Source organism: Coregonus clupeaformis, unplaced genomic scaffold (assembly GCF_020615455.1).
Source record: "Coregonus clupeaformis isolate EN_2021a unplaced genomic scaffold, ASM2061545v1 scaf0440, whole genome shotgun sequence".
NCBI classification, from domain to species: domain Eukaryota; kingdom Metazoa; phylum Chordata; class Actinopteri; order Salmoniformes; family Salmonidae; genus Coregonus; species Coregonus clupeaformis.
This window is the reverse complement of record NW_025533895.1, coordinates 38,912-180,948: the sequence shown is the minus strand read 5'-3', so window position 1 is coordinate 180,948 and position 142,037 is coordinate 38,912. Positions and strand designations below refer to the sequence as shown.

The following is a 142,037-nucleotide window of genomic DNA, read 5'->3' as shown; positions in this document are numbered from 1 at the left end:
AGCACATGTCCTGAATGGAAATACCAGTGATGAAGTTAGGGTGAGGTGAGTGTGTTAATGAAAATAGAAGCATGGGTCATCTTTTTGACTTGGCTGCTCATCTGGGTCTGTGCTTGATATTAGAGGTTTCACAGGTCCAAAAAGTTGGACCCGTTACGAAATGGACCTGGGGCTTTCCCACCCAGACCTAATATGCATCAATCATTTTTTTATATAGAGACCCGTTCCGAACGGACCTGAGTACAACCGTATAGACCTATATTTTTATCTACTTTATTAACCTGAGCTGATAAAGCGTGAGGGGGGAGAGAGCGATGCCACTCTAGCAGGCGGGGGAGGGTCTGTACTGTGAGCGAGTGACACTGGGAGCAGGGAGTGAGAGACAAAAGACAGCAACTAACCAAGCTGCAATAGCTAGGTTATTTATCATCAAATATGATTACGTAGTACCTGTCTTGACTGCATCAAACCGGGAGAATCAAGTTAAGCTAGCTAACGTTAGCTAGCTAGACTAATTGAGGCTGCAGTGCAAATAACAACAACACCATTCAGAATATTAAGTAGCAGCCTACCTGTTGGCTCTTGGTCGTTGTAGCCTATCCTTCTCCTTTAACTTTTAATTATGTCATTTTAATTCCATCTTCCATTGATTAGATATCTCCTAATTTTTGCCACACATGGAGGCTCTATGACTGTAGCCTATTGACACTTTAAAGACTTTGGATTGGCCTCCAACAAGAACAAGCTACACGCGCCACGCTCCACTCTTGTGAAAAGCAAGAGCAGCAGTGTAAATAAAAAAATGTCTCTCTCTCTACTGCAGCAGTCACATTTGTATATGTATAGGTCCTTCCGGACAAGTTGTTAGGCCTACTGCTGCTAGGTAGCTCTCTCTCTGCTCTCCCCCTCCCCTCTGTCTGTTTTTGATTGCAGGAGTGAAGTCTGGTGTGCGGGAGTCAGGGTTCCAGCTGCAGCTCATTTACCATAATCACCTCAGCCTTTAAGACCCGGTCAAACTTGCCACTCATCGTCAGATCATAGTCAAGACGACCATGTTAGTCTCGCTGCCGACTCAACCTGCTTGTTTTCGCTCTTTGTGTTTTTGGCCTGTTCTATTTACTTTTCTCCTGTGCCACAGATTATTGGAACTTCACTCCTGCCACCACCATCCTGCTTTCCACTACTGGACCTCCCTTTTGGACTCACCACGGACACTAGGACGTTACGGTACCTCTCCTGCTCGGAACCTGGATCCGTTACCCTCCCGGTAGACCTGGACTTGCTCTTCCCCTATTTGTGGAAACCTGGACAATTGAACTTTGTAAATAAACCTGCTAAACCTTCTCTGGCTCGGTGTAGTTGTCTGCATGTGGGTTCATATCCAGTTAAATCATGACAGTATGATCTGACCAACATGAACCCAGCAGACTGTAGCTCAGATACCACCCCAGAGTGCACTCAAATTCGGACTGCCATAGCCAATCAGGGCATTTTACTTGGCCAACATGATACTTTGTTTAAGACTATTTCTGAGAACAGTCAGATGCTGCTTAATCAGATTCAATTACTCACCCATCAAGTGTCTGTCCTTACTACCCAAATTAATAATGCACCCCTCGTTCATGGCATACAAACTGCTCCTCCAGCCCAGATCAGAGAGCCTTTTGTTCCTGCTCCAGAGCGCTATGATGGGAACCTGTGGTGATTTTTTGACTCAATGCTCGCTAGTGTTTGAACAACAGCCCCTCACCTACGCCTCAGAGAGAGCCCGTATTGCCTACCTTATCAACTCTACTAGCGGTTCCGCTCGTTCCTGGGGATCCGCGGTCTGGGAGAGTCAGTCGGACATTTGCAACGCTTATGTTGCCTTCACCACTGAGATGAGGAAGGTTTTCGACCACCCCGTACGGGGCAAGGAGGCTGCTAAACGGTTGTTGTCTCTTCGGCAGGGGTCTCGCAGTGTGGCGGAGATGGCAGTGGAGTTTCGGACGTTAGCGGCAGTGAGTGGTTGGAATGACGAGGCATTACAAGGAGTGTTCATTAATGCTTTGTCTGAGACTTTGAAGGATGAATTGGTGTCATATGATGAATCGCCTACGCTGGATAACCTTATTTCACTCACCATCAGGTTGGATAATCGGATTCGGGAGCGCCGCCGGGAGAGGAGTGTTAGTTCCAACCAACCTGTCTGTCGTCAACCAACTCCTCCCCGCCTCTTCCCTACGGAGAAGGCAGAGTCTTCCCGAGTCGATACTAGGAGCACTGAACCCGAAGCCATGGAGGTGGGTCGTGCACGGTTGTCCTCAGAGGAGCGTGCACGTCGTATTCAGGTTCGGGCCTGCCTGTATTGTGGAGAAGCTGGTCATTTCGTTCCTTCCTGCCCAGTTCGTCCGGGAAAAGGGCCGGCTCATCATTAATGGGAGAAGTTTTGGTGAGCCAAACAGCGGATTCTTCCTCTTCTCCCCGCATTCTGCTCCAGGCATCCCTCCAGTGGCAGGTCCAGGATTTCCCTGTTAGTGCGCTGGTTGACTCTGGTGCCGATGAAAGCTTTTTGGATCGAGAGTTGGCTCAACAAATGGAGTTAGAGACTGTTCCTATGGACCGTCCGCTGCAGGCTAAGGGTCTAAATGGAGAATTGTTGACCCGTATTACTCATCAGACTGTCCCTGTTTGTCTCAGTGTCGGGTAATCATCAGGAGAGCATTCAATTTCACATAATTGACTGCCCACAGACCCCCCTGGTCCTTGGTATCCCCTGGCTCATAAGACACAATCCACACATTGATTGGGTGACAGGTAGAATTGTTTCATGGAGCACATTTTGTCATGTGAACTGTTTGTGTTCTGCTCAGACCCCTGCCAGCACTGTGCCTCAACCTCCACTGGAGTCCATGGATCTCTCTGCTGTTCCTGACGTGTATCATGACCTGGCATCCGTTTTCTGCAAACACAGAGCTACTTCTCTTCCTCCTCACCGGCCATACGACTGCGCCCATTGACCTCCAGCCAGGAGCCCCTCTCCCTAACAGTCGCCTGTACAATCTCTCCCGCCCGGAGACGGAGGCTATGGAGAACTACATGCGGGACTCCTTGGCGGCAGGTATTATTCGTCCTTCCTCGTCACCTGTAGGAGCGGGATTCTTTTTTGTTGGAAAGAAGGATAAGACCCTCAGACCCTGTATTGATTACCGTGGACTTAACAACATCACCATTAAGAACAAGTATTCTCTGCCTTTGATTAATTCTGCTTTTCCCCTCCTTCATGGTGCTACCATCTTTATGAAACTGGATCTACGAAATGCGTATCACCTGGTGCGCATTCGTAAAGGTGATGAATGGAAGACTGCCTTCAACACACCCTTGGGACATTTTGAGTATCTGGTCATGCCTTTTGGTTTGTCTAATGCCCCTGCTGTTTTTCAGGCACTCGTGAATGATGTCCTTCGGGACATGTTGAATCGTTTTGTTTTTGTCTATCTGGATGATATCCTGATTTTCTCAGAGTCCTCCCAGGAACATGAACTGCATGTGCGCCAGGTGTTGCAAAGGTTGTTGGAGAACAAACTATTTGTGAAGATGGAGAAATGTGAATTTCATGTGTCTGAGACCTCTTTTTTGGGTTACATAATAGCTCAGGGGGAGTTGCGGATGGACCCAGCTAAGATCTCTGCGGTCACGGACTGGCCAGCCCCCTCCACCCGCAAACAACTTCAACGATTCCTGGGGTTTGCGAACTTCTACAGGAGGTTCATCAAGGACTACAGCCGCATTGCGACACCACTCACCGCTCTCACCTCCATCTCACTACCGTTCGCTTGGAATGAAGGGGCCGAATCAGCGTTCGAAGAACTGAAACATCACTTCGCCTCCCATTCTGATGCAGCCGGACCCCGACCGCCAGTTTGTCGTGGAGGTGGATGCATCCGACACTGGGGTAGGTGCGGTGTTGTCACAACGTTCTCCTGAAGATAACAAGCTGCATCCCTGTGCTTTTCTTTCACAGAAGCTTTCTCAGGCAGAGAGGAATTATGATGTTGGCAATCGTGAAATGCTCGCCGTTAAGCTGGCTTACGAGGAGTGAGCAGCTCAATCCCCGTCAAGCCAGGTGGGCACTATTTTTTGGGAGATTCAATTTTTCTCTGTCTTACCGTCCTGGGTCACGCAACGTCAAGCCTGACGCCCTATCTCGTGTTCATTCTGCTGTTGATACTGGGAGTAACCCTGAACCCATCTTGCCTCCTACCTGCAGTATTGCGGCCATTACATGTGACATCGAGGGGATTGTTAGACAGGCTCAACATCATCAAGCTGACCCTGGGAGCGGTCCTCCTAACCGGTTGTTTGTCCCCGAGTCTGTTCGCTCCCAGGTACTTCAGTGGGCTCACTCGTCTCCCCTTACCCGTCACCCTGGAGTTACTCGGACCCTTGACTTTGTGCGACGGAAGTTCTGGTGGCCCAGGATGGAGGCGGACACTCGAGCCTTCATTGCTGCTTGTACGGTATGTGCACGAAGTAAGAACTCCACCCAGGCCAGCGCTGGTCATCTACGACCTCTGCCAATACCCAGCCGGCCCTGGTCCCACATTGCATTGGATTTTGTCACTGGACTTCCCCCCTCGTCTGGAAAGACGGTCATTCTTACTGTGATTGATCGTTTTTCTAAGTTTGCTCATTTTTTGGCCCTACCTAAACTGCCCACTGCCAGAGAGACGGCTGGTATTTTGGTTGAACATGTGTTCCGCTCTCATGGTCTACCCACTGATATTGTCTCTGACAGGGGTCCCCAGTTTGTCTCCCAGGTATGGAAAGCTTTCTGTAAAGCTTTGGGCATCACATCCAGCCTGTCCTCTGGATATCACCCCCAGACCAACGGGCAAGCCGAGAGAGCGAACCAGGAGATGGAGACCGCTCTCCGCTGTGTCACAGGGTCTAACCCTGGGTCTTGGAGCTCCATGCTCCCCTGGGTGGAATATGCTCATAACACCTTGACTAACGCTTCCTCTGGTTTGTCTCCCTTTCTGTGTGCTCTGGGTTATCAACCTCCCCTGTTCCCTTCTCAAGAGAGGGAACTGGCGGTACCCTCGGTGCAGTCCCACATGCGCCGCTGCTTCAAGGTCTGGAGGAAGGCCAGGGTAGCTCTGTCCCGAGCTTCGTCGTACATGCAGAGGCAAGCCAACCGTCACCGGTCCCAGGCTCCCCGGTTACTCCCCTGGTCAAGAGGTATGGCTTAAGTCACGTGATCTTCCATTGAAAGTAGAATCTAAGAAGATGGCGCCGCGTTTTATAGGACCGTTCAAGATACTGTCTATTGTTAACCCCTGCGCGGTTAAACTACAGCTTCCTGCCTCCCTACGGGTTCATTCCACTTTTCATGTGTCCCAGATCAAGCCTGTGTCTGTCAGCCCTCTGTGCCCGCCCTCTCGCCCCCCTCCTCCGCCCAGGATCGTGGGTGGGGGTCCTGTCTACACTGTCCGGCGACTTCTGGATGTTCGCCGCCGGGGTCGTGGTTTCCAGTACCTGGTGGATTGGGAGGGTTATGGTCCTGAGGAACGTTCCTGGGTTCCCAGGAGCTTCATTGTGGATCCTGCTCTGGTCCGTGATTTTCATAGGTCGCATCCGGATAAACGCCGCCGGGTGGCGTCCGTAGAGGGGGGGGGGTACTGTTAGGCCTACTGCTGCTAGGTAGCTCTCTCTCTGCTCTCCCCCTCCCCTCTGTCTGTTTTTGATTGCAGGAGTGAAGTCTGGTGTGCGGGAGTCAGGGTTCCAGCTGCAGCTCATTTACCATAATCACCTCAGCCTTTAAGACCCGGTCAAACTTGCCACTCATCGTCAGATCATAGTCAAGACGACCATGTTAGTCTCGCTGCCGACTCAACCTGCTTGTTTTCGCTCTTTGTGTTTTTGGCCTGTTCTATTTACTTTTCTCCTGTGCCACAGATTATTGGAACCTGCCTCCGCTTCACTCCTGCCACCACCATCCTGCTTTCCACTACTGGACCTCCCTTTTGGACTCACCACGGACACTAGGACGTTACGGTACCTCTCCTGCTCGGAACCTGGATCCGTTACCCTCCCGGTAGACCTGGACTTGCTCTTCCCCTATTTGTGGAAACCTGGACAATTTAACTGTGTAAATAAACCTGCTAAACGTTCTCTGGCTCGGTGTAGTTGTCTGCATGTGGGTTCATATCCAGTTAAATCATGACACAAGTCAGTTAAAATTACACATACCCGAGACCCGTGACTATCATATCAGATCCGACCCAGACCCGTACACTAGTGGAGGCTCCTTAGAGGAGGAAGGGGAGGTCCATCTTCTTCAGTGATTTTCAGAAGGAAAAAAAAAGTACAACTATACTAAATATAATCACGTCACCAAATAACTGATTAAAACATACTATTTTGCAATGAAGGTCTACAGTAGCCTCAACAGCACTCTGTAGGGTACCACCATGGTGTAGCCGGAGGACAGCTAGCTTCCGTCCTCCTATGGGTACATTGACTTCAATACAAAACCTAGGAGGCTCATGGTTCTCACCCCCTTCCATAGACTTACACAGTAATTATGACATCTTCCGGAGGACGTCCTCCAACCTATCAGAGCTCTTGCAGCATGAACTGACATGTTGTCCACCCAATCAAAGGATCAGAGAATGAATCTAGTACTGAAAGCATAAGATACAGCTAGCTAGCACTGCAGTGCATAAAATGTGGTGAGTAGTTGACTCAAAGAGGGAGAAAGACAATAGTTGAACAGTTTTGAACAAATTAATTTCTTCCAAAATGAAGGAGAAGCAAGAGAGAAAGAGAGATTTCATTTTTTTTTACCTTCACTTACTTGGCTTGCAAATGCAGCTAGCTAGTTTAGCCTACTCAAACACCCTGCTCAAACAGATGGATGCTATGTTAGCCAGCTGGCTGTGACTATCCAACACAACACTAGAACTCTTCCAAGTCAAGGTAAGCTTTTGGTTTTACATATTTATTGCCACCTGGGCCACCGGTGTAAGTGTTAAACTGCTTACTGACTTTACACTGCAACGTTACTGCATTATTGTAGCAGGTTTACTAACTCGTTAGTTCTATTAGCTATATTGACTATGATGTTACATTAGCTAATATGGTGACAACGATGTAGGCTGTGTGTAGCAGTTATGATATGGTTTGGCTTGGAAAGCTAATGTGTTGTGCATTGACGTCCACATGCGACGAAGGGAAAAAATGAGAGGAGGAGAGCGCATAGATGTGAGAAGGAATACAACGTGGCAGTTATGAAAGGGTTGTATTTATTCCGCTGTTGAAAGACGTTTCTTAAACAGAAAAAAATAGGATAAACATATCTGAATTTGTCCAATAGAAACTCTTGTTTGCAACTGCTGGACTAATGATTACACCCTATATCAGCTAGATGCAGGCAAGAGTGTGCAAGGCGGTATTGAATGTGTCACTGTCTGTCCATGTGTCACTGTCTGTCACATCACATTTTTATCTCGACCTGTGTTCACGTACGTTGTAAACTTTCATTCATAGGCTAGGTTGTAGCAAGGTGCTCCCGAGTGGTGCAGCGGTCTAAGGCACTGCATCTCAGAGCTAGAGGCATCTCTACAGACCCTGGTTTGATTCCAGGCTGTATCACAATCAGGCCGTGATTGGGAGTCCCATAGGGCGGCGCACAATTGGCCCAGCGTCGTCTGGGTTTGGTCGGGGTAGGCCGTCATTGTAAATAAGAATTTGTTCTTAACTGACTTGCCTAGTTAAATACATTTTAAAAAACTCAAGATGGGTATAGGGAAAATTTGAGTACGATGTAGTAGCCTAAACCTATGGCTGTTCCATTGAACTGGGTGAATGGAATATGAATGACAGTCATCCAATATGCTGCAATAGAAATAAGGCCATGCTCATGAAAAATAAATGTGTCCTCCCTCACCTTAAAAGGCACTGACCTCCACTGACACACACTATTTAGAGATCCGGACCCGCTCGTCTGACTGCTATTTAGGGAGAGTTAGAAAATGACTGTCTGACTGCTGATTAGGGACAGAAAATTACGGGGGGGGGTTGGTCCAACTCCAGGTGTCATAAAAAAAAAGCACCCCCCCCCCATTGAATAAACTCAAAATAATGTTTATGACCACAATTATCAATAACTGTATTTATAAACGTGGATATTGACTTTTCCACTTCAGCTCGGTTTCAGATCTGGACAGAGAAACCATTTAAATAAACAATTTTCTGCCTTTTAAAATAATTGACAGGTGGCAGCATTGACTGATTACATCAATATGTGTCTTGCAAGAAATAAATAAATAATATTTTTGAAAGAATATCTGTGAAATACACTGAACAGAAATGTAAACGCAACATGTTTCATGAGCTGAAATAAAATATCCCAGAAATTTTCCATACGCACAAATAGCGTATTTCTCTCAAATGTGTGCACACATTTGTTTACATTGCTGTTAGTGAGCATTTCTCCATTGCCAAGATATTCCATCCACCTGACAGGTGTGGCATATCCAAAAGCTGATTAAAAAGCATGATAATTGCACAGGTGCACCTTGTGCTGGGGACAATAAAAGGCCACTCTAAAATGTGCAGTTTTGTCACAACACAATGCCACAGATGTCTCAAGTTGGCATGCTGACTGCAGGAATGTCCACCAGAGCTGTTGCCAGAGAATTTAATATGAATTGCTCTACCAAGAGCTGTTGCCAGAGAATTTAATATGAATTGCTCTACCATAAGCTGCCTCCAACGTTGTTTTAGAAAATTTGGCAGTACGTCCAACCGGCCTCAAAACTGCAGACCTCGTGTATGGCGTTGTGTGGGCGAGCGGTTTGCTGATGTCAGCGTTGTGAACAGAGTGCCCCATGGTCGTGGTGGGGATATGGTATGGGCAGAGATAAGCTACGTAACAATGAACATTATTGTATTTTATCGATGGCAATTTGAATGCACAGAAATACCGTGACAAGAGCCTGAGGCCCATTTTGAGGCCCATTTCTTTTAAGGTATCTGTGACCAACAGATGCATATCTGTATTCCCAGTCATGTGACATCCATAGATTAGGGCCTAATTTATTTATTTCAATTGACTGATTTCATTATATGAACTGTAACTCAGTGAAATCTTTGAAATTGTTGCATGTTGCATTTATATTTTTGTTCAGTATAATTTGCATAAAGGAAGGGACCAAGAAATCTGGTCACAATGCAGACACAGTGGACGGATAACAGACACATTTTAATAGCATGTGTAGACACATTTCTGGAAATACGGGCACAATCAAAATGTAGAAAAGATCAGGACAAAGAACCCTTGTTAGCACCAGGTGTAAACATCCCTCCCTACCTTGTACCCAGTATCGAAGGCTTGGAATAGCCATTTGGATCGGAGAGGAGACAGAGCATTAATGACGCCCTCCAGCGATTTTTGAACTTTTACTGTTGAAAAGCGACATCCCAGGTATAAGTACAGTAAAGTACACACACTAAAGGGTAAAAAAATATGTTTTGCGCAAAATAGTGTTTTTTAGACACAACTGCATACTTCAAGGAGTAGGGCATTCAAGGAGTTGATGGGTCTAATGGGAATCCGTGATGTCATCGGTCTCCCCCCTTACTTGCGGAACAATAGAGGAGCAATAGAGAACAAAAGAGGAAAGGCCCACCCCCCCCACTTGTGCCATGTCATGACTTACCTGGACCACCTATTGAGATGTGACTTTTGTTAAATAAATCAGGTGTTAAATGAGGTGAAAAGGATTGTTCCTCAAGCAAGGGGGGAGGCCGATGACATCACGACTTCCCATCAGACCCATCAACTCCTTGAATGCCCTACTCCTTGAACTTTGCAGTTGTGTAAAACATATATAATATTTTGCCCTTTAGTGTGTGTACTTTAATGTATTTATACTTGAGATATCGCTTATCAACAGTAAAAGTAAAACAATCGCTGGAGGATGTCTTTAAGCTTTCCTGAATAACTGGGCCTGCTGGGAGCATATGTGGACACATTATTATAGGATGACTTGGGAGAATGATGATCCACAACAGACAGCGTATCTCAGTATCAGAAGTATACTGACCTGCTACTGGCCTGCTAATGTGCCTTTCTAGATCTTTTAAACTGTTGAGAGTAGACCCACAACTGATCCAAATGGAATGAATGGAATGAAACATTCAAATCACAGGGCTTTTGCACCTTTTTTCAAATTATATTTTCACTGCAGTTTACAGCCTAGAGTAGAATTTTGCACTGACTTGAAAACAATAATCAAATGATTCATTGCATTGTGGTGTTGCAGGCTAGTGTAGATAATTGTATCGTTCCTAAACAAGATCAATATGGAAACTTTTTGAGATGCTTGTCTCATGTCTTCATTGTTCTTTCATGCGCAAAGGCGCACCTGGCCTCTCCGCTGCCTATCAGTAATTCTTCCTTGTTCTTGTGGATTTATCTTGAAAATTGGTGCAGCTTTGAAAGATTGTATGTGTGGTATGATTGCTAGTAAGCATATTTCAGATCTGGACAAACGATCCACCTACCACGATTGTCACTATAAATAGTGGCGCAGTGGTCTAAGGCACTGTGGCGCAGTGGTCTAAGGCACTGCATCGCAGTGCTAGCTGTGCCACTAGAGATCCCAGTTCGAATCCAGGCTCTGTCGTAGCCGGCCGCGACCGGGAGACCCATGGGTGGCGCACAATTGGCCCAGGGTAGGGGAGGGAATGGCCGGCAGGGATGTAGCTCAGTTGGTAGAGCATGGCCTTTGCAACGCCAGGGTTGTGGGTTCGGATCTCATGGGGGGCCAGTATGAAAAGAAATATATATAGAAAAAAAATGTATGCACTCACTAACTGTAAGTTGCTCTGGATAAGAGTGTCTGCTAAATGGTAAAAATGTACTAGAGGGTAGTTAGACTGGTAGACTACAGTATATTGACCGGTGGTATTGTTAGCACATGGAAAAGTGTAGTGCACAAGGGAAGTACCAAAACACCTTTGGTAGGGGAGGCGCAATGCAAGGTAATTTGGCTAGGATGGAAGAAATTATACATTAGAAGGCTGCATATAAACCAGGGAAAAAACGCACTACTCTCCCCTGTGCCCAATAAAAAAACCACACAACCCTCCCCAAAGCAAAAAAACGAAGTTAGACAACCATCCCCTATTTTGGACCAACCTCTCACCCCAGTAATTTCCTAACTGTCCCTTAAATGTAATTAATTTACCCTCTCCAAAGGTATATGTTGGAGAAAACAATGTTTAAAAACTCACCCAGTCTCCACCTCTTGAGGTCGCCTCTCTCCATCTTCACCCTGAATACAACAACATAGATGGTGTAGAGTATGACCATGACATCGCCCTGATCCATCTTCAACACCCAATCACATTCAATGCTCATGTCATGCCACTGTGTCTGCCAGCAAAGGATGCTAAATACCCGACTGGGCGGAATGGGTAAGCCTAGGTTTTATGTCTAAAACAGTCAACTACAAATATCTGCATGTTAACAATTTACTCAATATGTGGATATTTGCTGATTTTGTATTGATTGTTAAAATTGTTAAGTTGAACAGCATCTTATGTATATTCCTTTCTTCTCGCTTTCTCTCTGCTTCAGCTTGGTATCAGGATTTGGCACCATGGAGTTTGATACATATACCAATAACCTCATGTATGTTCCTCTACCTGTGGTGAACCAGACAATCTGTAGAAAGTCTATTGAAGGCAGAGATGAAAGGAAAGGAATTCCCAGTCTAACAGACAACATGTTCTGTGCTGGGAATCCTGAGGGAGGCAAGGACTCCTGTCAGGGGGACAGTGGAGGGGCGTACGTCCTGCGAAAAGCAGGAAACCTTCCTGGGCCTTTCTGGGCAGCAGGAATCGTCAGCTGGGGGATTAACTGTGGAGAGCCTGGAAGATATGGGGTCTACTCTCGTGTGGCTAACTACCTAGACTGGATCAAGAACACTATAAGGGACAGACAAAGTATGAGTGAGAAACAACCCACTGGGCACAGAGGTCAATTCAACGTCTGTTCCACGTTGGTTAAACGTAATTTCATTGAAATGACGTGGAAACAATGTTGATTTAACCAGTGTGTGCCCAGTGGGAAGCTCCTGTGGGCATATGTTTTCTATTGTTTTTTGTTCTAAAACGGCATGTTTCTTTCCTCACTTTAGTTGGATATTGCAGAATACCAGACACTTCTAGTGATCAGGCCCTTCAACTGGTAGAGCCAAATCCAAGCACTCTGTTGTTTCATGACGAGGTCCAGTCCAAGTGTGAATCCAAATACTACACATTGGAGGGAGACGGTGGGCGGAAATCATGTTTGTTTTGTTCACCAACTGCCACAACTCACTAGTCTTGTATTTGACCTTTCCCATGCTTTCTGTGTCCTTCCTTGCACAATGTTTCTGACTGCTCAACCTCTGTTTTTACCTCTGTAGTATTTGAGGTTTTCATATTGTTGGTTAGATGAACTTTACTCTACTTTGCTGAAACATCTGGAAAGTGTTACTATAGGGGCCCCCTAAAACAGTGGAGATTCGGATATGTGGAGGCCAGGGATTGGTCTATTCAAATCACGCCATCTTATGTTACATGAAGCATAGGATATATATACACCATGTTTTAACAAAAGGAGGGAGAGTGATCATATTTGGGATTGGTTTCGTTGCTCTCCAGATTCTGCAGAGTCTGTAAATTGATGCTGAAATCTTTTATATAATAAACCTTTATAATCAAGTACAGTGTCAGCGGATTTCTTATCAACACATCATCGCAGCATCGTTGTTCACCACCACACCTCTCTTCTGTTCTTTTAGAGAAGTACATCTGTGATTCCGATGGTATCTGGAGATCAGTTAATGGTCTAGAAAAGTTGCCGAAATGCATCGCAGGTATTGATTGCCATAAAGTATAGTTTCATCTCTGCAGATGTTGCCCACTATCTAAGGATGTTTTTCAGACACTCATCTGAATTGTCTATCTTATAGTGTGTGGACAGCAGAAACAAGTAGTCTCAGCATTGGCAGAAATGTGGGAGGCAGACCAGCGAAGATGGGAGAGATACCCTGGCAGCTTCTCTCAAAACATTCCAAAAGAGGAGGAGCATCCCTGATCAATGACCGGTGGGCCATCACAGCAGCTAGTCTTGTAGATGGCTATGAAGAAAGCACCATTACATTTTTCGGGGGGCTGATAGATAGGGCAAAGCAAAATAAACTGATCCTGACGTGGTTGTCATGGTAACAGAGAAGATCATCATTCACCCTGACTACATGAAGGGCATAGCTGGTGAGGAACGCACTAACTACGACAACGACATAGCTCTCATCAGAATGTCTTCCAGGGTGAAGTTAGGGCCCAATGTTCTCCCCATATGCCTGGCTGAGGCTGATGGAGGATTCAAAGAGGGTCAACAAGGCACTGTTTCAGGGTGCGGTGCGACAGAGAATAAAGCTGAAACCAAAATTCTGGATAAAAGCGCTTCTTGCTTCACACAGCTGTGGGAAGATACTCCCAAAGTAAGTGTGAGGACACACCTGTGTTGTCTGTGGTCCTCTGTAGCTCAGCTGGTAGAGCACGGTGCTTGTAACGCCAAGGTAGTGGGTTCGATCCCCGGGACCACCCCTACACAAAAATGTATGCACACATGACTGTAAGTCGCTTTGGATAAAAGCGTCTGCTAAATGGCTTATTATTATTATTGTCTATTTACAAGCCAATGGTTTTCACTGAGAACATGTTCTGTGCAGGGGGTGATGGGAAGGATAGCTGCATCTTTGCAGATGTTGCCCACTAACTAAGGATGTTTTTCAGACATTGATCTGGACTGATTGTTGACCATGTTTGTAAACCAACTGCCATGATCTGAATAAAGGTCACCCAAATGTCAAAAGAAAACGTCTCTTCCACAACTTTGACATTTAAACAGTTATTTAAAAAGTCATAAACAATTTATGTATTAGAAAAAACCTTGCAATTGTATTGATTAAATTATCATGGATTTGACTAATTGATAAATCCCCATGCTAGTATTGTACTGTACATAATACAGATGTTTTGCTGGAAATCCAATTAATTTTTCTCAATGTGCAATGTGATCAAGATAAAATTCCTATATAAAATATACACTAAGTGCACAAAACATTAGGAACACCTTCCTAATATTGAGTTGCCCTAAGAATAGCCTCAATTCGTCGGGGCTTGGACTCTACAAGGTGTCAAAAGCGTTCCACAGGGATGCTGGCCCATGTTGACTCCAATGCTTCCCACAGTTGTGTCAAGTTGGCTGGATGGTCCTTTGGGTGGTGGACCGTTCTTGATACACATGGGAAACAGCGTTGCAGTTCTTCACACACTCAAACCGGGGCGTCTGGCACCTACTACCATACCCCGTTCAAAGGCACTTAAATCTTTTGTCTTGCCCATTCATCCTCTGAATGGCACACATGCACAATCCATGTCTCAATTGTCTCAAGGCTTAAAAATCCTTCTTGAACCTGTCTCCTCCCGTTCATCTACACTGATTGAAGTGGATTGAACAGGTGACATCAATAAGGGTTCATAGCTTTCACCTGGTCAGTCCACAGTGCATTCGGAAAGTATTAAGACCCCTTGACTTTTTCCACAATTTGTTACGTTACAGCCTTATTCTAAAATTGATTTTTTTTTTAAAATGTCCTTCATCAATCTTTGGGGAGTTTCTCCCATTCTTCTCTGCAGATCCTCTCAAGCTCTGTCAGGTTGGATGGGGAGTGTCGCTGCACAGCTATTTTCAGGTCTCTCCAGAGATGTTCGATCTGGTTCTAGTCCGGGCTCTGGTTGGGCCACTCAAGGACATTCAGAGACTTGTCCCGAAGCCACTCCTGCGCTGTCTTGGCTGTGTGCTTAGGGTCGTTGTGCTGTTGGAAGGTGAACCTTCGCCCCAGTCTGAGGTCCTGAGCGCTCTGGAGCAGGTTTTCATCAAGGATCTCTCTGTACTTTACTCAGTTCATCTTTCCCTCGATCCTGACTAGTCTCCCAGTCTCTGCCGCTGAAAAACATCCCCACAGCATGATGCTGCCACCACCATGCTTCACCGTAGGGATGGTGCCAGGTTTCCTCCAGATGTGACGCTTGGCATTCAAGCCAAAGAGTTCAATCTTGGTTTCATCAGACCAGAAATCTTGTTTTTCATGGTCTGAGAGTCCTTTAGGTGCCTTATGGCAAACTCCAAGCGGGCTGTCGTGAGCATTTTATTGACGAGTGGCTTCCGTCTAGCCACTCTGCCATAAAGGCCTGATTGGTGGAGTGCTGCAGAGATGGTTGTCCTTCTGGAAGGTTCTCCCATCCCTACAGAGGAACTCTGGAGCTCTGTCAGAGTGACCATCGGGTTCTTGGTCACCTCCCTGACCAAGGCCCTTCTCCCCCGATTGCTCAGTTTGGCCGGGCGGCCAGCTCTAGGAAGATTCTTGGTGGTTCCAAACTTCTTCCATTTAAGAATGACAGAGGCCACTGTGTTCTTGGGGACCTTCGGTGCTGCAGAAATGTTTTGGTACCCTTCAACTGTGGGACCTTATATAGACAGGTGTGTGCCTTTCCAAATCATGTCCAGTCAATTGAATTTACCACAAGTGGTCTCCAATCAAGTTGTAGAAACATCTCAAGGATGATCAATGGAAACAGGATGCACCTTGAGCTCAATTTCGAGTCTCATAGCAAAGGGTCTGAATAGTTATGTAAATAAGGTATTTCTGTTTTGTATTTGTAATACATTTGCAAAAATTTCAAAAAAAACGGTTTTTGCTTCATCATTACTGGATATTGTGTGTAGATTGATGAGGAACGTATTATATTTAATCCATTTTAGAGTAAGGCTGTAACGTAACAAAATGTGGAAAAAGTCAAGGGGTCTGAATACTTTCCGAATGCACTGTATGTCATGGAAGGAGCAGGTGTTCCTAATGTTTTGTACACTCAGTGTATTAAAATGGGCTATACAGTTGATAATACAAATAATGGAATGTTAAAAAGACAGACTTCAAATGTATTAAATATGCTTCAGTTACAGAAAAGCATTAATTTAATAAAAAACATGTTTATATTTTATATTTGCTGCTATCCTCGACAAACTCAAACATTTCTTGCATAATTTATACACCCATCATTTCAATTATCCTCCATGGTCTTCTTGATCCATTCTACGTAGTTAGCTACGCGGGTATAGACCCCATATTGGCCTGGCTCTCCACAGTCAATTCCCCAGCTGGCGATCCCTGCTGCCCAGAAAACTCCCCCATACTTCAGGACATACGGCCCTCCACCATCCCCTGCACAGGTGTCCTTTCCACCCTCTGGTAACCCGGCACAGAACATGCTGTCTGTCAAATCAGGGGCTTCTCTCTTCTTCTTCCTCACCTCATCAATAGAGCTTCTGCACTTCACCTGGTCCACCAGGGGAATCCGGACATACCTGAGGTTACTGGGCATTTCATCATCATCGTTGAGGCCAAACCCTGAAACCCAGCTGTGAGAGGGAGGGAGGGAGAGAAAGAGAGAGAAGCCCCGTTTATACCTGGTGCTAACATGGCTCCTTTGTCCTGATCTTGTCTACATTCTGATTGTGCCCACATTTCCAGAAATGTGTCTACACATCAGTGGAGGCTGCTGAGGGGAGGACGACTCATAATAATGGCTGGAACGGAGCAAATAGAATGACATCAAACACATGGAAACCATGTGTTTGATGTTGTTGATACCTTTCCACTGATTCTGCTCCAGCCATTACCACGTGCCCGTCCTCCCCAATTAAGATGCCACCAACCTCCTGTGCTACACATGCTATTAAAATGTGTCTGTTATCCGTCCACTGTGTCTGCATTGTGACCAGATTTCCTGGTCCCTTCCTTTATGCAAATTATTACACAGCTATTCTTTCAAAATAATATTTATTTATTCTAAGACACATATTGATGTAATCAGTCAATGTCTGTCCATGATTTTAGAGGGCAGAATAATGATGATTTATATGGTTTCTCTGTCCAGATCTGTCTACACTTGTAAGATGTCCAGACACTGTGTGTCTGACTACCTCCGGAGGTGGGCAGGATGATCTGATCACAATCAGATCACAATATGTCTTTTGATTGTCTACACCTGTCCAAAAATGTGGGCTCAATCAGAATGTGGACAAGATCAGGACAAAAGATGCAAGTTAGAACCAAGTATAAACAGGGCTAGAGAGAGAGAAATGACACATGCACTATCATAGCTTCTGTTTCCATTGCATTGAGGTAGTTTTAGGATTTTTTTAAAAAATACAAAGGAAACAGAAACAGAGAATGCCCAATAACTATACTGTCAAAGATCAAACATTTACTGTACAGGAGAGCCTACTCTTACCCAACTCGTCCAGTGGAGTATTCAGCACCCTTTGCAGGCAGACACACTCGCATGATGGAACTACTGAATGTGAGTGGGTGTTGGAGCTTGATCAAGGCAATGTCGTGGTTGAAGGATAAACCGTCTGTGTTGTTGTACCCAGGGTGAGGATGGAGAGAGGCCACTTCAAGAGGTGGAGACTGAAGGAGGTTTTCCACATTGTTGTTGCCAACGAATGCCTGTTATGAAGTGAAGGAAAATGTGTGTGAATTTCAGTCAGTTACTGCATTTAACTACTGGGTGGAAATAGTAGTTTCTTCAACTATGAGCATCCAGAAGCATGTTTATTGTCTCTCCACTCCTTGCTCAATCTTTGTCATCATCTCAGATGTAGGGCCAGGAGTTTTTCTATGATAAGCCTATAATTCAGGACCAGAGATAATCAGAAGAAACTCCTGGCCCTAGTCATTATGTAAACACCACCATAATCATTATTGCACTACCATAACTTCACTCTTCTTGATGACTTGGTTGTTATGTTGATGCACCAGTCCATGAGCAGCAGTCAGGATCCACCTGTCCCCGATGACCATCCCTCCTGATCGGCCTCCTTCCACACTGAGAAGCATCTGCCAGGGAAATGTTCCTTTTGGAGCTACCTCTCCTCCCAGAATCCTTTGGTGCATTTCTATGGACACCATGGGTCTTCCACAGACTGGTGGATCAGGAAAAGCACAAAATGTCACTTCTCCTCTCAGCAATGGTTCAGATTCCACATTGGGTCCAATATTACTGTAGAAAAGCACACAGCCAAAGCACACGCACAAAACAACAAAACACACAAACACATCCATAATATCTATATTTTAGAATGTTTCTCACTAGTTTTTTGCTCTTCCTCCTCTATGGTCTTCTTGATCCAGTCTGCGTAGTTAGCCACGCGAGTGTAGACCCCATAGCTTCCACTCTGTCCACATCCAACACCCCAGCTGACGATTCCTGCTGCCCAGAAAGGCCCAGGAAGGTTTCCTGCTTTTCGCAGGACGTACGCCCCTCCACTGTCCCCCTGACAGGAGTCCTTGCCTCCCTCAGGATTCCCAGCACAGAACATGTTGTCTGTTAGACTGGGAATTCCTTTCCTTTCATCTCTGCCTTCAATAGACTTTCTACAGATTGTCTGGTTCACCACAGGTAGAGGAACATACATGAGGTTATTGGTAGATGTATCAAACTCCATGGTGCCAAATCCTGACACCAAGCTGAAGCAGAGAGAAAGAGAGAAGAACGGAATAAACATAAGATGCTGTTCAACTTAACAATTTTAACAATCAATACAAAATCAGCAAATATCCACAAATTGAATAAATTGTTAACATGCAGATATTTGTAGTTGACTGTTTTAAACATAAAACCTAGGCTTACCCATTCTGCCCAGTCGGGTATTTAGCGTCCTTTGCTGGCAGACACAGTGGCATGACATGAGCATTGAATGTGATTGGGTGTTGGAGATGGATCAGGGCGATGTCATGGTCATACTCTACACCATCTACCTTGTTGTATTCAGGGTGAAGATGGAGAGAGGTGACCTCAAGAGGTGGAGACTGGGTGAGTTTTTGCACATTGTTGTCTCCAACATATACCTTTGGACAGGGTAAATCACATTTAATAAATACACTTAAACAGCAGTCAGACAGTCATTTTTCCATTGGATTTGGAGAGTGAAGCAAAAATTCTAAATGTGGCTCTATACTTGAGCATTTTGGATTTGAGATCAAATGTTTTATATTAGGTGACAGTACAGAATGTTACCTTTTATTTGAGGGTATTTTCATACATATCTTTTTTACCATTTAGAAATGAAAACTCTTTATACATCTAGTCCCCCCCATTTGAAGATTAAATAAGTATTTGGACAAATTCACTTATTAAAGTAGTCAAAAGTTTAGTAGATGGTCCCATATTCTTTGCACACAATGACTACATCAAGCTTGTGACTTTACGAACTTGTTGGATGCATTTACAGCTTGTTTTGGTTGTGTTTCAGAATATATTTTGCCCAATAGGAACTATATGGTGAATAATGTATTGTGTCATTTCGGAGTCCCTTTTATTGTAAATAAGAATACATTTACATTAATGTGGATGCTACAATGATTGTGGATAATCATGAATTAATTGTGAATGATGAAAAGTGAGCAAGTTAGAGGGACAAAGATCATCCCCCCCCCCAGAAAGTGCTAATCTCCCCCGTTATTGGTAATGGTGAGAGGTTAGCGTGTTTTGTTGTCACCTCTTTCTCATTCATCATTATTCATGATTAATGATTGTTGTAATCATGGTATCATCAGGATTCATTTAGAAGTATTCAGAAACATCTTATCTACTCACTTAGAAATAATTTTACTCCAGTCATCATTCCCCATTCAGTTCCTATTGGGCAAAACATAACCCAAAATACAACCAAAATAAACTGCAAATGCCTCCAATGAGTGTGTGGAATCACAAGCTTGATGTAGTCATTGCATGCGAGGAATATGGGACCTAATACTAAACTTTTGACTACTGTAATACACTATAAGTGAATTTGTCCCAATACTTATGACATCTTCAAATGGGGGGACTAGATACATAAAGTGCTTTCATTTCTGGACCCTGTAATAAAAGGTTACATTCTGTACTCTCGCCTCATATGAAACATTTGATCTCAAATCCAAAATGCTGGAGTATGAAGTCCACATTTTATTTTGCTTCACTGTGAAATACATACGGAGGGGGAGTGTACATCTAGCACAGACACAGATAAGGGGCCATGTCAAAAAGATAACCCATGCTTTTATTTTCATTAATACACACTCGTCTCACCCTAACGTCTTGCCAGGTATGTCCATGCAGGACATGTGCTGCAGTCATGATCCAGCGGTCCCCGATCACTATCCCTCCTCCTCTACTATTAGTGCTCAGCAACACCTGCCAGGGGAAGGATCCAGCTGGAGCTGGCTGTCCCCCAAAAATCCTTCCAAACCCTGGGAGGTTCACTGTAGGATGACCACACACTAGGGACAGACAGAGACCCCTACTGGTCATCCAGGAACAGACTGACTGTAGATACACACACAGGGAAAGAACAAATACGATACACAGTAGACACAAACACACACACACACTCAAGGGTGAAACTCTGAGTTACCTGGAATACATTGAGGAATCAGTGAGCTTTTCAGGCTGTCTTTCCACTTTCCGTCTGATGAGCATGTGAAGTTTCCTGATAAACGTGTGAGAGAGATGTGATTACACGATACATACATTAGGCATTGAATAGTTGCAGTTGTTTAATTTACAAAAGATTAGAGACTTGCAGGTTGAAAACCGATGTCACTGTAGTGAAGAATATAAGGATGATTTTAGTCTGACTTTTAGCCACTTCAGGAAGAGTGTAGAACGGCTCATTGCAGTGGTACTGAATGACTGAGAGGTGCTGGTTCTGAGAGCCAGATATGACCTTCACCCTTCCATTCAGCAACGGTTCAGGTTCCCCACAGCCAATCACTGTAGAAGAGACTGGAACCCAAAACTCACACGCAGACACACCCAGCAGCCTGGACACACAATATGTTGGGAAGGGGATATTTGAGACGGATTGTGTCTCATCATTAAATAATCATACGACATACCGTACAATCATAAGACATACCGTACAAAAAGTATTATGATCTCATAATTCATACTTAATATGGGTGTAAATCACTGTAACTCAACATCTGTTTAGTAATATTACGACAGCTTGAATCCAAGCAGGGGAGACATGGAAAACAACAATAGAAATAACAACAGTAGACTCACCAGAGTGTTGAATAGACCCAGTCCATGACTGTGATTGGACAGGAGAGACTATGGTGAATGAACCTGCTGTGTAAGACTTTAAGACCTCACTTTGTATATCACAGCCCCTCAGCCTTACGGGTACGTTAGCTGACTCTGTTTGTTTTAGTGGGGAGTTTGACTAAAGAGTCTAAAAGTCATGTTAAAAAACGTCTCTGTTTGACTTGGCCCAGAAAGATAGACAAGTAGATTGACAGAGAGGCAGAAACCAGAATAAAGAAAACAGAGACGAACAGATGAGATGAGGAAAATAGAAAATGAGGAAGAAGTCAATCAATCAAACGTATATATAGAGGAGCAGTTGTCACAAAGTGCCATATCTTCAATTTAAGCCTCCTAGAAAGTGTGTGCCCTCATTCCGCTACCTAAGAATAGTAAAGCCCCATTTACTGGCTCAAATAGCCGACCAATCAGCCTGTTACCAACCCTTAGTAAACTTTTGGGAAAAAAAATTGTTTGACCAGATACGATGCTATTTTACAGTAAACAAATTGACGACAGACTTTCAGCACGCATATAGGGAAGGACATTCAACAAGCACAGCACTTACAGAAATGACAGATGATTGGCTGAGAAAAAGTTATGATAAAAAATATTGTGGGGGCTGTTTTGTTAGACTTCAGTGCGGCTTTTTACATTATCGATCATAGTCTGCTGCTGGAAAGACTTATGGCTTATGGCTTTACAACCCCTGGCTTTACACCCCCTGCTATATTGTGGATAAAGAGTTAACTGTCTAACAGAACACAGAGGGTGTTCTTTAATGGAAACCTCTCCAACATAATCCAGGTAGAATAAGGAATTCCCCATGGAAGCTGTCATGGCGCATTATTTTTTTCAATCTTTACTGACGACATGCCACTGGCTTTGAGTAAAGCCAGTGTTTCTATGTATGCGGATGACGCAACACTATACACGTCAGCTACTACAGTGACTGAAATGACTGCAACACTTAACAAAGAGCTGCAGTTAGTTTCAGAATGGGTGTCAAGGAATAAGTTAGTCCTAAATATTTCGAAACTCAAAGCATTATATTTGGGACAAATCATTCACTAAACCCTAAACCTCAACTAAATCTTGTAATGAATAATGTGGAAATTGAGCAAGTCGAGGTGACTAAACTGCTTGGAGTAACCCTGGATTGTAAACTGTCATGGTCAAAACATACTGATACAACAGTATCTAAGATGGGGGGAAGTCTTTCCATAATAAAGCGCTGCTCTGCCTTCTTAACAGCACAATCAACAAAGCAGGTCCTACAAGCCCTAGTTATGTCGCACCTGGACTACTGTTTAGTCGTGTGGTCAGGTGCCACAAAGAGGGACTTACGAAAATTGCAATTGACTCAGAACAGGGCAGCACAGCTGGCCCTTGGATGTACACAGAGAGCTAACATTAATAATATGCATGTCAATCTCTCCTGGCTCAAAGTGGAGGAGAGATTGACTTCATCACTACTTGTATTTGTGAGAGGTATTGACATGTTGAATGCACCGAGCTGTCTGTTTGAACTACTGGCACGCAGCTCGGACACCCATGCATTCATCACAAGACATGCCACCAGAGATCTCTTCACAGTCCCCAAGTCCAGAACATGGGAAGCGCACAGTACTACATAGAGCCATGACTACATGGAACTCTATTCCACATCAAGTAACTCATGCAAGCAGTAAAATTGTATTTAAAAAAACAGATACAAATACACCTTAAGGAACAGTGGGGACTGTGAAGAGACACAAACACAGGCAAAGACACATGCATACACACACGATAACATACGCACTATACACACACGTACACATGGATTTTGTGTTGTAGATACAGTACCAGTCAAAAGTTTGGACACACCTACTCATTCAAGGGCTTTTCTTTATTTTTTCTATTTTCTACATTGTAGAATAATAGTGAAGACATCAAAACTATGAAATAACACATATGGAATCATGTAGTAACCAAAAAATAGTTAAACAAATCTAAATATATTTGAGATTTGAGATTCTTCAAATAGCCACCCTTTGCCTTGATGACAGCTTTGCACACTCTTGGCATTCTCTCAACCAGCTTCATGACGTAGTCACCTGGAATGCATTTCAATAAACAGGTGTGCCTTGTTCAAAGTTAATTTGTGGAATTTCTTTCCTTCTTATTGCATTTGAGCCAATCAGTTGTGTTGTGACAAGGTAGGGGTGGTATAGAGAAGACAGCCCTATTTGGTAAAATATCAAGTCCATATTATGGCAAGAACAGCTCAAATAAGCAAAGAGAAACGACAGTCCACCATAACTTTAAGATATGGTCAATCAATCTGGAAAATGCCAAGAACTTTTAAAGTTTCTTCAAGTGCAGTCGCAAAAACCATCAAGCACTATGATGAAACTCGCTCTCATGAGGACCGCCACAGGAAAGGAAGACCCAGAGTTACCTCTGCTGCAGAGGATAAGTTCATTAGAGTTAACTGCACCTCAGTTTGCAGCCCAAATAAATGCTTCACAGAGTTCAATTAACAGACACATCTCACCATCAACTGTTCAGAGGAGACTGTGTGAATCAGGCCTTCGTGGTCGAATTGCTGCAAAGAAACCACTACTAAAGGACACCAATAATAAGAAGAGACTTGCTTGGGCCAAAAAACACGAGCAATGGACATTAGACCGGTAGAAATCTGTCCTATGGTCTGATGAGTCCAAATTTTTGGTTCCCACCGTGAAGCATGGAGGAGGAGGTGTGGTGGTGTGGGGGTGCTTTGCTGGTGACACTGTCAGTGATTTATTTAGAATTCAAGGCACACTTAACCAGCATGGCAACCACAGCATTCTGCAGCGATACGCCATCACATCTGGTTTGCGCATAGTGAGGCTTTCATTTGTTTTTCAACAGGACAATGACCCAAAACACACCTCCAGGCTGTGTGAGGGCTATTTGACCAAGGAAAGTGATGGAGTGCTGCATCAGATGACCTGGCCTCCAAAATCACCCGACCTCAACCCAACTTAGATAGTGTGGGATGACTTGAACCGCAGAGTGAAAGAAAAGCAGCCAACAAGTGCTCAGCATATGTGGGAACTCCTTCAAGACTGTTGGAAAAGCATTCCTCATGAAGCTGGTTGAGAGAATATAATAATAATAATAATATAATATGCCATTTAGCAGACGCTTTTATCCAAAGCGACTTACAGTCATGCGTGCATTCATTTTTTTGTGTATGGGTGGTCCCGGGGATCGAACCCACTACCTTGGCATTACAAGCTTTCAGGGCGACGTGTATGCGGTGAGTGAAGTCAAGCGCAGGACACCGAGCTACTGGCAGACAAACTTTACTAGCACAGTAATATAAATACAAACAAACCTCCAAACAGGGAGGAAACAAAATACGCATACACCCGAAACTGCCGACCTCACGGAAAACAATCACACACAATAGCCAATGAGAGACAGGGGGTTATAAAGGGAATACAATATAACATAATGGAAAACAGGTTAAAACAATCAGGACAAACTAGACAAACACCGAAACATAGATCGGTGGCAGCTAGTACTCCGGGGACGACGAACGCCGAAGCCTGCCCGAGCAAGAAGGAGGGGCAGCCTCGGCTGATTCCGTGACAGTACCTCCACCTTGACGCGTGGCTCCAGCCGTGCGCCGACCCCGGCCTCGGGGACGGCCAGGAGGACGCGGAGCAGGGCGAGTCGGATGACTCCGGTGGAAGTCCCTCAACATGGAGGGATCTAGGATGTCCCTCTTAGGGACCCAGCACCGTTCCTCCGGACCGTACCCCTCCCACTCCACGAGATCCTGCTGGCCCCCTAACCGACGCCTCGAATCCAAGATGGAACGGACTGAGTACGCCAGAGCCCCCTCGATGTCCAGCGGGGGCGGAGGAGCCTCTCGTATCTCATTCTCCTGGAGTGGACCAGCCACCACCAGCCTGAGGAGAGACACATGGAACGAGGGGTTAATGCGGTAATTAATGGGCAGTTGTAACCTATAGCATACCTCGTTCAATCTCCTCAGGACTTTAAATGGCCCCACAAACCGCCGACCCAGCTTCCGGCAGGGCAGGCGAAGGGGCAGGTTTCGGGTCGAGAGTCAGACCCGATCTCCCGGTGCATACACCGGAGCCTCACTGCGGTGGCGATCGGCGCTCGCCTTTTGCCGCCTGATAGCCCGCTGCAGATGGACATGCGCAGCATTCCAGGTTTCTTCCGAGCGCCGAAACCACTCGTCCACTGCAGGGGCTTCAATCTGGCTCTGATGCCAAGGTGCCAGGACCGGCTGATAACCTAGCACACACTGGAAAGGCGTAAGGTTAGTGGAGGAGTGGTGGAGTGAGTTTTGGGCTATCTCTGCCCAGGGAATATATCCTGACCACTCCTCCTGCCGGTCCTGGCAATAGGACCTCAGAAACCTACCCACATCCTGGTTCACTCTCTCCACCTGCCCGTTACTCTCGGGGTGAAAACCTGAGGTAAGGCTAATCGAGACCCCCAGACGTTCCATAAACACCCTCCAGACTCTAGAGGTGAACTGGGGACCCCGATCAGACACTATATCCTCAGGCACCCCGTAGTGCCGGAAAAAGTGTGTGAACAGGGCGTCAGCAGTTTGTAGGGCAGTAGGGAGACCTGGACTAGGAATGAGACGGCAGGCCTTCGAAAACCAATCCACAACGACCAAGATCGTCGTGTTCCCCTGGGAGGGGGGAAGGTCCGTGACAAAATCCACCGATAGGTGAGACCACGGCCGTTGTGGAACGGGTAGGGGTTGTAACTTAACTCTGGGCAGGTGTCTAGGCGCCTTACACTGGGCGCACACCGAGCAGGAGGAAACATAAACCCTCACGTCCTTAGCTAAAGTGGGCCACCAGTACTTCCCACTAAGGCAGTGCACTGTCCGACCAATACCAGGATGACCAGAGGAGGGTGACATGTGAGCCCAATATATCAATCGATCGCGAACCTCGAGCGGCACGCACCTCCGACCCTCTGGACACTGTGGGGGAATAGGATCGTGCATGAACGCCCGCTCGATGTCCGCATCAACCTCCCACACCACCGGTGCCACCAGACAAGACTCCGGGAGTATGGGAGTGGGCTCAATGGACCTCTCCTCTGTGTCATATAGTCGGGACAGGGCGTCTGCCTTTGCGTTCTGTGACCCTGGTCTATAGGTGAGCTTAAATACAAATCGGGAGAGAAACATAGACCACCTTGCCTGGCGAGGGTTCAGCCTCTTGCTGCCCGGATGTACTCCAGGTTACGATGGTCAGTCAGAATGAGAAAAGGGTGTTTAGCCCCCTCAAGCCAATGCCTCCACACCTTCAGGGCTTGAACCACAGCCAACAGCTCCCTGTCCCCCACGTCATAATTGCGCTCCGCCGGACTGAGCTTCTTAGAATAGAAAGCACACGGGCTGAGTTTTGGTGGCGTACCCGAGCGCTGAGACAGCACAGCGCCGATCCCAGCCTCGGACGCATCCACCTCAACTTGGAACGCCAAAGAGGGATCCGGATGTGCCAGCACCGGAGCCGAGGTAAACAGGTCCTTCAGATGTCTAAACGCCCTGTCCGCCTCAGCCGACCACTGCAGATGCACCAGACCCCCCTTTAGCAGGGAGGTAATGTGAGCTGCTACTTGTCCAAAGCCCCGGATAAACCTCCGCTGCACTTCCTTCACCGTGGTGGGAGTCTGCCAATTACGCACGGCAGAAACGCGGTCAATCTCCATCTCCACCCCTGACGCGGACAACCGATGTCCCAGGAAGGAGATGGACTCCTGGAGGAACAGACATTTCTCTGCCTTCGCATACAGGTCATGCTCTAACAGTCTAACAAGCACTCAACGCACCAGGGACACATGCTCGGCTCATGTAGCGGAGTATATTAGAAGGTCATCAATATACACCACTACACCCTGTCCATGCAAGTCCCGGAATATCTTGTCCACAAATGATTGGAAGACTGAAGGAGCATTCATTAAACTGTATGGCATGACGAGGTACTCATAGTGACCGGAGGTGGTACTGAATGCTGTCTTCCACTCATCTCCCTCCCTAATGCGCACCAGGTTGTACACGCTCCTGAGATCCAATTTTGTGAAGAATCGCGCCCCGTGTAATGACTCCGTCATACTAGCAATCAGAGGGAGAGGATAGCTGTATTTGATTGTGATCTGATTGAGACCACGGTAATCAATACACGGGCGTAAACCCCCATCCTTCTTCTTCACAAAAAAGAAACTCGAGGACGCAGTGGAAGTGGACGGCCGTATGTATCCCTGTCTCAGAGATTTGGTGACGTATGTCTCCATAGCCGCCGTCTCCTCCTGAGACAGAGGATACACATGACTACGCGGAAGCGCAGCGCCTACTTTGAGGTCTATCGCACAATCCCCCTGTCGATGAGGTGGTAATTGAGTCGCCTTCTTTTTACAGAAGGCGAGTGCCAAATCAGCATACTCAGGTGGAATGTGCATGGTGGGAACTTGGTTCGGGCTTTCCACCGTCGTTGCCCCTAAGGAAACACCTACACACCGCCCGAAACACTGATCAGACCATCCCTTGAGAGCCCTCTGTTGCCATGAAATGTTGGGGTCATGAGATGTTAACCAGGGAAGCCCCAACACCACGGGAAACGCAGGAGAATCAATCAAATACAAACGTAGTATCTCCTCATGACCCTCCTGCGTTTTCATCCTGAGCGGCGCTGTGACTTCCGTAATCAATCCTGACCCCAAAGGGCGGCTTTCTAGGGCATGGATGGGGAAGGGCACATCAACAGGTACAATAGGAATCCCTAACTTATAGGTGAATTGGCGATCAATAAAATTCCCAGCTGCGCCTGAATCTACTAGCGCCTTATGCTGGGAGTGAGGAGAAACCTCGGGAAACAACTTTAATACACATATGCGCAACAGAGAGCTCTGGGTGACTTGGGTGCCTACTCACCTGGAATGACTCATCAGTGCGCTGCCTACCACCTCGATTCCTAGGAGACCCTCCCCAGCACCGACCAGCAGTGTGTCCTCTGTGGCCACAGTTGGTGCAGGGGACGGCCTCCCTCCTGGTCTCTCTCCTGGTCTCCCTAGCACCAGCACCTCCGAGCTCCATAGGGGTCGGCTCGGAAGTGCTGGGGGATGGAATGGACGGCCCTGAATCCGGACGTCCGCGGGTAGCCAACAGGGTATCCAGGCGAATGGACATGTCCACCAGTTGGTCGAAGCTGAGGTTGGTGTCCCTGCAGGCCAATTCCTGACGCACGTCCTCCCTCAGGCTACATCTGTAGTGGTCGATGAGGGCCCTCTCATTCCATCCCGCGTTGGCAGCCAGCGTCCGGAAGTCCAGCGCGAACTCCTGTGCGCTCCTCCTCCCCTGTCTAAGGTGGAATAGACGCTCACCCGCCGCTTTACCCTCTGGTGGATGATCGAATACTGCCCTGAAGCGGCGGGTGAACTCCGCATAGTTGACAGTAGTGGCGTCTATTCCCCCCCACTCGGCATTGGCCCACTACAGCGCCTTGCCGGACAGACAGGAGATGAGGGTGGACACGCTCTCGTATCTCGAGGGCACCGGGTGGATGTTTGCTAGGTAGAGTTCAACCTGGAGCAGGAAACCCTGACACCCGGCCGCTGTGCCATCATAAGCCCTCGGGAGCGAGAGCCGAATCCCACTGGACCCCAGAGGTGAAGCGATGGGCATCGCCGATGGTGGTGGTATCGTTGGAGAAGGCGTAGGCAGACCCTCTCTTTCCCATCGCCCAATAGTGCTCACCACCCGTTCCATGGCGGTGCCGAGAGCCTGGATCATGGCCGCTTGATGTTCGACGCGTTCCTCCATTGATCCAGCTGGCACCGCCGCTCCTGCTGACTCCATGAATGGTGTGTGATTCTGTCAGGGCGACGTGTATGCTGTGAGCGAAGTCAAGTGCAGGACACCGAGCTACTGGCAGACAAACTTTACTAGCACACTAATATAAATACAAACAAACCTCCAAACAGGGAGGAAACAAAATACGCATACACCCGAAACTGCCGACCTCACGGAAAACAATCACACACAATAACCAATGAGAGACAGGGGGTTATAAAGGGAATACAATATAACATAATGGAAAACAGGTGAAAACAATCAGGACAAATTAGACAAACACCGAAACATAGATCGGTGGCAGCTAGTACTCCGGGGACGACGAATGCCGAAGCCTGCCCGAGCAAGGAGGAGGGGCAGCCTCGGCTGTCATAAAGGCAAAGCTGTCATCAAGGCAAAGGGTGGCTACTTTGAAGAATCTAACATTTAAAATACTTTTGATTCCACATGTGTTATTTCATAGTTTCGATGTCTTCACTATTATTCTACAATGTAGACAATAGTAAAAATCAAGAAAAACCCTCGAATGAGTAGGTGTGTCCAAACTTTTGACTGGTACTGTATGTGGTTGTCACGTTCGTTGAATGACGGGTCAGACCAAGGCGCAGCGTGATATGCATACATGTTTATTTTAACTGAATAAACACACGACAAAACAACAAAGGAAACGAAACGTGACGTCCAAGGCAGTACAGAAAACAAACCTTACACGGAACAAGATCCCACAACTAGACAGTGCCAATAGGCTGCCTAAGTATGGTCCCCAATCAGAGACAATGAGCGACAGCTGCCTCTGATTGGGAACCACACCGGCCAACATAGATCCACACATACTAGATCGACAACATAGACAAAGCACAACAAGGAATATACACACCCTGACTCAACATATAAGCGTCCCCTGAGTCAGGGCGTGACAGTGGTAGTAGAGTAGTGGCCTGAGGGCACATACTTAATGTGTTGTGAAATCTGTTGTGAATGTATTGTAATGTTTTTTAAATTGTATAACTGCCTTAATTTTGCTGGACCCCAGGAAAAGTAGCTGCTGCCAGGGATCCATAATAAATACAAATACACAGCGGCGATTTTAACATGTACATCTTGGTGGAGTAAACGCCCCAATTTGTTTTTAGATGCATGCCAGCAAAACCATTGCACTACACAACACAACACAACTCTAAACAATACATTAATTGCACTATAACGGTGACAAACAGTGCCCACAAACTGTTAAGGCCTACATAAAGCTGTCCCAACAGCAGAGCTTTCTTTTCAGCACCATGGAGTGAATCCTTACCACTGCTACACCTGGCCATCAGCAGAGCCTTGTCTGGCAGCGAAACAGTTCATTCAGCCTCATTTATTGCCTTTGCAAAAAACATCGCTGATATGACTGACTTGCTTAAACAAATGTGGTTTCTACTGACAATTGAGATGTACAAACTATGGCATAAGGGGACGACAAGCGGATAAGATGCAATCCGTAATTTTGATTAAGACATTAATGAGCGAGCCAGGACGTAGTCAATATAACTATTTGTTCAGCACTTTTGAAATGTACAGCGACAGAATTCAGAACATGGGCCGTTCTTACAGTATTCTCCCTGTACAACAAGTCAGAACCGTAGGATAAATAAGGGGGCATATAAGCAGACAATGAAAGCTCTTACAATATTCGATGATTACATTTCTTCAAAACAGGCTATAGGCTACATGTGCATCACCAAGTCAGAACAGTAGGCTAAGTTATGAGGGGGAAAGGGACCAAATTATTAGGGTGAGGCACATGGGCTGCTAACAGCTTACTACACAACATACACTTAGTATTACTTTCTTAGCTACAGTATACATATCTCCCCGGCATATTACATTATTTATGCAGCAGCATACAATACATTTTTGGACTCACCTTGTTGTGCTGTGCTCACTTGAACGGGAAGTGGCGCGGCAGTCCTTGTGGGCAAATTTATTCACAGAAATGTGTAATCAAAGCCTGACATTCTCTGGATTTATGGGAACTCTGAAAAAAACAAGGTTGAATCATGACGTCAGTGATCTTCAAGTCAGAGCTCTAGAAAGAGGCCAGAGTTCCCGACTTGGAATTCCGAGTTGGTGTCACGCTCGTCTACGAGAGAGGACCAATGCGCAGCGTTGAAGGTGAACATAATATATATTTATTAACTGATCAAAACAATAACCAACGATGCGTGACGTCTAAGGTTACAACACGAACAAACCTTAACGGAACAAGAAACCACAACACAAAGTGAAAAGACCGATAGTTAAATATGGCTCCCAATCAGAGACAACCAGCTGACACTCGTTGCCTCTGATTGGGAGTCACTCAGGCCCACATAGATATACAAACATAGAATCACACACCCTGGCTCAACATAACATAGTCCCCAGAGCCAGGGCGTGACAGTTGGATGACCGTTCAAACGGTATTTTCTCAGTCTGAGCTCGTTGTTTTCTGAGTTCCCAGTTGTCTTGAACTCACTGAAGTCTAAGAATTCCCAGTTCCGAGTTTCCAGTTATTTTGAACTCAGCAGAAGTCATGATGGATTGACAGTATGGCCAATGTATTCAACCTTTTCTGGCCCATGATGTTCAATTTTTATCCTTTTAAGCTTGGAAAAAATACCTTTAAACCCAGACTTGGACCACACACTCACTCCACTGAATAGCAGGCTAGTGATTGCTTTGCAACACTTGCAGTTAGCCACTGATTCCTTCTAAACCACTCATTGTTGAATTTGCGATTTCCAACTTGTTGTGTATGTTTATATCCAATGGCCGATGAGCACCGATACGTTTTATCTATAATTTCTCTTCATATGACAAGGATTGAAAATAATTTGCCAGTAGATTGTCGACATGATTCATGATGATGACTGCTTGTCTAGCTTCCTAGTTTAAATGTTGAAAGTATGATGTTGACATGAAGCTGACATTAAAGCTACGGTAGATATAACGTGATTTGACGTCATTTTATCTGTGGCCAATGACCTTGAGCCTTCTTGGCTGGGCTTCTAATGTAACTCTATGGCACACACCCAAGGGGCTTGAATTTTCGAGCTCTCCCCGTAGATTTTGCGCGATGTAGTGTCCCCATGAGTGACAGAACACTGAGCCAATCACGGCACAACTAGAGAACATTACCAACCCCCATGCTCCGTATTTTCCGCTGGCTGCCCCACCCCCACAGAAAGCACTCAGCTAGGCTGAATATGTGACACGTATTAATGCCAAGATAACATGCAAAACAGGCTACAAAAAAAAGCTAAACAGGAGGGGCTCAAAACAGCCCTGAATGACGGGTCGCCACTGCAAATACAAATACAAATACAAATACAGAAACCGAGCCTAAAACCACAGAGCGAGCAATGCAGATGTAGAGGCACTGTAGAAGTTGATTGAAGACAAACATTCAGACACGTTTTATAAATCATATTTGTATTTGTTTTGTCAATCAGGGTTACATTGTGAGGCATTTTTCACAACCATGCATAAAAGAAAACAGCATTATGTTTTGTGATTTTGCCACTGAGACTTTATTCAGACATGACAGGAGGGTATTGTCTGTATACTGAAGTTACAATTAACACTGATTGAGGGAAAACTGAATTAAAAAACCACAAGTCATTTATAGAACCAGACTGGTTTAAAAAAAAAAGTGAAAGTACTGTAAATCATGAGCATAAAATGGTGATTATGGAGGTTAAGAGTTGACTAGTATGTTTTACTCTTCTTACTGTTTGTACTCCTGCTCTTCTCTCTCTATGGTCTTCTTGATCCAGTCTAAGTAATTCTCCACTTTGGTGTAGTAACCCTTTTTAGAATATTTTTCCTTTTCACAAAGGGCACCCCAGGACACAATGCCTCTCAGACGATATGGCCCTCTGTTATCCTTGTTCCCTGATCCCAGCTTAGGGAGAAAGAATGGACCCCCACTATCCCCCTTGCAGCTATCTTTCCCATCACCACCTGCACAGAACATGTTCTCAGTGAAAACCATTGGCTTGTTAATAGACAATACAGGTGTGTCTTCACACATACTTTGGGGGTATCTTCCCACAGCTGTGTGAAGCAAGTAGCGGCTTTTAAATGTATTCTCTGTCGCACCAAACCCTGAAACAGTGCCTTGTTGACCCTCTTTGAATCCTCCATCAGCCTCAGCCAGGCATATGGGGAGAACATTGGGTCCTAACTTCACCCTGGAAGACATTCTGATGAGAGCTATGTCGTTGTCGTAGTTAGTGCGTTCCTCACCAGCTATGCCCTTCATGTAGTCAGGGTGAATGATGATCTTCTCTGCTACCATGACAACCGTGTCAGGATCAGTTTCTTTTGCTTTTGTCCCATCTATCAGCCCTCCGAAAAATGTAATGGCGCTTTCTTCATAGCCATCTACAACATGAGCTGCTGTGATGGCCCACCGGTCACTGATCAGTGATGCTCCTCCTCTTTTAGGTTGTTTAGTGAGAAGCTGCCAGGGTATCTCTCCTTTCTCCGCCTTAGCGCCCCCCGAAATTCTTGCAATGCTGAAAAAATCTTTTTCAGTCTTCCCACACACTAGAAGATAGACAATCCAGATTAGTGTTTCAACAATACAGTGTAACAGCAGTGATAGTGTACTATCATACACCCACTGTTAGGGAAGCTACTCTGAAAATATAGTTTACCAAGCTACCAATTACTTCTCACTGGAAGAAGTTAAGCTACACTAAAGTTACCCTTAGTTTACTTAACTAAAAATACTTTGAAAAAGTAGTTCACTACATAAAAACTACTTAGTGGAAAATTATCATATCTAAATGTGAAATGTCATAAACTACAAATTGCAAGAAAAGCTCACTCTGGAGACATGTTAACAGAATGTGTAATTAAGCCTATTAAAAACCAAAAAACTATGTTTCAAGTGAGAATTAGGCAGGTCTGAAAGTGTTTCTTGCTAAAAACGTAGTGAGTATTTCCAGTTGTTAGCTACAGAGCTACATGGTAAAAAAAAAAGTAATTAACTACTGTAAACACTATCAAGATTTGAATTTAGTTAAACTACCACCAAACTACTGCAAAATGTAGTTAAATTACTAGCTGAACTACATGTAGTTCATTACTCCCCAACACTGCGTACACCTGATAAATGATAGTGAGGCATACCTTCGATGCACTTTGGTAACATTTGTTGGCCGTTGACTGACGTCCACGCACCACTGGCATCACAGATGTACTTCTCTGAAAGAACAGAGGAGAGGTAAGAGCACAGGTAGGGAAGATAGTGATGGCATGTGGAGGGGGCTTAGAAAGCATGGGGCAGGTGTACTCAAGATACTGTATAGAAATGATCAGGGAAGGAGGGATGGAAGAAAGGGGGAGATTTACATAAAAAGTTAAAGGAAAAAACGATAACAGCTGCAGCTGTAGGTGAATAAGACTGTATGGACTTACCGTCTCCCTCCAGTGTGTAGTATTTGGATTCACACTTGAACTGAACCTCGTCACGAAACAGAGTGCTTGGATCCTTGTCAACCAGTTGAAGGGCCTCATCACTAGAAGTCTCTGGTTCTCCACAATTCACAGCTAGAGGGAGCCAGACATACAGAGCAAACCAAAGCTTCTGAAACAAATTCCAAAACAAATTACTTTAAAAGATAAAATTACTTTATGAAAATGCAACAGTCCTGGGCCTCGTTTCCCAGAGCCTTCGTAGAGTTAAAGATCATCGTTAGAACCATCTTAAGATGTATCTTTAGTAGCCAATCTGTTTCTCAGAGCTTTCATTAGTAACATTGCTCTTAAAAACCATTGCACATCTGCAAGTGATCCAGACCACTTGTAGAGCAGCCAAAGAGCATCGTTAGATGTTTTTTGCCCTTCCGAGTCAATTTATTCACATAATATCTCCGCTACACATAGAATCAAGATGCTTAAGTTAGGTACCGTATCTATATATATATATATATATATATATATATATATATATACACTACCGGTCAAACGTTTAAGAAAACCTACTCATTCAAGGATTTTTCTTTATTTTTACTATTTTCTACATTGTAGAATAATAGTGAAGACATCAAAACTATGAAATAACACATATGGAATCCTGTAGTAATCAAAAAAGAGTTAAACAAAACAAAATATATTTTATATTTGAGATTCTTCAAATAGCCACCCTTTGCCTTGATGACAGCTTTGCACACTCTTGGCATTCTCTCAACCAGCTTCAACTGGAATGCTTTTCCAACAGTCTTGAAGTAGTTCCCACATATGCTGAGCACTTGTTGGCTGCTTTTCCTTCACTCTGCGGTCCGACTCATCCCAAACCATGTAAATTGGGTTGAGGTCGGGGGATTGTGGAGGCCAGGTCATCTGCTGCAGCACTCCATCACTCTCCTTCTTGGTAAAATAGCCCTTACACAGCCTGGAGGTGAGTTGGGTCATTGTCCTGTTGAAAAACAAATTATACTCCCACTAAGCCCAAACCAGATGGGATGGCGTATCGCTGCAGAATGCTGTGGTAGCCATGCTGGTTAAGTGTGCCTTGAATTCTAAATAAATTACAGACAGTGTCACCAGCAAAGCACCCCCACACCATAACACCTCCTCCTCCATGCTTTACGGTGGGAAATACAGTGAGGGAAAAAAGTATTTGATCCCCTGCTGATTTTGTACGTTTGCCCACTGACAAAGAAATGATCAGTCTATAATTTGAATGGTAGGTTTATTTGAACAGTGAGAGACAGAATAACAACAACAAAATCCAGAAAAACGCATGTCAAAAATGTTATAAATTGATTTGCATTTTAATGAGGGAAATAAGTATTTGACCCCCCTCTCAATCAGAAAGATTTCTGGCTCCCAGGTGTCTTTATACAGGTAATGAGCTGAGATTAGGAGCACACTCTTAAAGGGAGTGCTCCTAATCTCAGCTTGTTACCTGTATAAAAGACACCTGTCCACAGAACCAATCAATCAATCAGATTCCAAACTATCCACCATGGCCAAGACCAAAGAGCTCTCCAAGGATGTCAGGGACAAGATTGTAGACCTACACAAGGCTGGAATGGGCTACAAGACCATCGCCAAGCAGCTTGGTGAGAAGGTGACAACAGTTGTGATTTGCGATTATTCGCAAATGGAAGAAACAAAAAAGAACTGTCAATCTCCCTCGGCCTGGGGCTCCATGCAAGATCTCACCCAGTTGCAATGATCATGAGAACGGTGAGGAATCAGCCCAGAACTTCACGGGAGGATCTTGTCAATGATCTCAAGGCAGCTGGGACCATAGTCACCAAGAAAACAATTGGTAACACACTACGCCGTGAAGGACTGAAATCCTGCAGCGCCCGCAAGGTCCCCCTGCTCAAGAAAGCACATATACAGGCCCGTCTGAAGTTTGCCAATGAACATCTGAATGATTCAGAGGAGAACTGGGTGGAAGTGTTGTGGTCAGATGAGACCAAAATCGAGCTCTTTAGCATCAACTCAACTCGCCGTGTTTGGAGGAGGAGGAATGCTGCCTATGACTCCAAGAACACCATCCCCACCGCCAAACATGGAGGTGGAAACATTATGCTTTGGGGGTGTTTTTCTGCTAAGGGGACAGGACAACTTCACCGCATCAAAGGGACGATGGACGGGGCCATGTACCGTCAAATCTTGGGTGAGAACCTCCTTCCCTCAGCCAGGGCATTGAAAATGGGTCGTGGATGGGTATTCCAGCATGACAATGACCCAAAACACACGGCCAAGGCAACAAAGGAGTGGCTCAAGAAGAAGCACATTAAGGTCCTGGAGTGGCCTAGCCAGTCTCCAGACCTTAATCCCATAGAAAATCTGTGGAGGGAGCTGAAGGTTTGAGTTGCCAAACGTCAGCTTCGAAACCTTAATGACTTGGAGAAGATCTGCAAAGAGGAGTGAGACAAAATCCCTACTGAGATGTGTGCAAACCTGGTGGCCAACTACAAGAAACGTCTGACCTCTGTGATTGCCAACAAGGGTTTTGCCACCAAGTACTAAGTCATGTTTTGCAGAGGGGTCAAATACTTATTTCCCTCATTAAAATGCAAATCAATTTATAACATTTTTGACATGCGTTCTTCTGGATTATTTTGTTGTTATTCTGTCTCTCGCTGTTCAAATAAACCTACCATTAAAATTATAGACTGATCATGTCTTTGTCAGTGGGCAAACGTACAAAATCATCAGGGGATCAAATAATTTTTTCCCTCACTGTACACATGCGGAGATCATCCATTCACCCACACCGCGTCTCACAAAGACATGACGGTTGGAACCAAAAATCTCCAATTTGGACTCCAGACCAAAGGACACATGTCCACCGGTCTAATGTCTGTTGCTCGTGTTTCTTGGCCCAAGCAAGTCTCTTATTCTTATTGGTGTCCTTTAGTAGTGGTTTCTTTGCAGCAATTCGACCATGAAGGCCTGATTCACACAGTCTCCTCTGAACAGTTGATGTTGAGATGTGTCTGTTACTTGAACACTGTGAAGCATTTATTTGGGCTACAATTTCTGAGGCTGGTAACTCTAATGAACATATCCTCTGCAGCAGAGGTAACTCTGGGTCTTTCATTCCTGTGACAGTCCTCATGAGAGCCAGTTTCGTCATAGTGCTTGATGGTTTTGCGACTGCACTTGAAGAAAGTTCTTGAAATGTTCCGTATTGACTGACCTTCATGTCTTAAAGTAATGATGGACTGTTGTTTCTCTTTGCTTATTTGAGCTGTTCTTGCCATAATATGGACTTGGTCTTTTACCAAATAGGGCTATCTTCTGTATACCTTGTCACAATACAACTGATTGGCTCAAACGCATTAAGAAGGACAAATTCCACAAATTAACTTTTAAGAAGGCACACCTGTTAACTGAAATGCATTCCAGGTGACTATCTCATGAAGCTGGTTGAGAGAATGCCAAGAGTGTGCAAAGCTGTCATCAAGGCAAAGGGTGGCTATTTGAAGAATCTCAACTATATATATATATATTTTTTTGTTTAACACCTTTTTGGTTACTACATGATTCCATATGTGTTATTTCATAGTTTTGATGTCTTCACTATTATTCTACAATGTAGAAAATTGTAAAAATAGAGAAAAACGCTGGAAGGAGTAGGTGTGTCCAAACTTTTGACTGGTACTGTATAGATATTTTAAAGGGGCGGAGAAAGACTAAACTTGTTGGTGCAGTTACCCTGTTTCAAACAGCAGATGTCGACCTCGTCCACCAGACAATCGGTGTGAGTTTATAAAACTCATTGGGTCAGACACGCCTACACTCTGACTCTCATGACTGTCTCATTTGGCGTTTGGCTGACACTCCATGAGATCTACATTAGTTTTAAACTTGTTTGTTTACAAAAGATACCAACAACGAAGTAGGTGTAGGTGAGTAGGTGTTCTAAAACTTTTGACCGGTAGTGTACATTTGATTGACAGCTAAGAAATATGCTAACTGGATAACAGTTGTTCAAGTTCAGCATAGCTAGCTAGTAAAGCGATTCACATGTATTGCTAGCTAACCAAATGACACCTGCATCTCTAGCTGTAGCCACCAAAAAAACAATATGAGGGGGAAAAATTGGTCACTCACCCACTCCAATGACATGACACCCTCCCAGCAGCTAGCTAGCTAACAATAGGCTCTGTGTTTTAGCTTGCTAAATAAATAGCTAGCTACATAAATAGATAGGGGATGTCAAACTCAATCAGCGCACGGGCCATATTGAAAAAACATAATGAATTCACGGGCCAGACATAGCCTATTTGTTTTTACAAAAAAACTTGCAACTGCGACCCAAACTGGCCATTGTTTTTTTAGTAAAAATATGGCCCTTTAAAATGTCCACTGATAGATTTATTTGTATTTTAAGAATAATGACTAAAGGATTTCACCCCAAATACAGTATAAATGTGTAAACTGTGTTACAATTATCAACCCACTAACATTCCAGGGTAAGGAGAAAGGTGGAAACTGTTTAAGAAAGCCTCCTAAAGGTGGGCGGAGCAAAGTGCCTTTGTGTGTCAAGGGGTATAAAACAGTATGTATGTGTTTTGGGCGCCAGAGCTCTCCATGAATAAACATACAGATCATTCTTGTTGGTTGTGGACCTTGAATCATTTATGATTAAAACCAGAGCCTTACAACCTCTGGTAATGATTCAAGCTTAGGTTGAATTAGAGATAGAAATTCTCCTAACATCCACTTGCGTACATAGGATGCTGTATAGATAATTTTAACATATTAAAACAATAAATCAATAAATAATATTTGTCCAGCCTTTGCTGCTATGCTTGCAGATGTTCATAATATGATGCAACCCTAATCAAAATGTATTTAATAACAAAAATGTAGTTATAGGTTGTTCTATCATTTTTTTGCACTGCATGGATCACCGGTTTCGGTTGAATGCAGCATTGCTGTATGGTGCACTCAAAATGTATTGTAGTTGAGTAGCCAGCCTATTGCTCAAATGTTGCTGTAATAGGTCTACATGTTTCTCCTTTGCATGGTGGTTTGTTGCAGGTTTTGCTTTTTGGTTATTCATTGTCAAGCTTTAAAAACCGAAGCCAGACAGCCTAGCTCAGACTGTGACGTGTCACACTTTCCCTCTGCTGCGCGCTGTAAACAGGACACATGAAAGCAGCGCAATTGAAGTTGAATTCACTGATGAAAATGCATCAGGCTGTAATTTCATAAAGTAGATGTCTCAACTGCTGACTCATTTATACTTGTGTGTCCTATTCGGCACGCGGGCCTTGTGTTTGAAACATGTGCGCTAGCCTATTAGCCATGTTATGACTGACTTGTGATCATTGACCTTGCTAGTTTGATTGTATTGACATTTCCAGCCTTAGTCACAGTTGTCCATTGTTGTTCAAAATATTGAGTCATTGAAACTGAAATGAGTGGAGGCAGCAAACAATGTACCAGGCCAGCTGTGATTTATAACCTGATAGCAATATTATTTCGCCTACAAAGAAATGTTTTGGTGAATTATATTAATCATGCATTGAACTGCATCCATCTATTCTGCCAACAATGTCTTACTGTACGTCATGGAATTTGGAGTAAAATAGAACCTATTTTGAAGCATGAACTGGGAATTTTATATTTTTTACTGATAATATAATTGTCTGTTTGTTTCATATCTGCAAAGTAGTTAAAACGCTATCAGTTCCACTTTAAATAAAGTGAGAAAACTGAAGTTAATTTTTACCAAAATCGCATGGCCAAATGTCACCGTAATTCAAGAACGACCCTCATACCTATATACAGTTGAAGTCGGAAGTTTACATACCCCTTAGCCAAATACATTTAAACCCAGTTTTTCACAATTCCTGACATTTAATCCTAGTAAAAATTCCCTGTTTTAGGTCAGTTAGGATCACCACTTTATTTTAAGAATATGAAATGTCAGAATAATAGTAGAGAGAATGATTTATTTCAGGTTTTATTTCTTTCATCACATTCCCAGTGGTTCAGAAGTTTACATACACTCAATTAGTATTTGGTAGCATTGCCTTTAAATTGTTTAACTTGGGTCTAACGTTTCGGGTAGTCTTCCACAAGCTTCCCACAATAAGTTAGGTGAATGTTGGCCCATTCCTCCTGACAGAGCTGGTGTAACTGAGTCAGGTTTGTAGGCCTCCTTGCTCGCACACGCTTTTTCAGTTCTGCCCACACATTTTCTATAGGATTTAGGTCAGGGCTTTGTGATGGCCAATCCAATACCTTGACTTTGTTGTCCTTAAGCCATTTTGCCACAACTTTGGAAGTATGCTTGGGGTCATTGTCCATTTGGAAGACCAATTTGCGACCAAGCTTTAACTTCCTGACTGATGTCTTGAGATGTTGCTTCAATATATCCACATAATTTTCCTTCCTCATGATGCCATCTATTTTGTGAAGTGCACCAGTCCCTCCTGCAGCAAAGCACCCCCACAGCATGATGCTGCCACCCCCGTGCTTCACGGTTGGGATGGTGTTCTTCGACTTGCAAGCATCCCCCTTTTTCCTCCAAACATAACGATGGTCATTATGGCCAAACAGTTCTATTTTTGTTTCATCAGACCAAAGGACATTTCTCCAAAAAGTACAATCTTTGTCCCCATGTGCAGTTGCAAAACGTAGTCTGGCTTTTTTATAGCGATTTTGGAGCAGTGGCTTCTTCCTTGCTGAGCGGCCTTTCAGGTTATGTCGATATAGGACTCGTTTTACTGTGGATATAGATACTTTTGTACCTGTTTCCTCCAGCATCTTCACAAGGTCCTTTGCTGTTGTTCTGGGATTGATTTGCACTTTTCGCACCAAAGTACGTTCATATCTAGGAGAAAGAACGCGTCTCCTTCCTGAGCGGTATGATGGCTGCGTGGTCCCATGGTGTTTATACTTGCGTACTATTGTTTGTACAGATGAACGTGGTACCTTCAGGCGTTTGGAAATTGCTCCCAAGGATGAACCAGACTTGTGGAGGTCTACAATTTTTTTCTGAGGTCTTGGCTGATTTCTTTTGATTTTCCATGATGTCAAGCAAAGAGGCACCGAGTTTGAAGGTAGGCCTTGAAATACATCCACAGGTACACCTCCAAATTGACTCAAATTATGTCAATTAGCCTATCAGAAGCTTCTAAAGCCATGACATCATTTTCTGGAATTTTCCAAGCTGTTTAAAGGCACAGCCAACTTAGTGTATGTTAACTTCTGACCCACTGGAATTGTGATACAGTGAATTATAAGTGAAATAATCTGTCTGTAAACAATTGTTGGAAAAATGACTAGTGTCATGCACAAAGTACATGTCCTAACCGACTTGCCAAAACTATAGTTTGTTAACAAGAAATGTGTGGAGTGGTTGAAAAACGAGTTTTAATGACTCCAACCTAAGTGTATGTAAACTTCCGACTTCGACTGTACATATTCAACTTTTGCTATTTTTCTACACCAGAACATTTTGAGTTACATCTATTAAGGGTGTTAATCGCTGGCTATATTAATCCTGTGAAATACAATTGTTGAGACGGTCTCGTCTCACTCACGTTCACAGTGGTGTACAGGACTCCACTCGCCTGTCCTCTTGCATGTCGACTCATACTCTTTGTCGCCCTTTGTGAAGAGAGAACACATGTATCTGGTAGTGTACAATCTATTATGTCATGTTTTTGAGAACATTCAAATTGTCCAAATGTTTTTCTACAGTACCAAACCAAGCTCTTGGTTTTAATATGAAAGCTAACTGAACCCTATTACTGCCTCTTGTGAACTTACAGTACTGTAGCCTACTCACTGTGTTCAGAACACTCCCTAGGTCACAGGTCACCGTGACTGTGTCACCTTGGTGATATTCAGGTTGCTGTGGGGCCAAGGTAGAGTTGGAGGTCACAATCCCTCGGCAGGTCTTTTCTGCAATTAAACAAGTCATCACTTTATTTTGATCCATTATACAGTGCCTTCAGAAAGTATTCAACTGCTTTGACTTTTTCCACATTTTGTTGTGTTACAGCCTGATTAAAACATTTATTAAATTGAGATTTTGTGTCACTAATCTACACACCATAATGTCAAAGTGGAATGTTGTTTTTAGAAAATACAAAAAAAAGTTTTTAATGAAAAGCTGAAATAAGTTCAGGAATAAAAATGTGCTTACAAATACACATTAAGTTGCATGGACTCACTTTGTGTGCAGTAATAGTGGTTAACATGATTTTTTAATGACTACCCAATCTCTGTACCTCACACATACAATTAAGGTTCCTCAATCGAGTAGTGAATTTCAAGCACATATTCAACAACAATGACCAGGGAGGTTTTCCAATGCCTCGCAAAGAAGGGCACCGGTTGGTAGATTTTATGAATTTTTAAAAAGTTGACATGAAAAGTAGACATATCCCTTTAAGCATGGTGAAGTTATTAGGCTTTGGTCAGTCACTACAAAGATACAGCCATCCTTCCTAACTCAGTTGCCAAAGAGGAAGGAACCCGCTCAGGGATTTCACCATGAAGCCAATAGCCATCTTAAAACAGTTACAGAGTTGAATGGCTGTGATAGGAGAAAACTGAGGGTGGATCAACAACATTGTATACAGAACAAAAATATAAACACAACATGTAAAGTGTTGGTCCCATGTTTCATGAGCTGAAATAAAAGATCCCATAAATGTTTCATATGCAAAAAAAGCTTATTTCTCCTTTGCCAAAATAATCCATCCACCTGACAGGTGTGGCATATCAAGAAGCTGATTAAACAGCATGATCATTACACAGGTGCACCTTGTGCTGGGGACAATAAAAGGCCACTCTAAAATGTGCAGATTTGTTACACAACACAATGCCACAAATGTCTCAAGTTTTGAGGGAGTGTGCAATTGGCATGCTGACTGCAGGAATGTCCACCAGAGCTGTTGCCAGAGAATGGAACTTTCATTTCTCTACCATAAGCCGCCTCCAATGTAATTTTAGAGAATTTGGTAGTATATCCAACCGGCCTCACAACCGCAGACCACGTGTATGGCATCATGTGGGCGAGCGGTTTGCTGATGTCAACGTTGTGAAGAGTGCCCCATGGTGGCAGTGGGGTTATGGTATGGGCAGGCATAAGCAACGGACAATGAACAATTGCATTTTATCGATGGCAATTTGAATGCACAGAAATACCGCAATGAGACCCTGAGGCCCTTTGTGAGGCCCATTTTTCTTATGGTATCTGTGACCAACAGATGCATATCTGTATTCCCAGTCATGTGAAATCCATAGGTTAGGGCCCAATGCATGACTGTAAGTCACTTAGGATAAAAGCGTTTGCTAAATGGTATATATATATATTACATTATTTAATTCAGTAATGTGCTTTTTTTATGTATAAAAGTTGTCCTTTTTCAGTTATCGTGTGCAAGGAAATTAGTAGTTTCCTGACCTTATAGAAACCCTTACTTGTGGTTTTGTAGTGGATAGTGAAGCCGTTGTTGGAGCCCTGTCCGTCGGAGTTGAAGAGAATGCGGGCGCGGTGTGACCCAGTGCGGAGGGGGGAGGAGGGAGGCACACGGCCACAGAATGGCCCCCGAGTCCCAGAGGAAGTCTCAACCTGAAAACAACAGAATATGTTGTATGAAGAATGTTGTACCAGGAAAATATGATATGTACTGTATCAGGAATACTGTAAGGTGAGAGGGGGACATTGTTGTTGAAGCATATTCAGTGACCTTGAAATGTAGTAGATTGGTTTAATGTCCTCCTATTCGCTGTGAAGGTGACGGCCACTTCCGCTACCAGATGCCTTTTATTACGTTTTTACACTAGACCATTGCGCTATATTTTTGCGCTTTGAAAAAATTGGAAAAACTACAAGGCTGAGGGGGTAGTCACTTCCTGGTTACTTTCACAGCGTATGTCAGGTGCAAATCTTGTTAGAGGGATTGGTCACCTTCATGGGTGCAAAGCATAAAGTAGGAATTTCACAGAATTTACACATAGTAATGATGAGAATCAGCTGAGTTTTTCTTGACCACATGACCTGACTAAGAAAAACTCAGGACCCTATTTATAGGCTACAGCTACTCACCATGAGTGTGTCCACACATTGTCCATCAGGCCCCTGCTCCACATCAAACTCCCCAGTGAAGTGTAGGAGCAGCTCCAGGTTGTCCTCTACTGACAGGGTGTAGGAGCAGTGGGCATGCTCAGCGTACGGGCCGGGCCGAGGCGGACTGGATATCACGCCACGCAGTGAGCCGGACAGGTCCTCAGTGCAACTCACTGCGGTAGAGACGTATGATCAATAACATAACCCTCATTGTCATCATCATTACCATCATAGAGGGATGGTATTGTAACATGAAGTCGGTAGCTGTACGAGCAACAAGTAGTAACGCCATCACGTCTTTGTTGTTATTACTACAATTGGCATCATCATCATTATACTTCATTCTTCATCATTCTCTCTTTGTTTTCATTTCCTCTTAGTGCTTCTCCTTCTTTCTCTCCTCTGTTCCTTCTGTCTTTCACTTCCTCTTTCCCATTCCCTTCCCTTCCCTTCTCTCTCTCTCTCTCTCTCTCTCTCTCTCTCTCTCTCTCTCTCTCTCTCTCTCTCTCTCTCTCTCTCTCTCTCTCTCTCTCTCTCTCTCTCTCTCTCTCTCTCTGTTTCTCCATACCTGTGCAGGTGTGTCTGTCTGTGTCCAGGTGGTAACCAAGGCGACAGGAGCAGAGGTAGCCTCCGATGTAGTTGTGGCAGAACTGGGTACATCCGTTATCTGGGTCGTCCTCACACTCATCAAAGTCTGTTAAAAAGACAACATAGGTCTGACTAAGGTACCAATCAATGGTCACATGAGGTAACGCAACAACAACAACAACAACAACAAAAAAAAATGTTTTTCATTTCATCATAGTCTAAGAGAAATACATCAATGCTCTATGAAACAATGGTCCCTTTCTCCTCCTCACCTTGCAGTGTGTAAAACCCTCTGAAGCCAGTGTGCCTCTTAGTGTTGGAGTAGTCTGAGCGGAACGAGAGAGAGAGGCAGCCCTCCATGGAGGAGAGGAGTGAGGGATTGACGGTAGAATCAAGGTCCTCAAACGACATTTCACCACATTGAATGGCTATCTGCTTTCCATCTGCAAAGATCTAACAAAGGGATAATTTTATCAGATCTTTAACAACACATGGACACCTTAGGATTTCTAATTGTGACATCTAATATCCCTCCCATTCCCACCCCAATAATAGGAATAATAGACTACTTTTTGCTATGTCTCAAAGTATGTTACATTACAGTAAAAGTGTCATCCTTGAGTCAGTGACACCTGACTTTAACCAATGGATTGTTGATGCTATGTATTGGCCAATGAGAGGCATTGACGCTACCAGTCGGCCATAGTGGCACTCCTCAGAAGAAGAAGTCCTCCATATGAATGAATGAAATTCTACACTATTTCAAGTACACGTTTCAAGGACAAAATAACATGTATTTAAGTATCCTTCAAGGAAAACTGTATATTTTTATGTTTAGCTCACATAATATCCTTTAACAGTATGCATTAAGGTGTCTGCAATAGAATGAGCATGGCAAAACCAAATGTAGAAATTAATAAATGCATTTCTATAGCTTCCAAAATCATTTTTACAATGGTGGGGGAGTGCCAAGATGGAGGCGCAGTGGCTTCAAAACAGCACCTCCTATCAGTCATATAGTGTATATATAAATAATTGCCTTTAACCCTTTATACTGACCTCCAGGGCGTCGTTCTCGCAGCCGTCACTGTCCTCCATGTCCAGGTGTGTCAGCTTGAGGGCGAGGGTGTGGCCGGGAGGGGCACACCTGCTCCAGTTCATACTAGTATCAGGTGGGTAACCACGGGGATAGCCTGGAGACTCTACCCACCCCGAGAGCATCGACATGGCGCAGAGGGGCAGGAGGAACAGACAGAGGCTGGGGGAGAGGGCGAAGACAGAAAAAGAGAGAGGGGGGTGAAAGAGAAGGGAGATGAGAGAGAGAGAAAGAGAGAGTGGGGGGGCAAAAAGGGGGAGAGATACAGAGAAAAAGATGTCACACGGTCAAAGAGGAGAACAGGAGATTAACAAAGAGACACAGAAAGAGAAGGAAAGTATCACGTGTAAAGAGAGAGTCAATAATATAAACAGAGAGAGAGAGAGAGCAAGAGAGAGAGAGAGAGAGAGAGAGAGAGAGAGAGAGAGAGAGAGAGAGAGAGAGAGAGAGAGAGAGAGAGAGAGAGAGAGAGAGAGAGAGAGAGAGAGAGAGAGAGAGAGAGAGAGAGAGAGAGAGAGAGAGAGAGAGAGAGAAAGAACAAGGGTGAGAAATGCATGAGAATATCAGTTCAGACTTACAGTACATATATTATAATATTAGCCCTTATTAACAAATGCTGAGTTCATTTCACACAATCACATCCATTGAGGAAAAATAAAATTACACCACATATCCCAAGAAGGAAACTGTAAATCACGATCGTTGCATAAGGCCGTCACTTCAAATGTGTTGCTTGTTTTCTGCCTTTTAATATCACTCAGTGCTGTATAAATGCAGGCAGATTAATTTACATATTATATTTGTATTTATATTCTGTTTGATAAAAGATTATGAAAAATCATTACATACCTCACTCCTAGCATGGTGAGGAAGTGATCACTTCTGCCTCAGCAAATAAACAAACTCACTGTCTTTCTCTTTTCTTGCAATTTCATTTTGACTCTCTCCCTCTAACCCCTCCCACTGGGCACAGACGTCAATTCAACGTCTATTCCACATTGAGAGAACGAGAACTTTACTGTTCATTTCTGATTGTTTATTTCACTTTTGTTTATTATCTTTTCCACTTGCTTTGGCAATGTAAACATGTTTCCCATGCCAAAAAAGCAATTTGAGTTGAATTGAGAGAGAGAGAGAGAGAGAGAGAGAGAGAGATAAACAGAGAGAGAGAGAGAGAGAGAGAGAGAGAGAGAGAGAGAGAGAGAGAGAGCGAGTGTCGGGGGTATATATTTCTGTCTTCATCTACTCATCTCATCATCTAAACACATCTCTCAGCAGCTCTAGATCAGCAGCATTACAACACTATCAGTACAAAGGTTCAGTAAAGAAATAAATGGAGAGAGAGTGACGGGAAGGGGTGGAGTGGTCAGGGGAAGTATCTTATTGTGTTGGTGTGTATTGTGTGCCATATCTGGACACACTGATCTGGAGACAGTGCCAAAAGCAGCCTCTAGAATCCACCTCTCTACAGCTAGTTTACACAGTCCAGAACAGTGCACCTCGTGCCAGAGAGGGAGGGCAGGAAGGAAAGGGGGGAGAGAGAGAGAGAGAGAGAGAGAGAGAGAGAGAGAGAGAGAGAGAGAGAGAGAGAGAGAGAGAGAGAGAGAGAGAGAGAGAGAGAGAGAGAGAGAGAGAGAGAGAGAGAGAGAGAAGCACAGGGCAGATGAGGGGCATCGGGGCTTTCCACTGTGGAGGACAAGCGAGGGGGAAAGAGGTGGGTGAGAGAGGCGAGGAAGGAGCTCTATATTCACTCTGAGAGAATGAAGGAGAGAGAGAGAGAGAGAGAGAGAGAGAGAGAGAGAGAGAGAGAGAGAGATAGATAGAGAGAGAGAGAGAAGACAAAGAGTGAGTGATACTTCAGCGGAAGAAAGAAGTAAAATGCAGAAATAGTGATAGAGAGAGAGAGAGAGCTAGAGACTGAGAGGCGGAGTGTGAAAGGATATACATGAAACTGAGACCAATGGATCAACAACATTGATGGTGAAGAAGAATGTTTTACTTTAATAGTAACGATTTTACAGAGGAGAATTACTGAAAAACACAAACTTTATGATAGAGTCAACATTTTTATATCAATTGGACTAGAGATGGCTAGATTGGAATGCAAAACTGAGGAATACCTTCATGATGCTTCTGGGGTGGAAAGGTGCTGTGAGCGTTGTCATAAAGGTGAGTGACTAATGGTGTGTTTCTGTTGTTCAGATGGCTGTTGGAGCAAGATGTCTGAAAGACCAGTGTTATACATGTGCCACATATACACATTATATTATGTGTATTAACTGTAAATTGCTTTGTCTGCAACATGACCATATTATCAAATGATGAACTGCAGTATAGAGGGAAAAACATCAGCCCCTTTATCTCCACAACATGAACACAAGTGGAGGCTGCTGAGGGGAGGACGGCTCATAATAATGGCTGGAACGGTGCGAATGGAATGGAAACCATGTATTTGATACCATTCCACTCATTCTGCTCGAGCCATTACCACGAGCCCGTCCTCCCCAATTAAGATGCCACCAACCTCCTGTGATGAACACATTACTATGGACAGTATAATACTGTGGCCTATATATGGGTGTATGGATGATCACATTTCTCTGTCATTCTCTCATTCCTAACCCTACTCCAGGACAGTATGTTCGCACCGACTGTGGCAAGTCTACAAAAACAGAGTGTGAAACCTGTCAACATGAATACTACACTGCTGAATTAAACTCCTTGAAAAAATGTTTACCCTGTAGGGTCTGCCATTCCAGTAAGTTCCCCCCTCCTGTCCCTTCCTCCTACTTATTCTGACACTCATTGTTCTCTGAGTAAAATCATCTTCTTATGAAAAATCCCAACACTGTCACTTCCTTTTTGATCTGACTCATTCTCTCTCTCTCTCTCTCTCTCAATTCAATTTCAATTTAAGGGCGTTATTGGCATGGGAAACGTATGTTAACATTGCCAAAGCAAGTGAAGTAGATAGTAAACAAAAGTGAAATAAACAATAAATATTAACAGTAAACATTACACTCAGAAGTTCCAAAAGAATAAAGACATTTAAAATGTCATATTATGTCTATATACAGTGTTTTACCATTGTGTAAATAGTTAAAGTACAAATGGGAAAATAAATCAACATAAATATGGGTTGTATTTACGATGGTGTTTGTTCTTCACTGGTTGCCCTTTTCTTGTGGCAACATGTCACAAATATTGCTGCTGTGATGTCACACTGTGGTATTTCACCCAGTAGATATGGGAGTTTATCAAAATTGGGTTTGTTTTCAAATTCTTTGTGGATCTGTGTAATCTGAGGGAAATATGTGCCTCTAATATGGTCATACATTTGGCAGGAAGTTAGGAAGTGCAGCTCAGTTTCCACCTCATTTTGTGGGCAGTGTGCACATAGCCTGTCTTCTCTTGAGAGCCAGGTCTGCCTATGGCGGCCTTTTTCAATAGCAAGGCTATGCTCACTGAGTCTGTACATAGTCAAAGCTTTCTCTCTCTCTCTCTCTCCGCCCCCCTCGCTCTCTCATCCCCCTTCTCTCTCTCTCCCCGCCCCCCCGCCCCTGCTCTCTCTCTCTCGCTCCCCCCTGCCCCCTCCTCTCTTTCTCGCTCTCTATCCCACCTCTCTCCTCATCTTTTGACCCTATCATTATTTTCACCTCACTTCATATTTTTTTGCCTTTCCCGCTCAATACCTCATCTCTCCCTCTACTGTCCTCTCTCCCTCTCTTTCTCTCCATTCTCTTCTCTCCGTCTCTCTCTCCCTCTCTCAGGTAATAACCAGAGGGTATGGAGTGAGTGTGAAGCCAGTAGGGACAGGCAATGTGTGTGTGTGACTGGTTTCTACTGTACGGACGATGGATGCGAACACTGCCTACCCGTGACCCTGTGCCCTCTGGGGTCAGGGGTCGTGAAAGAAGGTGAGAACTGCCTCCTCACCTCTACACCACAGGAGGTTGGTGGCACCTTAATTGGGGAGGACGGGCTCGTGGTAATGGCTGTAGCGGAATAAGTGGAAAGGTTTCCAATACATCAAACACATGGTTTGATGCCATTCTATTTGCTCCGTTCCAGACATTATTATGAGCCGTCCCCCCCTCAGCAGCCTCCTCACCTCTACACCCTGTTCTAATATTACACACCATTGCCTCTGATGAGCTGATCATGAGTTGGAGATACTAAGGCTGTCATTGAAAAGACACCTGACAAGAAATCAGAGTCTGTAGTCTATTAAGATGCACTCAGGGTAAATGTTTAAACCACTGTGGGTCTTTGGCAGTACAAAACATCTTATTACTCTGTGCTTGTATAATCTGCCGGGTGTGTGTACTTTACTTTGAGCAGCTGACATGTCTGACATCTGTTCCTAAACCCCCCAGCCACCCCCCACAATGACACAGTCTGTGCCCCGTGCCTACCTGGGACCTACAACAACATCTCCGATGCCATCACACGCTGCCAAACACACACCAGGTCAGAACCCTTCACACAAAGTGGCTCTGATTTTTATTAAACGTCAACTCAGTAGGTGCATTTGTTTGACACAAAACGTTTGACATTTTTATAAAGTTGTGGGACTGTGGGGTTAAACTCCTTTCTCTGTTTCACAATCACTTTCTTTCCCCTCTCTCTCGCTCTCTCTCTCAGGTGTGGGGACCTAGGGAGGGAGGTGAAAAGTGCTGGGACTGAGACGACCGATGCTGTGTGTGATGCCATATCTATATCTCGTAGGTCGTATAGCATCTCCTTTATTGCACAGTAGGTGGAAGTATATAGAAAACTAGATGGTATACATGGCATTTTACCAATATTTCTTCCACCTCCCCTCTTTCTCTCTCAGTAAAATTGAATTGATTGAATGATTTATTGACATAAGTAATGTACATCGAATACTGTAAACAAGATTAGAGCACATTACGTTCTCCCTCAGAAATGGTTCAGATAGAGCCTCATATATAGATTGGCTGTTTGTTAGGTTGTTTTGATTGATCCTCTCTCGCTCTCCCTCTCCCTCTCTCTCAGGGTGTCACTGGATACTGCCTACCAGTCTGTGGGCGGGACTAGTGGTGACCTCACTCCTCATCATAATCTTGATCTGCATCTATTGGAGGGCCAAGCGTCAATCTTACATGCCAGGTGCGTATGTCATCACTGCCAACGCCCACACTGAATAAGTGTGTGTTTGTGCACTCCTCATCGTGGATTTAAAAATATTGGATTGATGTAAGCATTAGCTGGAGGGAGTTCCCACCATATTCCTTCATATTACAGGGACTCTCTCTTTGTACTGTAGAAACATTTGTAGGTATTTACTAAGACATTACAATGAAAAATGGTAATAACATTGAAAAATAGGGTTGTTGGTCAGGACCGATGTAGGCGTGGCAGGGTAGACCACTTGGGCAGGCTCAGGTGAGACCCCTTGAATGGGTACCTGGTAGGCTACCTCTTGGACAGGCGCGGGATGGCCCCTTGTACGAGTGCAGGTTGGCCCTTGGACAGGCGCGGGATGGCCCCTAGGTTGGGCACTGGGTAGGCCGCCCCTTGACGGGCGCAGGTTGGCCCCTCGGGCGGTCGCAAGATGACACCTTGGATTGGTGCAGGTTGGCCCCTCGGGCGGTCGCAAGATGGCACCTTGGATTGGCACAGGTTGGCCCCTCGGACGGGCGCGGGGTCATGTTGAAAACCTGTGACATGGATTAGCCAAGGCCCAGGGCGTCAGGAAAGCCAAGGCCCAGGGCGTCAGGAAAGCCAAGGCCCAGGGTGTCAGGAAAGCCAAGGCCCAGGGCGTCAGGAAAGCCAAGGCCCAGGGCGTCAGGAAAGCCAAGGCCCAGGGCGTCAGGAAAGCCAAGGCCCAGGGTGTCAGGAAAGCCAAGGCCCAGGGCGTCAGGAAAGCCAAGGCCCAGGGCGTCAGGAAAGCCAAGGCCCAGGGCGTCAGGAAAGCCAAGGCCCAGGGCGTCAGGAAAGTTGGACACTTTACAGCACAGCAGGGTGTGGCTCCAAGGGGGGAGCGGAAGGAGATGCCATGGCAACAGCGTCGCTGAGGCTCCATTTGGGAAGCGTTTGACAACTCCAAGGCAACTGCCAGCTGATGCTTTGTGTCCAGTGCAGTTGGGAGTTAGGCGAGAGTCTTGGCTGGTCCACAGTGGTGACATTACAGGTTCAGTAGATATATGGGTAGCCCGGGGAAGGGGTGGTGTTGTGTTGCCGGAGCACTGGAGCATCGCTTCGCCATTTCCCACAATGGTGCTTGTTTATGTTGGTAGCCCAAAGACATGATGAATGGAGACAAAGTCATGCTGATAGAGCCCGGTCCTGTTGATGTGTGACCAACCACTCCGCTACTCCCTACAGTGACCAACCACACAGTCCTTCAGGTGAGAAGGAAACACTGTCTTTGCCGTGGTGGATGGAAATCTGCTACGGTACACCTGGTAAACATCATCCAGCTTGAAGGACCATGAAAAATAGGCTAAGGAACCTAGATAGGTAATTTGTTGGATAGATGTCACCAGCAGTACTCGCCGATGACAGAGACAGTGCCAAAGTTCACATATTTATTGAGGACTTGTGGTTAGACATGGTAAAGTTGGATTTGTGTGGTTCTGCAACAAAGGAGAGACATCATGTGCAAGTTGCATAACATAAAAGGTGATAAGGATAAACCTATTAAACCAATACATCTGAAATAATGAAAATAAGGACAGGAAACAAACCTACTCTTAACTTGGACGCACACAACTGGAAAGAAACTGAGAAATGGCTTGACAGGCTTTAAATACAAACGAAGTGTGAATGCGCCTATCAGGGCAGTCCTGATAATTACTGACAGGTGTGTGATTGCATGAGCGAGTCAACAGGTGAAATCAACTTGCTTGAGCAAGTCCATCTCAGCTGTACGCTACTCCACTCTGAGGGCTTTTGTACATACATAGTTATAACCTATTAACAACTTGTTTGTTTCTTTGGGATTACTTTTTTTTAAAGCACCAAACTAGGCCCCATTTGATAGTTAGGCCTACCAATTGTTAAGTAAATGCTCTTTTTGTCTCTCTGTGTGATTTCCCAGCCAGCAGATTTCAGATCAGGTACAGTAGATATTATCTGGTGACAGACACAGAGGCAGTGAGAATTCTTAGTGTTTCTAATCTCTCCTACACAGTGACAATATGCATCACATTGTACAAATATTAGGTGTCAAGGTGCTAGACGTAATTTGGATTGAATGAAAGGAAATAAGGTCATTGCTTTTCACCGTCAGACGTAGGAACTCGCCACTTCCTCTAGAGATGAATCAGATCACAGACAATATGAGTTAAAGTGAAACTTGCATGCATTACTCATATGCTTGATCAGGAGGTGAGTGCACAGCACATCAACCAATGTGAGTCCGAGTGCAGCTAAATGTCACAGGAGCATAAGAGGAGACCCTGTAGACACCACTGCGATTGGCTTCTGGTTATAACATTTATGTTTCAGCCTAATATCTCAAACAAACAGATGTTTGTTGAGAAACGACTGAGCATAAAATGGGGAGTTGAGAGAACATTGTAGGTACACAGAGGATATCTGTGATCTCAAACTGATATCCTCTTTTTGAAAAATGTTGTTTCAATTATATATATACAGTATTTAATTCAAATCAAGCTAAATACAGGTTCCACAGAATAAATAACCGCAGTTAGACTACCCTGTGAAGGTAGAAATAAAAAAACCTGCCTCCAGATTCCATGTAGATCTACTCATCATCAGTTATGAAACTATAGTAGGCATGAAGCAAGCTATTATAGCTTCTTGAGTGTGAGAGACAAAACCACATCCTGTGTCGAGCTTGACACGGTTATTGGAAAACCACATGACACATGTATCACAGCCAGTTAACTCATAGCAAGAAAGCTTTGGGTAAAGTACAGTGGCGTCACTGGTTGAAACATTTTGTGACTGTCCTTTATATCAATGCTTCACCAGTGGCGGTTGGACTTACCCACAATAACAGAAAGTCAGATAAGATGCAACAAGTACATGAATGTTGATAGTGCTACTCAGTGATATCATGTCTGTATGTCTGCCTGCCTGTCTGTCTGTAGCCAACTCCAGTGGTCCTGGTATTCCTGTAGAGCCTGCACCTCCTTCCTTCGCTCCAGCTGAGCTCAAGTTCCCCACAGAGTGCAACAGCCATTGGAGCCTGGACCAGAAATGTACTGAGGCACTCTTCATCAACACAGGTGAAAGTCCCTCAGTGGTAGTTGGAATAGTTCACCACAATTACAAATGTAGCTCCTCTAATGCATACACCACCGGTCAAAAGTTTTAGAACACCTACTCATTCAAGGGTTTTTCTTTATTTTTACTATTTTCTACATTGTAGAATAACAGTGAAGACATCAAAACTATGAAATAACACATATGGAATCATGTAGTAACCAAAAAAGTGTTAAACATATCAAAACATATTTTATATTTGAGATTCTTCAACCCTTTGCCTTGATGACAGCTTTGCACACTCTTGGCATTCTCTCAACCAGTTTCATGAGGTAGTCACCTGGAATGCATTTCAATTAACAGCTGCGCCTTCTTAAAAGTTAATTTGTGGAATTTATTTCCTTCTTAATGTGTTTGAGCCAATCAGTTGTGTTGTGACAAGGTATACAGAAGATAGCCTTATTTGGTAAAAGACCAAGTCCATACCGGGAGACCCATGAGGCGGCGCACAATTGGCCCAGCGTCGTCCAGGGTAGGGGAGGGAATGGCCGGCAGGGATGTAGCTCAGTTGGTAGAGCATGGCGTTTGCAACGCCAGGGTTGTGGGTTCGTTTCCCACGGGGGGCCAGTATGAAAAATAAGTAATGTTTGCACTCACTAACTGTAAGTCGCTCTGGATAAGAGCGTCTGCTAAATGACTAAAATGTCAAATGTAATGTGTTCTAAAACCTTTGACCAGTTGTGTATACCGCATAGAAAGGAGGTATTCAGTGGACCCAGAGAGTAAGTTGGGTTTGTTTACTGAGCTACAGGTTAGCATTAGCATCGTAGAGTGCAGAACAATATGAGTGATCAGACCCTGGTTAGCATGGTTTCAGGGCTCGATTCAATCCGTATCGCCAAAGTTCAGCGCTATAGCGTGATTGAAACTTCGTTCACAGTGACTGCATTCATGGTAAACACTGTATATGTCAGCTCAATCGGAAATTACCTTTAAATTTCAAACACGCTATAGAGCTGAACTTTGGCAATATGGATTGAATCGAGTGCAAGGTATCCACAAGATGAGGTAAGTTTGACACTTTAAATCATCTCCTGACAAATCTCATCACCAAAAACACATACTTTCCATGTGGAGTAGCTATATGTTATAAACCTGTTCATTCGGCTATATTAAACCATATCCATCATTCATAGTACTTCTGCAGCTTCCCAATGATCAATAATGTGATGCAATGATAATGTGATGGCTCTCACTTAGAATGGATCAGATGTAACCTAATCTAAACTGAGGCTGCCAATATAATCAACCATCAGGATGAGTTATTTCTCCATTTGCAAGCGCCTAAAATGAAATCATTAAAATTCAGATTTATTGTTACCTATATGGATACCTTGAGATGGGGCTTGTGTAGGCTTCATGAAGGATAAATACAGTACTTCTGTTTTCTTATTACGTGAGGTTGGAGGAGGGTTATTGTTGTGTGCTCATACTATTTCCATTGTGCATCCCAGCTGTTATTCAGGTTAACGGCTGTACGTCAGACTGTGAAGTTGAGGCCAATAGCTCCACCATAACAATGACAGCGTCAGAGCGATTCAGCCAATCGGATCACAGTAATGGAATGAGAGGAAATGTCATCAGACCCTCCCGCTACCTATCAGAGCCACAGGAAGATGAGTGGCCAGGGACATAATTCTGATTTTCAACAAAGTCTTTTTTTGTATTACTTTTTACAACGAACAAGACCTACATGGAAAAACAGATGCGCAGATTCCTCCTTGAAAGTTCTTGGATACAATACCTTTTTTGAAAGTCACATCTCTGCAATGTAAATTTACTGAACTATAAACATTCTATTAAAGGGAAAGTCACTTATCTCTGCAATGTAAATATACTAAACTATAAACATTATATTAACATTCTTTGATTCTTAGGTCATTGAAAAAACTGTTGAGGAGGGTTTAAATAAAGTGTAACCACTGAGGTCAAATCTCATCATAGCTTCTCTATTGTAAGTTTTTCCAAGGAACTTTCAAAGCCCCGGGCGGTTGCACTTTCCCTAACGAAGACGTGTTGTCGTCTGTAGCATGAATTGAACATCACTGTGGTGGAAAAGAGATTGATGAAGTAATAATAATAATAATATGCCATTTAGCAGACGCTTTTATCCAAAGCGACTTACAGTCATGCGTGCATACATTTTTGTGTATGGGTGGTCCCGGGGATCGAACCCACTACCTTTGCGTTACAAGCGCCATGCTCTACCAGCTGAGCTACAGAGGACCACCCGTAGCTATATAGATAAGATATTCATTTTAACATCATCACAGCATCTGTTCAATGTTGTTTTAACCACAGCATTGGAAATTCTGTCAAAACAGTTGACGATTTAGCAAAGTCCAGAATCTGGCAACACGAGTGGACACTGATTAATTAAGTGTTTGTCGCCCCCTGTAGGATAGGAGTAGCAGCGGCTACCATACGTCAAACTGCTTTACCCTGCCCTCTAGTGTTATCAGGTAGCATTTACAGCTAAATGCAGGCCAACTGAAATCAGTTGCGGGTAAAAGTTGCAGGCTGCATTCACACGGGCAGCCCAATTCTGATATTTTTTTCAACTAATTGGTCTTTTGACCAATCATATCAGATCTTTCCACATCAGATCTTTTTCGGTGCTGATCTGATTGTTCGAAAGACTAATTAGTTTTTAAAAAGATCAGAATTGGGCTGCCTGTGTAAACGCATCCCTTTAGGCACAGACCAAGGGTAAGCATACCTTCCCCAATTCCTAACCAATCGGAGGGAAAAGGTGGTATATTTGAACACAGAACAGCCCCATACAACACAAAAGGGAACATTCAATGGCATTGTGAACTATCGTAGTGGGGAAACACATTGGGAATGTTTACACAGTTCACCCTGCACTGTACCATGACAACATTCAAAATAGACCATTGACAATCTTTCCCACAGTGAAATAGCACACTAATTAAAAAATATCTTCAATTTTGTCCATTAAGTAATGGTTTTAAAACAATGATGATCATATTAAAAAAACTATGGCACTTATATACCAAGTCCTAGACTGTTTTCTAATGAGAATCATGAACGTCGAGTTGATGAACGAGATCCTTCCCAGTGGTTTCAGTCGGCCTTCTTGAAGAGTTGCCTGGCGACTACATCTCCAACTCTCATCTCCTAGAGAGAGCGAAAAAAGGACGGGTTGAGAAGAGGGTGGAGAAAGTGAGAGGAGTTTGGGTGGGTGAGTGTGTGTGTGTGTGAGAGTGAGTGCGTGTGTGGGGAAAGATAATTAATGGACTCCGTCATAATAAAAACGCTGTGCTCTTTTCTCTCCGGACTCCGTAATCCTATCTCCCCAACCCCCACCCCTCCTTTTTTCACCATCTCCTCATCTCCACCCCCCTACCCCCACCCCCCACACGTGTACTTCCCTGCTCTCAATCCCACTCCCCCCACGCCCTCCCTCTCCCTCTTCTTGTGTTACTCCCCAAATCCATCCTCTACTGCCTGATCCCCAGTGGCATTTATTTCCAAACTTCTCTTTCGCATTTGAACAAAATATCAATGAGGTATTGTTTTCTATTAGAAGCATTTGGGAGCTGTTTAATAAAACAATGCTGATTGTTTGAAATCGTAATCAGCATTTGCATGTAATCACAAGCAAAGACAGATTGCCCAACTAAAGTCCATCTCAAGCACAGGCTAAAACAGATACTTGTGATTCTCTTCTCAATCCCTTCACTATGAAGAGTCTTGTTGAAGTCTGTATTTAGCTCATTAAAATGGTAACAAACAATAACCTTTCCTTATTCTTCCTGTTCCTGCCCATTCCTTCACTCTGAAGACTCTTACCAGTGTTTTCCTCCGTTTCTTTCTCCTCCTACGGGCCCCACACATTTCTTTCCCATGTACAGGCAACAAATAAGGAGGATTGAGGGCCATACACCCCCTCTTTTTTTAGAAGGATCTCATTTGTTCTCACACAAACACACGCACGGACACGTGCACGCATACAATTTAGGCAGTGAATAACTTCCATTACCAAATCTGATTTGCATATCCCCCACTTTCGAAATGGTATATCAATTCCAGCATCTTCTTTCCTCCCAAATCTTTCCTGCTCTCCTCCCTTTCTCTGGCCTTGAGTTCAGCTCTATTCCTATTCCCTCCCAGTCTTTATCCCTGTCTGTTAATCCATCCCTCCCTCCATTCTCACCAGGTGTAGCTTGTCTCCCTCCAGCCAGTGTGTCCATCCTCTTCCTTCTTTCTCTCCTCTCTGAACACACACCAGCTTATCACCCTCCCAGTCCACTGTGGTCTAAAAACAGAGAAAAACAGTGTTAACACACACTGTGGTCTCCAAAAACATAAAAGCGCACACAACCACACACAATCAGTGCCTTGTACCACTCTCAGTTTGGCCAGGTCTGAAAACAAGCAACAGGGGGTGTTTATGACAGAAAAACAACAGAAGGTACTCTCTCACAGACGGGCCAAAATAGCCACACACACAGCTGGCAAAAAGTATATTTTCACCCAAATAAAGCAAAGTAGTATAACAAGTACACCTATATGAAGCCAATTAGAGAGAATTTGTACACTCTGAACAAGCCATTAAACAGACAAATATAATGGGGAAAACACCACCAGCTAACAAAAATACATTTAGCCACTGTCTCTACAAACAGCACATGATGAAGAACACACAGAGACCACCCACCCAACCATACATACATGTATAACTGTAAACACACACACCTGACAGACTCGTCCATCCACGGGTCCCAGGTCCTCAGTGAAAACCTGACCCAGTTTGAAATCCATATCAAAGTTCTTAAAGGTGGTGAGTGTGCGGATCTTCATACTGCCCGTGGCCGGGTCGTGGACTATCTGTTTACTGGGCTTCAACATACACACTATCTTCCGCAGGGCAAAATTAATATCTGATGGAGAGAGAGAGCGAGAGAGAGCGAGCGAGGATTAATCAACCAAACATAACACCTTGCCATTCTAGTAATGAGGTAGTGTATCTGGGGCAACATCTCTGACCTACAGCTGTGTCTGTCCTTTTACATCTCCTGTTAATGTCTCCAGATATCACACAGAGACACACACGCAGACACACACACACACCCCTGTCTGTGTCTAGGGTCATTTACAGGCTAAGGCGCCATGATGATCTATCACACTTGGCTCTGGGAATGGGGAAGGCAAGCCTTTGGATGAGTCACTACACCTAAAATGAATCTCAAAGCAGCAGGCAGAGGACAAAAAATATTTAAAAGTTCAGTAAAATAGAATGAATGAATCGTGTTAAATTAAAATGAAAGGAGGCAAGTTGCCGAGGTACAGTAAGCTCTTAACACGTGTCATATTAAATAAAATATAAATGTAATATTACATGTAGCAAAAATAAAACTACACGTATTGGACACTTTTTAACAATGACGCATTTGTAGCTAGTATATGTGGTAACAGACAAAGACATTACGATTCCTATAATCTTACCCAGAGCTGCGAGGTAGTTCTCGAAGTTATCTTGAGACACCATGTGAAAGGTTCCTGTGTAATTTGGTTTAGACATCTTTAAGCCTTTAGTTTTGCAGAGGAACCCAACAAAGAAAACTGTAACCTAAAGTATTGCCTCTTCTCTACAGATATTATCTTTCTTTATTCTTTTCACTGCTCTCACCACTACCGCATTGTTTGATATTAATAACACGTATGCAACCTGTGAGCTAACCCCCTGTCTGCTAGTGTCATTCAGAATACGCAAAACTAACACGCGATAATGGAACGATTGAGCTGCTGGAATGTTTTTAACAGAACCGCGGCAGTATCCACAATGACTGTCCTCTGCTCTCTTTACTCCTTTTATTCCCGGGTATCGATTCCCTGATGCAAACGTTGCACAACCCTTTTAAGTTCCCTATTCGCTCCCTCTCCTCTCCCACGGAAAGCGTAAATTATGTTAACTCCTCCCTACGGAGTTTAATGCAAACGGTTTTTGTTCCACTAATCCTCTTCCTAAAGTGGGAACTGGATAGGTCTGTGGCCTTTGTCTGTGGCCTTTCCGCGTTAATTAAACTGCATTTTTTTTCTCTCTCTCTCTCTCTCTCTCTCTCTCTCTCTCTCTCTCTCTCTCTCTCTCTCTCTCTCTTTCAACTCAAATGTGCTTTATTGGCATTGGAAACATATGTTTACATTGCCAAAACGTGAAAAAAATTAACTAAAGTGAAATAAGCAATCAGAAATTAACAGTAAACTTTACACACACAAAAGTTTTCAAAGTTTCGCTCTCTATCTCCTTCACTATCGCTGGAGGTTGGATAACACATTTGTTCTGTACCACATGCGGAGAAGAGGAAGAGGGAGGCGGGGGGAAAGTTCATAAATCTCACTCAATGTTTTCCTCTCGCTTAGGGCAGTCACTGGGGGTCGTCGGCGATTCTGGGGAGCCCAGTGATGTTGCCAATGTTATTCTATAAACATAATAGCTCATTATAGAGATATGTCTTATCTAAAACTTTAATTGGAATGGCAGAGTGACAGTGTGTTCCCGCTGTGCTAGATCCCGTGGTCATGGCATTTTATTATATTCATTGTAGAATATTCAATAGGCTTTGCACCAATGGATACAATAAAATCGTGATGAAGAAAGAAATGAATGCATATTACTCTGAGCCTTTATTCTCAGCAAAAATGTCAATCCATTACCATGTGCATGGGTGCAGGGGGCCCAGGGCCCAAATCTAGTAGTACTTTGCTTTATAATCTTAATTCTATCACAGACATCAACTTTATATTTTGAAATAAAAAAACACTCTTTAAATCTTTAAAAATAAAAACTTCATATCAAATTCTATATCAAATGATCAGGACACAGCTCTCTCATCCTCTCTTCCTTTATCTTTTTCTCACTGAGCGACTCTTCTTCTCCTCTGATTTCTGCTTCTTCACGTCTTTCTTTCCTTTGGCTTGGTTTTCATACAATTCCTGTTCCTTGTTTCTAAAAGAGAGACAATACAAGAGAGAGGACATAATGTTAGAAACCCGCAGGTTCAAATAGCTGAGAGATAATAATGTAGACTTCTTTGTGTGTAAGGGAAGGAGCACTCTTTGGATCTTCAGTTAGTAGCAGCCCACCAAACAGTACCCTGACAGGTTAACAACACAAGGATAGTGCACAAACTTAATATTAAGAATAAAAACAGGTATTGCCTAGCTTAGGAAATAAACACTCAGAAGTAGCGACAGTGACATGTTTCCCTTCATACTGTACATAGCCAGCTCAGAGCTCTCCAGTGAACTTTGGATTGTGAGCTTACCCACACCACACTGGATTGTGAGTTTACCCACACCACACTGGATTGTGAGCTTACCCACAAGTTTGAGTAGCCGTAGCCTTGACCAGGCGGGCACCAGAGGCCCACGGGGACCACAGTATACTGTGCAGGAATTAGATAAATGGATGAACCAATCAACAGCTTTCCTAACTTTATCAACAGCTTTCCTAACCAATCAACAGCTTTCCTAACACAACTCAGGGCGCTGAGCCACCCATGTCAGGCCAGTGCCAGATTCACACTGTGGTGTATTATCCTGTACTAGAGACAGGGGTTACACTGTGGTGTATTATACTGTACTAGAGACAGGGGTTACACTGTGGTGTATTATCCTGTACTAGAGACAGGGGTTACACTGTGGTGTATTATACTGTACTAGAGACAGTGGTTACACTGTGGTGTATTATCCTGTACTACAGACAGGTTACACTGCGGTGTATTATACTGTACAAGAGACAGGGGTTACACTGTGGTGTATTATCCTGTACTAGAGACAGGGGTTACACTGTGGTGTATTATACTGTACTGGAGACAGGGGTTACACTGCAGTGTATTATACTGTACAAGAGACAGGGGTTACACTGTGGTGTATTATACTGTACTAGAGACAGGGGTTACACTGCAGTGTATTATACTGTACTAGAGACAGGGGTTACACTGTGGTGTATTATACTGTACTGGAGACAGGGGTTACACTGCAGTGTATTATACTGTACTAGAGACAGGGGTTACACTGCTGTGTATTATACTGTATTATACTGTACTAGAGACAGGGGTTACACTGCAGTGTATTATCCTGTACTAGAGACAGGGGTTACACTGCAGTGTATTATCCTGTACTAGAGACAGGGGTTACACTGCAGTGTATTATCCTGTACTAGAGACAGGGGTTACACTGTGGTGTATTATCCTGTACTAGAGACAGGGGTTACACTGCAGTGTATTATACTGTACTAGATACAGGGGTTACACTGCGGTGTATTATCCTGTACTAGAGACAGGGGTTACACTGTGGTGTATTATCCTGTACTAGAGACAGGGGTTACACTGCAGTGTATTATACTGTACTAGAGACATGGGTTACACTGTGGTGTATTATACTGTACTAGAGATAGGGGTTACACTGCAGTATATTATCCTGTACTAGAGACAGGGGTTGGATTATACATGACGTGGGTGCCTCAGGGGCTCTTTCATTACTAGGGCCCAGAGTCTTTCCTGACCATGTGATCTGACCAGGAAGAACTCTGATCCTATAGCCAGCTGTATAACCAGGGTGATCCCTATAGCCTGATTATACAGTCCAAAGTGTTTCCTGGTCAAGAAGAACCCGTGTCCCTACATTTTCATATCAGTTAACACTACTAACATTGTCTTAATCTTTTTCAGGACACCCCTGGGAATCAGAGTGTAATTCAAACCCTGACAAGAGAATGGTCTGGTTGATCGAGTGGAAGTTTACAGAGTTTGGTCAGACCATTTTTACATATGGGTGGTCCCGGGGATCGAACCCACTACACTGGCGTTACAAGCGCCGTGCTCTACCAATTGAGCTACAGAGGACCACAAGTGATTCCTCCTGTCCTTTGTTGTCCACATTTGTTAGGTGTTGTTTTTTCTAATTGGTCCATTCTCTCCAGAGCGAGAGAGTACAGTAGGGCTACCTAGCCAAATGTATCGCCTCCAAAGGTTACACAAATGTGCCCAATCAGCTAAATTGGACAACAGAAGGATGGAGAAACACAGGGGACGACGATGATAAACAATGGTCCCATTTTCAATATGGCTTATAGGAACTAAGCTCATTAGGAGCTGAGAAAGTCTCTCTCTCTCTCTCTCTCTCTCTCTCTCTCTCTCTCTCTCTCTCTCTCTCTCTCTCTCTCTCTCTCTCTCTCTCTCTCTCTCTCTCTCTCTCTCTCTCTCTCTCTCTCTCTCTCTCTCTCTCTCTCTCTCTCTCTCTCTCTCTCTCTCTCTCTCTCTCTCTCTCTCTCTCTGTGTGTGTGTGTGTGTGTGTGTGTGTGTGTGTAGCGTGCACCAATGTGGCAATGGAGTGTGGTTTTGAGGAGACATGGGAATATGCACGGGGCTCCAATGGCATGTGCACAGACACACACTGTACAAACTCACTTGGAGACCTGGCGGCTGGCAGGCTTGTGTTTGAACTGCAAATTCCCATACTCTGTCTCAGCTCCCTAGAAAAGGGAGAAGAGGAAAGCGAGTGTTAGACATGATGGGTGGTATAGGGTGAGTCAATGTGCAGAGTTAAGTCATAGTCTTCTTAACAATTTCCCAGAGCAATTTCCGTTAACAATTTCAACCTCTCTCTGTCAATGTCCATCTTTTACAATGCAGACTCTGATAAGATATCTGTCTGGAGGACAAAAGAACATGCACAACAACAGTGATAAGTATGTATTGACACAGACCCCGCTGTGTTAGCTGATATCTGAGTCTCAACTCTGCTGTCTTGTTGGTGTTATTTTAGATATATATACAGTAGCCAGGGCACTTGGGAGAGGAGAACAATATATGTTTGATTCCATATTACCCATATTCCTCTCTTCCTTCTATTGCTACCTCCCCCCCTCTCCCTTCCTCCTTCCTCCGTCTCCCTGACCTTGTTGTAGGCCATCATGGAGACCTTGGAGGCCTCTATGTACTGAGAGACGGCCAGGTAGATGAACTTGTACTGGGCTTCAGTCTGCACCATGCCTGACCGCTGGTCTCGCACCATCTGGATGCTCTTCTGGATGTCTATGTCACAGTCCTGACCTGTGGACAACAAGGAAGTTAAAATCACAATCAGTAAAAACTTTGTCATTCTACAATATTGACAGGCATTACAAGGATCATGGGACGAAGGAACCATAATAAGAGACAGTATAATATCATGAAGATCTGAAGAAATGTGGGAACTTTGGTAATGAAAGAGACTCACCTTTAGTGTTGATGGTCTCGATGATCATGTCGATCACCACAATGGTGCCAGTTCGGCCTATTCCAGCACTACACAGAAACACAACACAAACAGGGTGGTTGTATGGAAAACTGTCAGTACAGTATGATGTGATTAGACTCAATGCAATTCACTGAAATGAATGAACTGTATTGCAACAGAATTTCTAGAGCAGTATTGATCATCTAAGCAGTTCTGTGATCGGAGGAGTAAAGTGATCATGGACAAATGGAGAGAGATTTGTCAAGTTGTCACACTAACAGATGTCTCAGCCAGGGAATGGCCACTTTACACACACATGTGACTGTGACAGTTTGGTTACATTACAAAGACCAGTGTATTCGATAAGAACTTTGTCCCTTTTGAAGTCGGTCAGTGTAAAGAAGCAAAGGAAATAGCTTTTGTCATTAAACTGTACTGCAACAGTCATGTAAACACTGTGTACTCTAGTATGCTGTACTTATGACTGGTTACTGTACCTAACAAACAGTAACGGGACCAACAATGTCCAAGAGTACAAGTACTCTCCCTATTCTTGATGTCACAAGGTGAAAATTCCTATAGGATAAACTGTCAGTTGACATAAAACGCTGAGAACGGCAACTAATCTTAACAACTAATCTTGAGAACGGCAACTAATCTTCACAACTAATCTTAATCCTGAAAAAAAATACATAATCTGACATTTTTAATAATGTATTCTAGACTACAGAGAATGGATAGAACTGACAATTATCTTCCTGAATACAGCTGGAATATAGCAAGAAGGATGATAGATAGAATATACCTGCAGTGGATGATCATAGGCCCGGCGTCGAGGAACTCGTCCTGTTTTGCGTTGACCTGAGTGAGGAAGCTGAGCACCCCTCCTGGCTCCTCGGGAACTCCATGGTCAGGCCAGCTCAGGTACTGGTAGTGCCAGATAGTACGGACCGAGTCCGACTGGGACAGACGAGGAGGAGAGGAGGAGAGAGGAAAGAGACAAAGAGGAGAGACATGAGTAATACTGTAAACTCAGCTAATCTGTGACTGCAGTGATGACCAAGGTAACAGTGATGACAGAAGTAACAGGGATGACAGAGACGACAGTGATGATAATGGTAACAGTGATGACAGAGGTAACAGGGACGACAGAGACAACAGTGATGATAAGGGTAACAGTGATACACTGATGGTGATGATAGCGATAACAGTGTTAACAGTGAAACAGTATTAGAGATGACAGAGATAACATTGTTAACAGTTATGACAATGATGGTAGTGATGACAGTGGTGACAGAGGTAACAGTTATGACAGAGGTAACAGTGATGACAGAGGTAACAGTGATGACAGAGACGACAGTGATGATAAGGGTAACATTGATACACTGATGGTGATGATAGCGATAACAGTGAAACAGTATTAGAGATTACAGAGATAACATTGTTAACAGTTATGACAATGATGGTAGTGATGACAGTGGTGACAGAGGTAACAGTTATGACAGTGATTGTGATGACAGAGGTAACAGTGTTAACAGCAATGACAGAGATGACAGAGGTAACAGTGATGACAGAGGTAACAGTGATGACAGTATTGACAGTGATGACAGAGGTAAGAGTCGAGATGATGGGTGGAGCCAGCCGGTGGTACCTACCTGGTCCAGAGGGGAGATCTCCATTATCCTGATCTTGTAGTCAGTGGCATCTCTCTCAGACACATTGGTGACCACATACGGCCCCACGTCTTTGAAGTCCTGCATTTCTGGCCAGTATGGCACACATTTATTCTGCATCGAAAAACATGGAGAAATGGTTTGAGGAAAATGAGATGGGCAGTTTATACTATTTGTTATAATATTGAAATCATACAATGTAAAATAAAATGCTTTTGAATTTTCAGAAACACTCTTAAGTCACTAACCCGTCCCTTCTCGACCTCCCTGGTTGTCATGACAATGACCCTTGTGTTCTCCTGCCACACCATCTGCCAGAAATCGTTGACAGTTGTTGCAAGGCAGCCCTGACAGGCAATGTACACCTTCTGGTCACCAGGCTCCTGCAGCTTATTCTACAAAGAGATGGAGAAAGTTAGTAAAATATGTCAAATATTGTCTACAGTCGTGGTCAAAAGTTTTGAGAATGACACAAATATTAATTTTCACAAAGTCTGCTGCCTCAGTTTTTATGATGGCAATTTGCATATACTCCAGAATGTTATGAAGAGTGATCAGATTAATTGCAATTAATTGCAAAGTCCCTCTTTGCCATGAAAATGAACTTAATCCCCAAAAAACATTTCCACTGCATTTCAGCCCTGCCACAAAAGGACCAGCTGACATCATGTCAGTGATTCTCTCGTTAACACAGGTGAGAGTGTTGACGAGGACAAAGCTGGAGATCACTCTGTCATGCTGATTGAGTTAGAACAACAGACTGGAAGCTTTAAAAGGAGGGTGGTGCTTGAAATCATTGTTCTTCCTCTGTTAACCATGGTTATCTGCAAGGAAACACGTGCCGTCATCATTGCTTTGCACAAAAAGGGCTTCACTGGCAAGGATATTGCTGCTAGTAAGATTGCACCTAAATCAACCATTTATCGGATCATCAAGAACTTAAAGGAGAGAGGTTCAATTGTTGTAAAGAAGGCTTCAGGGCGCCCAAGAAAGTCCAGCAAGTGCCAGGACCGTCTCCTAAAGTTGATTCAGCTGCGGGATCGGGGCACCACCAGTGCAGAGCTTGCTCAGGAATGGCAGCAGGCAGGTGTGAGTGCATCTGCACGCACAGTGAGGCGAAGACTTTTGGAGGATGGCCTGGTGTCAAGAAGGGCAGCAAAGAAGACACTTCTCTCCAGGAAAAACATCAGGGACAGACTGATATTCTGCAAAAGGTACAGGGATTGGACTGCTGAGGACTGGGGTAAAGTCATTTTCTCTGATCAATCCCCTTTCTGATTGTTTGGGGCATCTGGAAAACAACTTGTCCGGAGAAGACAAGGTGAGTGCCACCATCAGTCCTGTGTCATCCCAACAGTAAAGCATCCTGAGACCATTCATGTGTGGGGTTGCTTCTCAGCCAAGGGAGTGGGCTCACTCACAATTTTGCCTAAGAATACAGCCATGAATAAAGAATGGTACCAACACATCCTCCGAGAGCAACTTTTCCCAACCATCCAAGAATAGTTTGGTGACGAACAATGTATTTTCCAGCATGATGGAGCACCTTGCCATAAGGCAAAAGTGATAACTAAGTGGCTCGGGGAACAAAACATTGACATTTTGGGTCCATGGCCAGGAAACTCCCCAGACCTTAATACCATTGAGAACTTGTGGTCAATCCTCAAGAGGCGGGTGGACAAACAAAACCCCACAAATTCTGACAAACTCCAAGCATTGATTATCCAAGAATGGGCTGCCATTAGTCAGGATGTGGCCCAGAAGTTAATTGACAGCATGCCAGGGCGGATTGCAGAGGTCTTGAAAAAGAAGGGTCAACCCTGCAAATATGGACTCTTTGCATAAACTTAATGTAATTGTCAATAAAAGCCTTTGACACTTATGGAATGCTTGTAATTATACTTCAGTATACCATAGTAACATCTGACAAAAATATCTAAAAACACTGAAGCAGCAAACTTTGTGAAGACCAATACTTGTGTCATTCTCAAGACTTTTGACCACAACTGTACATGGATACAAAGCCCATTGCAATTATAGTCTTTGATCATATTAATTCAAACATATTCATGTTTAGACTTGTTATGGATTCATAACAATGGTTTATCATTTGGAGTGTGATGTTGAGACTACACGGTGACATAACATGTACTTACTGTCAGATAATTGCCATTGATGTAATCTGAGCCAATGATATTGGGGTCTCCAGATAACAGAATGACCCTGGTCTCATCAACTGGGAGGAGAATAGGATGAGTGTAGAGATGGAAGGATGAGAGAGAGAGAGAGAGAGAGAGAGAGAGAGAGAGAGAGAGAGAGAGAGAGAGAGTGGGGGATGTATCAGACAGAGAGAATATAAATGGAAGAGAAAATTGAAAGAAAATGGGTAAAAAGATAACGATATATCATTGCACTTTAGAAGGAGATGATCTTACAGGGAAGGATATTCTTATATCGGTTTTTGCTTTTGTTTTCTGGTCTCATCCCTTCTTCTCTGCTTTTCTTCACCTTCGACTCCTGCTTTTGAAGGGCCTGGAAAGAACAAGAAAGAGAGAGAAGGAGAGAGAGAGAAAGATAGACACTGTAAGCTCAATGCAATTTTAAAAACACCAACAGCATTCAATAACTTAACCAACAGTATAGAGGGGCCTTTAAACGGGGCACTTCTTGGAAAGAAAAATACCCTCAATCAAACAGCCATTTCTCAACCATTTTTAAGTGACACCTTAAAGCTAATCTCTAATGACAAATGTTTCCCTTGTTCCACAGTACTGCCACAGACTAGAGCAGGGGTTCCCAAATGTTTTCACTCTGGGCCTTCCAGCATTGGGGAACATCCCAGGTCCCCCCTGTGCGCGCACACCACGTCTATTTCTATGGGCACAAGCACTGTTCATGACACAAACTGTTCAAACCTATCTTGTTGGTGGAGAGAATTTTGCAGGTTTAAAGCTTACTTCCTGCAATTCTACACATTTTGTCATGTGGTGCAAAGAAAATGTAGCAGTTTTAAAGCACATTTTCTTGCAATTCTATACATTTTGCCATGTCTGCTGTGTATTCATGTGATATTTGAGTGACAAAAAAAATTACAACAATATCTATGGGCTAAAAAACCTAAATAAAAAAACATTAGCTGACATGGGCTAGTTGATCTGGACATTTCTGATAAGTTATAAATAGCTAGCTAAGGTATGCAATGACTAACACGACAAGAGGAACTGTTGATGCGCTATTCAATTTCGAAATTGCACCTTGTGCATTCTACTACTACAATTTTCAAGAGTACGTTTAAAGCCGGACTGAGTTCCTTTAAAAAATTGTTTACAAAAATCCCCTGCCGAACCCACAGTTTGGGAAACACTGGACTAGAGGAAAGAGTTTTTCCCCATGGAGCTCTTGAATCTACAGGGAAAAAAGTCGGTAGAGCTCCCTCTGGTGGAGTACTAGAGCGTGTCTAATGCGCCTTAAATAATTACAGTAGGTATCTGGGGACAGGGCTACACAGTTTAGTGGATAAGCCCCATCTTGATTGGCGTGACTCTCAGGTGTTTTCACCTTGAGCCATTTCAGGTCATCAAAGTGAGAGTGATGAGCACAGGATGGGAGTTTGAGAGTAATCCTGACTACAGGATAGGAGCTTGAGAGAAATCCTGACTACAGAATGGGAGCTTGAGAGTTATTCTGACTACATGATGGGAGCTTGGGTGTGATCCTAACTACATGATAGGAGCTTGAGAGTAATCCTGACTACAGGATAGGAGCTTGAAGTAATCCTGACTGATTACAGTGAGGGAAAAAAGTATTTGATCCCCTGCTGATTTTGTACGTTTGCCCACTGACAAAGAAATGATCAGTCTATAATTTAATGGTAGGTTTATTTGAACAGTGAGAGACAGAATAACAACAAAAAAATCCAGAAAAACGCATGTCAAAAATGTTATAAATTGATTTGCATTTTAATGAGGGAAATAAGTATTTGACCCCCTCTCAATCAGAAAGATTTCTGGCTCCCAGGTGTCTTTTATACAGGTAACGAGCTGAGATTAGGAGCACACTCTTAAATGGAGTGCTCCTAATCTCAGTTTGTTACCTGTATAAAAGACACCTGTCCACAGAAGCAATCAATCAATCAGATTCCAAACTCTCCACCATGGCCAAGACCAAAGAGCTCTCCAAGGATGTCAGGGACAAGATTGTAGACCTACACAAGGCTGGAATGGGCTACAAGACCATCGCCAAGCAGCTTGGTGAGAAGGTGACAACAGTTGCAATTATTCGCAAACGAAGAAACACAAAATAACTGTCAATCTCCCTCAGCCTGGGGCTCCATGCAAGATCTCACCTCATGGAGTTGCAATGATCATGAGAACGGTGAGGAATCAGCCCAGAACTACACGGGAGGATCTTGTCAATGATCTCAAGGCAGCTGGGACTATAGTCACCAAGAAAACAATTGGTAACACACTACGCCGTGAAGGACTGAAATCCTGCAGCGCCCACAAGGTCCCCCTGCTCAAGAAAGCACATATACAGGCCCGTCTGAAGATTGCCAATGAACATCTGAATGATTCAGAGGAGAACTGGGTGAAAGTGTTGTAGTCAGATGAGACCAAAATCGAGCTCTTTGGCATCATGTCACGACCGTCTTCAAAAGGAGCAGACCAAAGCGCAGCGCGTTGAGTGAACATGACTATATTAGAGTAAAGACACGAACGACAAAAACAATAAACAAAGACAGCTAGTGAAGTCCACAGTTACAAATACTGAATACGGAACAAAAACCCACAAACACAAGGTGAAAACAGACCGTATAAATATGGCTCCCAATCAGAGACAACGAGCCAACAGCTGACACTCGTTACCTCTGATTGGGAGTCACTCAACCAAACAAAGAAATACCACACATAGAACCACCCAACCAAACAAAACACCACGAAACGAACACACCCTGGCTCAACACACAAAGTCCCGGAGCCAGAGCGTGACAGTACCCCCCCCTAAAGGCGCGGACTGCGACCGCGCCTCAATAAGGCTAAACAAGGGAGGGCTGGGTGGGCATACCTCTTCGGCGGTGGTTCTGGCTCTGGTCGTGGTCCCCACCCCACCATAGTCACTACCCGCTCTCGTAGCCTCCTCCACATGACCACCCCCAACTAAACCCCACTGGATTAAGGGGCGGCACCGGACTAAAGGGCAGCACCGGACTAAGGGGGCAGCACCGGACTAAGGGCCAGTACCGGACTAAGGGGCAGCACCAGGCTAAGGGACAGCACCGGACTCAATGGCGGATCCTGGCTGGCTGGCTCTGGCGGATCCCTGGCTGGACGGCTCTGGCGGATCCTGGCTGGACGGCTCATGGCTGGCTGAAGGATCTGGCTGCTCGTGGCTGGCTGACGGATCTGGCTGCTCATGGCTGGCTGACGGATCTGGCTGCTCATGGCTGGCCGACGGATCTGGCTGCTCATGTCTGGCGGAAGGCTCTGGCTGATCCTGTCTGGCGGAAGGCTCTGGCTGATCCTGTCTGGCGGACGGCTCTGGCTGATCCGGTCTGGCGGAAGGCTCTGGCTGATCCTGTCTGGCGGAAGGCTCTGGCTGATCCTGTCTGGCGGAAGGCTCTGGCTCCTGGCAGACGGGCGGCTCATGCAGCGCTTGGCAGACGGACAGTTCAGACGGCGTTGGGCAGACGGGCAGTTCAGGCGCCGTTGGGCAGACGGGCAGTTCAAGCGCCGTTGGGCAGACGGGCAGTTCAGGCGCCGTTGGGCAGACGGGCAGTTCAGGCGCCGTTGGGCAGACGGCAGACTCTGGCCGTCTGAGGCGCACCGTAGGCCTGGTGCGTGGTGCCGGAACTGGAGGTACCGGGCTGAGGACACGCATCTCAGGGCTAGTGCGGGGAGAAGCAACAGGGCATGCTGGACCCTGGGAACGCACATAAGGCCTAGTGCGTGGTGCCGGAACTGGTGGTCCCAGGCTGAGGACACGCATCTCAGGGCTAGTGCGGGGAGAAGGAACAGGCCGGACCGGGCTGGCGACGCGCACCGTAGGTTTGGTGCGAGTGGCAGGAACAGGCCGGGTCGGGCTGGCGACGCGCACCGTAGACTTGGTGCGGGTGGCAGGAACAGGCCGGACCGGGCTGGCGACGCGCACCGTCGGTTTGGTGCGAGTGGCAGGAACAGGCCGGGTCGGGCTGGCGACGCGCACCGTAGGTTCTGTGCGTGGAGCAGGAACAGGCCGGGCTGGGCTGGCGACGCACACCGTAGGTTCTGTGCGTGGAGCAGGAACAGGCCGGGCTGGGCTGTCGACGCACACCATAGCCTTGGTGCGTTGAGCAGGAACAGGCCGGGCAGGGCTGTCGACGCACACCGTAGGCTTGGTTCGTGGAGCAGGAACAGGCCGGGCTGGGCTGGCGACGCACACCGTAGGTTCTGTGCGTGGAGCAGGAACAGGCCGGGCTGGGCTGGCGACGCACACCGTAGGTTCTGTGCGTGGAGCAGGAACAGGCCGGGCTGGACTGGCGACGCACACCGTGGGCTTGATGCGTGGAGTAGGAACAGGCCGGTCCGTACTGGGAACACACACCACTGGCTTTAACTGGGGATCAGGAACGGGCCGGACCGGACTGGTAACACACATCAGTCTCTCACGCCGTGCCGCAACAACTTCCCTTCCTCTACTCGCCAATGGCTCCCGTAATCCGATAGCCTTCTCTCCACGTCTCCCTGTGGCAGCCTCCTGCTGCCCAGCCGCTAAGCCATGTGCCCCCCCCAAAAAACTTTTTGGGGTTGCCTCTCGTCCTTCCAACGATGACCCTGCTGACGCCGTTGCTCCTCTCTCGCCAGGGCCTTGATCTTCCCCCAAGGTCCCTTGCCCCCGAGCATGTCCTCCCAGGACCACGATTTGCCCACCTGGGCCATCGCCAGCCTCTCGATCTCCTTACCAGGCGCCTCCTCCCATGTCCAGTCTCTTTGCTCCTGGACACGCTGCTTGGTCCTTTTATGGTGGGTTTTTCTGTCACGACCGTCTTCAAAAGGAGCAGACCAAAGCGCAGCGCGTTGAGTGAACATGACTATATTAGAGTAAAGACACGAACGACAAAAACAATAAACAAAGACGGCTAGTGAAGTCCACAGTTACAAATACTGAATACGGAACAAAAACCCACAAACACAAGGTGAAAACAGACCGTATAAATATGGCTCCCAATCAGAGACAACGAGCCAACAGCTGACACTCGTTACCTCTGATTGGGAGTCACTCAACCAAACAAAGAAATACCACACATAGAACCACCCAACCAAACAAAACACCACGAAACGAACACACCCTGGCTCAACACACAAAGTCCCGGAGCCAGAGCGTGACACATCAACTGAACTCGCCGTGTTTGGAGGAGGAGGAATGCTGCCTATGACCCCAAGAACACCATCCCCACCGTCAAACATGGTGGTGGAAACATTATGCTTTGGGGGTGTTTTTCTGCTAAGGGGACAGGACAACTTCACCGCCTCAAAGGGACGATGGACGGCGTCATGTACCGTCAAATCTTGGGTGAGAACCTCCTTCCCTCAGCCAGGGCATTGAAAATAGGTCGTAGATGGGTATTCCAGCATGACAATGACCCAAAACACACGGCCATGGCAACAAAGGAGTGACTCAAGAAGAAGCACATTAAGGTCCTGGAGTGGCCTAGCCAGTCTCCAGACCTTAATCCCATAGAGAATCTGTGGAGGGAGCTGAAGGTTCGAGTTGCCAAACGTCAGGCTCGAAACCTTAATGACTTGGAGAATATCTGCAAAGAGGCGTGGGACAAAATCCCTCCTGAGATGTGTGCAAACCTGGTGGCCAACTACAAGAAACGTCTGACCTCTGTGATTGCCAACAAGGGTTTTGCCACCAAGTACTAAGTCATGTTTTGCAGAGGTGTCAAATACTTATTTCCTTCATTAAAATGCAAATCAATTTATAACATTTTTGACATGCGTTTTTCTGGATTTTTGTTGTTGTTATTCTGTCTCTCACTGTTCAAATAAACCTACCATTAAAATTATAGACTGATCATGTCTTTGTCAGTGGGCAAACGTACAAAATCAGCAGGGGATCAAATACTTTTTTCCCTCACTGTACTCAACTAGTCTCAAGAAGGCCCGTTTTATTGCTTCTTTAATCAGCACAACAGTTTTCAGCTGTGCTAACATAATTGCAAAAGGGTTTTCTAATTATCAATTAGCCTTTTAAAATTATAAACTTAGATTAGCAAACACAACGTGCCATTGGAACACAGGACTGACGGTTGCTGATAATGGGCCTCTGTACGCCTTTGTAGATATTCCATAAAAAATCAGCCGTTTCCAGCTACAGTAGCCATTTACAACATTAACAATGTCTACACTGTATTTCTGAACAATTTTATGTTATTTTAATGGACAAAAAAATGCTTTTCTTTCGAAACAAGGACATTTCTAAGTGACCCCAAACTTTTGAACGGTAGTTTATGTAAATAAGGTATTTCTGTTTTTTATTTTTTATAAATTAGCAAACATTTCTAAAAACCTGTTTCGCTTTGTTGAGGGAAAAAAATGAATTTAATCCATTTTAGAATAAGGCTGTAATGTAACAAAATGTGGAAAAAGTCAAGGGGTCTGAATACTTTTCGAATGCACTGTATATCTTGTGTTCATCTCAATGTACACATTAGGGGATAGACGTACTGCTTATAGCTAGTCCAGCTATACTGTAGCGCCTTACAACCTGTCCTGACCCCTGACCCCTGGTGGGAGCTGCTGCTAGTGCTAATCCAGTCCCCTGGTTATGAGGAGACTTTCAGTGAGGTTCCTAATCAGCAGCATCAGCCCCTCTCATCCTGCCTGTTAGCCTGTGTCAGCTCAGGTGAACTCTAATTGGTCTACAGGATTGGGGTTACACATACATCCAGTGTTTACTATTTCACAGGGCTAGAACAAAAGCCTGCATGTGCACACCAGGACCAGTGTAACCTAACCCCTGGCCTAACCTCACAGACTTGAGGGAAGGGGTTGACTGTAAAAATCCCAAACATAAAGTCACCCAACCCAGTTGTGACAACTCAAACTCTTTTCAGCAATACCTTCAGGAGAATGAGTTAATGTTTAAAGACATGGAAACCCCATTCCCAGTATTTGTGGAATACTGACATACTAAATTACTATGAATACATTAATGAATGCTCTATAAATATGTCATGTTTATTATATGATCATGGATGTGTTATGTATGCTTAATGAACATACAGTTAATGTAAATTCGTTACCCATATTTTTTTTACCATTTGAAAAGTTATTTTTTATGTACTGTTAAAGCAGTTTGGAATTAGTGTTAGACAATATCTAATCTCTCGTGACCAGACTATGTAGCATCTGACGCAATTACGCAAGGTTATAGTTGTGGGTTTCTGAGATTAGAGAATTGGGACAAAGGCCTCAAATAGCCGTACCACATGCTACCACATGGTGGTAGTAAAAAAGTAGTCTATGGTTGTTGCAGTCTACTTCCTATGGCTGTAGTAGTGAGACGTTTAACCATTTGATTATAGTTTTTCCTTGCAACACTCTCGCTTTGACTTGTCCAAGGGAACATGTTTCAAAATGTTTCACCATATTGCACAAGAGTAAAGGCACATTACATACACAGTTTATATGACCAACTAAAGCATCAAACACAGACACACTTGGTGACTACACCCTGCGCGCGCGTGCACCATCGCACGCGTGTTGATTTTTTCTGAGGCCTAATTTCTAACTTGCTACCCAGACCGCACGCGCATTTATTTTGCAACGCTCGCGCACGTAAGGTCAGCGGTGACCACACCTTACGCGTCTTGTGCGCGAGCGTGGCAAAATAAATGTACACATACATGTTATTCAATCGTTGCACCCACACTGCTCGCGCACGTCAACGAGCGTCTACGTGGCCAGGCGCTAAAATAGAACTCGGTTCTATTGGTGATACTTAACGTGCTGCAAATCCTGCCTCTCCCATCTCCTCATTGGTTTTTAGGAGCATCTACCCACATGGGTGATTGAAAGATGAACTGAGGTCCACTCTCCAGTCCAGTTGGTTGTGGTAATGCACCATAAAGTTGGTTGACAACGGCCATATAAAGTCAAAAGAAGAAGAAGAAGCCTGAAGGAGGAGAGATTACTAGAAAACAAACGTTTACCGGTTTATCTGTGTATTAATTGTCGGAGTAGAGGACCTTGTGCATTTCAGGTAAAATAACAACCCAATGTTTATATCCCATGACAAATTAGCTAGCAACCGCAAGCTAGCTAGCTAAATTCCCATAAATGTTGAATGCTTTTTGACCTGTCCCGAAATTAATATAATTGGTTAAGAGTTTGTTTTGATATTTCAACCTGCGTGTTCCTGATCATGTCTGGTGTGGGAGGACAAAATCAACTTGTGCGATCGCTAGTGCAGTCCGGGGAGCGCGTTAGAAATTAGGCCTCAGAAAACCTACAGTAGAGAAAAGCAGCCGGGTCTCATAGACTAGACGTAACATAGTAAACAAATCCGGAACACTCGAATTAGAATGATATGTTATGTTTGGTATGGTTACATAAGATAGATGGTTACTTAAGCTAAAACGAAAGTAAGGTGGTTAGTCGGGGTGGATGCGTGGGTGTATAACGCGAACGTCTAGCAACCCAAAGGTTACAAGTTTGAATCTCATCAAGGGCAACTTTAGCATTTTAGCAACTTTTCAACTACTTACTACTTTTTAGCTACTTTGCAACTACTTAGCATGTTAGCGAACCCTTCCCCTAACCTTAACCCTTTTAGCTAACCCTTCCCCTAACCTTAACCCTAATCCCTAGCTAGAATTTGTACTTTTTGAAAATTCGTAACATATTGTACGTTTTTTTGCAAAGCCGTAACATATAATAAGAATTGTAATTCATAACATATCATATAAAATGGGTGATGGACATCTACAAATTAATACATACCATAAGAAACGTAACATATCATACTAAATGAAGTGTCTCAAATTGACATGCATAATAACATGAAATGCTCTGAGACCAGGTTGAGTAAAGAGAGGAAGAGGTGAAGAAGGGTTGTTCAAACCATCACATCTTCCCTCTATCAAAAACTTAATCGACTTACATCAAACTCCTCCCAGAATCCTGCTTTGCTCTTCTTGTCTCCCTCGTTCTCTCTCTCCGCCGTCTGGTCCAGCAGCCTCACTCTGCTGTCAATGTCTGCTGCATTCACTCTGGTGGAGAAGTAGGGCTGAATGAGAGAAGGATGGAGTGGACAGGAAAGAGAGGAGAAGTCAAGATTTGTTCAGATATGGCTCTATCTTGTCATTCAGGTGATCTTTAACCCATTATAAGATACAGTATCTCCAACCTGTGTAAGGTTGTAACTTGACTGTATGGCGTCCTAAGTCTTTACCTGTTTGAGGTGCACCCAGGTTCCAGACATCTCCTCGATGCCTTTGCGTTTGTAGTGCTCCACCAGGTCAGCCAGGGTGTCAAACATCTCCTTGCCTCCCACCGTGTACCGGTCATTCTATTTATATAAATATATGACGACATGGGTCCCATTATGCCTGGTGAAAACCAAACCCTGCATTCCACAGTAAGAACCTTATACCAACAGTCAAGCATGGTGGTGGTAGTGTGATGGTTTGGGGATGCTTTGCTGCCTTAGGACCTGGACGACTTGCCTTAATAGAAGGAACCATAAATATTCTGCTCTGTATCTGATAATTCTACTGGAGAATGTCAGGCCATCCGTCTGTGAGCTGAAGCTGAAGCGCAGCTGGGTCATGCAGCAAGACAATGATCCAAAACAAACAATCAAGTCATGAAAATGGCTAAAAAGCAACACATTTGAAGTTTTGGAATGGCCTAGTCAAAGTCCAGACCTAATCTCAATTGGGATGTTGTGGCAGTTCATGCTTGAAAACCCACAAATGTTGTTGAGTTAAAGTAGTTCTGCATGCAAGAGTGGGCCAAAATTCCTCCACAGCGACGTGAGAGACTGATCAACAACCACAGGTAGCATTTGGTTGCTGTCATTGCAGCTAACGGTGGCACAACCAGTTAGTGTAAGGGGGCAATTACATTTTTACACAGAGGAATTGGGTGTTGTATAACTTTGTCAATTAAATAAATACAGTAAGTATCAATTTGTTTTGTTATTTGTAAACTATCTAATATTAGGTTTTGGTTGAATATCTGATAGCATTCAGTATCAAAAATATGTAAAAATAGAGAAAATCAGAAAGTGGGCAAATACCTTTTCACGGCACTGTATATATATATACAGTGCCTTCGGAAAGTATTCAGACCCCTTGACTTTTTCCACATTTTGTTATGTTAGTCTTATTCTAAAATGGATTTAAAAAATAAACATTCTCAGCAATCTACACACAATACCCCATAATGACAAAGCGAAAACAGGTTTTTAGAAAAAAACAAAAACAGAAATAACTTATTTACATAATTATTCAGACCCTTTGCTATGAGACTCGAAATTGAGCTCAGGTGGATCCTGTTTCCATTGATCATCCTTGATATGTTTATACAACTTGATTGGAGTCCACCTTTGGTAAATTCAATTGATTGGACATGATTTGGAAAGGCACACACCTGTCTATATAAGGTCCCACAGTTGACAGTGCATGTCAGAGCAAAAACCAAGACATGAGGTCGAAGGAATTGTCCGTAGAGCTCCGAGACAGGATTGTGTCGAGGCACAGATCTGGGGAAGGGTACCAAAAAATGTCTGCAGCATTGAAGGTCCCCAAGAACACAGTGGCCTCCATCATTCTTAAATGGAAGAAGTTTGGAACCACCAAGACTCTTCCTAGAACTGGCCGCCTGGCCAAACTGAGCAATCAGTGGAGAAAGGCCTTGGTCAGGGAGGTGACCAAGAACTCTTTGGTCACTCTGACAGATCTCTAGAGTTCCTCTGTGGAGATGTGAGAACCTTCCAGAAGGACAACCATCTCTGCAGCACTCCACCAATCAGGCCTTTATGGTAGAGTGGCCAGACGGAAGCCACTCCTCGGTAAAAGCCACATGACAGCCCGCTTGGAGTTTGCCAAAAGGCACCTAAAGACTCTCCGACCATGACAAACAAGATTCTCTGGTCTGATGAAACCAAGATTGAACTCTTTGGCCTCAGTGCCAAGCGTCACGTCTGGAGGAAACCTGGCACCATCCCTACGGTGAAGCATGGTGGTGGCAGCATCATGCTGTGGGTATGTTTTTCAGTGGCAGGGACTGGGAGACTAGTCAGGATCGAGGGAAAGATGAACAGAGCAAAGTACAGAGAGATCCTTGATGAAAACCTGCTCCAGAGTGCTCAGGACCTCAGACTGGGGCGAAGGTTCACCTTCCAACAGGACAACCACCCTAAGCACACAGCCAAGACAACGCAGGAGTGGCTTCGGGACAAGTCTCTGGATGTCCTTGAGTGGCCCAGCTAGAGCCTGGACTTGAACCCGATCGAACATCTCTGGAGACACCTGAACATAGCTGTGCAGCGACGCTCCCCATCCATCCTGACAGAGCTTGAGAGGATCTGCAGAGAAGAATGGGAGGAACTCCCCAAATACAGTTGTGCCAAGCTTGTAGCGTCATACCCAAGAAGACTCAAGGCTTTAATCGCTGCCAAAGGTGCTTCAACAAAGTACTGAGTAAAGGGTCTGAATACTTAATTAAATGTGATAGTTCTGTATTTTTTAATTTTTATAAATTAGCTACAATTTCTAAAAACCTGTTTTTGCTTTGTCATTATGGGGTATTGTGTGTAGATTGATTAGGGGGAAAAAACAATTTAATGCATTTTAGAATAAGGCTGTCACGTAACAAAATGTGGAAAAAGTCAACGGGTCTGAATACTTTCCGAATGCACTGTGTGTGTGTGTGTATATATATATATCTATATACACACACACACACACAGTGGGGAGAACAAGTATTTGATACACTGCCGATTTTGCAGGTTTTCCTACTTACAAAGCATGTAGAGGTCTGTAATTTTTATCATAGGTACACTTCAACTGTGAGAGACGGAATCTAAAACAAAAATCCAGAAAATCACATTGTATGATTTTTAAGTAATTAATTTGCATTTTATTGCATGACATAAGTATTTGATACATCAGAAAAGCAGAACTTAATATTTGGTACAGAAACCTTTGTTTGCAATTACAGAGATCATACGTTTCCTGTAGGTCTTGACCAGGTTTGCACACACTGCAGCAGGGATTTTGGCCCACTCCTCCATACAGACCTTCTCCAGATCCTTCAGGTTTCGGGGCTGTCGCTGGGCAATACGGACTTTCAGCTCCCTCCAAAGATTTTCTATTGGGTTCAGGTCTGGAGACTCCAGGACCTTGAGATGCTTCTTACGGAGCCACTCCTTAGTTGCCCTGGCTGTGTGTTTCGGGTCATTGTCATGCTGGAAGACCCAGCCACGACCCATCTTCAATGCTCTTACTGAGGGAAGGAGGTTGTTGGCCAAGATCTCGCGGTACATGGCCCCATCCATCCTCCCCTCAATACGGTGCAGTCGTCCTGTCCCCTTTGCAGAAAAGCATCCCCAAAGAATGATGTTTCCACCTCCATGCTTCACGGTTGGGATGGTGTTCTTGGGGTTGTACTCATCCTTCTTCTTCCTCCAAACACGGCGAGTGGAGTTTAGACCAAAAAGCTATATTTTTGTCTCATCAGACCACATGACCTTCTCCCATTCCTCCTCTGGATCATCCAGATGGTCATTGGCAAACTTCAGACGGGCCTGGACATGCGCTGGCCTGAGCAGGGGGACCTTGCGTGCGCTGCAGGTTAATTTAATCCATGACGGCGTAGTGTGTTACTAATGGTTTTCTTTGAGACTGTGGTCCCAGCTCTCTTCAGGTCATTGACCAGGTCCTGCCGTGTAGTTCTGGGCTGATCCCTCACCTTCCTCATGATCATTGATGCCCCACGAGGTGAGATCTTGCACGGAGCCCCAGACCGAGGGTGATTGACCGTCATCTTGAACTTCTTCAATTTTCTAATAATTGCGCCAACAGTTGTTGCCTTCTCACCAAGCTGCTTGCCTATTGTCCTGTAGCCCATCCCAGCCTTGTGCAGGTTTACAATTGTATCCCTGAGGTCCTTACACAGCTCTCTGGTCTTGGCCATTGTGGAGAGGTTGGAGTCTGTTTGATTGAGTGTGTGGACAGGTGTTTTTTATACAGGTAACAAGTTCAAACAGGTGCAGTTAATACAGGTAATGAGTGGAGAACAGGAGGGCTTCTTAAAGAAAAACTAACAGGTCTGTGAGAGCCGGAATTCTTACTGGTTGGTAGGTGATCAAATACTTATGTCATGCAATAAAATGCAAATGTATTACTTAAATATCATACAATGTGATTTTCTGGATTTTTGTTTTAGATTCCGTCTCTCACAGTTGAAGTGTACCTATGATAAAAATTACAGACCTCTACATGCTTTGTAAGTAGGAAAACCTGCAAAATCGGCAGTGTATCAAATACTTGTTCTCCCCACTGTATATATATTAGTACCAGTCAAAGGTTTGGACACACCTACTCATTCCAGGGTTTTTCTTTATTTTTACTATGTTCTTTGCAGCAATTCGACCATGAAGGCCTGATTCACACAGTCCCCTCAGAACAGTTGATGTTGATATGTGTCTGTTACTTGAACTCTGTGAAGCATTTATATGGGCTGCAATTTCTGAGGCTGGTAACTCTAATGAACTTATCCTCTGCAGCAGAGGTAACTCTGGGTCTTCCATTCCTGAGAGCCAGTTTCATCATGTCGCTTGATGGTTTTTGCGACTGCACTTGAAGAAACTTTCAAAGTTCTTGAAATGTTCCGTATTGACTGACCTTCATATCTTAAGGTAATGATGGACTGTCATTTCTCTTTGCTTATTTGATCTGATCTTCCCATAATATGGACTTGGTCTTTTACCAAATAGGGCTATCTTCTGTATACCACCCCTACCTTGTAACAACACAACTGATTGGCTCAAACGCATTAAGAAGGAAAGAAATTCCACAAATAAACTTTTAAGAAGGCACACCTGTTAATTGAAATGCATTCCAGGTGACTGTCTCATGAAGCTGTTTGAGAGAATGCCAAGAGTGTGCAAACCTGTCATCAAGGCAAAGGGTGTCTATTTTGAAGAATCTCAAATATAAAATATATTTTGATTTGTTTAACACCTTTTTTGTTACTACATGATTCCATATGTGTTATTTCATAGTTTTGATGTCTTCACTATTATTCTACAATGTAGAAAATAGTAAAAATAAAGAAAAACCCTTGAATGAGTAGGTGTGTCCAAATGTTTGACTGGGACTGTGTAAATATATATATATATACACACACACACACTCACACACACGGAACGATATAGAATATAGAAACGGTCAATAATACACATTAATAATGTTATTTAGGTAACTGTGGTTTTGGTTCTTTCGTTATGTTTAGCACATTTGACCTCTTTTCAGTAAGCTGTATGCTGATGAAGCTGTGAAAACAAATTTCCACATGAGGGAAATAAATGTTATCTGATCTAATCATACAGCTGGATGGCCGACTCACCAGACAATGACAGCCAGTTTACTTCATGTATTTAAAGGCATGCGTCGGTACTTTGGCGACTAGTAAGTATTTTTTAAACCTCCCGCTTTGGGCTGAATGTGTCAATCTGTAGTTCATACATGCATAATCTATGAGCAAAATTGCAGTTTTACCTCAGTTAGCCACGAAATCTCTAGTTTGAAAGAGACTGTTTTCTGGAAGCTGTGCTGTGCCATTTTCCCTACATTTACCCCCACGTAGGCAAGCCCCCTAGCAATTCGAGTTTCAGTCCATGAGCTTCAGCCCCTCGCCATTTGAGTGACAGCTAGCAAGACGCACACACAGTAGAGAGAGAGAGAGCAATGACATGGTGCACATATCTGCCCATTTGTGACATAGTACGCAATTTTCGGGGACCACTTTTGGCCAAAAAGTATGCAAAAGTACCTTTAAAATATCTTTAATGTACTTCCTATTAGCTATCAGGAAATGCACCTGATGCTTGCTCCTGGTAGGGCCTGTGCCAGGACTCAATGACCTCCGTGATAATCTTCTGACTGAATTCTCCAGACTCCAGCCCTACAATGCCTCTCATTCAAATCTGCCTCATGTCTGCAATGAGATGAACCACAGCTAAAACAAAACTAACCCTGATGGTGCTGCTGACAACGTTTAATCTATGAAAATGAGGTTTGGGGATGAATGCAGTAAGTTAGTCTAGCTCTGAACTCTGAAATTACTATGCTATTTTTATTTCTAGTGGTAGTTACTGTACACACATTAATATATGTGAATACCAATTCTCATGTGTTTTATTGGAATCGTATATGAATTTTCACACATCACCTAAGGGTCTAAATGAAATACGTAACTAACTAATTAAAACATAACCGCTTGGCAAAAGTAAACGTTTTGTAACCAGGATGTCGTCAGTGACATCTATCAACCTCAAACCTCCATGTTCATATTGACTTGACTTTGCATAACTGTTTCTGTGCTGAGACAGTAGTGGTGGTGTGTTTGTCAGGTTTTCTCATAGATGTTGGAAGCAGGAAGGTCACTCATTGCATAAGAATGAACATTTAGGAGAAACTGAAAATTGGTCTGGTTTCATAAGATGTACTCAGATATGGGAAAAACTATAGCAAAGATTGCAATGTGAATTATAATAGTGAATGTGAGTGAGAGAGAGAAAAACACACAAACATTCTCACACGCTTGCACACACTCATGCACGTACGCACAACCACACATACACACACACCTGGCACATGATCTTGATGTGTGAGACCCTCCTCCCTCCGCTGGATGCCTTGCTCTTCTCCTCAGTCAGAACAGACAGAACAAAGTCTCCAGGTTTGGACAGAGACTCACGCACCAGGAAGGTGCCTGGCTCATCCCGTTCCCATAGCAACTTCTCTGCGTTGGGGCCTGACAGGTGTCCGTGATACCACCTGTATGGTGTATGATAGAGAAGGGGTCAATGAAGCTCTAATGGAGACATCACTATGCCCTACACCAGGGTTGGACAACCCTCCTCCTGGAGAGCTGCTCTGTGTACAGGCTTTTGCTCCAGCCCTGCTCTAACACATATGATTCAGCTAATCATAGTTATGATAAGCAGCACATAAAGCAGAAGCCGGTGTGTTAGAACAGGTCTGTATAGTACTATACTGTAAAAGTACAGTGTGCAGCCTGTTCAGTGCTACCGGACAGACCGTGAAAGCGAGCGTAAATGTAATGTACTGTAACTGTGTTGCAAAGTGGTAGAGGACTTTAATAAATGGTTGAGGACATTTTGGTTACTAATGTGTATTTACGGCCTGTACAAATGCACTGTATGTGGGTTTATGCAAGTATTTCTGTCCTGTGAGTATAGTGTGTGTGAATGTGTGTTTGCGTGCATGTCTGGGAGAGTTTACACTGTTAGTATGGGGATCGTCTCTGAGTGCTGCCTGCTGTTTAAATTTAGGCACAGTTCTCGATTTCTTCATCTGAACATCCTGCTTTGCGGTCGGAAAATTCTGATGACAAGATTTCGTGGCTCAAGACAACAGGATATTTATAGCCTGAGCCTCACACAAACCCCCCCCATATCACCAACCCCCCCCCCCCTCCCCTTTTTAACACTATGTTCTGTCATGCTCTTGGCCCTGGATGAATCTGTTGACCAGACAATTTATCACAGTATGAATAACTGTACATTCACAAAATCTCTGTAGAATGTACTAAAACTCTAACCCAGATAAGAATACTGCTATGTTGGGGGTGTCCTCCACTTGTATGAAATACTACTTCAGTTATCCTCCTTGGTAAATAATGTATTTTGTCTTTTTGGAGTCACTTTTATTGTAAATAAGAATATAAGATGTTTCTAAACACTTCTACATTAATGTGGATCCTACTATGATTACAGATAATCATGAATTAATTGTGAATAATGATGAGTGAGAAAGTTACAGAGGCATAATTATCATAGCCTGACACCTCTGCATTAACATTGGACTATAAAGCATACCATTACAGCAGAACCTGTGATATGGGTATCGAGAAAGAGATCAGAAAGACTGAAACAGAGCAAGACTGAGATGGAGGTTAGGAGAGGAAGGTGAGGTGGGTCTGGTCACTGTTTTCAAATGTGTCAAAACCTAAAGTTTCCAACCGCAGCAAGAAAGGGAAGTCAAACTGACAGAGGGAGAGAGAGAAAAGAGAGCGGGGAAAGGAGGGGCAGTGAGGGCAGAACATGAGGGATTTACACACACACATGCACGCACACACGCACACGCCTCAAAGTAAAGGCCAAAGAATTACCTTTCCTTCTGAAAGCCTTGTGATCCTCAACATAAACATTTAGCAAATTATTAATTGCAAAATGCCTGGATGTTAAATGTCTCAGGAGCATTTGATATGATCTTCTTCAGTTTGATAGACATGCAGTTTGAAAGAAGTGCACAGGCCTCTGAATGGTAAAGTTAGGGGTTAGCGGTTTGAGAGAAGAGTACACAGACTTGACTGACTGACTCTGGTGGTATTAAGGTTTAGGGGTAAAGGTTAAAGGTTAGAGATGAGAGTGCACTGACCTCTCGGTGGTGGGGTCGGAGCAGTTGAGGGGGTATTTGAGCTCGATGATGGTGCCATCTTTGTCCTGCAGGATCCCGTTCTCTGCAGTGTAGTACTCCACCAGCTCGGACAGCGTGGCAAACTTCTCCCCTCCATACAGGTCGTAGAAGTCCCCTGTGTTTTGGATACGGATGTGGGTCACCAGCTCACCCACCCTGGGGTCAAAGATCAGAGGACATTCATGGGCCAGTCAGTGACAGTAGACAATTCTTCCTAAGCTAGTTTTAAGTAAAAAAATATATTAAAAAAGGAGAGAAAGAGAGATGCAGTGTATCTGTACCTGACGGAGGGCAAGATAAGGAGAGAGGAAAGGACGAGTGAGTAGAGATGATATACTGTAAATCAAATTCGATCAAATCAATTTTTCAAATCAATTTTTATTGGTCACATACACATATTTAGCAGATGTTATTGCGGGTGTAGCGAAACGCTGTGGGTTAACATACAGTGCCTTCAGAAAGTATTCACACCCCTTGACTTTTTCCACATTTTGTTGTTAGATCCTGAAATTCAAATGTATTACATTTTATTAAATGTAGATTTTTTTGATTACTGGAATACACACAATACCCCATAATATCAAAGTGGAATTATGTTTTTCAAATGTTTGACAAATTATTTACAAATAAAAAGCTGAAATGTCTTGAGTCAATAAGTATTCAACCCCTTTGTTATGGCAAGCCTTAATAAGTTCAGGAGTAAAAATGTGCTTACCAAGATAAGTTGCATGGACTCACTCTGTGTGCAATAATAGTGTTTAACATGATTTTTGAAAGACTACCTCATATCTGTACCCCACACATACAATTATCTGTAAGGTCCCTCAGTCGAGCAGTGAATTTCAAACACAGATTCAACCACAAAGACCAGGGAGGTTTTCCAATGCCTCACAAAGAAGGGCACCTATTGGTAGATGGGTAAAAATGAAAAAAGTCGACATTTAATATTCCTTTGAGCATGGTGAAGTTATTAATGACACTTTGGATGGTGTATCAATACACCCAGTCACTACAAAGATACAAGCGTACTTCCTAACTCAGTTGCTGGAGAGGAAGGAAACCGCTCAGGGATTTCACCATGAGGCCAATGGTGACTTTAAAACAGTTACAGAGTTTAATGGCTGTGATATGAGAAAACGGAGGATGGATCAACAACATTGCAGTTACTCCACAATACTAAACTAATTGACAGAGTGAAAAGAAGGAAGCCTGTAAAGGAAAAAAAATATTCCAGAACATGCATCTTGTTTGCAACAAGGTAATGTTATGTTTGGGGCAAATCCAATACAACACATTACTGAGTACCACTCTCCACATTTTCAAGCATAGTGGTGGCTGCATCATGTTATGGGTATGCTTGTAATCGTTAAGGACTGGTGAGTTTTTCAGGATAAAAAAGAAAAGGAATGGAGCTAAGCACAAGCAAATTCCTAAAGGAATGCCTGGTTCAGGCTGCTTTCTACCAGACACTGGGAGAGGAATTCAGCTTTCAGAAGTACAATAACCTAAAATACAAGACCAAATCTTCACTGGAGTTGCTTACCAAAAGGACAGTGAATGTTCCTGAGTGGCCTAGTTACAGTTTTGACTTAAATCTGCTTGATAATCTTTGGCAAGACCTGAAAATGGTTGTCTAGCAATGATTACAAAAAATAACAATTAAATCAATTTTAATCCCTCTTTGTAACACAACAAAATGTGGAAAAAGTCAATGTGGAAAAGGTCAAGGGGTTTGAATACTTTCCGAAGACACTGTAGGTTGAGAGAAGGAGAGAGAAGGAGAGACAAAGAAGGAGAAAGAGATGGAGTGTACCTCTACCTGACGGAGAGAAAGGAGGAGAAAGAGAGAGATGGAGGATGTCCTAGCTGATGGAGAGAGAGAGAAGAAGAAAGAGAGAGATAGAAAGTGTTCCTATCCTACCTGATGGAGAGAGAAGGAGAAAGAGAGAGAGAGGATATCCTAGCTGACAGAGAGAGAGATAAGGACAAAGAAAGAGATGGAGTGTATTCCTACCTGACAGAGAGAGAGAAGTCTCCCTGGTTCTTCCTGCTGGGTCGGGCCAGGAAGCTGCCATGGACGCCTCTGCTCTTCAAAACAGACTCAGCCTCCACGCCAGAGATATCCCTGTGGAACCACCTGGATACACAGAGAGAAACACATTACACACCTATACATACAGTCGTGGTCAAAAGTTTTGAGAATGACACAAATACTAATTTTCACAAAGTCTGTTGCCTCAGTTTTGATGATGGCAATTTGCATATACTCCAGAATGTTATGAAGAGTGATTTGCCATGAAAATGAACTTAATCCCCCAAAAACATTTCCACTGCATTTCAGCCCTGCCACAAAAGGACCAGCTGCCATCATGTCAGTGATTTTCTCGTTAACACCGGTGAGAGTGTTGACGAGGACAAGGCTGGAGATCACTCTGTCATGCTGATTGAGTTAGAATAACAGACTGGAAGCTTTAAAAGGAGGGTGGTGCTTGAAATCATTGTTCTTCCTATGTTAACCATGGTTACCTGCAAGGAAACACGTGCCGTCATCATTGCTTTGCACAAAAAGGGCTTCACAGGCAAGGATATTGCTGCTAGTAAGATTGCACCTAAATCAACCATTTATCAGATCATCAAGAACTTCAAGGAGAGAGGTTCAATTGTTGTGAAGAAGGCATCAGGGCGCCCAAGAAAGTCCAGCAAGCGCCAGGACCGTCTCCTAAAGTTGATTCAGCTGCGGGATCGGGGCACCACCAATGCAGAGCTTGCTCAGGAATGGCAGCAGGCAGGTGTGAGTGCATCTGCACGCACAGTGAGGCAAAGACTTTTGGAGGATGGCCTAGTGTCAAGAAGGGCAGCAAAGAAGCCACTTCTCTCCAGGAAAAACATCAGGGACAGACTGATATTCTGCAAAAGGTACAGGGATTGGACTGCTGAGGACTGGGGTAAAGTCATTTTCTCTGATCAATCCCCTTTCCGATTGTTTGGGGCATCCGGAAAACACCTTATCCAGAGAAGACAAGGTGAGCGCTACCATCAGTCCTGTGTCATGCCAACAGTAAAGCATCTGGAGACCATTCATGCGTGGGGTTGCTTCTCAGCCAAGGGAGTGGGCTCACTCACAATTTTGCCTAAGAACACAGCCATCAATAAAGAATGGTTCCAACACATCCTCCAAGAGCAACTTCTCCCAACAATCCAAGAACAGTTTGTTGACGAACAATGCCTTTTCCAGCATGATGGAGCACCTTGCCATAAGGCAAAAGTGATAACTAAGTGGCTCGGGGAACAAAACATCGACATTTTGGGTCCATGGCCAGGAAACTCCCCAGACCTTAATCCCATTGAGAACTTGTGGTCGATCCTCAAGAGGCGGGTGGACAAACAAAACCCCACACATTCTGACAAACTCCAAGCATTGATTATGCAAGAATGGGCTGCCATCAGTCAGGATGTGGCCCAGAAGTTAATTGACAGCATGCCAGGGTGGATTGCAGAGGTCTTGAAAAAGAAGGGTCAACACTGCAAATATGGACTCTTTGCATAAACTTAATGTAATTGTCAATAAAAGCCTTTGACACTTATGGAATGCTTGTAATTATACTTCAGTATACCATAGTAACATCTGACAAAAATATCTCATAACACTGAAGCAGCGAACTTTGTGAAGACCAATACTTGTGTCATTCTCAAAACTTTTGACTACGACTGTACAGTATATACAAACCACACACACACAGATCACGCCACACACATAAGCACATGCACACACAAATGGCTATCATCTGGCCCTGCCGCACCTGTCCACTGAGCCACATCATCTCTTTGATACTCAGTTTCTTCCCTCGGTGGGAAATGATATGAGACGTGGTAATAAAGATTAGTTAAATCACAGTGTGTCTGTTTAATCCCATTTCAAAACCCTGCATTCCATTATCAGGTCATAGATTAACACAGTACTAGGTATAGAGTAGTCTTCACAGCATTATTGCAACCTTTTTGAAGTTTACACTAACATACAAGTATACAATATTGTTTCAAGGCAAAGAACTAGCATAACATTTGAATGGTAAAGCCTGCATAAGGCCTAAGAGATGACAGACAGACCACCAACTCACAAACCCACAGAACACACCTCACCACAACGCACCAGCTTTTCATTCAGTGGCTACTATACTAGCCTATTCTACAGAACGACCTGTTGCTAAGTATAGTATCACACGTCTGAGAGGTGGGACTGAACATGCTTTCTAAACTAAAGGGAATGATTGATGATTGTAAATGTACAATCTATTATCTTTCTTTCGACAACCTCTCATTCGCAAGTGGACCATCACATTGATATCTGTTGCCAAGTTTCAGTGTAGATGTAGCTAGCTACACAAGACATGATAAAGTTATTGATAGACTAACAGTAGGATGCAAATGTAGAATCAGTCAGAATTGGGCAACATTTCAAGAATTTGAAAAACGACTGCAAAATAGCTGGGAATTCTTACAGAGTTTAAAAACAAAACGTTACACAAGACAGCAGAAAAGACTAAAGGACAAAGTAGTGATGGTAAAGGAACGGAGAGAACAAGGAAAAGAAAGAGAGAAGTTGACATCACGCGTTAGGCAAAGGCAGATCAAGACCAGGGTTGAGCAACTGAGTGTAAGAGTCTTGAGAGGGGGGAGTTCAACTCACCGAACCATTTTCACCTTCACTTCTTCTGGGCCCAAAGAGAAGGAGACAGGATAATGAGGGTACACTTACAGGTACAACCTCAAGGCTAGCTAATTGTAATGCATGGTCATGTAACAAATACTGTACATTGTAATTGACGCATCTTCATGCCCTTTCTAAATTTGCAACATCTTGCCAGTTATTAAGTAAATGCAAATGTACTCCTTAACAATCTTGTTTTACTTCCATTATCATCCCTGTCTCTCTCTCTAACTGCCTTCCTCCACACATTAGTTTGCTGTATTGCTCCCTTTATTTCTCTCATTCAACATCACATACGCAAAGACCACCCCTCCGAACAACCTGTCTTCCCTTCCTCTTTTACTCCCACACTCATCTGTTCATCAAACCTTCTTTCCTCTCTTTCTCCTTCTCTATATATCTCATGTTAGGTAGAAAAGTAAACACATCTTACTGTTCTCAGCTCCTTCTGAAAACAAGCGACACTCTTGCTGACAGGTTCGTATATGTCTTACCCTCCGTCCCTCCCCTCTTTTCTCGTTTTCTCTCTCTGTCGTTCTGTGACACTCTCGCTCCTTCCTTCCTTTTTGTGGCTCTTTTCATAAAACAGTGAAAGCAAGAGACAGACAGGAACAAAAATAGCTGACAGGCCAGAATCTCTTACAGATAGAGATACTTTATAAATGTTAACGCAATAAAAAATACTTAGTATTCATCTTTAAAAATGTAACTATAATTCTCTAACTCTCCTTGCCCCAGAATGATCATATCACCACTAGTGTTTACTCTGAATATGTCATACCATACACTGTTCCTCAATTAGATAATGAACTAGAGAGAGAGAGCACCTTTAAAAGGTAAACTAAGGGTCTGCACACCACCACTAACAGGAATGAAAAACACACTAGCCCCTCAAGCATATACTGGTTAAACTATTCATACATTTGTCTCTGTTCTTCTCATTCTCTCTCTTTCCTTCTAACCCACCTGTCCTCCACTCCTCCCCTCTTCTGTCTGAGTGTGTCTGTTCTCTTCTTCCCACTGTGTGTGTGTCTAACCTTTTTTGTGCCATTTGTGTTTGATGCACAAAGGTCATGTTCGCATTACACTTCCTGATTTTCAGTGTGCGATACACGAGGGGAGGGGGGGGTCCTGATAACAAACTCACAAACTAACAACTAGCAACACACACACATAACTACAGTCAGGATAGCAACTACACAACACTGTTAATGTGACAAGCAATACAACACGTGACCATGTTACAAAAAGAGGTTGGCTACATCTATACTAAAGTCTTGTCCACAGAAGTCTGTTAGAGCTTGAAACTGAAACTACTCTTCCCACAATGCAACAGCCAGCTCGTGTGGCTACGGAAGCAGCATAGCAACAAAGCAGGGCTGTATAACTTTACAGCTTGGACACGACTGCCTGTTCAAGTTAGTGTTACAAATTACAACATGACTAACATGCAAAGCAGCAGAGAGTAGCCGAGGGGTGGGATTTAAAGCTCCTGATCTGTAGTGGCTGGGGCCGAGAGCACCGTGTATTCTGCATGTCTGAATGCCTTTTTGTGTTTGGTGTGAGTTATATATAATATGCATATATGTCAAATATTACCACATAAATGTTAAATGCATTAGTTTTTTAGACAGAGCCCCACCAAGGTGAGAAGACCGGAAGGAAGTGAGAGACAGAGACAGACCCACTTTTCTGATTAGGAGCTGAGAGAGAAACGTCAGAACCCCATTGTGTTATTCACACTGTAAAATCTACGATCTGAACACTAGAGGGGGAGGCTGATGAACCTGTGAAGTTTGTTACACGGGAAGACAGCTGTGAAATTCTCCATCTTTCTCTCTGCTTTTCAGGCTCTGGTGATACAGAGCTGAGAGCTGATGGTGAGAATGTAGTTTCCCTGTTGAGTCATGTTGCTGTTGTATATCATTTCTAACACCCAAAAGTAATGACCACTTGCCACACAGATTCACACACACTGACTAACACACATACATACACATGTATTTATCTTGCCTAAAGTCCAAGTGATGATGACCTGCCTTCAATGAAAGGACACACACTCTCACACTGACCAGTAGTGATGTGGGAAAACATCGATACAGTTACATATTGGGCTATTATTTTTGACAATATCACAATATTATTTTTGCTATAGTTGGCTGCACCTGCATCAAAACTCCAGTATTTTACATTTTATATTACATTTTAGTCATTTAGCAGATGCTCTTATCCAGAGCGACTTACAGTTAGTGAGTGCATACATTATTATTATTACTATATACAGTGGGGGAAAAAAGTATTTAGTCAGCCACCAATTGTGCAAGTTCTCCCACTTAAAAAGATGAGAGAGGCCTGTAATTTTCATCATAGGTACACGTCAACTATGACAGACAAATTGAGAAAAAAAATCCAGAAAATCACATTGTAGGATTTTTAATGAATTTATTTGCAAATTATGATGGAAAATAAGTATTTGGTCACCTACAGAGAAGCAAGATTTCTGGCTCTCACAGACCTGTAACTTCTTCTTTAAGAGGCTCCTCTGTCCTCCACTCGTTACCTGTATTAATGGCACCTGTTTGAACTTGTTATCAGTATAAAAGACACCTGTCCACAACCTCAAACAGTCACACTCCAAACTCCACTATGGCCAAGACCAAAGAGCTGTCAAAGGACACCAGAAACAAAATTGTAGACCTGCACCAGGCTGGGAAGAGTGAATCTGCAATAGGTAAGCAGCTTGGTTTGAAGAAATCAACTGTGGGAGCAATTATTAGGAAATGGAAGACACACTGATCTCCCTCGATCTGAAGCTCCACGCAAGATCTCACCCCGTGGGGTCAAAATGATCACAAGAACGGTGAGCAAAAATCCCAGAACCACACGGGGGGACCTAGTGAATGACCTGCAGAGAGATGGGACCAAAGTAACAAAGCCTACCATCAGTAACACACTATGCCGCCAGGGACTCAAATCCTGCAGTGCCAGACGTGTCCCCCTGCTTAAGCCAGTACATGTCCAGGCCCGTCTGAAGTTTGCTAGAGTGCATTTGGATGATCCCGAAGAGGATTGGGAGAATGTCATATAGTCAGATGAAACCAAAAGAGAACTTTTTGGTAAAAACTCAACTCGTCGTGTTTGGAGGACAAAGAATGCTGAGTTGCATCCAAAGAACACCATACCTACTGTGAAGCATGGGGGTGGAAACATCATGCTTTGGGGCTGTTTTTCTGCAAAGGGACCAGGACGACTGATCCGTGTAAAGGAAAGAATGATTGGGGCCATGTATCGTGAGATTTTGAGTGAAAACCTCCTTCCATCAGCAAGGGCATTGAAGATGAAACGTGGCTGGGTCTTTCAGCATGACAATGATCCCAAACACACCGCCCGGGCAACGAAGGAGTGGCTTCGTAAGAAGCATTTCAAGGTCCTGGGTGGCCTAGCCAGTCTCCAGATCTCAACCCCATAGAAAATATTTGGAGGGAGTTGAAAGTCCGTGTTGCCCAGCGACAGCCCCAAAACATCACTGCTCTAGAGGAGATCTGCATGGAGGAATGGGCCAAAATACCAGCAACAGTGTGTGAAAACCTTGTGAAGACTTACAGAAAACATTTGACCTGTGTCATTGCCAACAAAGGGTATATAACAAAGTATTGAGAAACTTTTGTTATTGACCAAATACTTATTTTCCACCATAATTTGCAAATAAATTCATTAAAAATCCTACAATGTGATTTTCTGGATTTTTTTTCTTCTAATTTTGTCTGTCATAGTTGACGTGTACCTATGATGAAAATTACAGGCCTCTCTCATCTTTTTAAGTGGGAGAACTTGCACAATTGGTGGCTGACTAAATACTTTTTTCCCCCACTGTATATATATATATATATTATTTATTTTTTCATACTGGCCCCCCGTGGGAATCGAACCCACAACCCTGGCATTGCAAACGCCATGCTCTACCAACTGAGCTACATCCCTGCCGGCCATTCCCTCCCCTGTCCTTCATAGCTTTTCTCCATATTTTTTAAAATAGGAAGTCAATATGGTTTCAGCACATTTATTTCCATGACTGATCAAAACTTGGGGAGCAATATGTTTGGAAAATCGAATCGCAATAAAATCCCAGTATCGAATCACAATACATATAGAATGGTGAGAATCGCAATACATATCGTATTGGCACCTAAGTATCATGATAATATCGTATCATGAGGCCCCTGGCAATTCCCAGCCCTACAGGATAACACATACACCTTCCTAATATTGAGTTGCACCCCCTTTTGCCCTCAGAACAGCTTCAAAACACAGGGATGCTGGCTCATGTTGACTCCAATGCTTTCCACAGTTGTGTCAAGTTGGCTGGATGTCCTTTGGGAGGTGGACCATTCTTGATACACATGGGAAACTGTTGAGCGTGAAAAACCCAGCAGCGTTGCAGTTCTTGACACACTCAAACCGGTGCGCTTGGCACCTACTACCATCTCCCATTCAAAGGCACTTCAAACTTTTGTCTTGCCCATTCACCCCCTGAATGGCACACATACACAATCCATGTCTCAATTGTCTCAAGGCTTAACAAATATGATTTAACCTGTCTCCTTCCCTTCATCTACACTGATTGAAGTGGACATCAATAAGGGATCATAGCTTTCACCTGGATTCACCTTTTTGTCATGTAATACTGTGTGGAAAAGTGGCATGTATGTAGAAAAATATATGTTAAAAAATAGTGTCTAAAACAAGATTGCTTTTGTCCTCTGAAGGGAGGGGTGGGGGACACAGGAGGTTGATGGCACCTTAATTGGGGAGGATGGGCTTGTGGTAATGGCTGGAGCAGAATTGGTGGAATGGTATCAAATACATCAAACCTCCTTTTTTTTATTTAACCTTTATTTAACTAGGCAAGTCAGTTAAGAACAAATTCTTATTTACAATGACGGCATACCAAAAGGCAAAAGGCCTCCTGCGGGGATGGGGGCTGGGATTAAAAATCAAAAATCAAATAAATATATAGGACAAAACACACATGGTTTCCATGTGTTTGATGCCATTGCATTTACTCCATTCCAGCCACTATTATGAGCCGTCCTCCCCTCAGCAGCCTCCACTGGTGAGGGATGGGTTTGAAATAAATAACAATCATTCTGTTTTATGTACAGTATGTGTGGAAATTGTCAAATAAAAAAAGAACAGAAAATTACCCCAAGGTGAGAGCCATGTCTGACAGTAACTATTGTCAAAACAAGACTCTTCTAGGGCTATCACTTTGACTTGCAAATCATATTTCTCTTGCAAGGACCTTTAACGGTGAGATTTAAATGTATGTAAATACACAAAGTATACAAAATATTCTGTGACATAGACTGACAAGGTGAATCCAGGTGAAAGCTATGATCCCTTATTGATGTCACCTGTTAAATCCACTTCAATCAGTGTAGATGAAGGGGAGAAGACAGGTTAAAGAAGGGTTTTTAAGCCTTGAGACATGGATTGTGCAAGTGTGCCATTCAGAGGGTGAATGGCAAGACAAAAGATTGAAGAGCCTTTGAACGCAGTATGGTCGTAGGTGTCAGGCGCACCGGTTTGTGTCTAGAACTGCAACGCTACTGGGTTTTTCACGTTCAACAGTTTCCTGTGTGTATCAAAAATGGTCCACCACCCAAAAGAAAATCCATCCAACTTGATACAACTGTGGGAAGCATTGAAGTCAACATGGGCCAGCATCCCTGTGGAATGCTTTCGACACCTTGTAGAGTCCAGGAGTCCAATTGAGGCTTTTCTGAGGACAAAAGCGGGTGCAACTCAATAATAGGAAGGTGTACACTCAGAATGATCAGCCAATGAGAACATAATGATTAGTACTCCCACATATTATTTGTAATATCTTAAAATACATACATTACAGAAGGCTAGAGTATACATACACAAGCATGCGAGCGAGAACGCACACGCACACACATGCACAGACTAACAGACGTTTGAACAGTGGTTAACACCAGGAATTGCAGACACACAAACATACAGGTTATTGAAACAAAACGCCTGCAGCAGTTTGAGTTGGGCTCTCTTCCCCTTTCACACCTGTGAGCTTCACATGCTAACTGTGTCTATAGATAGTACTTACCCACAAGACATTGAATGGATGTTTGCTCAGGTGTTCTAGACAGCAGTCCAGTCTCACCCTACTGAACCAGGGGAATAGATCCCGTCTCTACAACAGAGTGGAGATGAGCTAGAGGTCAGTGCAGTCTGTCCACTGTGTCCAGTTAACCAGTGCATACTATGCGGTTCCAGCTGCTTCTCTCTTCTGTCCCCCTCTCTACCTCTTCTTTCTCACTCATTTCCTCCCCGTCTCTTCCTGTTGTTCCCTCTCTCTGCATTTCCTTCTTGCTCTCTACAATTCCTGATTGCCCTCTCCCTCCCTCCCTATCTCTCTCCCTATCTCTCAATTCAATTCAATTTAAGGGCTTTATTGGCATGGGAAACGTGTGTTAACATTGCCAAAGCAAGTGAAGTAGATAGTAAACAAAAGTGAAATAAACAATAAATATTAACAGTAAACATTACACTCAGAAGTTTCAAAAGAATAAAGACATTTAAAATGTCATATGTATATATACAGTGTTGTAACAATGTGCAAATAGTTAAAGTACAAATGGGAAAATAAATAAACATAAATATGGGTTGTATTTACAGTGGTGTTTGTTCTTCACTGGTTGCCCTTTTCTTGTGGCAACAGGTCACAAATCTTGCAGCTGTGATGGCACACTGTGTGTGTCTCCCTCCCTCCCTCTCTCTCTCCCTCTCTCTCTATTCCTCCGTCTCTCTCTCTCTGTCCTGATAAGTTATCAGCAGGCTCTATCACATCGCAGTCTTTTCTCCCACCCTGTAATTTCCCCCAATTTTCTTAATTGCACCTCTCTCTGTCTGTCTGGGAAAACAAGCCTGTTCCTGTCTCCCTCTTCTTCTCTCACTCTCTCTCTCCGGCTTACTGTCCACCCGACTCTTTTGTTCTCCTTCCCTCTCCTGCAAATCTAAATGAGCTTTTTCACCTTCCCCGTCATACATTTACAGCAACACTACCTCCTCTTCCCATTCCTGTGTTCTATGGTTTTATTAATTTATAGATGCGGTAAAATCAGATGATGACCTTCCACAGACCTTGTAGGTCAAATTATGACGTGTACCATTGGTCATTACAATGTAATGTGCCCAGGAAATAATTCCCTCACATAATAAAGGACAAGGAAACAAGCTTCACAAACTGTTACCCTTTTTATTGTAGTTCTCAAAAGAAACTGTAACGATAAAATCAACAAGGTGGTAACCATAATAATATTCCAGAATGTAAAAGAACAAAACGTTAGACTAAGACATTTAATTAATTTAGAGATTGCCATCATTCTCAATGCCGTCCCGTGTGTCTAAACTTGTGGAGCTATTGCATGTCCTTATTTGGGCAAAAACGGGGCGAGGCCTTTGGGAACAAATTTGTGATGCAATTGTTCAAGAAGCCAATCAGGAATGTAGAGCTGCAGGACGAGGCGTGGCCGAGGAGAGGGGAGAGCCAATAACAGGCTAGTGTTATGGACCACCTGAGTGTACAGGTGAGGGGAGCAGTGAAGAGGGGGAAGGCGCAGGAGTGTAACACAGAACCAATATTATTCTACTAAAGCATCCTCGTCAGTTGATAGCTATTAACAGTCTCTCTGTGGGGAAGTATAGAGCTGTGTCAGGAGCAGTGTGCCCAGCTACACACACACACACACTCAGAAGAGGTACACACTCAGAAATGGAATGGGCAGAACAGACATAGTTCTAAATTCCACATGATTTCACATTTACCCACTGATGCACAATTGAATTGTACATGTTGCATATCGAATTGAATTCTGCACACCCATAGAACCACGAGTCCACATATTATAGAACCTTTACTTGGAGTGGAAATGTTCAGTCTACCCATTCTAATTCTATGGGACAGAGCCAGGTACACAGCTGTCTATTTTAGAGACAGGGTTGGGGAAAGATACAGTGAAAACAACCTCTGTGTGAAGGTTAGACACATAACAGACAGACACATAGACAGTGCTTCAGTTCATTAGGTAGAAACTGTAGAGAAGGTGTGTATTCCCAGTGGAGAATAGAGACTATGTTCCTCCAGGTGTCTTTGGGTGAAGAGGAAGCAGTTGTAGTCTGCTGTGTGTCCAGAGAAGAGGTGTTGGGGGTAGAGACCTTACTCTACTGTCCAGAGTGTGAGTTTTGGTTTGGGAACAGGAGAGGAGCAGAGTGGAGGTGAGATGAGGGTCACTCTCCGATTCCAAAACACGTGAGGGAGGACGCCTAGGGGAGGACTGGCGGAATTGGTCAGCGTGGCACCTGCATCTGCTGCTGTGTGGTCTGTGATTGGCTCTGGCCAGTGACCTCTGACCCCCGGCTGGCCAACCGGCTGAGGATGTTCCTCTCCGACATCTGTAGCCTCACGGCGACGGGTGGTATCCGGGCGATGGTTGCCGGGAGACGGGTGACGTCGGCCTTCATGTCGCTGAGAAGCTCCTCAAGCTGTTTGAGAACTGAAGGAGAGAGGAAGAGTTACCACCACCACAGTCAAATAACCAAAGGGATGGAGAGAGAGAGAGAGAGAGAGAGAGAGAGCGAGAGAGAGAGAGAGAGAGAGAGAAATAAGAAAAAGAGAAAGATGATGAAGTGGGTCAGAAAAGCAGAGACGGAAAAGTGAAAATGAGAAAGAAAGAGAGTGAGTCTGTGTGTGTGTGTGTGTGTGTAGCCTACCTTTGTGCAGTACTGCGTTGGCAGGCTTGTTCCCTGACATGGACTCCTTGCTGAGGTGTTGGTGGGACTCGGCCAGACACTCCACCTCACTGAAGCGGGTGTTGAGGGCCATGGAGGGGTGGGCTGGGTCCTCAGACATGTTCAGGTAGGCTGCCCTGCGAAGCTGCTCCTCAATCACCAACGCCTGCTCCAACAACTAGAGACGGAGAGAGGGGTAAGAGGAGGAGAGAGAGAGAGAGACAGAGAGAGGGGTAAGATGAGGAGAGAGAGAGAGAGAGAGGGGTAAGAGGAGGAGAGAGAGAGGTAAGAGGAGGAGAGAGAGAGATAGAGAGGGGTAAGAGGAGGAGAGAGAGAGAGAGAGAGAGAGAGAGAGACAGAGGGGTAAGAGGAGGAGAGAGAGAGGTAAGAGGAGGAGAGAGAGAGGTAAGAGGAGGAGAGAGCGAGATAGAGAGGGGTAAGAGGAGGAGAGAGAGAAGTAAGGGATATGACAGGAGGAGAGAAGGAGAGGGAAGAGGTAGACAGAGCGATTAACAGAAAGGAAGAGAGAGTAGGAGAGAGGGATGGCTGAACAGACACTCAGAGAGAGAGAGAGAGAGAGAGAGAGAGAGAGAGATTAAAGAAGATAGAGAGTGGATCAATAGACAGAAGCAGCCAGAAACATCAAGCCATCCCAGCGCACCTTAAACCTCCTAGCAAGGAACTTGTTCTTGATCTCCAGGAAGTTCCCTCGGCTCATCTCCCCCTTGAAGGGCTCGTTGAGGATAGCATACTTCACGTCGCTCTGCACGTCCTGCCAGCGAGCGTAACCGTGTCTGAGAGGCTCCACGGTCAAAGGTCAATACATCACAATGATTCAGTCCTCCCACCAAACCTCTGACCTGCTGAGTAGTGCAGTGGTCTCCAGCCCTGGTCCTGGAGAGATACAGGAGTCTATAGGTTTTAGTTCCAGCCCAGCACTAACATACCTGATCCAATTAATAACATTCTCCTCCACACTTTGATTAGCAGAGCGAGGTTGGTACAGAGTGAAAGGATACTGTATGATGCCAGCCAGCAGCCAGTAGTCATGGCGACGGTGCCAGATCTCAAATGTCTTTTTGGTGACAGTCGCTGCCCTCTCCTCGTTCTGCCACAGAGAGTGGAGCTCTGGGAGGGGAGGGAGAGAGATAGAGATAGAGATAGAGAGAGAGAGAGAGAGAGAGAGAGAGAATGAACAAAGGTCAGTTTTGCATCCCCCTGCCCCCCAATGGTTAAGGTTAGGGAGTTGGGGAGGGTTAGCTGATCCTTGATCTGTGTGTGCACCTGTGAATCCTCCGTCTGCAATGTTGAACATGAACCTCTGCTTGGTAGCCTTCTTCTTCTCCTCACTCACATTCACCGCCGCCGCTGCTGCTGCCACTGATTCTTTAGCGTTCTCTCCATTCTGCAGCTTGCCAGACTCCTCCGTCTTCACACCATCTTTCTCCTCTTTTTGCTCTGAAGGGAGGAAGAATACTGGGTAAGCACCATATGTTTGTTCATGTGTGTGCGCGTACATGTGTGTATGGAACGGAAGACCCTACCTTTCTTGTTCTCTGCAGGAGGACTGGTGTCCATCTCCTCTTTGCTCTCCTCCACTATAACAGATTGAACACAGGTCAGAGGTCACAACCACAGGAGAAATGACCTTCATACAGTATCTGTATCACCCTGACTGTCCCGACTGACCTTTAGGCTTGGCCTCCTCTGACACTGCTGTGGCCTCTGACCCTTCACCCGTGACCTCTGTGGGGGAATCCTTCTCCTTCTCCTCCTCTGCCGTCTCTTTTGGGGTTTCCTTGGTTTCCTTTTCTTCAGTCTCTTTCTCCTTCTCCTCTTCTGTGTCTTTGTCCTTTTCTTTCTCGTTCTTTGTCGTGGAGGACTCTCCCTCCGCCTCTTTCCTTTCCGAGAGTTTTTCAGTCTCGTCTGGGATTTCAATAATCTGCAAGGAGGAAAAAGGGGTTAGGATTAGGGTTGTGATGGGATGACACTGATGATGGTGCAGTATAATCTAATAAAGACTGCTCACCTCTGGGTCTTCTGTCTTGCTGTGCGCCCTGCCGTCCTTTTCTGCCTCTCCCTCCTTCTTTACGTCCGTCTCCTTGCCAGTGTCTTCAGACTTAGTGAGGTCCTCTGTTAGCGACAGAGAGAAAGGCAGAGAAAAAGAGAGTGAGTGAGAGAATGATTGAGCATATTTTCATTTTACTGTGTGTTGGGCTGGTGTGTGTGTGTGTGTGTGTGTGTGTGTGTGTGTGTGTACCTGGGGCGGGGGTGTTGGGCTGTGTGTCAGCGGGGGTTCCAGTAGAAGGTGTGTGTGTGTGTGTGTGTGTGTGTACCTGGGGCGGGGGTGTTGGGCTGTGTGTCAGCGGGGGTTCCAGTAGAAGGTGTGTGTGTGTGTGTGTGTGTGTGTGTGTGTGTGTGTGTGTGTGTGTACCTGGGGCGGGGTGTTGGGCTGTGTGTCAGCGGGGGTTCCAGTAGAAGGTGTGTGTGTGTGTGTGTGTGTGTGTGTGTGTGTACCTGGGGGCGGGGGTGTTGGGCTGTGTGTCAGCGGGGTTCCAGTAGAAGGTGTGTGTGTGTGTGTGTGTGTGTGTGTGTACCTGGGGCGGGGGTGTTGGACTGTGTGTCAGCGGGGGTTCCAGTAGAAGGTGTGTGTGTGTGTGTGTGTACCTGGGGCGGGGGTGTTGGGCTGTGTGTCAGCGGGGTTCCAGTAGAAGGTGTGTGTGTGTGTGTGTGTGTGTACCTGGGGCGGGGGTGTTGGGCTGTGTGTCAGCGGGGTTCCAGTAGAAGGTGTGTGTGTGTGTGTGTGTGTACCTGGGGCGGGGGTGTTGGGCTGTGTGTCAGCGGGGGTTCCAGTAGAAGGTGTGTGTGTGTGTGTGTGTGTGTGTGTGTGTGTACCTGGGGCGGGGGTGTTGGGCTGTGTGTCAGCGGGGGTTCCAGTAGAAGGTGTGTGTGTGTGTACCTGGGGCGGGGGTGTTGGGCTGTGTGTCAGCGGGGGTTCCAGTAGAAGGTGTGTGTGTGTGTGTGTGTGTGTACCTGGGGCGGGGGTGTTGGGCTGTGTGTCAGCGGGGGTTCCAGTAGAAGGTGTGTGTGTGTGTGTGTGTACCTGGGGCGGGGGTGTTGGGCTGTGTGTCAGCGGGGGTTCCAGTAGAAGGTGTGTGTGTGTGTGTGTGTACCTGGGGCGGGGGTGTTGGGCTGTGTGTCAGCGGGGGTTCCAGTAGAAGGTGTTTTGACGTCCTCTCCAGCAGCGATGGCTGCCAGCCTCTTGTTCTCCTCCAGCTCCATCATCCAGGGCATGGACCACTGGCCATTCACATGCTCAAACTCCTGCACCTGGACATCAATACAATCAATACATACATAAATTAAATTAAAACAAAACAATACCAAATGCTGTAAACAAACAAAGAAACGACATTGCTTACTTTCTTCCTGATCAATGACATCACACCGATGCGAGTAAGGACATGTTGCCGTGACAACCCCTCCCGTGGAACCCCATCAGCGAAAGTCTCCGCTCCGTCAGCCCCCGGCTCACAGAGATGACGCATGAAGAGAGAGACATACGCCCTGAGAGGGAAAGATGAAGGGAGAGAGAGAATACTGCTATACGGACCCCTGGGAACACACACACATTCTTAGACTGCACACACACACAGACTCACTTGAACTCTTTCTCAGACTTCCCCCTGAGGTCTCTGACCAGCCACTGGGTAGTGAAGGCATCCTGGGGAGGCATCCCATAGCGCATCACTGCATTCAGGAAGGCCTTCCTCTGGCGTGCATTGAAGCCCAACACCTGAGAGAGAGAAGAGGGGGGGAGGTTTAGAGCAACATACACACTGAAAGAGTCAAAAGACAAGTGGTAAAGAGAGAGAGGGAAAATATGCAGGCAGAAATGGACATGGAGAAAGAAAATACTGCTTGTAGAGGGAGATATAAAGAGAACAATGTGTCGATTTTTCTTTTAAGAGTGACAGATGGAGGGAGACTGATAGAAGCTGCAGTCTGACCTCGATGTTGCCTCCCACTCTGGCCAACAGGGGGGGCAGTGGTTTGTCCCTTTCGTTCCTCAACCCCTTGCGGCTTGGCCTGCGGGAGTTGGCTGGTTGGAGGGAGAAACACAGGTCATGGTAGTCTCACACAGAAAATACACACATATAAATGTGTACTGACACACACACACAATTTGTCCTGCAATAGAGTTGGGGTAAATCCGCTACGTCACTATATGAGATTTTGATTGAATGACCCCTCAAAACAGCATGAAATTGTGTGCTATTTTACTACTCTACCGGATGTTGTTTTAGCAAAGCCTTTGCAATTTATACAACCAATTGCAGATAAAAGTTGCAGACAGACCTATTTGAAATAGTGTACCACAAAATGTGACTTGATAAGGGATTCAAACCCTGTATTGTCAGAAAGACGTACATTGATACATTGTTGCTGCATCATCAGTGAACTTGCTGAAAAAATTCAGAGCAAGGTGGCAAAGGTGTGTATCATTAGTTCACATTTTAGCAAACAGTCTCAAACAGTTGCAAACGGGAAACGGTTTGCTACATAGCCTAAACAAGAGTTTCTATTGAAAAAATTCAGGAAGGTCCCTCCTTTGTTCCTAGTGAATACATCCCTGATATTAGCGAAGATTAGCTAATAGCTAACTTTAACTATTTGCACATCGTTACAACACAGTATATAGCCATAATATGACATTTGAAATGTCTCTATTCCTTTGGAACTTTTGTGAGTGTAATGTTTACTGTTCATTTTTTACTTCACTTTTGTTTATTATCTATTTCACTTGCTTTGGCAATGTAAACATGGTTCCCATGCCAATAAAGCCCTTTGAATTGAATTAGTAGCTTGCGTAGTCACAGACGATGCTGCTACTCCTCGCTATGTCCGATCTTGAAAGAGCACTCACTCACTGACCGTAGCTACTCACTGACCGTAGCTATCGACACGGGCGGATGATCGAAAGGAACACCTCAAGAAATAAAAATTTAACCGCGAGTAGCTACTGTATCTGTCGCGCTGTAATAAAATCCGTTCTGAATGTTCTGTGCCGCGAACGTCAACTGAGACATCAGATTACATTTCTGTCAACGCGTTTACTGTTTAGCATGGAAATATGTACGATTATGACAGGATTAAAGAGTCGCTGATTCAGGCAGAAATCTGAGATCACTTTTTTATTTTATTTACTATGGTGGCGCAATCGGTAACTCATCTGCCGTTCAATCAATGGTTCAAACCCAGACCACATTTCTGACTAACATCGTATTAATTATTGTTTTGCAACCAAATCGCTTCTTTATATCGAATATATATTGTCTTTCTTACAGAATACATACACACATAAATGTCCTGGATTTGTGTGTGAATTTCATCAATGGAAATGTTGTTCCAACAATGTAAATAAAAAGGTATTCTACACCATCATTTTTACCTGCAACCCTTCCATTTCATAACACTTGTAGTTTAACCAAATGTCATGTTGACCTAACCAAATGTCATGTAGACCACAATCATATATTAACTTAACAATTATTGGATATCCATAAACTCAATGAATGGATGTAATCATACGTGCATTCAAAAGTTTCATCTAATTCTATGTATGAGCGCTACACTATAAACTTCAAAATAACTACAAAAAGTGAAGAATTTTAACAGATCCTCAAAAACAACATGGATGATTCACTGTACAGAATTGATTCATTGTGTACATTTAGCTGCCCTCTCCTACTAGTCGATGCAGGAGTTACGTCTGTTTATGTATAATCTGTAGGGGCAGTTTGAAAGACGTTAGCATGGGACATAGCTTCGTAACACTCCAGGTAGAAATGTACCTTAACCACAGATCTATATTCGGATTATTCTATCCTCCAATCCTAAACTAACCATTTGGGGGATTAACAAATACCTAACCCTGTATCAGTAGTTGGGGTTTACCGCCCTATCTAAAAGCCTTCGGCCATAAAGTGTTGGGTTTGTGCTTCTGCTTACTTAGACTTGTTGTGTGGAATAGTCTGTACTATTATTATAACTGAATTGGCCTGTTACAACTGGTTGACAGAATCAGTCGCTCATTCTCACACACAAACGCACACACTCTTTCACTTTCTGTCATTTGCACGAAAACACACAAGCAAGGACTAATCCGAACTGGCACACACACAGATTCATTTATTCGCACGGACACGGACACATACAGCGCATTCGGAAAGTATTCAGACCCCTTCACTTTTTCCAAATTGTGTTACATTTTCAGCCTCTTTCTAAATTTGATGAAATCGTTTTTTCCCCCTCATCAATCTAAACACAATACCCCATAATGACAAAGCAAAAACAGGTTTTTAGAAAATGTTGCTAATTTATTAAATATAAAAAACGGAAATATCACATTTATGTAAGTATTCAGACCCTTTACTCAGTACTTTGTTGAAGCACCTTTGGCAGTGATTACAGCCTTGAGTCTTCTTGGGTATGACACTACAAGCTTGGCACACCTGTATTTGGAGCGTTTCTCCCATTCTTCTCTGCAGATCCTCTCAAGCTCTGTCAGGTTGGATGGGGAGCGTTGCTGCACAGCTATTTTTAGGTCTCTCCAGAGATGCTCGATCAGGTTCAAGTCCGGACTCTGTCTGGGCCACTCAAGGACATTCAGAGTTGTCTTGGCTGTGTGCTTAGGGTCGTTGTCCTGTTGGAGGTGAACCTTTGCCCCAGTCTGTGGTCCTGAGTGCTCTGGAGCTGGTTTTCATCAAGGATCTCTCTGTACTTTGCTCCGTTCATCTTTCCCTCGATCCTGACTAGTCTCACAGTCCCTGCCGCTAAAAAACATCCCCACAGCATGATGCTGCCACCACCATGCTTCACCGTCGAGATGGTATTGGCAAGGTGATGAGCGGTGCCTGGTTTCCTCCAGATGTGAATGTAATGTGACGTTGGAATTCAGGCCAAAGAGTTCAATCTTGGTTTCATTAGACCAGAGGATCTTTTAGGTGCCTTTTGGAAAACTCCAAGCAGGCTGTCATGTGCCTTTTACTGAGGAGTGGCTTCCATCTGGCCACTCTACCATAAAGGCCTGATTGGTGAAGCGCTGCAGAGATGGTTGTGTTTCTGGAAGGTTCTCCCATCTCCACAGAGGAACTCTGGAGCTCTGTCAGAGTGACCATCTGGTTCTTGGTCACCTCCCTGACCAAGGCCCTTCTCCCCCAATTGCTCAGTTTGGCCGGGCGGCCAGCTCTAGGAAGAGTCTCGGTGGTTCCAAACTTCTTCCATTTAAGAATGATGGAGGCCACTGTGTTCTTGGGGACCTTCAATGCTGCAGCAATTTTTTGGTACCCTTCGCCAGATCTGTGCCTCGACACAATCCTGTCTCGGAGCTCTACGGACAATTCCTTCGACCTCATGGCTTGGTTTTTGCTCTGACATGCACTGTCAACTGTGGGACCTTATACAGTGAATTCGGAATGTATTCAGACCCCTTCACTTTTTCCACATTTTGTTACGTTACAGCCATATTCTAAAATGGATTACATAATTTTCCCCCCTCATCAATCTACACACAATACCCCATAATGAAAAATGAAAAACAGATATACCTTATTTACATTATTATTCAGACCCTTTCCTATGAGACTCGAAATGGAGCTCAGGTGCATCCTGTTTCCATTGATCATCCTTGAGATGTTTCTACAACTTGATTGGAGTCCACCTGTGGTAAATTCAATTGATTGGACATGATTTGGAAAGGCACACACCTGTCTATATAAGGTCCCACAGTTGACAGTGCATGTCAGAGCAAAAACCAAGACATGAGGTCGAAGGAATTGTCCGTAGAGCTCGAGAAAGGATTGTGTCGAGGCACAGATCTGGGGAAGGGTACCAAAATATTTCTGCAGCATTGAAGGTCCCCAAGAACACAGTGGCCTCCATCATTCTTAAATGGAAGAAGTTTTGAACCACCAAGACTCTTCCTAGAGCTGGCCGCCCGGCCAAACTGAGCAATCGGGGGAGGAGGGCCTTGGTCAGGGAGGTGACCAAGAACCCGATGGTCTCTCTGACAGAGCTCCAGAGTTCCTCTGTGGAGATAGGAGAACCTTCCAGAAACACAACCATCTCTGCAGCACTCCACCAATCAAGCCTTTATGGTAGAGTGGCCAGACGGAAGCCACTCCTCAGTAAAAGGCACATGACAGCCCGCTTGGAGTTTGCCAAAAGCCACCTAAAGGACTCTGACCATGAGAAACAAGATTCTCTGATCTGATGAAACCAAGATTGAACTCTTTGGCCTGAATGCCAAGCGTCACGTCTGGAGGAAACCAGGCACCGCTCATCACCTGGCCAATACCATCCCTACGGTGATGCATGGTGGTGGCAACATCATGCTGTGGAGATGTTTTTCAGCGGCAGGGACTGGGAGACTAGTCAGGATCGAGGGAAAGATGAACAGAGCAAAGTACAGAGAGATCCTTGATGAAAACCTGCTCCAGAGCGTTCAGGACCTCAGACTGGGGCAAAGGTTCACCTTCCAACAGGACAACGACCCTAAGCACACAGCCAAGACAACGCAGGAGTGGCTTCGGGACAAGTCTCTGAATGTCTTTGAGTGGCCCAGCCAGAGCCTGGACTTTAACCCGATCGAACATCTCTAGAGAGACCTGGAAATAGCTGTGCAGCGATGCTCCCCATCCAACCTGACAGAGCTTGAGAGGATCTGCAGAGAAGAATGGGAGAAACTCCCCAAATACAGGTGTGCCAAGCTTGTAGCGTCATACCCAAGAAGACTCAAGGCTGTAATTGCTGCCAAAGGTGCTTCAACAAAGTACTGAGTCTGAATACTTATGTAAATATAATATTTCAGATGTTTATTTTTAATAAATTTGCTAAAATTTCTCAAAACCAGTTTTTGCTTTGTCATTATGGGGTATTGTATGTAGATTGATGAGGGAGGGGGAAACTATTGAATCCATTTTAGAATAAGGCTGTAACGTAACAAAATGTGGAAAAAGTGAAGGGGTCTGAATACATTCAGAATGCACTGTAATCAATATGAATTCATGACAATAGTGTTTGTTACCTTCTGATCGCTCATCAAAGTCCTCATCGCCCTCCTCGGAGGCCACAGAGTAATCTGAGTTGTTGTCAGACTGATCCTCCTGCCAATCTGCTTATAGAATGGAGAGAGAGGGGCGGGGAAGAGACAGGATTAGCCAATCAGAGAGTTTTAGGACACAGACCGCTCTGTTTTCAGGGGAGAAGGAAGAGAAAGTGAAGAATAGATACAATCACAGAAATTCACTTCAACCAACTTCACAAGAAAACTAAACTAGTCAATACCAAAGTCATTAACAGGGTTGGGGTCACTTTCTTGTCAGTGGGCAATTTTCAAACATACATTTAATTTCAATTAACTTTCTGAATTGAAACTGGAATTGACCCCAATCTTGTTAGAGACAGATAGGAGAGAGTACTGAGACAGCAGGAAGGAAACATCATGCCCACGCTTAATCCTAGAATACTACTAGAAACACCTAAAAAACACAGAGGACAGAGATGGGACATGGACAAACATGTAATACGAACACAAACCATTAACACACACACACAAAACACACTCACATGCTCCAATATAACACCAAAGATACACACTCCTATCCCACACACCTTACCTACCACACACATAAACACATGTCCACATCCACACACACAGAGTAGGTAAAAAAGGTTGCATTGTGCAGCGTTGTTCTGTACCCCGTCTACTACCTCGTTCCTCCTGAGAGCCGTCGTTGTAGTTGACAGGCTTGCGGGTCCTCTTGCCCTTCCCCAGGTTACGGGCCAGGTCCTCCTGCTGCTGCTCATAGTGGTGTCTCAGCAGCTTCTCCCAGTAGTCTGGGTCTACGGACTCCTCCTGTTTAATCACCTCACGCTGCACCTCCTCCTCCTGGACACACACACACAGGTTAGCAAGGATGGAAGAACTCGGTTTACAAACACACACACAAATAAGAAGTGTAATAACACACACTCTCAGAAGTATGGGTCATCTCTCCTGTTCATCACCTTCCACAGTATCTCTCACACACACACACCTCCTCCTCCTCATCCTTGACGACGTATTGGGCCACTTTGAAGGAGCTGAGGTACTCGTTCATGCTCTGGATCTCTGTGTCCTCGGTTGACTCTGACTCCTGGTTCCTGTCCAGCAGTCTGTCTATGGCCTTGTCATCATAGTGGATGACCTGGCTGTCATCCTCCTTGTTGTCCCCTGAGACAGAGAGGGACAAGGAAAGAGAGAGGGACAAGGAAAGAGCGAGGGACAAGGAAAGAGCGAGGCGTACAATGAAAGAGTGTGTAAGAAAGAAAGACTGGAGAGGCCACACACCTAGTTTCCCAGGTCTAAATCACTCGTTAGTTTGAAGGAAAAGCAGCAGATACTACGGCCTCTGACAACAGGAATGGCTACCTGTTTGGAGTGGATTGATCTGGTTATGGTTAGTAGTTAGTGACTCACCCTCTCCCAGCTCGTACTTGAACAGCTCCTCTGTTCCAAACTTGAGGATGTCATCCAGCTCCTGTTTAGACATGGAGCCTGTCTTACTGCCCAGCCCAGGACGTACCACCAGGTGGGTCAACATCATCTTCTTCTTAGCCACCTGGAGGAGAGGAGGATGAGAGGGGAGGATGAGGAGAGGAGGAGAGAAGAGGAGTTAGTGTCTGTCTTTTACCTACCACTATGTATGAGTCTGGTAGGCTTTGGTATACTGTGTTTACCTGAGTGATCCTCTCTTCCACAGACGCCTTGGTAACGAAGCGATAGATCATAACCTTCTTATTCTGACCAATCCTGTGAGCTCTGCTGAATGCCTGAGAGAGAGAGAGGGGAAGAGATTGGAAGAGGAGAAGTGAGTAGGAGGCGTGCCTCAAGTGTGTGTGTGTGTGTGTGTGTGTGGTGTGTGTGTGTGTACCTGGATGTCGTTGTGGGGGTTCCAGTCAGAGTCGTAGATGACGACGGTGTCGGCGGTTGCCAGATTGATGCCCAAACCTCCCGCTCTGGTAGAGAGCAGGAAGGCAAACTGAGGGGCGCCAGGAGCTGAGGAGAGAGAGACAGAGGGAAGGGAGAGAGAGGGGAAGGGAGAGAAAGAGGGAGGGATACAAAGAGGGAGGGAGGAGACAAAAGACAAATAGTTACTTCCATTTCATATTTTCACAGTTAAAGTTAGTGTTCCAATTGCGCTGTCATTAGTGTATCCATGAACCCATGTGTGTGTGTCTCACCGTTGAAGCGGTCGATGGCCTCCTGTCTCATGCCCCCCGTTACACCTCCATCAATCCTCTCGTACTTATAACCCTCGTTCTCCAGGAAGTCCTCCAGCAGGTCCAACATCTTAGTCATCTACCAAGAGACAGAGACAGTTAGTGTGTGTGTGTGTGTGTGTGTGTGTGTATGTGTGTGTGTGTGTGTGTGTGTGTACCTGAGAGAAAACGAGCACTCTATGTCCTCCCTCCTTGAGTTTAACCATCATCTTTTGCAGCAGAGTCAGTTTCCCAGAAGCCCTTGTGAGGGCACTGCCCTCGTACATTCCGTTTGGAATCTTTGGCGCCTCCTGCAGGAGATCAATCAATTAAACATCAGTCAATTAATGAATTAAAACTCATCATCAAGTAGACTGCATGCTGATCAAAGCCTCTTAACACATAATATAACCAACAAAATCATAAACATTCAAGACAACATTTACTCGTGTACAAACACACACACAAATTGATGTCCTCCATCAAGCATCGAATCAATGGTATGGCCCATGTCTCAGATAATGGGTTTGGATCGTACCATTGCAGCTCCGGGAAAGAGGTAGGGGTGGTTGCAACACTTCTTGAGGTCCATGACCACGTTGAGCAGGGACACTTGGTTTCCTCCTCCGCGGGTGTTCAGGGCGTCAAAGTTACGCGTCAAGATGAACTTGTAGTACTTCCTGCATCACACAATTAAATTAATACCAGAAAACAAGAAATAGAAGCCAACATGAGACTTCTGCAACACTACACTACTGACATTCAATCCTCTATTTCCTTATTTTCTAGACTTCTCCACTCATTAGCATGTGCTAGCACTGATTGTACTGCACTGTTGAGGAAGCTATCAAGTAAGCATTTCACTGCACCTTTTATACCTGCTGTAAACTGTGTATGTGACAAATCCAATTTGATTTGATTCCTACCACCATCCTCCCCTCCACCCTCCCCTCTTCCTCCTCATCACTCACTTCTGCATGGGGCTAAGCTCCACTCGTACGATGAGCTCAGTCTTGGAGGGCATGTGTTTGAAGACGTCGGCCTTCAGTCTCCTGAGCATGTGTGGTCCCAGCATGTCATGCAACTTCTTGATCTGGTCTTCTTTGGCGATGTCAGCAAACTCCTCCAGGAACCCCTCTAGGTTACTGCAGAGCAGAGGGAGAGAAGCGGGGTCAGTTTGTACCTCATAGGGGTGACTTTTGTTATTGTTTCAGTTACTGGATTTGTTCAAAAAGAAACATCAGGACCACAAAACACTAAGCAATAGCAGCACTCACACCCCCCCCACCACACAGTAGTGTAGGCATACTGACTTGAACCTCACTGGGGTGAGGAAGTTGAGCAGGTGGAAGAGTTCCTCCAGGTTGTTCTGTAGAGGTGTACCAGTCAGCAGCAGCTTGTGCTGGAGAGGGTAGTTATTCAGAATCCTAAAGAACTACACAGAGAGAGACAGACTTTTATACTTCAGCTGCCCTCTTCACAAAACGGGGTGATCTCTCATCTTTGAGTGGTTATAACCATAGCTATACTAATAACGCTGTGTTCATGCAAGGATATGTCATACTATAATGGTTATGGTACTGGTTATGACTATAATGGTTATGGTACTGGTTATGACTAAAATGGTTATGGTACTGGTTATGACTATAATGGTTATGACTATAATGGTTATGGTACTGGTTATGACTATAATGGTTATGGTACTGGTTATGACTATAATGGTTATGGTACTGGTTATGACTATAATGGTTATGGTACTGGTTATGACTATAATGGTTATGGTACTGGTTATGACTATAATGGTTATGGTACTGGTTATGACTATAATGGTTATGGTACTGGTTATGACTATAATGGTTATGGCACAGGTTATGACTATAATGGTTATGGTACTGGTTATAACTATAATGGTTATAACTATAATGTTATGTACTGGTTATGACTATAATGGTTATGGTACTGGTTATGGCTATAATGGTTATGACTATAATGGTTGTGGTACTGGTTATGGCTATAATGGTTATGGTACTGGTGTGTGTCTGACCTTTGACTGGTTGTTCTTCAGCCTGTGGGCCTCATCCACCACCAGACAGGCCCAGTCTATGGAGCCCAGCACAGCCTGGTCTATAGTGATCAGCTCATAGGACGTAAGCAGGACATGGAACTTCACCGATGAGTCTTTCTGCAGGGGGCAGACAGAGAGGGAGGGGGCAGAGGATTAGGGGGTAACAATAAAGATATAATGAGGGAGATAGAAAAAATCAACAACAAAAAACATGACTGTACATTATCAGTCTTTCCCCATCCTCCCATCCCATTCGTCGCTCACCTTCATCTTAGAGGCCTTCTTGCCCCCCCGGATGGCATTGCCCTCGAAGGAGAACTCGTTCTCTCTGATGACGGCTCTGCTGTCCTTATCTCCTACGTAGGTCACCACGTACATGTCCGGGGCCCACAACTCAAACTCTCTCTCCCAGTTAATGATGGTGGACAGGGGGGCGCTCACCAGGAACGGGCCCTTGGAGTGACCCTTGAGGGGTGGAAGGTCAGGTATAAATAGGCGAGTGAGTAAAACACTTCAGTTGAATCAGAAAAGGGAATTGCCTAAGTCCGATTGACATGTCCGGCCCTTATCCCCTAACACTCAACTGATAATTCACGTAGCTAGATATTTAGCAGTAGGGTAATAACTCAACCTATCCTTCTGATAAGACTAGGTGGAGTTTTGCTTGTATTTGTCCCGCCCTGCCTTTAGGACAGAGTCCCTCTTTTTGGACTAGTCCCCTTTGATGGGCGGTTTTATTGTTCGTCCAGGGTTTGCCACTACCCCCACTGAAATTATTGACAGGGGCAGGCAGACTGGACGAGAGACACAAACTTACATACACACAGGATCTCTCTCACACACACACACACACACTCAGAAACACATCGCTGTGGAATCAGATGACTACATCCTTTTACCTATCCAGCACACACAGACCCCAACACAGACCCCAACAACACACCTCTTTGTAGAGTGAGTAGAGGAAGACAGCGGTCTGGACAGTCTTGCCTAGACCCATCTCATCAGCCAGTATAGTGTCAGTGGCCTGAGCCCAGGAGAAGCGCAGCCAGTTGAGGCCCTCCAGCTGGTAGGGGTGCAGCGTTCCCCTGGTAGTGTCCAGGTAGTCTGGCTGATAGTCAAACTTGATGGTGGGCTGGAGGGGAAGTGGAAGATAAACATCTTAATTTACATCATAGAGCAAAATCATGAATCAATGTCAATGGGAGATTTGTAAGATTCACATGAAAAGGAACAAGGAAGTACCCGTACTTACATCCACCACAGGGTTAGCAGGGGGTTTCTCACTCTTCTTCACTTTAGCTATCTTCTTCAGCTTCTTAGCGGGCCTGCCCTCATCTCCCAACATCAACTCTCTGAAGGGGGAGAGAGAGAGAGAGAGAGAGAGAGAGAGAGAGAGAAAGAGGGAGAGGGGGGGAGAGAGAGAGAGAGAGAGAGAGAGAAGAGAGAGAGAGAGAGAGAGAGAGAGAGAGAGAGAAAAAAAAGAGAGAGAGAGAGAGAGAGAGAGAGAGAGAGAGAGAGAGAGAGAGAGAGAGAGAGAGAGAGAGAGAGAGAGAGAGAGAGAGAGAGAGAGAGAGAGAGAGAGAAGAGAGAGAGAGAGAGAGAGAGATGGAAGAGGGGGTAGAGAGGGGGTAGAGAGAGAGATGGAAGAGGGGGTAGGTAGAGAAAGATGCAAGACATGAAGAGGATTAGATTATTGCTATAGGTTACTATAGGTTGCTATAGGCAGAGATGTCGGCGTTTGTGTGTGTATGCATGGGTGAGTGTGTGCATGTTCGTGTGTGTGTGTGTGTACCTGTGGTTCCAGTAGGTCTGCTTGTATTGGTCGTACTCTGGGATGTCCATCTCCTCACTCTCCCAGGAGGCCTGGTCATAGGCCAGATCCCTCCACTTGATCAGGTAGTGCATGTTGTTCTTCTTATCCACACTGGAGAGAGGACGAGAGGGGAAGGAGAGAATTATGATATTATGGTGATGCACATTTGATCATTTACATCTGTAATGATACAAATAGGATACAGAGGTTTAAAAAAAACAAAAAAACAGCCTTTTCCTTTACAGAACTGACTTTGACACGCCTGTGTTAGGAGGTAGTATGTTACCTATACTGTGGTGTGTTAGTGTATGTATCCCAGGTGTGTGTGTGTGTTAGCGTATGTATCCCAGGTGTGTGTGTGTGTTAGCGTATGTATCCCAGGTGTGTGTGTGTGTGTGTGTGTGTTAGTGTATGTATCCCAGGTGTGTGTGTGTGTTAGCGTATGTATCCCAGGTGTGTGTGTGTGAGTGTATGTATCCCAGGTGTGTGTGTGTGTGTTAGTGTATGTATCCCAGGTGTGTGCATTAGCGTGTGTACCCCAGGTGTGTGTGTGTTAGCATGTGTATCCCAGGTGTGTGTGTGTGTGTTAGTGTAGTATCCCAGGTGTGTGTGTGTTAGCGTATGTATCCCAGGTGTGTGTGTGTGTTAGCGTGTGTACCCCAGGTGTGTGTGTGTTAGCATGTGTATCCCAGGTGTGTGTGTGTGTGTGTTAGCGTATGTATCCCAGGTGTGTGTGTGTGTTAGCGTGTGTATCCCAGGTGTGTGTATGTGTTAGCGTGTGTATCCCAGGTGTGTGTGTTTGCGTGTGTATCCCAGGTGTGTGTGTTTGCGTATGTATCCCAGGTGTGTGTGTGAGCGTATGTATCCCAGGTGTGTGTGTGTGTGTGTGTGTTAGTGTATATATCCCAGCTGTGTGTGTTTGCGTGTGTATCCCAGGTGTGTGTGTTAGCGTGTGAATCCAAGTTGTGTGTGTGTGTTAACGTATGTATCCCAAGTGTGTGTGTGTGTGTGTGTGTTAGTGTATGTATCCCAGGTGTGTGTGTTTGCGTATGTATCCCAGGTGTGTGTGTGTTACCGTGTGAATCCAAGGTGTGTGTGTGTGTGTGTTAGCGTATGTATCCCAGGTGTGTGTGTGTGTGTGTGTGTGTTAGTGTATGTATCCCAGGTGTGTGTGTGTGTGTGTTAGCATGTGAATCCAAGGTGTGTGTGTGTGTTAGTGTATGTATCCCAGGTGTGTGTGTGTTAGCGTATGTATCCCAGGTGTGTGTGTGTGTGTGTTAGCGTATGTATCCCAGGTGTGTGTGTGTGTGTTAGCGTGTGAATCCAAGGTGTGTGTGTGTGTTAGTGTATGTATCCCAGGTGTGTGTGTGTGTTTGCGTGTGTATCCCAGGTGTGTGTGTTTGCGTATGTATCCCAGGAGTGTGTGTGTGTGTGTGTGTGAGCGTATGTATCCCAGGTGTGTGTGTGTGTGTGTGTTGGTGTATATATCCCAGGTGTGTGTGTTTGCGTGTGTATCCCAGGTGTGTGTGTTAGCGTGTGAATCCAAGTTGTGTGTGTGTGTTAGCGTGTGTATCCCAGGTGTGTGTGTGTGTTAGCGTGTGTATCCCAGGTGTGTGTGTGTGTTTGCGTGTGTATCCCAGGTGTGTGTGTTTGCGTATGTATCCCAGGAGTGTGTGTGTGTGTGTGTGTGTGTGAGCGTATGTATCCCAGGTGTGTGTGTGTGTGTGTGTTGGTGTATATATCCCAGGTGTGTGTGTTTGCGTGTGTATCCCAGGTGTGTGTGTTAGCGTGTGAATCCAAGTTGTGTGTGTGTGTTAACGTATGTATCCCAAGTGTGTGTGTGTGTGTGTGTGTTAGTGTATGTATCCCAGGTGTGTGTGTGTTTGCGTATGTATCCCAGGTGTGTGTGTGTTAGCGTGTGAATCCAAGGTGTGTGTGTGTGTTAGCGTGTGTATCCCAGGTGTGTGTGTGTGTTAGCGTGTGTATCCCAGGTGTGTGTGTGTGTTAGCGTGTGTATCCCAGGTGTGTGTGTGTGTGTGTTAGCGTGTGTATCCCAGGTGTGTGTGTGTGTTAGCGTGTGTATCCCAGGTGTGTGTGTGTGTTAGCATGTGTATCCCAGGTGTGTGTGTGTTAGCGTGTGTATCCCAGGTGTGTGTGTTAGTGTGTGTATCCCAGGTGTGTGTGCTCTACCTGTGGTTGAGGATGCGGTGGATCATGAGCCACTCCATCTTGACTCCGTAGCGGTAGAACTCCTCCTCCATGTGGACGTACAGGGGGTCCTTGTTCTTCCTCTTAGTGCTCTTGTCATCGTCCCCCTCCCCTCCGAAGTCCACCAGCGGGGGCTCGTCCATGTCTGTCTTCCTCTGGTAGTTACGGAACATCACCTGGCAGTTCAGCTCCAACTGGAGAGAGGGAAAATAGCGAGGAGGGAAAAAGATGAGTCTACTCTCTATCTAGTACATAAGGCTGTTGCGGTGACCGTATTACCGCCACACCGGCAGTCATGACCGCAGTCAAATTCCACGTGACCGTTGAGTCACGGTAATCTCCTTTTATGCACTCTGGACATGCTTTGGTAGTACCCAACTTGCTAACTACCATCAGGTCCTAATGATCTGGTACTCAGGGCTCTATTGTCCCTCTAACCACTCTGACATCAATGCAAATGTTTTTTCGAAAATCACATCAAACACTTATCATCAAAACAGTAGGCCTATCATACATTTAAAACTCACCTCCTTTATTTAGCCCTCAGTTGTCATCAGTCATTAGGTGGTATTGTTTTCTCTCAGCTTCAGTACGCTTCTCATGTTTGTATCTTTTCATTATTAAACTCACCTGCACCTGTTTCCTGACTCCTGGCATTTACGTTACACATATCTTGTCAGCTAAATGAACAAGCCTACACTCATAGAAAAAAGGGTTCCAAAAGTGTTCTTTGGCTGTCCCCATAGGATAACCCTTTTTGGTTCCAGGTAGAACCCTTTTGGGTTCCAGGTAGAATCCTCTGTGGAAAGGATTTTACATGGAACCCAAAAGTGTTCTACCTGGGACCAAAAAGGGTTCTTCAAAGGGTACTCCTATGTATGGCATGGAGCATAGACAGATAACATAGGCCTACAGTAGGCCAACTCATATTATGTTCACCTGAAATACATTTTCTTCATATCATAATGTTTCTTTAGACCTGACTAAAATAAATAATGGATTTATTGTGATTAAATGTAATGGCCGCCACAGCCCTAATTGAGCCTGCATATTGCTGGTTGTGCGTGTCACCTGTAGCTCCTGGACCCAGGAGCAGTGCCAGTAAGACATGTTGCACCACTTGACAAAGAACTGCCTCTCTGGTCGGCCGGCCAATGGGACGGGGTCTGGGGCCTCGGCCGGGAGGTCCAGGGGGCGGGGCACAGGTGTAGGGGGCGGGGGTTCACCCCACTTCCAGGTCAGAACCTTCTGGACTTTACCCTTCATGCCCGGGCACTGAGGAGGGAAATTCAGGAACAATCAGATATATATTCACAAATAAATATCTTGTGTAGAAAATACCTTCTTTGTCAATCATGTCAACACTACATATTGCATTTCTATTTCTATCTGCAATATTCTGTCATTATACATTTAAAAAACAATGCCAGCATTAAAGAGATCGGAAATTAGAGTTAACAGCTAGCTGTATAGCTGACTCAACTCAAATCAAGAATTCCATATGATGTAGGTGTATCCACCCACACACATATAACAGAACATGTTCTCTTTAATAATAATGTACATCCAACCCCCATACGTTGAGATTCTCTCTCTCTCTCTGTCTGTGTGTGTGTGTGTGTGTGTGTGGCAGCAGGGCTCACCATGCAGCGTGGGCAGATCCATTCCCCGTTGGGTATCTCAGGGAGGGGGGGGTTGAGACAGTGGATGTGGTAGGAGGAGGTACAGGTGTCACAGCACAGCAGCTCTCCTCCATCCTTACACACCCTGCAGAACTCTATGTGATGGTCATCCTCCTCCTCCTCCACCCATCCCTCATCCCTCCCCACCTCCTCGTCCTCCCCTTCTCCCTCAGACAGCTCCTCTCTGGCCTCCCACTGGATCCCCTCTTTCTCCTGCAGGGAGGGACAGAGGAACAAAAAGAGAGTGGGAGGGGAGAGCAGGAGGGTGAGGGGGGGACAAGAATGTGGGAGGGGTGTGGCGGAGGGGGTAGTGAGAGTGCCGGAAGGGGAGTGGGGAGGGGTTGGGGGGGGGGGTGTTGAGAGGAAATGGGAAGAGAGGGGAGTGGAACGATGAAGGGGAAGCGAGAGTGGAACGGGGGGGGTAGGGGTGTGTGTGAGGGGAGTGATGTGATGAAGGACAAAGGGAGGGAGAGTGAAAGATAGGAGGAGGATAGAAAAAGGTCAACATCAAAAATAGGATATCACACCAATCTTTAATCATTAAAGAGAAAATACATAAGAGTATATACAAGCAATATGGTGTCAACTCTACCTAGCCATGGGTTGGACTATGGGCCGACTTCAGACTGGGTACATTGTGTACTTACACAGTGGGGGCAGCTCCACTTGCCCTCGGGGGCCTTCTCCATGTCAGGGTCCAGACAGACCATGTGGTAGGCCCTGGGACAGGTGTCACACAGGATGATCTCCCCTCCCTGCTGGCACACCTCACAGTAGTCCTGGTGGTCTGTCTCATAGCCGTCACCATCCTCCTCAACTGGAATGGGAAGAGGGGAAGTTAGGAGGGAGGGGGATGGTACATGATGATGGTCCTGTTAAAAACATATAATATTATCAGATGATTGACTGAGAGCCAGGTCCTTGGTTTCAGCCCAGAGCAACTACATCTGATTCCTCTAATCACACGATCATCAACAACATAATTAGTTGAACCAAGTGTGCTAGTGCTGGACTGGAACAAAAACCTGCACTCCCTATAGCTCTCCTGAACTAAGGTATGTAACTGACCACTGGTCTACATGCTATAGCCCCAAGCACAGTAAAACACACAGGTGTTCTAACACCTCCACTACATGGAATGAGAGGTCAAGAGATGACAGTTGCATTTCCATGCCAACCTTTCTTCTTCTTCTTGGCAGACTTGGCCTTCTTCTTGGAGCGGCTGCTATGGCTGTTGGAGCCGTCCGAGACTTCAAAGGTCCCGTCGTCAAAGTCACTCTCCACGTCAAGCTCATCCTCCTCGCTCTGCAACAACACAGGGAGAGAGAGAAACAGACACAAAGATACAATGATAGAATTGTGGGACAGAAGTAAGGCAAGGCTTACTGCATATCAGTTGATTCTCAGACAAGTTAGTGTTCTTACCGAGGATCTCTTCCTCTTGCTGTTGAAGCCTCCCAGTTTGATCTTGAGCGGAGCCACCTTCTTGGCTTTGGGCTTGGGGGCAGGCTTAGGGTTGGGCTTGGACCTCCTGCGAGCATTGGGGCCTGCAGAGGGAGACGGACAGAGTTAAATGATCCCCTTATTCTACAACAACGAACCACCAACAATAATATTATACATGCTCCCTCCATCAGCATTCCTCTAACTTGTTCCTCACCTTTGCCCTCTTTGGTCTTGGCCTTGCGGAGTGGGGGTACGGGCGGAGCGGGCACAGCTACAGGTATGGAAGCGGGTGCAGCTGGAGAGGAGTCTTTAGCGGCACTACCCCCCGCCCCAGTATCCCCTCCTGCCTCTGCCCCTGCCACCACCATGCTTTCCACGGCCGCAGCCACGTTGGCAGCTGCCAGGGCTGCGTTGGCACTGGCACAGCCCTACAGAGGGTTAGACAAGGCAGGATGGAAATCAGGACCGTTGCTATAAAGAACATGCAATCATAGTCAAAATAAATGTGTAATGTATTGTAATAGAAATGTCATGTTATAGCAATGTAATGTCATGTTATAGCAATGTAATGTCATGTTATAGCAATGTAATGTCATGTAATAGCAATGTAATGTAATGTTATAGCAATGTAATGTCATGTAATATGTTACCTTCAGAGGGTTGTTGGTGCTGAACTCCCTCCACTTGGCCATCATCAGAGTCATCATCCTGGACACAGCGATCTTGGGGTTCTTGGCTGCGATGAGGGGTCTGGGGAAGTAAGGCCAGAGGAGAGACAGAGGTTAAGTTTGGGGCACTCTACGGGGGGGCCGGCAGAAAGCAGATGTTTGCGGTTTTCAGGGATTCAGTATTTTCAACCTAACTTCCGTTTCCTCTGAAAAAACGGATGTGGGGACTCCGCTCAAGTGTCTTTTTACGCCTGCTATGTTAGTTTAAGTTTGGGGTAGAAGTAGGGGCAGTTTCAGACTGGTCGTAGCTAGCTCAGTCACACAGATATGAAGTAACTTTCTCCCCCGATCCACAAACGCTGCGCTATCCAGATGAAGTGGTACTGAAACCTGCTGCAGTGGAAACAGAAGGAGAATAGCAAAAAGCAAGTAGAAAACATGAGACGTGAGAGAGGTGTGTTAACCTGACAAACTGGCTGAAGGCCTTGTAGTTGGTGATGGTGGTGTAGTCCTTCTGAGTGAAGACATGGTCTATGTCCTTCATGCCCCAGTCCTCCAGCAGCTGAGTCGAGCTCTTGGGCTCCTGCAGAGTGGGAGGAGTTAGGATATCATTACATTCAGGGTCACTTAGAAACTTAAGTGCATTGCAGGGGCTGCTTCAAAGTCTAAACAGGGAACAGCTCCAACGTCTCCCTTGTACAACCCACACACACCACCTACATCCTCTTAGCCTTCATCCTCACCTGGCTATCTTCTTCTTCTTCATCTTCATCATCATCATCATCATCTTTCTCTAGTTCTGGTTCTTTGCGTTTACTCTTGGAGCTGGATGAGCCTCCTCCTCCTTTCTCCTTCTCTCCACTTGTCCCTCCTCCCTTCTTCTTGTCTTTGGAGGAGCTGGAGCGCTTCTTCTTCTTCCCCCTCGGGGCGTAATCACTTCCCTCGCTTTCTGACCTGGCCCTACCTCCTCCACCCGCTTCCTCCTCCCTCGCTACTTGCTCTACTGCTAAGAGGGGTTCTGGTGAGCTGACTGGCACCTCCTGAGATAGGAAACAAAATGACTCAACTTAGATGCAAATACGAAGAAAAATAAATCTCACAAATGCTGAAAATTGATACTAAGGTCAGGTCAAAAGGTAAGGGTCAAAGGCTAGGGGCTATCCGTATTATTATTATACTTCAAAATGCATTTTCCCTCCCAACTTCCTTGGAGCAATCCCTGATATCAGTGATTAGGCTACTTTATGTAAGGGAGGATCATGCCCATCCTACCTCTCTTACAGGTCTTGGTCTCTTGCTGATCCTGCTCTCACGGCTCTTCTTGGCTTTCTTCTTCTTCTTTGACTTGGTGGGGACCTCGACGTCAGACGCAGCCTCTTCTGGTTCCTCCTCATCTGCCGTTGGAAAGGGTACAGGAATTGATTGAATAGAATGCATAATTGATTGAGATAATTATGAGATAATTCCATTCATTAAAAAATATATTCATAGATTACCGAGGGATTTGTATAAAATTCTGAAACTGTCAACTCCAGACAAGCTTTATTGACAGCGTTTTGGATACATTTTGATGGAAAGATATGCACGCCAGTTGCCAGTACAGTACCAAACAGAGGCATGACTCGTGTGACTTTGCCAGCAAATGGTCGTGGACGCAACTTCTAACAACAACAAGCATGCATTGACAGCGCAAATCCTTACGCACTCTCTATAGGTAGCTAGCTAGCTTGCTATCAAGTTTGCCAGCTAGTGTAGAAGCAAAACATTCGGCTAGCTAGCAAACTGGGCTGCCTAACGTAAATTGTCATTACTAGTACAAGACTAGAGTAGCTAGCAAATTAGCTAGCTAACTAGCTAACGTAACGTTAACTAACGTTACCAACCTGCAAGCTTGTTCTGAAAAAATAGATCGCTGTCTTACCATGTGCAAGTGCAGTAGGTCCCAAGTCTTCCCTCTCGTCCTCGCTTCCCGACATATTTCAATAATAATTAATTTCAATTAAAAGCGAGCTAATCCCTCCGCCGAACCTTGCCCGATCTTGTGAGGGAGGAGGGCAAATGACGTGTGGGTGGTGGAGAATGGAACGGGGGTGTCCTGAGGAGGGGGGAGCGCTGTAAGAAGAAAAAAAACATTTGCTTGAATGAGCAATCCTATTGGTATTTTTCGCTTAATAATAAGTATTTATTATATTGACAGGTCAAGGTGTGACATGTTAACTATCTAATTACATCGAAAAACATTTGTTTTCAATTGGCATGCCTCTGTCCACACCGCACAGGAAGCTGTAGCAATGGACACCCGTCAATCATCGTGTATTGAATAGATATATATATTATAGCACTTCTCTGGAATACTGCCCCACTCGCGATATAACTCAATTTAGGCAAACTTACAGTTACAGTCAGGGTTCAAGTGAAACCACTAAGACTTGTGAGAAACTTACTGTAGTGCCTGTTAGAGATGGGTTTCCTTCGTGTAATAATTGTCTCTCAGAAATGGTCTTTAATAGAAATTAATGAGCAACAATTTCCAGCGCAATAAAATGTGTCGTTAATGACCCCGTAAAACACGTTGCACACTCTCGGTCCCCCTTCTCTCCCCCAGCCTCAGTGGCTAGCAGAGCTTAGCTAACATCCTCACAAACACACAAAGGGGGCAGACATCCCAGAATAACCCCCCCTCTGCGTTCTGTAACACTCACACAACTCTGCATAGTTACCTCGCAACGGCCAGACCATAATACTCATCCTGCACACACCTCCCCCCTCTACACACACGCTCATGCACGTACACTTCTACTGCACACACACCCTTCCCCTTCAGTCCCAGCCCCTTAGCAACCCCGTTGTCATGGAGACACTCCTCCTCCCGCCCTCTCTCTGACAGACCATAATACTCCAGCCACCAACATCCCATAATAAACACAACTCCTAAAAAGAGAGAAGAAAAAATACCAGTCACATGGTCTCCAGGGAAACTCCAGGCCACTGGTGACAGACCATCATATTCACAGACTGTCCACCTGGCATGTGTACCACTGCACCCAGAAGACCTATGGAAGCCCACACATAGGCTAGGCTACCACTGTGCGTATGCACTATAGGACTGCTTTATAACACTTGTATGGGAATAACTCTAGGCCCACTGTACTGAAGTACATGGTACACATGGCTTAGTCTTAAATACACACATCAACACAACACAACAGGTTTGCCACACACATGTGATTGTTCAGGACACACAGGGATACCAGAAACATTTGCTGCTTGTGTCAATGATGGACTGCTGTGTCACATGTTAGGCACCTGTCTCTGGACTCAACAGAACAATTTATGAGATGGCACAGTACAGTTGGGGTCTATTGTCCCCACAGCCCACACAGCCTACCTTATGCATGCAGTGCTGTGGACAGGTAGAGGAAACTAGAATGTGAAACAGGGTCAACATTGCATTGACCCCCACAGAGAATTCAACCATATAGAAGAGCATCTAAAGCAGTGATTCCCAACCAGGGGTACTAGGACCCCTGGGGGTACTTGGCCTATCCACAGGGGGTACTTAAGACTGAAGATTCATCAGACCATAGGCCTACTAGTAAAGTGTACAAGAGGGGGTACTTCAGGGGTACTCCGGGCAGAGCAAAATTCAGTTGGTGGTACAGTAGCTGAAACAGGTTGGGAACCACTGATCTAAAGTATACACAGATGCATTCAGTCTTGAATTGGGCAACAGATGGTCAATAGATTGCGTTTGCCAGGGATGTTAATGTTTTGATGCCGTATGCAAACACACTACCTGACAGCATCGGTATGTTCATGCAGACAGTAACATTTAAAACACCTTGTGACAACTGCTGATATAAAAAGGGCTTTATCAAATACATTTGATCGATTGATTGACTTATACCCTAATCTGTTACGTCTGAATCAGGGATAAGAATCAAGTCATCTGGGATAAGTGTGATGGATGCATTGTGTTTACATGGATGGACTGCGGACATGGATGGGCAGCAGTCAGATATCTGCTTTTCTTCATCCACCAACAAGCCTTTTCCTTCACCTCAGTCACAGCTGGCTGTCCTCTAGACTAGAGGGGTTTCAGGCCTTTGTGTCGATGTCTATCTGAAGCACCCTAACGAGACAAGTAACAGTGATAATAGCGGTCCTCTGGTCCTTGACATTGATTAATGTAATCAACAAAAAACCTTCAATTTAAACTACAATATGTAATTAAAATGTTATGACACAGTGGTGAGCTAACCGCAAAGCTTGATGGAATACAATTGATCAACAAATTGATAATCAATGAATTGATTATTATCATTGAAATTATTGAAACTGCATTGTTGGTTTGGTTCTCTTGTTGACCTCTTGTTGTTTTTAAAGAATGTCCCTCCTGGTAATCTACTAGAGTATCAGTGATATGGCCTCTAGTGGACCTAGCAGAGATGTGCATTCATCTATCATTGTAAATACACATTGGTCACACACTGTCATGCGTCACTCTGAATGGCTGGACTCTGTCCTTATTGGGTGGCATTTTCTAGATGACAGACAATAAAATGGTATCATGTTGTAGTGTGTGTTTGTGTGTGTGTGTGTGTGTGTGTGTGTGTGTGTGTGTGCGTGTGTGAATTTCTTACCTCCCTCTCTCACCATCACTGTCAGGTCTCTGCAAGGTATTTCTTCCTGGCCCAGGGTTCCTGAAACCAAACAATGTTCATTTTGTAACTTTGTTACTGTATCGCTGATATTGATTTATCAATAGTACATTATGGGCATATCAACCGGGCTTTTGCACCAGTGTAAAGTTTACATCCTGCTTTTTTTAGAGCAGACAAAGAAAATAGAAGTGTAAATAGCAACAATTGTATCTTTTTGTTCTACCTTTCATGTTTTATTCCCCTGATAATAACAGGTCAAAATGCTTAGTAAATCAGTTCCTAAAAGCTACTGAGCCAAACCCACAGAATGCACTCACTCTCTCACCTTCTTTCTCTCCTGTGCTCTGTCACTATGGAGATTGGAGAGGGGTGGGGGGGGACCCTGTATCAACCAATCACAATTTGGTTAGTGGGGGGGCGGGGGGGGGGGTAAACCTTCCTCTGTCCTTCCCCCTACATATACCCCACCCCTTCTGAATCACAGCGGCACAACATCCCATAATACTATGTCTCTGTAACAGGAGCCTGCTGACCATAATAGGGTACATCTAAATAGTCTAGTGTGCCTTCTTGTCTTCGTCTTCTTTCCTTGATCTGCATTGATGTGCAAGAAATGGACAGGTGAGATAATCTCCTTAGTATGCACCTACAGTACATTGCTTTCACCTATCCTGTGTTTTCAGGTCAGTGCAGAGATTAGGAGAGGATACCTTTTTAGACTATTGAGATGCACCCATGTATAGTAGCCCACTCTGAGCCAACCCCTGTAAAGGAAGGTGGGGGCAAAGGAGGCGGTTTGAAGTCAGACAGGTAGACAGACAGGTGATGACAGCTGGGATAAAGAAGGAATACACCGCTAGACGGTTGGGGGGTTAGACACACACACAGGGACAGGTAAGCATTCAGACAGACAGTCAGACAAGCAAACAGACAGACAGGCAGACACAGACAGACAGATTCTTAAAAACATAGAACAAACACCTGTCCAGCAGATATGTCTTCTTGTGCTTTGTACTAAATAGCCTGGGAGCCTACTCCCTCTACAGGTCACACAAGCAAACAGACAGACAGGCAGACACAGACAGACAGATCCTTAAAAACATAGAACAAACACCTGTCCAGCAGATATGTCTTCTTGTGCCTGGGAGCCTACTCCTTCTACAGGTCAAATAGCCTGGGAGCCTACTCCCACTGACTGTGCCCTGGATGCAAGAGGCCCTACACCAGAATAATCTGCCTGGGTGGTGTTTAATTAGCTTATGTTTCTACTGGGGTAATGGTCAATTGAAATTCAGATTGTTTTTATTGTTGAGCTGTAAAGTATATGTCTTCCAGGTATGACTGTTATTGAATTCAAATGGAGTTGACACACCAACCCTGGAGGGAACCCAATGTCTCTCTACAGCTGTCTGCCAGTGTGTTCAGCCCAGGTGTAGTCAGCCATTACTCTCTCTGCCTTTCTGACTGCACACCTCATAACATTTCCCCTCGCCATGACCCCAAGCCCCCAATGTCAGACCATTGGATGCTCTGTTACCCCCCAACCCCATACAACCCACTTCCATTTCATAACACCTGAATCCCATAGTATTCATAGCACCCTACACACACACACACGCACGCGCACACACACACACACACACATTCCTCTCATATACCCGCACAACCCACACACTCTCCCCTAGCTTCCCCCTCTCAGGCCCCTGCCTGACAACCTCTCTATCCCATAATACTCACAATCCCCCTCCCTTCCTCTCACAGCCACCCCCCACCCACCGCCTAACAACGCATCTATCCCATAATATTCAGAGCCTTACACACTGCCCCCACCTCCACACATCTGCTGCTCACCCCCCCACCACCCCTCTAACACATCCATCCCATAATATTCACAGCTCCCTCCACCACCGCCCATACACACAAACATGCTATGAGTGCAAGCACATTTTCATACGGTAGTGCATTCAGCAGTACTAATTTACTATTCAGCGCCTGTCCTTACAATGGAAATGGGTAGCTTGAGAAGAAATCTCTCTCTCCAGTGGGTGTGCCTTCACAGTATATGGTAGCGTCTAAGTCAGATATGACTGCTTTGTTCATACTCAGGCTGAGAACGCAGCTAGCATTTCCCCCTGGGAGAGAGAGAGAGACCACCAGAGAGAGAAAGAGAGAGAGAGAGAGAGACAGGGAGAGAGAGTTACCACCAGAGAGGGTCGAAAATAGGAGGGATCAAATTTCCATCCCATAATAACCTAAGAGAAGGCTTTGCGATAGAGTTCATGGTTACCAAGGGCGATCACAGGAGAATGAGGTCAGCTGGCCATCCAGTAATAATCAGCACACTATGAGATAGCAGTACAGTAGAGATATCTGGATGGAGTCACAGTGCAGCCCTACCTGTTCTACTAGCTACATCATCATAATGCTATAGGGTTTCATTTATATAGCACTTTTTCAATGCTCAAAGCACTAGAACTCAAGCCACTATTCACCACCAATATGTATTCGTGCTCCCTCAGTTGTATTTATTTGTAGGATAAAAGTCTCCAAGATATCGTTTTTTATACACAGAATTAATTCAAAGATATTGAATTTGGCCACCGCTGCCGCTTTGAGGTTCACCTTCCATGACACCTCTGACTGCACCACCCACCTGGATGTTAGGAAAACTCTAAGAAGTTACACAAACTACTATATAGGCACAGGTGTTGGGGTTGCTAGTTCACACCTGCAGCGTGACTATAGACAATCAGAGCGTAAGTGAGGCCATCTACAGATGATAAAAAGGACTCCAACAGGGGGAAAGACAGATAAAAAAAGAGGGGATGTTATTTACGAGAGAGGGGTGAAGGGACGGAGGGATGAGCACAACGGAGGCGCCGGACGTGACAGTGGCGAGCCCATCGCCATGGCGTTGCTGGGGGATACAGCGGAAGACGTCACTGAGAGAAACGGACGGACACAAAGGAGGAATACGACATGGAGGAGAGTTAAAAAGGAGGGAGGAGGGAAACAGAGAGAGGGACTGTTCAAATGGAGAGAGAGAGAGAGGTTTGGGGAGGGGGGAGGGGGGGGGGGGGCGTGGAGCCAACCCAGAATTAGGTTATTTATTTGCTTGTTTAGAGAGGGCCTCGTGTCACTGGGTTCAGGTAGACTATGGTACGCCATGCCATAAGATAGTGATATCATTATAGATTGTAGAGCAGGGGTCGGCTGGGCAACAAGGGTCTCATACACCTCTTTCAACTAATCAACCAAACATTGTTCAGCACTATTAGATTAATTAGATAGGCCTATAAGAGATGGGCATACAGTAGGTCACCAATCCCAGCCCTGGACAGCCAAAGTGTGCAGGTTTTTGTTCCTACCTAGCGCTAAAACACCTAAATCAACTATTGGAGATCTAACACAAGTAGTAAATTAGTTCAGTCAGGCTTTCCAGCGCTGGGCTAGAACAAAACCCTGCACCTAATGGCTCTCCAGGACAAGGATTGGTTACTTTGGGACCTAAACATCTCCTTTCCTTGTGATCGTATCCTAACTAGTGGACACAACAGAAGTTCGAGGAAATGCATAGTAACCTAGTAACTACTCAATAAACACCTACTCTCATCCTACACGTTTCTGAGAAATCTGGTTCTGAGAAACCTGACGTATCTGCAGTAATGTTACATCACTGGGAGCTGGATCAACTCAGAGAACTAGAGACAAAGGACAGAAATCGTTTAGAGCTTTGGGATCATGAGAAGACAATTACTGTGCCATCGCATCTGAGTTTACCTTTAACCCATACATACCCCAACAGCAGGGGTATCCCTAAGCACACACAAGCATACACACACTCGCAGACACGCACACATACACACACACAGTCTTGTACAGCTAACCTTGTGGGGAAACACAATTCAGTCCCATTCAAAATCCTATTTTCCCTAACCTCTAACCCTAACCTGTACTCTTACCCTAACCCTAATTCCTAACCCTAACCCTAAACCTAATTCTAACCCTAACACTAATTCTAACCTTAACCCTAAACCCCCTAGAAATAGCATTTGACCTGTGGGGACAAAAAAAATGTCCCCAGTTGGTTACATTTTTGTTCGTTTACTATTCTTGTGGGGACTTCTGGTCCCCACAAGAATAGTTAAACACATCCACACACACACACACACACATACACACACAGTGGTCTACAGGAACCATAAGGGAGCACCAACCCCCCTCCCTGAACTCTAATATCAGTCTTTCCCTCTACTGTACATCCCTGAATGTTCCTTTCTGCCCCCTTTTCCCCTTAACCTCAGTTTAACACCCCAGCAGTTTCTCTCTTCATCCCCCCCTCCATCCCTCCCTCCCCTCCACTTTCGTGATTTATTTGCCTCAGTTCCAATATTTGTCGCCAGTGTGTTTTCTTCCCCTTGTCTAAATGTCACCCCTTCTTCTAAGACAATATATAGAGAGAGAGAAGGAGAGAAGGAGAGGGCGAATGCGGGGGAGATAGAGGAGGGGAGGTGGGAACTCGTAAAAAGAGCAACAAAGTTTGGGAAGATTAAACATTAGGTAAGACACTTTCTCACATACCTATATACACAAAAAAGCTTAGTGACGAGGGTTGTGTACGGTCACGTCTATTTCATCTTCTGCTGGGTATTTCATACACGCCACTGTAACCGCTGCACGTTTCAGTCAAACACACAATGTGGCCTGAGAGAGAACCTGTAGCTAGGGCCACTGAATGAACAGGGACATATTCTGACAGGCGCTCTTAAAGTTCTTGGAAACTGGTGGGTACGAACACACACATACACACACACACACACACACACACACACACACACACACACACACAGGGTCTCTAAATGAACCATTCAGCAGAATTCTGTTTAGCTCTCCCCATCTCCAGTGCGGGTCACACATTATGTCTTGTCCTTAACATGCACAACGGAGCCCATGCCATTCCTCAGTGTCAATGTTAATGTACTGTAGTGTAACCATTAGACTGTGTCCCCTCCCTCTGACTGCCCCCCTACATCTCTTCTCTCTCTCCCTCCCTCACTCTCTCTCTCTCCCTCCTTTATAACCCATCACTCCCATCCCACCATTCTCACTCTTTCTTTCGGTCTTTTACGGGACACACATTCGTTTTCTTAACGAGGGGAAGCAACCAAGGGACAAACAGCAGAGAGGAAAAATGCTTTTTTACATATTCACCTACCGTAATTTTAGGGGATCTTTTGGATGTTAATTTTTGATGTTTCCACAACTGTCTCGCTCTCAAAAACATTTCTAGAGAGATAGAGAGATAGAGAGAAGGGAAACAGACAAATAAAAAGTGTCATCATTTTGATCACTGTCTGCAAAATCATTCTAAAAAGTAATTTTATTTGGTCAAAGAAACATCGGATACTATTTGGATAGTAAAAATAAATCTAATCTTGTTTCTTTTTACGTGTACCTGGATAACTTTACATGACAATAGCTTCCTATAGGCATGTTTCTGCTATCACAGAGGTGGAAATTGTTCAACTATAAGATTGATACCGTTCACTGAGAAATTGGATTTAATTTTAAATCTGGTCAGACACAATTCCAAAGAGAAAAACTACTGGACAGTGCTGGACATGAACTGGTAAGAAACCACGTTTATTACTAAGCTGTACTCATCCAGAGAACTTGTTATGTATTATACATAGTATTTTTCATAGAAAATGAAATAGCACCACCCTCATCTACAGTCTTGATCACAGACCTGATGGTTGTGAATAAGTTGTAAGAGGGAGAGATGAGCTTCTCCAACAGAAGAACACATTACTTAACTAACCAGGTGGACCTTCTCCTATCTGCAGATATGAGGGGATCATCCCCAAGCTCGGAACCAGAAACATAGACCCCATAATAGAACAAACTGACAGACTGACGGACAACGCGGCATAACCGTGGAAACGGGCAGACTGCTGCCCAAGGACACTCACTGACGCACGGAGACAGACAGACAGACAGTCTGATGCCAACTGTCTCCGCTGTCAATATCACGGCACAACTCCTCCTGCTGTTGCTATGGGCAACCCACCCGACCATGGCAACCAACTGGCTGTAAGTCTGGCGTTCCGGGAGGGAGAGAAAGAGAGAGTTTGTTTGTCATACTATAACTTTTAAAAGATGGTGACGTGCCTCTAAATCTCTCTGTCTCTCCCTTGCTGACCTTTTCTCCCTTTCTCTCGCCCTCCCTCCCTCCCTCTCTCCCTCCCTTCACTGTGTCTTCTCTGTCCCTTTTGTCTGCTGGTCTTTCTCCTTTCCTCTCTTTCTCCATCCTTCTCTTCCTCTCCCTCTATCTCACCCCTTCTCTCCCTTTACCCTCTCAATCCCCATCTCCCCCACTTTCCCCTTCCTCTATCTCACCCTGTACCCCTCCCCTCACTCCCCTGTATCTTCCCCTCTCCCTCTCTTTCTCTCTCACAGCTCCCTGGCGAGGATGCCGCGCTCGCGGCCCGTGTCGGGTGCTGCCCCCTGTGGGCGGCTGAGGGGACTGTCCGTGGGGCAGGTGGGGGTGTGCAGGGCACGGGGGGAGGTCATGGAGTCCGTGCGCAAGGCAGCCGAGATGGTCATAGAGGAGGTATGAGCCTGGGGCAGAAGTGTCAATTTGTTGTGTCACAAAAGTAGTGAAGTACATGGGGAAGAGTTTTTTTTAAGCTCATTCATTGTCTTTCTCAAGATCATCTTCAATCAGCATCATCAGCGCTGTTGTTATAGTCATCTTCACCAAAATCATCTTCTTCAATCGATATCCATATCAATCAGTGTGGAGGAGCGTCATCATTAACCTCCTCAATCATCTTCTTCTGCCTCTTTAACCAGCATCATTAACATCCCCTCATCTGTACTCAGTAAAGTACTAGACAATTGCACCAGTTTTACCAAAGTTCACTCCCCTCAGCACCTACGTAAAATGTGTGTCTTTATCTGTCCACCCGTATTAATGTCCGTCCGTCTGTCCGTCTATCTGCCTGTCTATAACCCTCGGTTCCATTGGCTTGGCTGTTGGTCTGATCAGTGCCAGCACCAGTTTCGTAATCGCCGTTGGAACTGCTCCACCACCCCGCGTGGAGTCAACGTGTTCGGTAGAGTTATGAGCCAAGGTGAGGACAGCAGGGCCACTCTAGTTACCACTGGAGATCTGTGGTTGTACCACAGTCATTAACATGCTGGTAACAGAAAAGCCGTTGATTCCACATGGCTGAAATCAGAAGGACTAGGGACATGTGATGACATGGTAAATGACTCAATGGCTGTCTTGATCTCTTCTAAAAACCAGGCACGCGTGAGGCGGCCTTTGTGCACGCCCTGTCCTCGGCGGCGGTGGCGGTTGCAGTGACGCGAGGCTGCAGCCGAGGGGAGCTAGAGCGGTGTGGCTGCGACAGGAAGGTCAGAGGGGTCAGTCCCGAGGGTGAGTCTGGGGTGTGTCTATATGTCTGTCTCTCTTGCTGTCTGTCAGGTAAACTTTGAAAAACATAGTTGAAAAATGTGCAGATGCTGTCAACGTCTTTCTGTCTGTCCTGCAGGTTTCCAGTGGTCTGGGTGCAGTGATAACCTATCCTATGGAGTGGCCTTCTCCCAGACCTTCGTAGATGAGACGGAGCGTGCCAAGGGGATGTCGGCAGGGCGACCCCTCATGAATGTCCATAACAACGAGGCTGGACGGAAGGTTGGTGGTGGTGGGGCACTCTGATGACATCATCAATTATTCTAACATGCCAATCTTCACTTCTATCATCTTTCTTCCTCGTTTCATTTGACCTCCTGATCGTTCTTTTACATTCCTTCATCCCCAGGCCATCCTCCATAACATGCAGGTGGAGTGTAAGTGTCATGGCGTCTCGGGATCCTGTGAGCTGAGGACCTGCTGGAAAGTCATGCCTCCATTTCGGCGCGTTGGCGCCGTGCTGAAGGAACGCTTTGATGGAGCCACAGAGGTACAGCCATATATTTGGGATATCATCTTCATTATTCATTTAATAGGTGACAAACCATTGGAAATTAGTGATTTATGCTGCTTCCAGTCTTTTCACAATCTCTAACAATCAACAAATACCCCACTCACCCAGGTGCGTCTGTCCCGTATCGGCTCCAGGACAGCCCTGCTGCCCCGGGACCCCCAGGTCAAACCCCCCGCCGCCAGGGACCTGGTGTACCTCGCTGCCTCGCCAGACTTCTGCCGTCTCGACCCCGACAATGGGATCCCCGGGACCGCCGGCCGACGCTGTAACGGTGAGATTCAGTCACATCACCAGCACTGGGATAAAGCATTTAAGTTTTATTAGGTGATCAGGCTGTTTTGGATGTTCACATCCTTATTTCCTTTCCTCTACCTGTCTCCATCCTCCCCTCCCAGGCACCTCCCGGCTGGCCCCAGATGGCTGCGAGCTGGTGTGTTGTGGGCCAGGGTACCGGGCGGGCCGGGCCGAGGTGGTGCAACGCTGCTCCTGTAAGTTCTCATGGTGCTGCTCGGTCCGCTGCCAGCAGTGCAAGAACACAGTGATGATCCACACCTGCCGAGTGTGAACCCAGTCTATGCAGAACCCAGAGCAGACACGCAAGAACCTTACACCTGTCCAGACACTCTAGAACACTACAACAACTAGACACTCTAGAACACTACAAAGACACAACACTGTCCAGACATTCTAGACTACTAAACAGACACTCTAGAACACAACACTGTCCTTTCCAGACATTCTAGAATATTACCCAGACACTCTAGAACACAACACTACTCAGACATTCTGGAACACTACAACGACCAGACCAGTGGAGGCTACTGAGGGGAGGACGGCTCATAATAATGGCTGGAACGGAGAAAATGGAATGGCATCGAACACATGGAGGCCATGTGTTTGATGTATTTGATACTATTCCACCTATTCCGCTCCAGCCATTACCACGAGCCCGTCCTCCCCAATTTAAGTGCCACCAACCTCCTGTGGACCAGACACTCTAGAACCAGGGTTCCCAACCTAGGGGGCGGCAACATTGGACCTTCCTTGACTTCAGGGCTAAAACATTTTTTGATTATTTATACCTATATAAAACAACGCATAAATCTGTGATGCTTTAGGCTAGAAATAAGCGGTAAAATGCCAGAGGAAGGCGCAACTCTGGGAATATCTTTGGTTTGTCTCGATGACATTCAGAATCTGAGTCATGGACTCAAAGAAATTGGACTTTGCTTGGGAAGTAATCTTATACAATGTGTGACTCTGTCGCTATCAATTGATCTATTCACGTTCTGTAAAAGATAATATGTATAATTAAATTGAGTTTCATATAAATTACAATAAAACATATTTGGTAGCGAAATAACATTTTGGGAAATCGGGTTTAGACTTTATTTTCCTTATCCATTATTATTATTAGCATTAAATAGCCTATAAGTTGTCATGAGTCGTAGAATTGCAGGAAAATTCTAGGTCCTTGAAATTAAACAAAGTTTCATTTTTCAAATTTGAAAAGTGGGGCCCTGGGGGAAAAGGTTGGGAACCCCTGCTGTAGAACGGCACTGATGACATATTCTACAAAACTGACCTGACATATACTTTAACACTCTGGCCAGAACTGTGTGGATAGTGTAAACCAGTGCATTGTGAGAGTGAGGACCTATGCATGACAGAAACCTCTGCCAGGGAAGGCAGAAAGGGTGAAATGACCTCTCCCATGACCTCTAATGCCAGAAAATAGAGATATACTAACACGCATGGAGACAGGAAAGGATACTCACTGCATAGAGCAATATTAACTCTCCCATGATGATGTACTCTTTCAACCTAAAGGAACGTCAGCATCCCACAGTATACTTGTATATAGGTGATTGTCTAGTTCACAATGACACACAACTTACAGCACACACACACACAATTAACTTAAACTGACAAAGCTTTTAAAGCCAACATTAACCACAACTAACAGGGAAATTATTACAGCCCTTTTCTTAAATGCATTTGATTTCAGTGTAGTATGTAGTTGCAGTCTTTATACATTTACTGTATTTATGAGTCTTTTGCCACTATTCTGTCTTTTATTTATTTGTACATCAATCATCCTGTGGCCCCTCCTCCTACCCCTCAGATTCGACCAGTGAGAATACCTGTCCTCTCCCCCCAGTCCGTGTCTGCATCCATGTTGCTTTAGTCCAACGCTCTGTTGTGAAACAATTGTGATGCATGTTGCTAATGTTCTGCACAGTTGACTTGGTCAAATAAACTTGTTTTGACTACAGTTTCTTCTATGATGTGTGCTGTATACCGTCACATGAAACATATATAGAAAAATAAGAATTACACACCAACTCAAGGACCATTTTATTACAAACATTCTGTGATTATAAACATCCAGAAGTTGACTAGGAAAAGGTTATAATCGCACCATCATTGTTATTATCAAGATTAAGATCAGCTATTCAAAAATACTACAGCTCAATTTGTTATACTATCAACCAATCACAATCAAGTTGGTAGTCAAACAAAAAATAAATCAAATGATTATTTTGTATTTTTTTAATCAACAAAAATAAAATAATAACTGCTAAGAATATCATAAAATGAATACATCATACATGAAACAAAAAGAGAGAAAAATTATATAAATTCAGTTCTTGGTGTCGCCTGCAGAAGGCAGTAAAATCTGAGGCGAAAATGCACTTGGTGTGTCCCAAAAGGAAAAGTGACCGTTCTAGCATGCTAGCCTGGTCGGGAGTGGAAATAAATCTTGTGTTCTCTCCCCCCCTCCTCAAAGTAGCAAAAAAAGAAAACAATGTAAATTAACTGTTTCCCCAAGGTATACATTTCATTTAAGCTAGGCACAAAGGCAACGTGACGGGCAGGTAGGAGAGCCCGCCCCACCAAAGTAATGTTAGGGGAAACACTGCAGATGTCTAAAGTGTATCAGGAGAAGGAGACTAGATGAAAGTTCTGTTGATTCCTTCCCCTCTGGTATTCTTTACTTGAAAGACCAAATCGCTTTCGCTCTCCTCTCCTTTTTTCAATACATATTAAGAAGGCACAGTGCATGAATGTATCGGAGTCTCGATGCCACTTCATCTCCTTCCTTTTCACTCTTTTTTGTCCTTTTTCAAGCTGTTGATCTGCTTCTCTTATTTGTAACCAACTCGCCCATTCTTAACCCTGCCCCTCTACCGCTCTCTCTCCCCTCCTCCCTTTATAGCAGGACACAGCGTTTCTTGGGTTTAGTCTCAGGAGGTTCCAAAGCTGCCAGGATGGCCTCGTCAAACACGTTCTTCAGCCCCCTCTGAGAGAGAAGAGAGAGTTTGCATTGACTTTTCATGGTTTATAAAGGTATTCTAACCTATTTTGTGAAGTATAGCAATGTTTCAGCCGCCAGGGGTCCTCAACAGCCCTTTTTCCCCCTAACCATGTAACATCATCATAATCCTTGGCCCCTTACCTGCGTGAGGGCGGAGCACTCCACATATTTGACGGCCCTAAGGTCCCGGGCCAGCTTGTCTCCGCTCTCAGGGGACAGGGGGCGCTGTTTATTCTTGGCCAGCTTCTCCACAGTGTTGCTGTCGTCCCTCAGATCCACTTGGGTGCCCACCAACAGGAAGGGTGTACGAGGACAGTGATGGGAGATCTCTGGAACCCACTACAGGGGTCGAAGGATACACAGAGGTCAGACTGTGTGTTAGGAACTCATTCGGGGTCTGAACTTACTGCTGAAAGTTAGAATAGTAGAATACAATGTGCAATTTTGAAATGTGGTTGTGCATCAGCAGTTTCTCTTGTTAGTCACTGACAGTCACTGAATTAGCCATGTCAACTAAGAATATTTAGATTGGTAAGTTAGTCTAGCCAGCCATCTAAACTTGTAGTAATCATGGTTGAATTACTGACCGGGAGGCCCCCATTAACTTTGCTAGTCACGCTGACTCAGATATCATATTAAAAACTGCAAACATTTCTCTCCACCCTACGGCAAAGTGTGTAGAATTTGAGAAATCTACTCTCCACCCAATGGAAAAATGTATAGAACTGCAGCAAAATTACTTTAAAACTGCAACATTTTCTCTATGCTCCATGGCAAAATGTGTAGAATTGCAGGAAATTAACTCTAAAACTTCACTGTTTTGCTCACAAGAAAACCTAGGGCCCCTGAAAGGCTAAGGCCGGCTCTAAGGCCGGTTCTGACTGCATGTGTGGGAATGGATGTGGGTACACAGACCCGTGTGCCACTGCGGCCCCATCAAAGTTGCCCATCCCTGATGTAAGCAATATGAGGATGTCTTCACATAGCCTTCCAATGGGCTTTGAGGGATCTTCTGCAATAACAGAAGGTGAAGGCTAAGGAAAGGGTTCAGACCCATCATCTACAAGTTTCTCTATGGGTAATAATACAAGGTAAAAAGTTGAGGTGTGGAGACTCAGAGACCAACACTGACCTTCTCTCTGACGTTCTCAAAGGATGAGGGCGAGACACAGGAGAAACAGACGAGGAAGACGTCCGTCTGCGGGTAGCTGAGAGGTCGCAGCCTATCGTAATCCTCCTGACCTGAGACGACCAATCAGAGGGAGAGAATGCTGTGACACAATTAAACTAATGTGACATTGAATGATTCAACTGGTTGAGTTGCATTTACAAGACATATGTTCTCAAGAAAGAACAAAGGCAGACTAGGACTGAGTTGTAGCATAGCGACTGCTTAACAAAAGGATGTACAGACATAAAAGCATAAATTGACACAGACAGACAGAGACAGATTACCTGCTGTGTCGAAAAGCCCAAGTGTGTAGGGTTCCCCTCCGATCATCACAGTCACTGCATAATTATCAAACACCTGCACACATGAGACACAAAAGAATGAGTAAAAAAGGTAAAGGGATGTTACCCATCTAAAATAAGATAAACGTTTAAAAAAAGGCTCATATCAAACATTACCCCAACTGGCAGGCTGGTTATGGTGTTACAGCCCATTCTCCCTTCCTACTCAGCTCTCTGGACATCACCCCATTGACCTCCACAGTGTTTAGGATGTGACTCATCTGCCCCTACTTACACCCTCCCCTGCCCACCTCTTACCGTAGGCACATATTCTGAGGGGAACTTGTTGGTTGTGTAGGAGATCAGTAGACAGGTCTTTCCTACAGCTCCGTCCCCCACCACTACACACTTTATAGTCTGCATCTACACAGAGAGAGAGACAGACAAACACAGACAGAGGACACACATACACCAGTCATAACATAGTAGAGTTACTATCTCACGAAGGACACATTTGAGACCTTGCTTGTGACTCCACAAAATAACAGTAACTGGGAAATCAAAAACAACATAACCAGACAGAGTGGAGATGACAACAGCACCGCGATTAGCACTAACACTGTCTGCCTGGCCTGCAGTCTATTGATTTACAGACAGGTAATGTTCATTGTGTGTTAGGCTAATGTTCAAAACAAGGGCATCTATTGATCATCAAACCACAAATGATGCTTGACCGCATTTGAAACATGTTGATTGTCACAAATTGATCCTTTATGGGGGGGTGGAACTTCTAATAGTTAAAAGGAAGGAAGCCTGGACTTCCCCAAAAATGTGTCTCCGTGACAAACTTGGTGTTATGTAATACAAAGTTACTTCCAGTTACAGCTACACTTGAATGTTGCGGACAACGTTAACTTCCGCATACTTGCATAGCAAAGACATGACAGGGAAAGGGAAGCGACATGATTTACAGTCATGACTACTTGTTGCGTTTTGCCTGATTTAAGATTCTAATGTCAAATCGTTACTTCTGCTGAATAAGTAGATTAACACATTAGAAAAGGGTAGTCTATACCTAGCTGCTTTTAGCAACGCTAGTATTTCCACACTAGTGTTGCCAGGAATTACCATGAAAAAAATATGCGATAGTCCGCCGGAAGTCAGAGGTTAAATAAAATTATATTTAGACTTACTCTGCCGATTGTCCTTAGGGTTAGTCCTTATGCAGGGGGAAATTGAGAAAAAAAACCAGGTCATATTACATACATTAAACAGACTTTCCAAATGTGGACCTCTGGGGTAGACCCACTTCCTCTCCGCTTACTTCATGTCAAAATAAATGTCCTGCACGTGTGCCATACAGGCACACAAAAAAGCAAGAACCTCTGAGGGATTTTTATTTTGACATGATGCAGAGAGGAACTGACCTCGCTGAGGAACTGCATGGGTCTACAACAGACCCACGTTTGGAAATTCAGTTTAATTATATGTTCCACTAGATGTTTGTTTTTTTCCACAAATTCCCCCCTGCATAAGGACCAAGCCTACTTACAATCAACAGAGTAAATTTAAATTAAATGTTATTTAACTTCTGGCGGACTAGTCGGGATTTCTGCAAGCAAATTCCCAGCAACGCTAGTGTGTAAATAGTAGCGTTGCTAAAAGCAGCTAGTCTATACCTAAACATGTGAAAGGAAATGGCATTTCTTATGAATAAACAATTGGCTCTACAGTCTGTCCTTAACTAACTTTGGCAGCCAGCAAATGTAGTGGAGGGGCCCAATTCTGACCTTTTTCTCTCTCCAGTAATTGGTGTTTTGATCAATCAGATCAGCTCTGAAAAAAAATCTGATGTGAAAAGATCTGACGTGATTGGTCAAACGACCAATTAGTGGAGAGAAAAAAACGTGTCTAAATGCACCCATATTTCCCAGAAAAATGCAGGGACAGCAAGCCGGCCATGACATAGCTTCACCAGATAATGTGTTTTAACCAAAGATTTTGGCGATCTATTACTGGGGGTTACAGGTTAGGTAGTGTTTGGTGTAGCACAGATAATTTTCGACCAACACTAAGATGGCGCCGTACACATTGTTTGATTACTTCATGGAGCAAAACATTGATTTATTTTAATAACTGAGCATTTTCTAAATTCAAACGCGCCACCTGCAACTGACACATACATTTTAGAATCTACATGTTTCGCCGAATTGACAACGAAGACTATCATTAAGGTTGGTCAAATTATGTGCTTACAGTACCTAACCTGTAACTCCCAGTAATGGATACCAAAAATATTTGGTTTCACACATTATCTAGTGTAACAATCTGTAGCTAGCCATTAGCGCCTCAGTCAGTCTTAAAATGAATGTGAAAGCGAAACCTTACTTTGTACAGAGTAGAGCAAATTGTGTCAGGCAAAATTTAGCAATACTTTCATACCAAACGCGTTAGCAAGTACCGGCTATTCGGGAGACACTAACGTTAAACATATAGCTAGCCAGATCATTTTGGGTAAAGTTAGCTGACTAGCTAAGTTACTCACGGCAAAGTTAGATTGTCATAAAACATTGCCGATAGTTGGTTATTTTGTACAGTCCAAAATATTCGAGACTAGCCGCATATCATGCAAGTTTTCAAAGTTATGACAATTTGGGTCGGCTGGCAAGCACCGCCTCACTCAGTTAGCCTGTGATTGCTTACTAACTACCTACTTTCCTAAAAAGTCGCTTATGGTAGTTAACGACAATTCAACATTTCTTACGTATAGTAGGCACTAATATATAACTATGGACGAATCTACACTGACTGTCTTCAAATGTATTAAACTAAAACAAATTAATTTCCCTCGTTGTCAGAAAAGTACTCACCGTTTTTCTCCGGCAATTAGGCGTTGGTTACATCCGGGTTTGACTAGACCACTTCTGCGCAACTGCGAGCGAGGATTTGTTTTCTTATGCTTTTTTCCACGTCCTTTTTATGACAGTACTGCCACCTACCGACACACTAGAGTAATAAATAAAATAAAATGTTATGGGTCGCATACACATATTTAGCAGATGTTATTGCGGGTGTAGCGAAATGCTTGTGTTCATAGCTCCAACAGTGAATTAGTATCTGACAATTCACAACAAGACACACTATCTAAAAGTAAAATAATGGATTGATATAAATATTAGGACGAGCAATCTCGGAGTGGCATTGAATACAGTATATACATATGAAATGAGTAAAACCGTATGTAAACATTATTAAAGTGACCAGTGATTCCATGTCTATGTACATAGGGCAGCAGCCTCAAAATTGCAGGATTGAGTGACTGGGTGGTAGCCGGCATCTAGCCAGTAGTATGTATGACAGTGACTTGTAAACATAATATCAACAACAAATAAATCAACTTCATAAACGTGACTTAATCCAATGGGTGGAATGGACTGGAGTGAAAACTGAACAACATGAGGATAGTGGAAATGGTAATGCATCTAAAATCCTAATTGAACCACTGACCAAATCCTCAGAAAGTACTATACCTGCACCACAGGGCATCTTGACTGGCAGCATCACTGCTTGGTATGGCAACAGCACCACCCTAGATCGCA

General features: G+C 44.6%; 8 protein-coding genes and 1 long non-coding RNA gene across 20 annotated transcripts in view; 2 read left to right on the top strand and 7 right to left on the bottom strand.

Annotated features, from left to right (window-relative positions):
* LOC123484755 overlaps window positions 1–13,554 on the bottom strand; it is a 58,315-nt gene extending 44,761 nt beyond the window's left edge. Inside the window, exons 1-2 of the long non-coding RNA XR_006658675.1 lie at window positions 12,821–13,554; window positions 11,284–12,453 (exon numbers count right to left, since the gene is read on the bottom strand). This is a non-coding gene — a long non-coding RNA (uncharacterized LOC123484755). The remainder of the gene's footprint in view (window positions 1–11,283; window positions 12,454–12,820) is intronic.
* Window positions 13,555–16,044: 2,490 nt separating this feature from the next.
* On the bottom strand, window positions 16,045–21,342 carry LOC121542964 (complement C1r subcomponent). Its single transcript, XM_041852626.2, has 9 exons — window positions 21,220–21,342; window positions 20,791–20,975; window positions 20,567–20,641; window positions 20,242–20,432; window positions 18,802–19,019; window positions 18,262–18,638; window positions 17,883–18,094; window positions 17,401–17,618; window positions 16,045–16,525 (listed from the first exon to the last, which is right to left on the bottom strand). Exons 1-9 carry the CDS (start codon window positions 21,243–21,245, stop codon window positions 16,168–16,170), a joined length of 1,860 nt encoding a protein of 619 aa, XP_041708560.1. The 5' UTR covers window positions 21,246–21,342; the 3' UTR covers window positions 16,045–16,167.
* Window positions 21,343–32,554: 11,212 nt separating this feature from the next.
* LOC121542958 (complement C1s subcomponent) lies at window positions 32,555–47,339 on the bottom strand. Its single transcript, XM_041852612.2, has 11 exons — window positions 47,254–47,339; window positions 46,368–46,566; window positions 45,581–45,761; window positions 45,289–45,414; window positions 44,700–44,893; window positions 44,072–44,222; window positions 42,429–42,544; window positions 42,181–42,247; window positions 34,571–34,702; window positions 34,283–34,357; window positions 32,555–33,694 (listed from the first exon to the last, which is right to left on the bottom strand). The coding sequence occupies exons 1-11, from the start codon at window positions 47,265–47,267 to the stop codon at window positions 32,871–32,873; spliced, it is 2,079 nt and encodes a 692-aa protein (XP_041708546.1). The 5' UTR covers window positions 47,268–47,339; the 3' UTR covers window positions 32,555–32,870.
* A 770-nt stretch (window positions 47,340–48,109) lies between these two features.
* On the top strand, window positions 48,110–56,601 carry LOC121542985 (tumor necrosis factor receptor superfamily member 14-like). The gene is made up of 8 exons (XM_041852653.2): window positions 48,110–48,573; window positions 49,037–49,162; window positions 50,175–50,321; window positions 50,781–50,874; window positions 51,049–51,128; window positions 51,424–51,537; window positions 54,489–54,626; window positions 56,118–56,601. Exons 1-8 carry the CDS (start codon window positions 48,492–48,494, stop codon window positions 56,297–56,299), a joined length of 963 nt encoding a protein of 320 aa, XP_041708587.1. The 5' UTR covers window positions 48,110–48,491; the 3' UTR covers window positions 56,300–56,601.
* A 220-nt stretch (window positions 56,602–56,821) lies between these two features.
* Window positions 56,822–60,689, bottom strand: LOC121542997 (retinol-binding protein 1-like). The gene is made up of 4 exons (XM_041852668.2): window positions 60,136–60,689; window positions 59,386–59,570; window positions 58,844–58,945; window positions 56,822–57,804 (listed from the first exon to the last, which is right to left on the bottom strand). The coding sequence occupies exons 1-4, from the start codon at window positions 60,209–60,211 to the stop codon at window positions 57,751–57,753; spliced, it is 417 nt and encodes a 138-aa protein (XP_041708602.1). The 5' UTR covers window positions 60,212–60,689; the 3' UTR covers window positions 56,822–57,750.
* Window positions 60,690–61,301: 612 nt separating this feature from the next.
* Window positions 61,302–97,275, bottom strand: LOC121542962 (tyrosine-protein phosphatase non-receptor type 6). Of its 7 annotated transcripts, none has more exons than XM_041852625.1 (17): window positions 91,976–92,059; window positions 91,504–91,583; window positions 90,989–91,013; window positions 88,316–88,438; window positions 86,263–86,457; window positions 84,447–84,636; window positions 78,021–78,137; window positions 77,730–77,855; window positions 69,020–69,116; window positions 68,741–68,820; window positions 66,833–66,979; window positions 66,567–66,698; window positions 65,717–65,871; window positions 64,912–64,979; window positions 64,591–64,745; window positions 64,101–64,165; window positions 61,302–61,636 (listed from the first exon to the last, which is right to left on the bottom strand). In XM_041852625.1, exons 3-17 carry the CDS (start codon window positions 90,994–90,996, stop codon window positions 61,534–61,536), a joined length of 1,761 nt encoding a protein of 586 aa, XP_041708559.1. In that variant the 5' UTR covers window positions 90,997–91,013; window positions 91,504–91,583; window positions 91,976–92,059; the 3' UTR covers window positions 61,302–61,533. The 7 variants fall into 7 exon arrangements, with proteins under 7 accessions (XP_041708559.1, XP_041708558.1, XP_041708556.1 ...); XM_041852624.1 differs by having other exon boundaries at window positions 90,989–91,010; XM_041852622.2 differs by having other exon boundaries at window positions 91,443–91,583; window positions 91,976–92,040.
* A 993-nt stretch (window positions 97,276–98,268) lies between these two features.
* Window positions 98,269–123,790, bottom strand: LOC121542947 (chromodomain-helicase-DNA-binding protein 4-like). 6 transcript variants are annotated; one of them, XM_041852588.2, is made up of 41 exons: window positions 123,730–123,790; window positions 122,931–123,121; window positions 122,282–122,403; window positions 121,753–122,049; window positions 121,474–121,592; window positions 120,992–121,091; window positions 120,556–120,769; window positions 120,321–120,442; window positions 120,074–120,200; window positions 119,543–119,712; window positions 118,857–119,108; window positions 118,285–118,488; window positions 117,196–117,407; window positions 114,985–115,116; window positions 114,445–114,544; window positions 114,133–114,324; window positions 113,454–113,654; window positions 113,169–113,306; window positions 112,438–112,559; window positions 112,096–112,269; window positions 111,663–111,804; window positions 111,304–111,435; window positions 111,107–111,224; window positions 110,797–110,921; window positions 110,603–110,695; window positions 110,343–110,484; window positions 109,921–110,096; window positions 109,583–109,772; window positions 108,909–108,998; window positions 103,831–103,922; window positions 103,483–103,616; window positions 103,243–103,387; window positions 102,994–103,150; window positions 101,850–101,953; window positions 101,510–101,762; window positions 101,365–101,418; window positions 101,105–101,278; window positions 100,840–100,948; window positions 100,482–100,614; window positions 99,803–99,998; window positions 98,269–99,585 (listed from the first exon to the last, which is right to left on the bottom strand). In XM_041852588.2, the coding sequence occupies exons 2-41, from the start codon at window positions 122,983–122,985 to the stop codon at window positions 99,380–99,382; spliced, it is 6,018 nt and encodes a 2,005-aa protein (XP_041708522.2). In that variant the 5' UTR covers window positions 122,986–123,121; window positions 123,730–123,790; the 3' UTR covers window positions 98,269–99,379. The 6 variants fall into 6 exon arrangements, with proteins under 6 accessions (XP_041708522.2, XP_041708521.2, XP_041708524.2 ...); XM_041852587.2 differs by lacking the exon at window positions 123,730–123,790 and adding an exon at window positions 123,454–123,678; XM_041852590.2 differs by lacking the exon at window positions 123,730–123,790 and adding an exon at window positions 123,454–123,678 and having other exon boundaries at window positions 108,909–108,995.
* A 6,650-nt stretch (window positions 123,791–130,440) lies between these two features.
* Window positions 130,441–135,942, top strand: LOC121543006 (protein Wnt-4-like). The gene is made up of 9 exons (XM_045215417.1): window positions 130,441–131,302; window positions 131,520–131,766; window positions 132,133–132,286; window positions 132,725–132,809; window positions 132,986–133,117; window positions 133,233–133,375; window positions 133,503–133,643; window positions 133,776–133,938; window positions 134,063–135,942. The coding sequence occupies exons 2-9, from the start codon at window positions 131,678–131,680 to the stop codon at window positions 134,230–134,232; spliced, it is 1,077 nt and encodes a 358-aa protein (XP_045071352.1). The 5' UTR covers window positions 130,441–131,302; window positions 131,520–131,677; the 3' UTR covers window positions 134,233–135,942.
* Window positions 135,943–136,013: 71 nt separating this feature from the next.
* On the bottom strand, window positions 136,014–141,416 carry LOC121542996 (cell division control protein 42 homolog). The gene is made up of 6 exons (XM_045215418.1): window positions 141,309–141,416; window positions 138,757–138,861; window positions 138,442–138,514; window positions 138,119–138,228; window positions 137,128–137,325; window positions 136,014–136,971 (listed from the first exon to the last, which is right to left on the bottom strand). The coding sequence occupies exons 2-6, from the start codon at window positions 138,859–138,861 to the stop codon at window positions 136,882–136,884; spliced, it is 576 nt and encodes a 191-aa protein (XP_045071353.1). The 5' UTR covers window positions 141,309–141,416; the 3' UTR covers window positions 136,014–136,881.
* Window positions 141,417–142,037: the final 621 nt, after the last annotated feature.

Coding starts and splice junctions, on each gene's coding strand:
- LOC121542962 (XM_041852619.2), bottom strand. CDS start 91,591: ATGAAAAGAGCCACAAAAAGGAAGGAAGGAGCGAGAGTGTCACAGAAC. Junction 88,439..90,988: donor GTGAAGGTGAAAATGGTTCG/GTGAGTTGAACT, acceptor CTGTGTATCCAG/GTGGTTCCACAGGGATATCT. Junction 66,980..68,740: donor TCAATGGCAATTATCTGACA/GTAAGTACATGT, acceptor ATCTCTTTGTAG/AATAAGCTGCAGGAGCCTGG.
- LOC121542985 (XM_041852653.2), top strand. CDS start 48,492: ATGGCTAGATTGGAATGCAAAACTGAGGAATACCTTCATGATGCTTCT. Junction 51,129..51,423: donor TGATGCCATATCTATATCTC/GTAGGTCGTATA, acceptor CCTCTCTCTCAG/GGTGTCACTGGATACTGCCT. Junction 54,627..56,117: donor GGCACTCTTCATCAACACAG/GTGAAAGTCCCT, acceptor TGTGCATCCCAG/CTGTTATTCAGGTTAACGGC.
- LOC121542958 (XM_041852612.2), bottom strand. Junction 45,415..45,580: donor AGGGTTTTACACACTGCAAG/GTGAGGAGGAGA, acceptor TCTTTTTAACAG/ACTTTGATGAGTGTGAGGAC. Junction 44,894..45,288: donor AGACAGACACACCTGCACAG/GTATGGAGAAAC, acceptor TCTCTACCGCAG/TGAGTTGCACTGAGGACCTG.
- LOC121543006 (XM_045215417.1), top strand. CDS start 131,678: ATGCCAACTGTCTCCGCTGTCAATATCACGGCACAACTCCTCCTGCTG. Junction 132,287..132,724: donor CCGAGATGGTCATAGAGGAG/GTATGAGCCTGG, acceptor TGGTCTGATCAG/TGCCAGCACCAGTTTCGTAA. Junction 132,810..132,985: donor CGGTAGAGTTATGAGCCAAG/GTGAGGACAGCA, acceptor TCTAAAAACCAG/GCACGCGTGAGGCGGCCTTT.
- LOC121542947 (XM_041852588.2), bottom strand. CDS start 122,985: ATGTCGGGAAGCGAGGACGAGAGGGAAGACTTGGGACCTACTGCACTT. Junction 120,443..120,555: donor CAAGACCAAAGAGGGCAAAG/GTGAGGAACAAG, acceptor CTCCCTCTGCAG/GCCCCAATGCTCGCAGGAGG. Junction 103,151..103,242: donor TGTCATTGATCAGGAAGAAA/GTAAGCAATGTC, acceptor ATTGATGTCCAG/GTGCAGGAGTTTGAGCATGT.
- LOC121542996 (XM_045215418.1), bottom strand. CDS start 138,861: ATGCAGACTATAAAGTGTGTAGTGGTGGGGGACGGAGCTGTAGGAAAG. Junction 138,229..138,441: donor TGGGCTTTTCGACACAGCAG/GTAATCTGTCTC, acceptor TGGTCGTCTCAG/GTCAGGAGGATTACGATAGG. Junction 136,972..137,127: donor AGTGCTCCGCCCTCACGCAG/GTAAGGGGCCAA, acceptor CTTCTCTCTCAG/AGGGGGCTGAAGAACGTGTT.
- LOC121542997 (XM_041852668.2), bottom strand. CDS start 60,211: ATGTCTAAACCAAATTACACAGGAACCTTTCACATGGTGTCTCAAGAT. Junction 59,571..60,135: donor GAACTACCTCGCAGCTCTGG/GTAAGATTATAG, acceptor TCTCTCCATCAG/ATATTAATTTTGCCCTGCGG. Junction 58,946..59,385: donor TGGATGGACGAGTCTGTCAG/GTGTGTGTGTTT, acceptor CTCTGTTTTTAG/ACCACAGTGGACTGGGAGGG.
- LOC121542964 (XM_041852626.2), bottom strand. CDS start 21,245: ATGGACTGGGTCTATTCAACACTCTG. Junction 18,639..18,801: donor TACCCGACTGGGCAGAATGG/GTAAGCCTAGGT, acceptor TCTCTGCTTCAG/CTTGGTGTCAGGATTTGGCA. Junction 16,526..17,400: donor TACTCCACTGGACGAGTTGG/GTAAGAGTAGGC, acceptor TCCCTCTCACAG/CTGGGTTTCAGGGTTTGGCC.